The sequence below is a fragment of the Saccopteryx leptura genome, chromosome 3 (genome assembly GCF_036850995.1).
Source record: "Saccopteryx leptura isolate mSacLep1 chromosome 3, mSacLep1_pri_phased_curated, whole genome shotgun sequence".
NCBI classification, from domain to species: domain Eukaryota; kingdom Metazoa; phylum Chordata; class Mammalia; order Chiroptera; family Emballonuridae; genus Saccopteryx; species Saccopteryx leptura.
The window spans coordinates 133,412,108-133,525,304 of NC_089505.1; the positions used below are offsets into that span (position 1 = coordinate 133,412,108).

General features: G+C 39.5%; 2 protein-coding genes across 5 annotated transcripts; both read right to left on the reverse strand.

Moving 5' to 3' along the window:
• Nucleotides 1-11,548: 11,548 nt before the first annotated feature.
• LOC136400198 (cytochrome P450 2J2-like) lies at nt 11,549-103,517 on the reverse strand. Of its 3 annotated transcripts, none has more exons than XM_066376420.1 (10): nt 103,177-103,517; nt 93,515-93,677; nt 88,997-89,146; nt 88,444-88,604; nt 86,250-86,426; nt 84,626-84,654; nt 84,118-84,259; nt 70,602-70,740; nt 65,878-66,724; nt 11,549-13,284 (listed from the first exon to the last, which is right to left on the reverse strand). In XM_066376420.1, exons 1-9 carry the CDS (start codon nt 103,384-103,386, stop codon nt 66,546-66,548), a joined length of 1,350 nt encoding a protein of 449 aa, XP_066232517.1. In that variant the 5' UTR covers nt 103,387-103,517; the 3' UTR covers nt 11,549-13,284; nt 65,878-66,545. The 3 variants fall into 3 exon arrangements, with proteins under 3 accessions (XP_066232517.1, XP_066232516.1, XP_066232518.1); XM_066376419.1 differs by lacking the exon at nt 84,626-84,654 and adding an exon at nt 73,860-74,047 and having other exon boundaries at nt 103,177-103,516; XM_066376421.1 differs by lacking the exons at nt 84,626-84,654; nt 86,250-86,426 and adding an exon at nt 73,860-74,047.
• LOC136400196 (cytochrome P450 2J2-like) lies at nt 14,231-49,908 on the reverse strand. Of its 2 annotated transcripts, XM_066376418.1 has the most exons (10): nt 49,590-49,908; nt 40,962-41,124; nt 35,953-36,102; nt 35,400-35,560; nt 33,163-33,339; nt 31,267-31,408; nt 28,854-29,041; nt 25,107-25,245; nt 14,477-14,672; nt 14,231-14,435 (listed from the first exon to the last, which is right to left on the reverse strand). In XM_066376418.1, exons 1-9 carry the CDS (start codon nt 49,797-49,799, stop codon nt 14,494-14,496), a joined length of 1,509 nt encoding a protein of 502 aa, XP_066232515.1. In that variant the 5' UTR covers nt 49,800-49,908; the 3' UTR covers nt 14,231-14,435; nt 14,477-14,493. The 2 variants fall into 2 exon arrangements, with proteins under 2 accessions (XP_066232515.1, XP_066232514.1); XM_066376417.1 differs by having other exon boundaries at nt 14,231-14,672.
• Nucleotides 103,518-113,197: the final 9,680 nt, after the last annotated feature.

Consider the following 113,197-nt stretch of genomic DNA (forward strand, 5'->3'; position numbering starts at 1 on the left):
ATTGCCATTCTGTCACTCATTTTTTATCTTTTTTTTCTTAAAAAGGACCCTTTAATATATTTCACATAGTACTGGTTTGGTGGTGATACACTTCTTGAGCTTTTTCTTGTCTGAGAAGCTCTTTATCTGTTCTTCGATTCTAAATGATAGCTTTGCTAGGTAGAGTCATCTTGGTTGTAGGTCCTGGCTTTTCATCACTTTGCCTATTTCTTGCCACTCCCTTCTGGCTTGCAGAGTTTCTGTTGAAAAATCAGCTGACAGCTTTATGAAAGCTCCCTTGTACGTAACTGCTTTTCTCTTGCTGCTTTTAAGATTCTTTGTCTTTAACCTTTTGCATTTTAATTATGAGATGTCATGGTGTGGGACCTTCTGTACTTCCTGGATTTGTATGTCCATTTCCTTCATCAGGTTAGGGAAGTTTTCCATTATTTTTTTTTTAAAATAGGGTTTTAGTTTCTTTCTCCTACTTTTGGCACCTCCATGATATGAATGTTAAGCTTGAGGTTGTCCCAGAGGCTACTTACACAATCTCTGTTTTTCTGGATTCTTTTTTGTTTTTGCTGTTCTGATTGGATGCTTTTTTGCTTCCTTATATTCCACATCACTATTTTGATTCCTGACTTCATCTACTTTAGAGTCCCTATAAGTTATTCATCATACAAGTTAGTGCATCCTTTATTTCTGATTTTTATGTTTTCTATGTCTTTTGTATCCATTATTTCTGATTCTTTTTTATGTTTTCTATGTCTTTTTTCCAGCTGTTGAAGTTCTGAGTTTCTTGGGCATCATTATAACCATTATTTTGAACTGTACCTGGTAGTTTGCTTGTCTCCATTTCATTTAGTTCTTTCTTGGAGATTCCTCCAGTTTTTTCATTTGGGACCTGTTTCTTTGTCTCTGCATTTTGTCTGCATCTCTATGTTTGTGTGTGTTAGGGAAAGTTGCTGCCTCTCGGACTTGGTGGTGTGGCCTTGTGCAGTAGATGTCCTTTAGGGCCCAGGGGCATAGCTTCCCTAAGCCCTCCAGGTCTACCCCGTGTGGGCTGTGTGCCCTGTCATGTTGTACTTGAGCTTGATTGCTGTCGGCATCACTGGGAGGGATTGACCTCCCAGGCTGATTGGGTTTAAGAATGGGCTGTGACTTGACAGCAGAGGAGCTGCATGCAGGTGTTGATCCTTTAGAGCAGTGGTCCCCAACCCCCGGGCTGTGGACCAGTCCAGGTCCGTGGGCCATTTGGTACCGGTCCGCAGAGAAAGAATAAATAACATATTATTTCTGTTTTATTTATATTTAAGTCTGAATGTTGTTTTATTTTTTAAAAATGACCAGATTCCCTCTGTCACATCCGTCTAAGACTCACTCTTGACGCTTGTCTCAGTCATGTGATACATTTATCTCTTCCCACCCTAAAGGGCGGTTCGTGAAAATATTTTCTGACATTAAACCGGTCCATGGCCCAAAAAAGGTTGGGGACCACTGCTTTAGAGCAGAACTTACTGCAGTGGGGCTGTGTTGCTCACCGAGTCCACTCCTTATTAAGTATGCCACTCATGGAGGTGGTAGGGTTGTAATCTGGCATGGTCTGAACCTGTCCACCGGGTGCACTGGCTCTAGGCCCTCCCAGGAGTTGCAAGGTCAGCCACTGACTGCCCTGCGGGGGTGGGGGGTGGGGGAGCATCTGGCACAAGCTACAGAGTGATCTGCAGATGGCTGCTACTTGTGCTGGGCTTGGAGGTGCCCAGAAGAGACCAAACTATGAACCAAGGCATGCTGCCGCTAGTGCTTGGCCTACAGTCACTTAGCTAGAGGTACGGGGTATGTAGAGGCCAGATGCTGCTTGTTTGAGAGATTTTAGGAAAGGCTGAAGCGTGAGGCCAGAGAGACCATTTATATGGAAAAGCCACTGGAAGCCGCTTGGGTGAGCCCACAAGCTGGGTGGGGTGGGGTCTCAGGGAGTCCCCAGGGCTGGGCTAACAGTGAGAGAGCCAGGTTGATGGAGACTCAGATATGGCGCCCTGCCGGCTCTGTTGGCAGGGAAAGGGAGGATCTCAGAAAAGCTACAATGGGTTCTGCCAAAACTTTTGTCTGACAGGAAGCTGCCTGCCCCTGCCACCACTCTTGTCCTGGTGTCAGATACACCCCGTGCGTCTGTGGTGCCTTTTGAACTGCATGCAGCCTCAGCACTGGAGCTCAGAGGGAGTGAGTCTGAGTAAGTCTCTGCGTGGGCCCTTTAAGGGGAATTGCCTGGGATGCCTGCAGCCCTCTGTCTCCCTCAGCCACAATCCCCACTGGTTTTTATGGCCAGAAGTTATGGGGACTTCTCTTCCTGGCACTGGAACCTTGGGCTGCGGGGCCTGGTGTGGGGCTGGGACACCTCACTCTTCAGGAGAAACTTTTACAGCTGATGAGAGATCTCTACTGATTTTAAACCAGCACACGTGGGAGAGGGACCAGCTTGTTCTGCATCTGCGCCTCCTACCAGTCACCTAGCTTTCAAGCGTTTCTAAATGATGGTGGTTCTGTTTGTGTTGTCATTTTGATTTGGTTGTGGGAGGAAGCTAGTACTGCATTTACCTATGGACCAGAAGTTCACATTAGATATTTAATAATAAATCTTAATCACATTTTATTTCCTCACTACAGCACACATAGCTTGTGGCTACAATATTGGACAGTGCAGATATAGAACATTTCATCACAGAAAATTCTCTGTGCTAGTAGTCTAGGTTGAATGTACGCGTTCTGTATTTTTCTGACGTTCAGCGTGGCAGGAGACCATAACGCAGGGACGTGCAGTTTTCAGCATCATCCGGCATAGACTGACATGCTCAGGGACAGAGCTGGGTTCTTCAGCTGGCTATGGTTTTGATGGTGAAGTGCTCTGTTTCCTTGCTCAACGGGGCTGCAGCAACTTGCTCTCAGTAACTGGTAAATGCTGCATGTTAGACTTCTTGCTTCAACTTAAACATTTCCCTTTTCCAAAAATGTTTCTATAATTTCTAAGACAAGGTGAGAGATCCATTTTTCCAAAACTTCAGAAGACTTTGTCTTAGTGACATTTGTAATCATCTACTTTTTAAAAGTGTCTGTCTTTCTAGACTAAATTTCTTTGAAGTCAGGGGACCTCTCTGGCTTTTCTCAGTTTCCCTCACATCACTGGGAACATTCTCTTCCACAAAGTCAACCAGTATGATCTAGCTAAACTAGACTTGCTCATGATGGACAGAATATTTTCCTTAGAAGTCAGTTGCAGGATGTTCTGAAGAAATTGAAGGAGTGTATTGGAAGGAATGTCTGAATAGGCAAGAAATTAAGAGACCAGGATATTTTAATTCAGCCTCACAACTAACCAGCACTTATTCCAAGCCTCTATTTTGGTTTTACCCCAAGTCACATTTTTATAAAAGCTTTATTGAGATATAATTCACATACCATGTAACTTGTTTAAAAAGTGTTCAGCTCAGAAGGTTTTAGTATATTCACAGTTGTGTATCTATCACCATCCCCTAATTGTAAAACATTTCATCACCACAAATAGAAACCCTGTAGCCATTAGCAGTCACTCTTTCTCCCCTCCTCCCAGCCCAGGGTACCACTGATTTACTTTATCTGCCTATTTTGGACATTTCATATCCAAATGTGGTCTTTTATGACTAGATTCTTCAATTAAATATTATGTTTTTAAAGTTCATCAGTGCTGTAGCAGGTATCCGTACTTCGTGAATAACATTGCATTACCTCTATATACCACCTTTCGTTTAGTCATTCATCAGTTGATGGATATTTGGGTTCTGGCTATTCTGAATAATTCTGCTATGATCATTCATGTGCAAGCTTTTGTGTGGAAACATGTTTCTTTTATCTTGGATATACTGCCATGGTCTGTTTGTGTCCCTCCAAAATTCTTATGTTAAAATCGTGCCCCCGCTTGCCCCCCCACCCCCCAAGGTGATAGTATATAGGATATACGGCCTTTGGGAGGTGATTAGGTCCTGAAGGCTCATAAATGGGATTAGAGCCCTTGTAAAATAGGCCTGAGAAAAACGCCCTTACCCTTTCACCATGTGAGGACACAGCAAGAAGGTGCTGTCTGTGAACCAGAATGTGGGCCCTCGCCACAGACCCGATCTGTTGGCACCTGGATCTTGGACTTCCAGCCTCTGGCACTGTGAGAAATATATTCTTGTTGTACATAACTTATCCAGTTTACAGTATTTTGTTGTAGCGGTTCAAACTAACACATATACTTAAGAATGAAACTGCTGGGTCATGTAATAAATCCGTACTGAACATTCTGAGGAACTGCCAGACTGTTTTCTTGGGTCTGCAAGGTTTCAAGATTCCACAAGCATGTGAGTTCCGCTTTTTCCTACATCCTCAGCAACCCTTTTTATTGTCTTTATTATATTTTAGCTATCCTAGTGTGTGAAGCGGTATCTTGTTGTAGTTTTGATTTTCATTTCCCTAAGAATTAATGAAGTTGACTATATTTTTATACTTATTGCTCATTCCTACCTATTTCATCTTTAAAGAAATGCCTATTGAAATTCTTTGCCAATTGTTTTTAGTCTATTTGTTTTTGTATAATTGTTTATTAAGGATACAACCTCATATTAAGGTATATATAAATAATTTTCACCATCCTGTGAGTTAATTATCTCTTCATCTTCTTGAAGTTTTGTTTGTAGAACAAAAGTTTTTAATTTTTATGAATTCCAATGTATCAATTTTTTTCTTTTTTGCTTGTGCTTTTGGTTTCATATTTAAGTAACCCAGAGTCAGGAAGATTTACTTCTATACTGGTTTTTATGACTTTTATAATTTTACCTCTTATATTTAGTCTGTGAGCCATTCAGAGTTAAGTTTTGCATATGATATAAAGGTTCAACTTCATTCTGTGGCATGTGAATATTTTCTTCTTCCAATACAGCTTATTTTGAAAAGATGATTCTTTCTCCATTGAATTGTCTTAACACTTTTGTTGAAAATGACCTGACCTCTTGTGTGTGCTTTTATTTCTGAACACTGAATTCTAGTCCGTTGATCTATGTGTCTGTCCTTATACTGCTACCATACCATCGTGATTAGTCTAGCTTTATAGTAAGTTTTGAAATAAGGAATTATAAGCCCCCCGCATTTTTTTTTTCAGGACTGCTTTGGCTATTTTCAAATGCCCTTACCTTTCACCTTAGTAAGACTTCACTTCTTACTAAGATCTAGCTTTTTTTTCCTCTTAAATAGTTAGATCAGGGGTCCCCAAACTTTTTACACAGGGGGCCAGTTCACTGTCCCTCAGACCATTGGAGGGACGGACTATAAAAAAAACTATGAACAAATCCCTATGCACACTGCACATATCTTATTTTAAATTAAAAAAACAAAACGAGAACAAATACAATATTTAAAATAAAGAACAAGTAAATTTAAATCAACAAACTGACCAAGGCATATATGGGAAAGCTCATATATGAGAAAGTTCAATGGGAACTATGGGCCTGCTTTTGGCTAATGAGATGGTCAATGTCCGGTTCCATATTTGTCACTGCTAGCCGTAACAAGTGATATGACACGCTTCCAGAGCCGTGACATGTGCGTCCCGCATCACCAGAAATAGTACTGTACCTGAGCAACGCAGCGCTTTGTGGCGCATACAGTACTCCAGGAGCACAGGATGCGGATGCATCTTCTGCTCCTCTCACTGACCACCAATGAAAGAGGTGCCCCTTCCCGAAGTGCAGTGGGGGCCGGATAAATGGCCTCAGGGGGCCGCATGCGGCCCGCGGGCCGTAGTTTGGGGACCCCTGAGTTAGATTGTTGCAAGAATTTGGTTAATTTTGAGAGTTCTAGAAATGTTGACTTTGCCAACTTTTGCTAGTCTTCTCAGGGTTTTATGGAGGAGTGACTGTTTGGAGGTCCTTACTTTGCCATTTCAGAAATTCTTCTCTCCAAAATCAGATTTTTGGAGGTGGAACAGATCCTAATGAGCAATCTTTGAAGTCCCAGGATATGAAATTAAGGTGCATAGAGGTACAAGGCTTATGCATAGCAACAAAAATTTCTGACACACTGAAGCATTAATATTTCTGTTCTGTCTTAGTCACTTGGCTACTCCCCACCCATAGGTTCAACAAATAGTTACTGAGCATCTACTATGCATCAAAACCATTAGGTACTGAGCCTATGTGAGCAAGGCACAATCTCCTCCGTAAAGCCAGTAAAATTGGGAGATGATATGGAAGTAGCAAATTAAAGCTTTTGAGTAAAATTCTCAGAGAATGAATTGAGAAGGTAGTAACTGAGAGAGTCAAGAAAAATATCGTTAAGGAGTTGACAGTGAAACTGAGTCTGCCAGGTGTAATTAGACATTTCTTGCAGAAAAAAGTAATAGCTTATATAAAAACATGCAGACATTAAAGGACCTAAATGTGTAGAAAATTGATAGAAGTTCAGTACAAGCAGTCCCTGGGTTATAAACAAGATAGGTTCTGTAGGTTTGAAAATGTTTAAGTATTTATATGCACAGAAAGGTAAAAAATAAATACTATGCTAAGACAAACATCTGTCTAAGTTGCATTTAATAGGTAAATCTCCCTGTTCCAACTTACCTATAAATTCAACTTAAGAACAAACCTACAGAACCTATCATGTTCGTAACCTGGAGACTGCTTGTAGTTTGGCCAGAGAAGTGATTGAGTTATCACACACCCAGCGAAGGCAAAGGCAAGGCCCTCACATGTGGTGTACATAATCCAACTCCAGAAAGCACTGTTCACCTAGGCCCCTGGTAGGCAAACCGCGGCTCGCGAGCCACATGCGGCTCTTTGGCCCCTTGAGTGTGGTTCTTCCACAGAACACCACGTGTGGGTGCTACCTCGATAAGGAATGTACCTACCTATATAGTTAAAAAAATTTGGCCACTGTGGTCGGCACACTCATCAATCAACAGAGCCAAATATCAACAGAACAACAATTGAAATTTCTTTTGAGAGCCAAATTTTTTAAACCACCATGACAGCATCTTGGGTTTCAGAGTTTGGCAGCCCTGCCAGATCCAGTAGTCAATAGGGGGAAAGATTTATTGCGCTATGGACCCAGAGGGGGAAAGATCAAATTGCCAGGAAAAAAAGTAGAGAAATAATCTCCAATGGCATAACTGGAGGCGTTGTTTGAAATAACCGTAACAGTGTTACAACTACAGCTTATTATTATATGCCAGGCACACTATCCCGTTCTTTAATATCTATATATTAAAGTTGTATTTATATATAATGTATTTTATATCATATATAATATTATATATCAATAATAATACAAATTTACATTTATAAATACTAAGCAAAGTAACATAGTATGTATATATTTTTTCCTTTTTTGTTCTCAAGTATAATGCAGATTTATCAGATGTTTTAAGATAAGTTATGTTGCAATAACTAATAATCTCAAAATCTTAGTGGCTCCCAATAAAACAGGTTCCTTTCTCACTTTGAATCAGCTATGATTCTGCTCCGTGATCTGTCACCTGGATGTAGGCTGAAAGACCCTTATCTGGGATGTTACTGGTCTTATGGCAGAGAAAAAAGAAACATGAGCTACTAGTAGTTTACTCTTATCACTCAGAAGTGACTCTTGTAACTTTTACTCTCATTTTATTGGCCAAAGCAAATGACATGGCCACTCCTGCATATATCAGGGTGGTTATAGTTAATCATCCCACAGAGAGGAACGCCACAGAGAAAGGCAACCAGACAGGGTAGGAAATGGGCTCAGAAAAGTAAAGTATCATCTTTAATTCATAAGCAATACTTAATAAACGGTAAAACCTGTACTGAATCCAGGCCAGCCTCGCTTCATAGCCCTGACCCCCAGTGTGTCTTACTCCCCATGCTATGCCTCCCCAACCCACAAACACATACTGAGTCTTTTCATGTTGTTTTATGTAATCTCTTTGGGCCCTTGATGTATTTGGGTGAGGAGAAGCCTCTGTTCTGACCTTGACAGTTGTACTAGACATTATCATGATTCAGTGCCAGTCCCCAAAAGTGAGCCTTTGCATTTGACTATTTATTCTTACTTAGTTTAATTTCTTATCTGTTTCAAAAGCAGAGGGAAAGGTTGTTAGCTTTTCAGAGCAGAACAGATAGCTCATGGTGAATGCACAAAAACACAGTGTGACCCAAATAGTACAAAATACCCAGCCAGGGACATCAGCCTATTTTTGAGAAGTAAGCATGGGGAAGTGGAATAGGCAGCCCCATTCCAGAAAGCCAGCTGGGAAATGGAACAGTGACGAAGAAGAGGCCTGCACTTTCCGCTGTATTACTGGAGGGTTATAACGAAAGTTGGTGTTGGGACAGAGGAGTAGTGACAGAGATCTGATTTTAGTCAATAGGTCCAAGCTAGCACCAGACCACAATGATTCAACCTTATTCATTTATTGGTCTCTACCATATTTCAGGCACGTTCTTAATACTGAAAAAGACACTATTCCAGCCCTCAAGGAATGTATTAGTTAACCATTACTGTGTAACAATGCACCTCAAAATGCTGTAGCTTAAAACCATAAACATTTATTTAAGGTTGGCAATTTAGCCTGGGTTCAGTTGGGCAGTGTCTGTCTCAGATGGGATCACTCATGCATCTGTGGCCTGACCTGTGGTGGTGCAGTGGATAAAGTGTCGACCTGGAAATACTGAGGTCATCGGTTCGAAACCCTGGGCTTGCCTGGTCAAGGCACATATGGGAGTTGATGCTTCCAGCTCCTCCCCCCTTCTCTCTCTCCTCTCTCTCCCTCTCTGTCTCTGTCTCTCTCTCTTCTCTAAAAAAAAAAAAGAATAAAACTCATGCATCTGTGTTCAACTTTGGATATAGTTGGGTCAGGCTCATCTCAATTGGTATTTTGTGCAGATCTGGTGGTTGGCCAGCTGTCATCTAGGGCCATGTGACAGGAATAACTAGGCCATGTGTTTAGCATCATCCATTAGGGTAAGCAGAGTTCCAGAATTGCTGGGAGAAGTCCTAGCTCAGCAAAGTCATTTTGTCACATTCTATTGGCCAAAACTCGTCAGCAGGCCAGCCCAGAGGACAGCGAAATGTACACAGAGTCAATTTCTGAGGTAAAGAAGTGGAAAAGGAGTGTAAATATGGGAGTGGGGGTTATTATGACCATTTTGGCAAATAAAAGTTGTTCTCAGCCCATCTTAATTTCCATAAAAACCAAAATTAGTCAAAGTAAGTAAAAATAAATTTGCAGATATTGGAAAATTAACCCTTAAGAACTCTGATTCTCAATGGAAAGGAACAAATGAGGTGAGCTCTAAAATCTCTCTGGCTTTCTACTTGGGACATTGCTTGACCCCAGTTTAGGAAGGGGGAAGAATTTGGGGTGACTGACATAGTTGGAATTTGTTGGGGAAAAAATAGAAAAGAGGAAGCTATGCCAAGGAAGAGTTCTGCAGATATTCAGAGAGACCAGCCAAATAGTAAACTGCATGTGTAAGGTGAGACTCCATGAGGCTTGACAGAGAACAGCAACCAGGGATAAAAACCACTACCAGAGAACTATCAGCTGCATGACATTTCGTGGTTGGAACTATTTGAATTTCAACAGAGTAGAGAGAACATGTGGAACACCTCACGTTGCCGGTGGAGACCCTAGAAGGGTTTCTCTTTAGGAGCCCTAGAATGGAGCTTACGTAACACAGACAGAGCTTGCAAACGAGCCTCAAAGGATTAAGGTGTTCAACAGGTAAATTAACCACCTCTTAAAACGAAGCTCAATCCTCTTTAAAGGAAGATAACAGAATTCAAACACTAAAATATTTTACAAAATCAATCCATAATTACTAGACCTATGAAGAAGTGGGAATATATGACCCATAACCAGGAGAAAAATAAGTTAATAGAACGAGATACAAAGATAACAGAAAGGATGGAATTATCAGACAAAATTCTTTAAATGGATATTACAAGTATATTCAATTATTGAAAGGAACACATGAAAATATTTGAGAAATACAATTCTAAAAATAAGAACCAGTTTGTACTTCTAGAGTGAAAAAAGAAATATATGAAATAAAAAAAAAGTATGGCTTAATGGCAGATTAGACACCTCAGAAAAGGGAAAAGAAAAGAAACTTGAAGACAGGGCAATAGAAAGTACCTAAACTAAAGCACAGAGAGAAAAAGGGCCAAATGAGCAGAAGCTCAGCAATCCAGTAGGTGAATGTCAAGGGGGGCGTCTAACGAACGTGACTGAAATCGCGAACTATAGGGGTAAGGGGTGTGCTCATAAAAAGTATTTGTGGAAATAATGACAAAAACTTTTAGAACTTTTCTAAGAAATAAAGCCCTGGCCAGATAGCTCAGTTGGTTGGAGTGTTGTCCTAAAGTGCAGAGGTTGCTGCTTCGATCACTGGTCAGGGCACATTCAGGAGCAGATTGATGTTTCTCTCTCTCCCTGCCTCTCTCAAAAAAAAAAAAAAAATCTAAAAAATAATAAACTCACAGATAAAAGAAGTTTAATAAATCCCAATCAATTGAACAAAGAAAAATATACCAAGACACATTCTAACCAAATTATTGATGAGTAATGACAAAAACACTCATAATGGGACAAAGATGTAGGACTTAATGAAGACCCTGTGGCACAGCCAGCTTGGGGCCCTCGTGGATCCCAGCAACAGGACTTCCTGGAGGAGTAATACAAGCTAAATAAAATTTGATTTAGCAGATATCCAAGAGTAGAAGAGGGATATTAACTGAAGGCAAAAACTGTCCACATCAAGGGCGTGAGTCTGGAGGGCGCTGGTAGTATTGGGAACTGAGATGGGCGCAGGGTCCTGTGGAAGGAGGGAGAACATAGTGCCCAGAGAAGAATTGGCTGCACCCCCATTTACGTCACCTGGAAATCTTCCCAATCTAAAATTGGGTTGAACAGGAAGCTAAATTAGCTAATTTAAAGAGGTATGTAAATTGTATACTTGTTAGGCTGCAAATTGTAATGACCCAAATGAATGTTTGTTATCTAAGAGTAACCAGAAAAGTGATGAAACCTGCAGAAATTTCGTTCAGAGGGAAAAGGAGTAGCTCTAAGTTGGGGGCACCCTATTGAGTCCCATGCTGTGTTTGTAAATTTTATTCTCACCACCACAGAGTGAAGTTTATTTTCATACCCATGTTTTAGAGGAAGGAAATGAAGGCTTGTTGGGTTAGATGTCTTGCTCAAAGTCACAGTAAAGGGTTGAGAAGAGAAGAAATTCAAAGTCCATGGAATGTTTCCACCCATAATGCCCTACCCCTTCCATCTTGGTAGCTTAGCAACAGGCTGGCTCAGTGGGCTGGAGTTAGCTTACAGGGAGAAGGGCTTGACCGCAGAGTGTGGACCTGGGAATGAAGATGCCTGCTAAGAAGGGCTCCCGGTGTCTTAACTGGGCTTAAGCATATTTTTGTTTTGTTTTTTTAAGATTATAATGCTATCATTTATTGAAGAAGAGGGAAAAGGCAATACAAAAAGAATTGTTTTGTGATGCATTGGGGGAAAAAAGCTTAATTATCAGCAAAATTCTTTCTTTTTGAAATGAGCTAGTAAAAAACACAGTCTTTATTGTTTGAAATAGTCTCAAGGTTGGAAAAATAGCACACATGAATATATTTTTGGATGCAAAAAATTCAGTTATGCAACTAAACAAACAAACAAACAAATAAAAACAAAACAAAGCCAGCAGCCATTTCTTCACAGGGGCCTGTCATGCAAATTGCATTTCAGGGAGAGCCTGTACTAAGCTGTATGCCTCCTGCACTGAACTGCCTGCCTTTCTACACTCTGTTTCTGCTATTTGAGCCTGTCCTTCAGGAGTTCCTGGAATCCATTTTTAACCAATAGGACTGAGGCTTCCCCGTCCAATTAAAGCAATGCTATATCACCCATCAACATTTTCATCAACCAATCAGAGCAGCTCCATTCTGACCAATAGGGCCATACTTTTTGGACCAAACTACAAGAATTTGGAGTCCTCATTTGCATTAGATGGACCAATCAGTGACCAAGGATGGGGACTTCTGTCTATATAAGCTAGCTCCCCTCTAGCCCAAGGAGTGCCTTTTCCCTTTCCACCAAAGGCTAAAGACTGTTTCCTGGCTGAGTTAAAACACTGAAGACCTCTCCCTGGAGCTGAGCAAAACTGACTTGCACAGGAGCAGAGAAACAGACTGGCTCAGACTGGTAGGGAAGAGGGAAAGCAGACTAAAAGAGAGCAGAGCTGGAGGGACATGGCCCCGGGGATTCCTGACAGCCCTGACTTTTTCATGACCATATTATATCACCTTGAGCTGTTTTGCAATGAATCGTTTCCTTCCCGCCGTCACCCCAAATTATGAATTCTAGTTGGCCTTGAATTGGCACCAAAAATGGACCACCAGTTCACAAGATTTAGAGCTCTGGAATTCCCTGGTCTAACAAAGCAGCTTCCTCACCCAGGAGAGTTGTCCTGATTAGTCACCTAACCAGCCCTGCTCTCTGTCTGTAAATATGTAGGGCATTCTGAGAGTCCCTTGTTGGCCCCTCTCCCGAATGCATGCAGGCCTCCTGTGCCTGACCTGGGCCCATTTCCATTGAAACTTAGATTATCCTGTGTGTCCATATCCTTTTCTGCTTGTAAATCCTCTGCCCCTGGACCTAGTTTTAATTTAGGGGACTGTCATGTGTCTGTGTTTGCAGCACAGCAATGGAGAAAAGATTCACAGGCTGCATTGTTTTGTGGTAAAATCTGTGCCCTGGCCCAGATGCCAGAGAGAATGTCATATGCTTACACACTGTGTGTGAGGCACTAATGCAAAGGAAAAGGGTAGGGGCTCTGGAGCTTTCACACTAGATGAGAAATAAGAGAGTTGCAGATGTCAGATAACAAAATCCTTGTGTGATACTTGGGCAGGGCGAGAGCTCGTATTAGATCTCTCTGAAAGGCCATGGACTTGGAAGGATTCTTATCAACAATGCAGAGCCCAAAGTGTAGAAAAGAGAGTTTTATTGTAGGCGCCTGGGTGCAGGCAGACTGAGTTCTATAAGAGCATCAGCTCCGAGCAGGGATGAGGGGGTTAGTTTTATACTCTGCTGCCTCCTTCTGGCAGTTTCTGTTGACACTGGTTACCAGGCATCCAAGCTGGGCTTGTGGTCTTCTTCTGTTGTTTCATTTCTTGCCTCCTTTGGTAAGGAGCTCCTGTTTGGACAACTTAAAGGTTAAGTACAGGGTTGAGGGGGCAGTTTTGTGCCCTGAGGATACATTTTGCCTGTGACATTCGAATAAAAGCCATAAAATACATTAATGGGCTTTAGAAATAACTTCAAAGGAACTAGTCCAGTAAACAGATGAGCCCAGACTCCCAGGATGGCTAGGAGCTGAGGAGTCCTTGAAATAAAGAAGTCGTTAGACTCCCAGGATGGCTAGGAGCTGAGGAGTCCTTGAAATAAGGAAGTCATAGAAACTCCTAAGATAGTAAATGTAACCACATCCTAGGGGATAGATAGGGACATTTCCAGCTGGGGCTTTCAACTGTATGACTGGTTACTAAGGCACGTGACTAAAATTTAATTTGGGGGAGCCAATTGCTAAACGCCAAATTCGCTTCTGTATGAACTGCTTGCTTGCTATGCTATAAAAACCCCTAGACTGTAGGCGCTCGGTGTGGCTCTTGTGACTACCACCTGAGCTCACCCCTGCGCAGGTTTGCTTTGTTTTGTTTTCTTTTTTTCTTGGCCATAAAACTTTGTCTGAAACTCTCCAAACGTCTCCAGTGTTTGTTTTACCCGGCGAGTGCAACATTGCCCTAACCTATTCTAATGAGATTTGAGGGGAAAAAGAAGTAATTTTATATTGCCAGAAAGTTCAGTTACTCCCAGTCATCTGTTCCCCAAGGTTTCATATTCATTGTGGTCATACTCTCTTGGCTTTGGGTCCCAATTCATCTATCAAGTTAGGATGAGTGCCTGCTGGCTTTACATTTATTCCACAAGGAGCGTGTGCATGACTGCTCATCTAGAATCAGGACAGATATACAAAACAGCCAGAATGGAACCCAGAGATGCCTTTAACAAAGTCCATTGTTTTACATATGAGACTGCTCGCACTATGTGATGTATTTTGGCCAATTTCTCACTCTCCAACACGAGTGAACTGATTGAAAAAAAAAAAGGGAAGAAAAGAAATGGAAGACAAGGTCCCAGATATTTAAGAAGTTCAAGGTCTGAGATGATTGGTTTTATGCTAGGAATATCACTGGGGACATTTTCTAGAGACACATGATTTGCTCAAGGCTTCCTGGGAGGAGATAAAAAAAACAACAACTGGATTTGAATCCAGTTTCCTCTGAGTCCAGTTCCTACAAACTTTCCTCAGAGCCACTTCCACTCTGTTCCCTCACTTCTGGGCAGGTGCCCGTGCCTTCAGAGGACATGCCCATTCTTCCTGCTTTCCTTTCCCCTCTTCTTCCCCAGCACCTTCATGCTCGAGGAACAGCACAGAGGCGGTAGCTGACAGGGGCGTTGGTGACGCCCAATCTGAATTCCAGGCTCAACTTCTCATTATCAGGGGGCTTAAAGGTAAATTTTTGCAAGAGAGAGGTGAAGAAAATAAACAGCTCAGACTTGGCCAACTGTTCTCCAAGGCATGCCCGCTTTCCTGAAAGACAAGAACATAAGATGAGTTATCTTTTCAATTGGTGTCAGTGCCCAGCAGGGATTGAAATCTTCTCCCATGTCCTGCAAACTTGAACAGCGGAAGGGCCTGTGAGGCCCTGGGGCTTTTCGCACAGAGGCTCATTTAATCTGACAGCCACCGGCAAACAGAAAACATATGTCTGGCCTCACTCCAATGCCTTCAGGAACCAGGCAGGTGAAGGTGCAGGGTGTAGGTGATGACAGAAGTGTGAGTCCTGGGCTGACCTACATAGTGGATGGCTAGCCTACGAGCTCTAAAAATCAGTTAACAAACAACAATCACAAAAGGAGAAAACAACACTTTGTTAATTTGTTTTCAATCCTTAAAAGAATACTATCCAAAAGTATAAGGCAGTAAATGTCAGAGCAGGGTTTCCCAAGAACAAGTCATCTTTCCCCCAGATCACGTTTTCCTCCTTAAAGATCGGGGCCCTCCCTGAGGTAGATGGCCCTCTACACTGGAACAGCTTCTGCCTCCCTCCTCGAACAATCCTTGTGTCTGATGGTCCTTCCCCCAGGAGTATTTCTGACTCCTACATGGGGCCCTAGGCTTTTACTGCATGGCTCACACTGGGCCCTGTTGGGGCCACATCCCTGTCCCTGTTCTGAGTCCAGAACTGGAGGAAGAAGAACAGAGATTCACTTCAACTCCACCACTTTCTATACCTGTGATTTGGGGTAAATTAAGTAACTTCTCTAGGCATTAGTGGAAATGTTTCTAAACATGGGACTTTATTTTATATATTGTGTAAGCTACACACTGAATTAAAATAATGTAACGTAAAGGGCAAGCAAAGGACTTTAATACATCTTCTGGATAATAATAAACCTTCTCGCTGTCATATAGCTGATTGGTAACTTCATTTGTTTAATAATGAAAAAACAAAAAGAAACCCAAATGATTTATTTAAATTTACTCTTTTAAATTGTGTTCTTTTGGGTGATACCATTGTCAAAATAACTTTCTGTATATTACAATTCTTTACTGTGATACTTTTCACATTGTGCCTTTTATTCTGAAATAATTTCAAATGTATGGAAAACTTGCAAGAATAAGAAAAATAACTTGTTTTTCTTGAATTACTTGAGAGTAAATCACCTATGCTACCCATGAGATCTTCAGAATGAATTCCCTCAAACAAGGACATTATCTGATAAAACCACCAAATCAGGAAATTACCACCATCTTCTCTTCAGATCCTACTCAGGTTTTGCCATTCTACCAATAATGTCCATTTTTTTTCAGTGAAAGGGTCTAGTTTAGTACCAGGAATTGCATTTAGATGCCATGCAAATGACTTATCAACTTCCATGATGTTGGGACTTTTGAAGATGACAGACCAATTCTTTGATAATTGTCTCTCACGTTCCCTCATGATTAGGGTGAGGTTGTCAAGTCGTGCTTTTCTGGTGCAACATTCGCTGACTAAGGCTGTGTTCTTCTCATTTTATCCCAGCAGGTGGTACACGATTTTGATTTGTCCCATTCCTGGTGATGTTAAACTTGATTACAGTGGTGTATATCAATTCTCCCCTGTAAAGTTAATCTTTTCTCTTTGAAATTAATAAATGCTACTTTGAGACAATGTTATTAAACATTCTTCATTGAATTAGTTTCCATTACTATTTCTTGGCCAAATTAATAATTAATCTAATGGTAGCCTATTCTGGAGTTTTAAAATTCCATCATTTCTTCCACATTATTAGTTAGCATCTTTTAAAGGATATGGTTTTTCTCCTCTCTATTTTATTTATTCACTCATTAATTTATATCAGTATGAATTCAGATTCCTATTTTTTCAATGGGTTAAAATGTGTTATTGGTGTTTTGATCTCACTGTACTCCAGATTTGCCTAGTAAATGAGCATTCAAGCTGTTATATTTTTACTTTGGGCACAAAAATATGTTCTAGCCTTATCTAATGCTTCCCTTTCCCCATCCTGGAATCAGCCATTTTCCCCAAAAGTCCTCCTTCCTTTTAGTGGATAATGATATGTAGAAACTAAGATCTGGGCATTAGACGTGCTCACTGGTATCAGGTGCTGTTGCTCTCAGGGCGTCTCAGTGTGGGGAACTGGGGAATCTATATATGTATATTCTGTGAGTATATTTTTAAATGTATATGTATACACACATTTATGTCTCTATTTACTTCTGTATCTACCTACCTACCCAACAAGAATCTGAGTTCATATTGATAACCTCTGTTTCAGCCCAACATCACACAGTTCATTTTATTATCTTCCTTCCCTATTTGTAACTTCCTCCCATTTCCTTGACATGTTTACAGTGTCTTATGCATTTAATACGTCTTCCATCACTGCCAGAGTCACTCTGTGCAGACCCGCCACATCGTGCTTGTGTTCAGGTACGCTCTCCAGGTTTCCGCTGTTCCTTCCCTTTGCAAAACCTTTCTCACTTACCTAGGCCAGAACACTCCACACTAGTCACTACCCCCATCTCTCTCGTGTGTGTAATGATTCATGTTCTTCCTAAGTAATACACATTTAAAGAAAAAATAAAACTAAGTGTCAAAAAGAAATTATAGTAAAGAGACAAGATGGCGATGGAGTAGGCGGACATACCAACTTCCACCTCCCAGAACGAAAGTGGATTACAAACTAATTTTAAGAACTATCATCTGGAAAAACCAACTTTGGACTAAACTAAGAAGACTCTTCAACCAAGGAACACTGAAGAAGCCACACTGAGACTGGTAGGAAATGTGGAAATGTGGAGAGGGCTGCCCAGGCCCCGGAACTAATGGCAGCTGGGAGAGACTCGCATGGCGGGAAGTGAGTTTAACAGAGAGAGGAGGGTCCTGAGTCCCAGGAAAAAAGCCACAGCCTGCGGTCCCAGAGCCTAGAAGAGGTGTATGGACAGTATTTAGCTGGAAACAAGTCAGGATACTGTTTGCGAGAAAGAGACTGATTTCTCAGACCCAGGATTTCTCTTAAAGGGACTGCGCAGAAAACCTCTCTCACACCCATTCACCCAGGGCTCCAGGGGACAGGGGGAGAGGAGAGGACTGGAGTAGCAGGAAGAGAGTGTAATCTAGAAGGCACAGGAAGAAACATTTTGAGAGACAGCCACCCTAACCTCTGAGACGAGTCACTCCCCAAATCTGAAGTGAATATTTCCCCTGGAAACAGCAATACCAGCAAAGGGAAGTAGGACACCAGCCAAACAAGCTCTCCCATGGCACTCAGAACAGAGTTGCTTAGAAAAAGGGAGCTTCCGGGACTACTGTAGTGAGTATTAGGGTCTGAGCTGCAGCGCCCGCACCCACATGGCTGAGGGCTCGCCCAAGGGTGGGAGACAGTGGGACGTGGAAGTGCGGTTCTGTTGGCAAGGGCAGAAGCTGGCTGGCCACCACTGAGGCCCAGATGTGAGCTCAGTCTTGCCCGGCTAGGGAAGAGGGGATGTGCAAAAGTGGTCAAGCCCAGCTGTGGGCCGTCTGTAATCCAGCCTGCATGGGACGGGCAGGAGCCCTGGAAGGGGCAGAGACCTGCCCTTCAGCAAGGGCACAGGATCACAGCCTTGCCCCGCATGTGGAACTGAGGCTTGTGGCCTGACTTGGAAGCCGGCTCCTCCTGTAGGGGTGGAGCCAAAAGCCTAGAACAGGCAGAGTCCCACTACTGAGCATGGGCATACAGTCCCACCTGGCCTGTGGAGCCAAGGCTTGCAGCCATCCCACCAGTGGGCTCCTCCTGCAGGCTCCTCTGCCCGGAATTAGGCAGAGACTTGAAGCTGAGAAAAGGTGCTCCCCCCTGCCCTCAGGGCTGAGCATAATGCCACCCGTGGGGGTGGGGTGAAGGCCAAGGCCACCGAGGCTTGTACACCCGAGCACGTGATCACAGCCACACCCGTGAAGGAGAGGCAGAGACCACAGCAACGCCCATACTCAAATGCCCTAGGCAGCAGCAACATAGGGAGTGGCAGGCCTGCAGACAGACCACACCTAGGGAACACAGAGGCCACACTCAGTGGACTCCAGTGGCCAAAACCTTCTTTTACACAGACAGAATAGAAGGCAGAGAGATGCAACACAAATGAATCAAGAGAAATCCCAGAAAAGGATCTGAATGAGTCAGATATAACCAAATTACCAGATGCAGAGTTTAAAATAATGATTGTTAGGATGCTCAAATATATTAGAACAACAATAGATGGTCATAAGAACACCTAAATAAAGAGATAGTAAATATAAAAAAGGACATTGAAATAATAAAAAAGAATTAGTCAGGAATGAGAAATACAATATCAGAAATCAAGAACACAATAGAAGGAATTAAAAGCAGAATGGATGAAGCTGAGAATCAAATCAGCAAGTTAGAAGACAAGATAAATGAAGGCAGGGAAGCAGAGCAGAAAAAAGAAAAGAGACTCAAAAAGTCTGAGGAAACTCTAAGAGAGCTCTGTGACAACATGAAGAGAAATAACATCTGCATCATAGGGGTTCCTGAAGAAGAAGAGAAAGAACAAGAGATAGAGACTTTGTTCAATCATACCATAGCTGAAAACTTCCCTCAATTAAGGCAGGAAAACATCTCACAAGTTCAAGAAGCACAGAGAACTCCATTAAAGAGAAACCCAAAGAAATCTACACCAAGACACATCATAGTTAAAATACCAAAGCTAAGTGATAAAGAGAAAATATTAAAAGCTGCTAGAGAAAAAAAGACTATCACCTACAAAGGAGACCCCATAAGGATGACTTCCGACTTCTCAACAGAAACACTTGAGGCCGAAGGGAATGGCAAGAAATATTAAAAGTAATGCCGAACAAGAACCTACAACCAAGACTACTTTATCCAGCAAGGCTATTGTTTAAAATTGAAGTAGAAATTAAAAGCTTTCCAGACAAAAAAACCCCTCAAGTAATTCACTACAACCAAACCAAGGGTGCAAGAAATGGTAAGGGGCCTGTTGTAAACAGATCAAAGGAGAAAAAGAATATAGCAAAAGAGGAATACAGTTTTAAAGAATAAAATTGAAATAAACAATTACAAATCAATAATAACCTTAAATGTAAATGGATTAAATGATCCAATCAAAAGACATAGGATAGCTGCGTGGATAAGAAAACAGGACCCATACATTTGCTGTCTACCAGAGACACACTTTAAAACAAAAGATGGGCCCTGGCCGGTTGGCTCAGCGGTAGAGCGTCGGCCTGGCGTGCGGGGGACCTGGGTTTGATTCCCGGCCAGGGCACATAGGAGAAGTGCCCATTTGCTTCTCCACCCCCCCCCCTCCTTCCTCTCTGTCTCTCTCTTCCCCTCCTGCAGCCAAGGCTCCATTGGAGCAGAGATGGCCCGGGCGCTGGGGATGGCTCCTTGGCCTCTGCCCCAGGCGCTAGAGTGGCTCTGGTCGTGGCAGAGTGATGCCCCAGAGGGGCAGAGCATCGCCCCCTGGTGGGCAGAGCTTCGCCCCTGGTGGGCATGCCGGGTGGATCCCGGTCGGGCGCATGCGGGAGTCTGTCTGACTGTCTCTCCCCATTTCCAGCTTCAGAAAAATACAAAAAAAACAAAAAAACCCCCAAAAGATGCACATAGACTGAAGATAAAAGGATGGAAAAAAATATTTCAAGCAAATGGAAATGAAAAAAAGCTGGGGTAGCAATACTTATATCAGACAAAATGGACTTTAAAACAAAGTCTATAGTAAGAGATAAAGAAGGTCACTGCATAATGATAAAGGGAGCAATCCAACAGGAAGATATTACCATTATAAATATCTACGCACCTAATATAGGAGCACCTAAATATATAAAGCAGACTTTGATGAATTTAAAGTGCAAGATCAACAGCAATACTATAATAGTAGTATTAAATACCCCACTAACATCACTAGATAGATCCTCAAAAAACAAAATTAAGAAAGAAACAGCAGACTTAAAGGACATACTAGATCAACTTGATTTAATATATATCTTTAGAACCTTTCACCCTAAAGCAGCAGAATATACATTCTTTTCAAGTGCTCATGGTACATTCTCTAGGATAGACCACATGTTAGGCACAAAAGCGTTCTCAACAAATTTAAGAAGATTGAAATCATATTGAGTACTTTCTCTGATCACAATGGCATGAAACTAGAAATCAACCACAACAGAAAAACTGAAAAATAATCAAACACTCGGAAACTAAATAGCATGTTATTAAATAACGAATGGGCTGACAATGAGATCAAAGAAGAAATTTAAAAATTCCTAGAAACGAATGATAACAAGTATACATCAACTCAAAATTTATGGAACACAGCAAAAGCAGTCCTGAGAGGGAAGTTTTTATAGGCATACCTCAAGAAGCTAGAAAAAGCTCAAATAAACAACTTGACCCTGCATCTTAAAGAACTAGAAAAAGAACAGCAAGTAAAGCCCAAAGCTAGTAGAAGGAAGGAAATAATAAAGATCAGAGCAGAAATAAATGACATAGAGGCTAAAGAAACAATACAGAGGATCAATGAAACCAGGAGTTGGTTCTTTGAAAAGGTAAACAAGATCAATGAACCTTTAACCAGACTCACCAATAAAAAAAGAGAGAGGACTCAAATAAATAAATTAGAAATTAGAATGGAGAAATAACAACTGACACAACAGAAATGCAAAATATTGTAAGAAAATACAATGAAGAACTGTATGCCAAAAAACTAGACAACCTAGATGAAATGGACAAATTCCTTGAAACATATAATCTTCCAAAAATTAATCTGGAAGAATCAGAAAACCTAAACAGACTGATTACAACAAATGAGATTGAAACAGTTATCAAAAAACTCCCAAAAAAGAAAAGTCTTGGGCCTGATGGCTTCACAAGTGAATTCTACCAAATATTCAAAGAAGAACTAACTCCTATCCTTCTCAAGCTATTTCAAAAAATTCAAGAAGAAGGAAGACTTCCAAGCTCCTTTCATGAAGCGAGTATAATTCTGATTCTAAAACCAAGCAAAGATAACACAAAGAAAGAAAATAATAGGCCAATATCCCTGATGAGTTTAGATGCTAAAATCCTCAACAAAATATTAGCAAACCATATCAAGCAATATATGAAAAAAATCATACACCATGATCAAGTGGGATTTATTCTTAGGAGGCAAGGGTGGTACAATATTCGCAAATCAATCAATGTGATTCATCACATAAACAAAAGGAAGGAGAAAAACCATATGATAATTTCAATAGATGCAGAAAAAGCATTTGATAAAATCCAGCACCCATTCATGATCAAAACTCTCAGCAAAGTGGGAATACAGAGAACATACCTCAACATGATAAAGGCCATCTATGAAAAACCCACAGCCAACATCATACTCAATGGGCAATAATGAAAAGCAATCCCGTTAAGATCAGGAACAAGGCAGGGGTGCCCCCTTTCACCACTCTTATTCAACATAGTTCTGGAACTCCTAGCCACAGCAATCAGACAAGCAGAAGAAACAGAAGGTATCCAAATTGGAAAAGAAGAAGTAAAACTACCATTATTTGCAGATGATAGGATATTGTATATAAAAAACCCTAATGTCTCAAAAAACTACTAGACCTGATAAATGAATTCAGCAAGGTAGCAGTATATAAAATTAATACTCAGAAATCAGAGGCATTTTTATACACTAAACAATGAACTGTCAGAAAGAGAAATTAAGGAAGCAATCCCCTTTACCATTGCAACCAAAAAAATAAAGTACCTAGGAATAAATTTAACCAGGGAGATTAAAGACTTGTACTCAGAAAATTATAAAACATTGATAAAAAAATCAGAGAAGATACAAACAAGTGGAAGCATATACCATGCTCATGGTTAGGAAGAATAAACATCATTAAAGTGTCTATATTACCCAAAGCTATTTATAACTTCAATGCAATACCAATTAAAATAACAATGACTTACTTCAAAGATATAGAAGACATATTCCAAAAATTTATATGGAACCAAAAGAGAACACGAATAGCCTCAGCAATCTTGAAGAGGAAGAATAAAGTGGGAGGTACACACTTCCGGATATCAAGTTATACTAAAATGCCATTGTTCTCAAAACAGCCTGGTACTGGCATAAGAACAGGCATAAAGATCAATGGAATAGAACTGAGAACCCAGAAATAAACCCACACTTTTATGGACAACTGATATTTGACAAAGGAGGTAAGAGCATACATTGGAGTAAAGACAGCCTCTTCAATAAATGGTGTTGGGAAAATTGGACAGCTACCTGCAAAAAAATGAAACTAGACCACCTACTTACACCACTCACAAAAATCAACTCAAAATGGATAAAAGACTTAAATGTAAGCCATAAAACCATAAGCATCTTAGAAGAAAACATAGGCAGTAAGCTCTCTGACATCTCTTGCAGCAACATATTTGCCGATTTATCTCCACGGGCAAGTGAAATAAAAGACAGGATAAACAAATGGGACTATATCAAACTAAAAAGCTTCTGCACAGCTAAAAACAATAAGAACAGAATAAAAAGACAAACTACACAATGGGAGAATATATTTGACAATACATCTGATAAGGGGTTAATAACCAAAATTTATAAAGAACTTGTAAAATTCAATACCACGAGGACAAACAATCCAATCAAAAAATAGGTGAAAGAAATGAATAGACACTATTCCAAAGAGGACATACAAATGGCCAATAGGCATATGAAAAAATGCTCAACATCACTAATCATTAGAGAAATGCAAATTAAAACCACAATGAGCTATCACCTCACACCAGTCAGAATGGTGCTCATCAACAAAACAACACAGAATAAGTGCTGGCGAGAATGTGGCAAAAAGGGAACCCTCCTGCACTGCTGGTGGGAATGCAGACTGGTGCAGCCACTGTGGAAAACAGTATGGAGATTCTTCAAAGAATTAGAAATCGAACTGCCTTTTGACTCAGCTATACCACTTTTAGGAATATACCCCAAGAACACCATAGCACTGTTTGAATAGAAGAAATGCACCTCCACGTTTACGGCAGCATTGTTCACAATTGCGAAGATCTGGAAACAGCCCAAGTGTCCATCAGTGGACGAGTGGATTAAAAAGCTTTGGTACATATATACTATGGAATACTACTCAGCCATAAGAAATGATGACATTGGATGCTTTACAACAACATAGATGGACCTTGATAACATTATACTGAGTGAAATAAGTAAATCAGAAAAAACTAAGTACTATATGATTCTATACATAGGTGGGACATAAAAATGAGACTCAGAGACATGGACATGAGTGTGGGGGTTATGTGGAGGGAGGAGGAGAGGGAGGGGGTTGGGGGAGGAGGGGCAAAAAGAAAACCAGTTAGAAGGTGTCGGAAGACAATTGGACTTTGGGTGATGGGAATGCAGCATAATCAAATGTCAAAATAACCTAGAGATGTTTTCTCTGAACATATGTACTCTGATTTATCAATGCCACCCCATTAAAATTAATTAAAAAAAAGAAAAAAAATCATTCAAAAAAAAGAGAAAGTATAAAAAAGACAATAAGAGGTGTAAAAAATGCCATTGTTAACCCCTCTAAGCCTCGGTTTCATGATCTCTAACGTAGTGACACTAATATGGACCTTGTAAGCTTAAGCTGGAACACAGGATCCAAGAGAACAGCTCTTATATCTACTACATTCACTGTCATATCCTCAGGGCTGACTGCTTGGGCGCATAAAAGCTCACAAATATTTCCAGAACTAAGGAATTGGGAAACTACTTGAAATAATTCATGAAACAAACATAACTCAATGTACTAGGAATTTTTTTCACTGATTTTACAATGTTATTAGTTAAAACAGTATTTTGGTTCTGACAACCTGGAAATGTGGGTTTTCTCAGCACCCTGTTTTGTACCACTCAACTTGTCAACCATGTAAATGAGTTAATTAAATTTTTACAGCATAATTAAAATTTAAAAAGGCAAAAAAGAAGCGTATCTAGAGTAGCTTGCATCTAGTCAAGCCATGGCTCTCAGGGTCACTCCTGATGCCTGTAATGATAAGCCAGTAGCCATTTTCATTGACACCATCTCCTTATTATATCTTAGGTCTAGTTCCATGTCAGTTGGCGGTCCTTAAAAGATTTGAGACATTTACAAAAAATGGCAAATGGACAACTTTTTCTGTGACCAAGAAGCAGATCTGAGTCTCTGTTCCTAATGTTCTGAGGAACAGAACAAAGTGAAGCTGAAATCTCCATGTGAGACAAGCAGTGGCTCAGAATGTCAGGCAGCCTGAAGCAACACCAGCCCCGGGACCCCTGACGTGGAGCAAAGGGCACAGGAAGTCTCACTTGGCTGGGCTGTCTGTACACATCCCAACTAAAGCAAAGGATGCTGGGAAAAGAGCAGAGGAGGGCTGAGAGGGGAACTCTGGATTCAGAACCTGTTTTTTTAGAACTTACCGACTGAGAAAGGCAGAAAGGATTCCTTTTTCTTAAACTGTCCATTCTCCAGAAAATGCTCTGGATTGAATGTGTCGGGGGTGGCCCACTCTGCAGGGTCCCTGTGCAGTGCAGTCAGATTGGTCAAGAACATGGTCCCCTAAAAAAAACAAAACAGGAAAGACTCAGGAAGGTTGACCCACACAACAAACCTATGCAGAGGGGTTGAAGTCTCCGGCTTCCAAGCAGGGGCCTGACCATATCCTCCACCTCCCTGCTCACCATCTTCTGAGCCCAGCCACCCCTGTCCTAATTTCCCAGGGCCCTGCTCTTTGCCATAGGACAGCTTTCAATGATAGACTGGAAATGCCTGCTGGGAATTATTAGAAGTGTGTGGTTAGTCTTGACTGCAGCATGGATCTCCTCTGCTGGGACAAGTCACTGTAGGACTTGAATGAGGACATGCATGTCTCAAGGCGAGCATCACATACGAGCTAAGCCAGTCAGTACTGTACCAGATCAGCCCAGCTGCTCAGTGAGGTGATGACTGTGGCAGTTCTAGCAATAGAAATGATGTCTCATTCTTTCCTGTTTCTCCCATTGTGTTTTCTCCAATGTCGCCAGACTGCACAGGAGATTTAATAATATATAGAATCAAGTTGCCCAGTAAAAGGAACCCCTATCCATGCAGGTACATAGAAAGAATCCCACAGGTCCTAATTTATGCCTCCTTTTCCCTAATTCTGTCTACATCTAGTCTTTCAGTTACTTTTACTTTAAATTTCTCTTAATTCTGCCACATTCATCCTATGTCCACTGTTGCCAGCTTATCCAGGCTACCACCTTGCTTGCTTATACGGTTATAATAGCAGATCAACTATGCTCCATAGCCTTTTAGTCAGCTCTATGTTCTGAATCAGAGTGAGCTTTGAATAGGATTTAATTATGTCACACCTGTCTACTCTCGCACCCATACCCTGAACTTGACGGAACCCTTCAATAGCTTCCCATCACTCTTAGGTGACAGATCCAGTGCCTGAGCCCTGTCTGGGCCACTCTCTCTCTCTCTCTGCTTGCACTTGCAGTACATTAGTCTGCTTCCAGCCTCTCAAATATCTAGCTTCCTATTCGCTTTTGTATGCTTTTGAATGTTGTTAACATAGCTGAATGTCTTTCCTTCCACAGAGCTAAGTCTAAAAATCATTCTTCTATCCTCTGCTCAAAAATCACTTCCTTTAGAAGTCTCTGCTGACCATTCCTGTTCCTACTCCCCATTCCAGCCAGTCTCATCTTTATAGAAACCTGTGAGGTTTTTTTCAGCAGGGTAGTCTCACGGTTTGTGAGTAGGCACTTGAATAATTATTTTCCCCATTGTTGTTTTCCCAAGCCTGAGCATTTCCGGTGCTTTGTGAACATTTATTGAATTAATAAATAATAACTGCTATTTTAAGTACCTTTTTTTTTTGTATTTTTCTGAAGTTGGAAACGGGGAGGCAGTCAGACAGACTCCCGCATGCGCCCAACCAGGATCCACCCAGTACGCCCACCAGGGGGTAATGCTCTGCCCATCTAGGGCGTCGCTCTATTGCAACCAGAGCCATTCTAGTGCCTGAGGCAGAGGCCACAGAGCCATCCTCAGCGCCCAGGCCAACTTTGTGCCAATGGAGCCTTGGCTGTGAGACGGGAAGAGAGAGACATAGAGGAAGGAGAGGGGGAGGGGTGGAGAAGCAGATGGGCGTTTCTCCTGTGTGCCCTGGCAGGGAATTGAACTTGGGAGTCCTGCATGCCAGGCCAATACTCTACCACTGAGCCAACCGGCCAGGGCCTATTTTAAGTACTTTTTATACTAAGCACTAGATTTGATGTTTTACACACATGACCTGATTTTACCTCGACCCAGGAAGCAGGTTTTGCATTATAATTTTGCATTACAAAATTATTTGTAAGATATAATTTCTTTATATCCTACAATAAAGAAATTGAGGCTCTGAGAGGTTCAATAACATGCCCTGAGTCACATGATAGGAGAAGGTAGAGCCATGATTTGAACTAGGTCTATTTGACAGCAAAGCCATGGCTCTTAGCCTCTACAACACAGTCACTCAGATCTCTCAGTTCTCAGGATGGTTATTAAAATTGATGTTAAAAATCAGTGGTAGAGCTGGGCTGGTTCCCTGGAGCTTAAATTCATTGCTATAAAAATGTAAGCAGCACCCATGAAATAATTTAGACCTTGGCCTTCTCCTAACACATGGTCAGTCAGCAAGAAACAATGAATGCAATAGCTGCAGGTGTAGCTGCTTTTCATGACTCTGCAGGGACAATCACCAAACAGTGTACAATGGGTAAGATCCCCTGGTTATGCCTCTTAACTTCGTCTCCAGGTACAACACATGCTGAAGAACACGGACAACTGGAATGGGCAAACCCACAGAAGCTGACCAGGTGGTGAGAGAGCAGGGAGCGATAAATGTGCAGTGTGCAGAGAGGGCGCTAGGGGGCGAAGCAGACTGTCTGCTGAGATTACAACTTGGTGGGCAGGATGAAGTCACAATTTCCTTTGTGAGGGAGGACAGGGAATTTAGCAGGGACAAACTGAGAGCAATTGCAAGAAGATTCTTTTAAGGTCAAAGTACAACAAATCCTGTGTAGAGAATACGATTAGTACAAAAAAGATGAACCTGGGATTCAGCACAGATCTGGTTCTTGAACCCAGCTCTTGTCACTTTGTAGTTGAGAGATCTTACACAAGCTGAATCACTAGGAGTCCTGCTTTCTAATTTATAGGACAGAAATAACATATTTATTCAAAGGACTGATTAAGATATTTTGAAAGAACCTATGTAGTCCATGGCACATAATTACTGCTTAAGTGTTGGTTCCTGTTTCTCCTTTTCTAATGCTTAATATTGCACAGACTTGGATAGGTTTCTCGTCTGAGTCAGTCCCACCCCAGGGCTGCAAATAAAAGCTGAAAAACACACCTGTGGGGATATGATGTAGGAAACACCAGCATTAATGTGATGTTGGCCCAGGTGGTCTCAATTCTCCCTTCATATTTTAATAATCTATAACCCAAGAATGGTGAAGCAGAATTTTCCAATGTAAATCTGGTAGGTCCCACATCCTGGGAGATGCACTTCCAAGGCAAAGAAAAAGGTTCCATTGCAAATTCTAACTATGAACAGCTGCCTGCTGCCTGAGCAGGCAGTGATGCAGTGAATAGAGAGTTGTCCCAGGATGCTATATACCCAGGTTTAAAACCCTGAAGTCACCAGCTGGAGTGCGGGTTTATTGGCCTGAGTTTGGGATCATGGAGATGACCACATGGTCATTGATTTGGGCCCAAAGGTCACTGGCTTGAAGCTCAAAGGTCGCTGGTTTGAAGCCAAAGGTCATTGGCTTGAGCCCAAGGTCCCAGGCTTGAGCAAGTGGTCAATGGCTTAGCTGGAGCTCCTGATCAAGGCACATATGAGAAAGTAATAAATGAGAAAGCAATTAAGAGCTGCAACTATGAGTTGATACTTCTCATCTCTCTTCTTTCCTGTCTGTTTTTCCTGTTCTGTCCTTCTCTGTCTCCCTTTCTCTCAGTTAAAAAAAAAAAAAAAGAGCTGCCAGGTTGTAATTCTACATACACATTTTATAGTAAAAAAAAACAAACCAACAAACAAAAACCAAACAGAAAAACAAATCACTGTGAAATCCCACAGCAAAGAAAAGCTAGTCTTTGCAAACATTTTCAAGATCTGAGGCTGGGTCCCTAATTACCTTGGGCAGGTGGTATCCAGCCAGAGTGGTATCAACTGTCACTTCCCTGGCCACATTCAAGGGGATGATATTTCCCATTCTCTGCACCTCATGGATGACGGCATTCGTGTAGGGCATGAGCTCTCGAACAGCTATGCTCGGCTGCTGTGAGTGACCAATCACTTTGTCAATCTCAGCATGTACTTTTTCTTGAAGAGAAAAAAAGTTGAATTATTTTTTACTATTCCATAACTTTCCTTGTGCCTGGATAAGCTAAGGAATGAAATAACTAGACTCAAAATGCCTAAAGTGATAGTAGTTTCTATAGAGTCTTGTTTCTCAAGGAGGTAATAAGAGTGGAAAGCGGGCCCTGGTATAGTACGAGTCTGGTTGCAAAAATTGCTCTACCAAAGTACTGCTGCATTACTTTAACTCTTTGAGCCTCAGATTCCTTTTCTTTATGTGAGGCTAAATCTACCTTCATCTTGAGGGTATTTTGAGACTTACATAACTGATTTAGGCAAGCACCCAACAAATGATAGAAACTGCTAATTGTCTCCCAATATCTGTTTTGTTGTTTTTTTCTACAATAATATTTTAACTGGATACCTGGTTACCAAAGACTACATTTCCCAGGTTCCCTTTGACTAAATGTGCCCATGTGACTAATTCTGACCAATGGAAAAGTATGTAGAAAGACTTTACTATTTGTTTCATGACCTTAAAGGAAGGGTGTGTGATTCTTTCTCCTCCTTTCACTTCTTATTGGTGGAAAAGCAGACTTAGCAGGGAACCATCTTTGATAGTGCCAATGAGAGCATTATTTTAGGTCAAACAGAACAACACATTTGAGAAAGCTTTGAACCCCCCAAAATCTGCAGAATACAGTTAAATTATTCTTACCTGAGGCAAACAAACTTCTAGTGTATAAACTTCTATCATAGAAGTTAAGTCTGTATCCTAACTAGGAAGCTTTTAAACTTTTAAAAAATAATGTAATTCACAGTTGCAAAGGCATTTTGCATCATGAGTCAAGATTTATAAATATACATATGTTTTATATGTGTGTATACATATATGTGCAGGCTGGGGAAAAAGATTTATTGTATGGAAAATAATACAATAATTAATAAATAATAATTCAAGAATAAACTTTTGCATATTTACAACTGTAAATCTACTTTTGCCCCACATAATATATATAAATTTGCATGAACAAACTTATCCTTAGTACATGGGATGGATATACTCTGATCTTTTCTACCCTATTTGAATTTTAGGGAATAAAAATTGGTTTCAACTCACTAAGTTCATTTTATATCCTTTTAATAAACTTTAATGCACAGTTTAAAAAACTGTTTCATAATAAATCTGATCCCTCATGTGTTCAAACTGTTCTGGGACCTAGAGAAATAGAAAATTATAACAGTCACTGTCATTGAGTGGACTATAGCTTGTGGGAAGATACATGAATAAGGTGTGATAAGCACAGTAAAGGAGGTGCAATAGTTCATCTCTAGGAAAAGAAATGCTAGTAATTTTCTTGAGGATTGGGGAAACATCTTTTGAGAGGTAGTGTTAAGCAGAATCTTCAAGCAGAGTGAGTGGTTTAGTATGTAGAGAAATTAGGGAAATATTTTCTTGTAGAGGGAAGAGCAGGTGTGATGACAAAGAGGCATAAATAATGACAGTGCCAAGAAAATGGCATGTAATATAATGAGGCTGCCATCCAGGGTGGGTGGAGCAGAGGCTGAACAGGAAAAGGCATATTAGGGGGTATGATATATCAAACTAAGAAGTGTGAGCATTACCTACAAGACAATAGAAGACATTACTCACAAAGAGGAAAAGATAGGACTAAGACTAGCTTTCTTTTTCCCTCCTTTCTTCCTTCCTTCCTCACTCCCCTCCCCTCCCCTCCCTTCCCCTCCCCTCCCTTCCCCTCCCCTCCCCTCTCCTCCTCTCCTCTCCCCTTCCTTCCTTCCTTCCTTCCTTCCTTCCTTCCTTCCTTCCTTCCTTCCTTCCTTCCTTCCTTCCTTCCTTCCTTCCTTCCTTCCTTCCTCCCTCCCTCCTTCCCTCCCTCCCTTTCTTCTTTCCTGTCTGACATGTAACCTCCCCAAAGACCAGATTTCTTGTGAGACTGTAACTCTTTCCTGGAACTCACCACAATGTCAATGAACTTCACTGTTTCCCCACTAGACTTTGAGTTTCCTGAGGGCAGGGCCTCTGTTATACTTGTATTCAATATATGTGGCTCCATCACAATCATACCAGAAAAATTGGAGCATGTGCTTGTTCTCAAGTCCACATTGTCTAGTGATCATCCTGTCTATCTTCCCATTCTACCATGCTGTCTTCTGCTCCCAACTTTGGGGCAGTGCATTCCAGGAGGAACTTTGTGTCTTAGCCCAGACAAACTCTCCAACATGCTCACCTTGGATTTCTGGGTTGAGGGCCATGTAAAGCAGACCCCAGCGCAGCGTCGTCGAAGTGGTCTCAGTTCCAGCAAAGATAAGATCCAGGGCACAGAAGATGAGGTTTTCCTCATGGAAACTGGAAGTAGCATTGCTCTTATGCTAGAAACACCGGGTTTATTAGTTTATTTACAGGGTTCTTGGTGGCCACGATACACAGGGGCTTCACCTAGGCAGAGCACGTAGAGGGAAAGCACACAGGAGGAAAGGCGTTCCTTTGATCTCCTCAGGAGGCAGTCCAATTATAGAAATATGATGGGTGGAGTCCCACCCCAAGTGCTGGAAGCTTTTGTTAGTCTGGGACTCTGGGTGAATGAAAATCAGGACAACTATTTTTTATGCCTATACTTTGGGAGAAGCTATTAGTACAGTGGAAAAAGAATCTGTTAGTACAGTGGAGAGATATACTTTGGTTCCAATATTAGCCACACCATTCTCTATTTCTATGACACGGGGAAATTTACGTAATCTCTCCGTGCTATAAAATAAATATAACAAAACACACCTCTGAGGGTGACAATGAATCATGTGAGAGGCAAAGAGCACCCAGCAAATACTCAGCAAATGTTTGTACTGATACTAGAATGAATACACTGAATTCCTCTATGTACAAGTTTTATATCTCTCAGTTAATCTTTTCTTTCTAGGCAAGAACTCTCTGAATCTATCAGTCACTCCTTATGGCATTTCATCATCTTTACCACCTTCCCTTGAAAGCTTCAATTTGTCAACATTCCTCTTAATGTCTGACCCTATACCTGTAAACCATATAGCAAGTGAATTCTCCTCCTCTGACCAGAAATCAATGTTTCTATTAATATTATGCCAATAAGGTAAAATAAGAGAGGTCGTGGAAAAGAAATCCACCATTCTGCCAACTTTCACAGTAGGAACAAATAAGGTGATACTAAAAAATTATGACACTAATGCAATGAAATATGTTAATCAGAAGGATTGCCATGTGAAATGTTACATAACCAATTGGGCTTCTTTCCTATAAGGATAGGAAGTGGGTAACTTGGGGTCTCACTCAGGCCTTGAGGACAAACTCTGGCCTCTGACTCAGCTTTATTTGTATTCTACATGGGGAACTGAAAAAGTACAGGTAGGGAATTGGGTACAGGTCAACCTAATAATAAAACAAAGCTTTGAAGCTTTCACATAGTTCCTTCCAATATGGGTAGAGGGTAGAAAATAGAAGATAAAAAGGCAGTATTTGAGCTTTTCCAAGGCCTCAAGCTAAATACCATGGAACCCCTACTTTTATTCCTAATTACCTCATTCAGCCCGAGTTAATGCTACTCTCACACCCTATGAAGTTCTGCCTCTAGTTTTACTTCCCTGTGGTAAGTTGAATAATGGCCCACAAAGATGTCCATGTCTAATTTCTGGAACCTGTGGATGTTATATGGGAAAAAGGATTTTATAGATATGATTAAGTTAAGGGTCTTGATATAGGAAGATTTTTCATGAGAATCCCAGTCTCCCAATATAACCAGAAGAGACAAGAGTTTGTAAAGAGAAGATATAAGGATGGTGGCAGAGAAGATGATACATTGATGGCTTTTAAGAGGCAGGAAGGGACCATGAGCCAAACAAAGCAGGCAACCTCTAGAAGCTGGAAAAATCAAGTAAACGAATTCTGCCTGAGAGCCTTCAAAGGAGCCTACCTTGCCAACACTTTGACTTGAGCCCAGTCCAACTGGTTTGAGACTTATGAACATCAGATTAGTAAGAGATTCAACTTGTGTTGTTGTAATCTACTAAGTTAATTCGTTACTGGATCAACAGGAAACCAGTACATCCCCATTTGTTCTACAAAAACAAAGTGCAGGAAACAACATTGGTTTCCTCACCTTTTGTATTTCGTTGAGGTACGCATCAATAAAATCTCTTGGTTCAGCAGGATTCCAGTTTCTCTTGTGGTTTTCAATCACATGAGAGATAAACAATTTCAGTTTCTCCCATTTGATAAAGACTTCTTGGTGGGGTCCAGGAATAAATTTCATTATCCATGGAAAGATAATATAGAGCTAGTTGAGAAAAACAAAACAATCACAAAGACACCATGGTGCCAGTTCCCGCTTTTTAAGACAACAACCACCTTCTCTTTCTAGCTCTTGTTTGCTTCTGCTTAGACTTGACTGTTCTTTTCTCTCTAATCCCTCTTCTCATCTCTCCAGCAAAGAATTTCAGTGCTTCATCCAAAATATATTGTTTCAGACCACCTCTCACCACCCCAACTGCTCTGTCACCCTACTACAAACCACCATTTCTTACCTGGATGCGGGAACAGCCTCCAGCAGTTTTTCTGAGTCTATTCCTATCCCCATTTCCAATCTATTTTCCACAGAACTGCCAGAGTAATCGTTTAACTGTTTAATTGAGTGATTTTCTACCGATGTGCCACAATAATTTTTAAAACATGCAAAACCTGATTACTTAGTCAAGGTCATTGACCTCTTTACTTAGATTGTCAATTGAAGTGACAACATCCAACACAACTATAACCATCTGGTGAAAATGAATCAATATTATACCTTTTTCTTTTTGTTAGAGCATCAAAACATAGAGTATATTTCTTGGTGTTCCACATAATTTTAGTAATTAGTGTCTGTGTGCCATGAGATAAAAAATGTTGAAAATTGCTGCCAAGAAGATCATTTCACTCTTTGGTTATCAATTTTTCAATGACTTCCCAAGACAGGTAGATAAACTTCTACATCTTTCTCTGGACATGGGAAGCTCTATATGAGTGGGGCCCAGAACACGGTGGTCACTTGCTTTGCTGTTACTCCCTGTCACCTCACCTTCTCCAGTCCAGCTCCACTGATCTCTGTAATGCCATCAAGGATGTTTCTGTTTAGACCTTTGCATTTGATTTTCCTTCCACCTAGAAGGTTCTTCCTCTGAAATCTCTATAGCTCCAGTCTCTCACTCCATTCAAGTGCTGCTCAAATGTCAGCTACGTGGAGCAGTCTCAACGAATGGTCCTGTAAGTGGATGTACCCCTGTCACCCTCTTTCTATTCTCTCATGCTGGTTTATTTTTCTCCATGCCATGTCAATTATCACTATTTTTTTGTGTGATATCTATATCTCTATCTATCTCTATCTCTATCTATATCTCTGTATTTGTTAAACATATATATATATATGTGTGTGTGTGTGTATGTGTGTGTGTGTGTGTCCCCATTAAGATGTAATCACTATGTGGGTCAGACATTTTTATTAAAGTGGTTTTTGAATATATTTTCTATAATAATATCTGGTAGAAAACAGCATAACATAATAGAGAATCAAATAGACTTAAGACATGACATGGATTTGGCTATTAGCTTTGCTACTTTGTAGCTGTAATGCATTGGCAATAATAATGAAGAGGAAGAGGAGAAGAATGTAACTGTTGCTCCCTAGTTGAACTAGCTGCCATTAGGGCTCCTGGGTTATTCTGGTGACCAAATGATACGAAATCCACTAAGCACTTAACACAGAGCCCATGGATCACTCTCTGGATTTGCTTACACTCTCTCATATCTCCCTGCACACATCATGATGCTTCATTTCATCTTTAAACAAATGTACTAGAATATTCTTGGCAGATTTGTTTATAACATTCAAAATCTGGAAACAGCACCAGTGTGTAACAATAGAGAATAGAGTAACAAACAGTGGCATATTCATAAAATGCAATACTATTCAGATTTTTGAAAAAGAACAACTAACACAAATGAATCTCAAAACAGTCTGATAAGGGAGAAGCCAAACACAGAAGAATACTTCTGAGAGAGGAGGTGTGAGATGGCTGGTTAGGGAGGGACACAGACAGGGTCGACTCAAAGACAATGGCCCCATAGTCCTTTAAAAACAACAACAACATAGACACCTGTAAAGTTCACTGCTTTGCATGAATGCTAGAAATGTTCTTTATGTACAGTAAATAGTTAGCAATAGTATCCAAAACACAAGAGTCACAGATTTCAAATAAGTTTGTGTTGAAGTAAACTTTAAAAGGTTATATTGGAGCTTAAAGAAATCTGTGTCTGACATCAGCCCCTTTAACTTTTGAAAATTATGAAAAGAGAAACCCCTACCAGGGTACACACTGACATCTCTAGACGAATGACTTCATCCAGCAACCTCAGCATTTCTTGGAACTGGTCATCCTTGTACTCAAAGCGCTCCCCAAAGGTGATGGAGCAAATGATATTGGAAACTGCATTGTTGATCTTGAAGTGAGGGTCAAAAGGCTGCCCTGCAGGTGGGAGAAAAGATGGATCCCTCAGATGGTATGTTTCCATTTTCTACTGAGAGCCTACATGACACATGACATACTGAGGACAGAAAAACATCTGAGGCTGTGGCCACAGCACCCTGTACTGTGTCTGACATGCAGCCAGTACTCCCACTCAATACCTGGGAAATCATACTGATGACCAAGGTTTAAAGTCATAATGAATTTAATGCTTGCCTTCTTGTGCTTAATTCTAGAGCTCCACAAGAGCAGGGCCATAGTTAGTTATTCAGTTATATCTTCAGTGCCTAACACAGTGGTGAGCACAGGACAGGCACGGAAGTACTAAATGAGTGTCTGTTCAGTGAATGAATGAGCCACCGTCTCCAGCACCTGTCCGAGGGTCCACTCACCGTTCTCCTCCTCTATTGCCAGGCTGAGGTGGTAGGCCTCTTCTTGAATGTGTTCCTCTAAGCTCTTCTTTCCTAACCGAAAATTCCTTAGTGTTGTCAGGGCGAACCTTCTTTGCTCCTTCCATATCTGGCCATTGGACATGATCAATCCTGAGGAAAAGAAGACAACATTCTGAAAAGAAAGCCAATAAATGGGACAGGAATTTGTATCAGATGGTAGAAAGGAAAAGGGCATTTGGCAGTTTAACAGTATTTATTTATTTATTATTATTATTATTTTTTTTGTATTTTTCTGAAGCTGGAAACGGGGAGAGACAGTCAGACAGACTCCCGCATGCGCCCTACCGGGATCCACCTGGCACGCCCACCAGGGGCAATGCTTTGCCCACCAGGGGGCGATGCTCTGCCCCTCCGGGGCAGCGCTCTGACGCTACCAGAGCCACTCTAGCGCCTGGGGCAGAGGCCAAGGAGCCATCCCCAGCGCCCGGGCCATCCTTGCTCCAATGGAGCCTTGGCTGCAGAAGGGGAAGAGAGAGACAGAGAGGAAGGAGGGGGGGGTGGAGAAGCAAATGGGCACTTCTCCTATGTGCCCTGGCTGGGAATCAAACCCGGGTCCCCCGCACGCCAGGCTGACACTCTACCGCTGAGCCAACCGGCCAGGGCCAAGTTGAACAGTATTTAGACAAATAATCTCAGAGTAATGAATATAATTGTTAGTATGTACTGATTGTCTGCGATGCCAGGCACATTAGTAATTTTATGCATTATGTAATATAGTACTCACATGAACACTATGAGGTAGATACAATTATTATGTCTTTTTGTTTGAATTTTTTTGTGTGTACAATCTATAATACATCATCTGTGTCCTGTATTGTGTATTCACCGCCCAAAGTCGTCTTTTTCCATCACCATTCATCCCCCTTTACCCTCTTGTACCTCCACTCACCCCCCTGTCCCTCTGGTAATCTCTGTATTTTTTTTTTTTTTTGCTTAATCCTTTCACCTTTTTTACCCAGTTTTCCAAAACCCCTCCCCTCTAACTATGGGCTGTACGTTTTTTGTATCCATGAGTCTTTCCACTTGTTTTTTTTTGTGCATTAGATTCCACATATAAGTGAAATGATGTGGTTCTTGTTTTTCCCAGAATGGCTTATTTCACTTAGTGTAATACTCTCCAGGTCCATCCATGCTGTCACAAATGGTAAGAGATGGTAAGCGTTCCTTTTTTCCTTTTATATCCAGGTAGTATTTTATTGTGTAAATGTAAAATGTACCATAGCTTTTGTATCCTCTCATCTACTGATGGGTGCTTGAGCTGCTTCCAGATCTTGACAATTGTAAATAATGCTGCAATGAACATAGGGGTGTGTGTATTCTTTCAAATTAGAGTTTCGGTTTTCTTCAGATATATTCTATGAAGTGGAATTGCTGGGTATAAGGCAATTCCATTTCTAATTTTTTGAGGAAACTTCATACTGTTTTCCATAGTGGTTGTACCAGTCTGCATTCTCATCAACAGTATATAAGAGTCACTTTTCTCTACATCCTCACCAACACTTGTTGATTTATTGATGATAGTCATTCTGACAGGTGTGAGATGCTATCACTGTGGTTTGAATTGGCATTTCTCTGATGATTAGAGATGTTGAGCATCTTTTAATATGTTTATTGCCCATTTTATGTCCTCTTTGGAGAAGTCTATATTCAGCTCCTTTGCTTATTTTTTAACTAGATTGTTTTTTCACTTAAGTTGCAAAAGTTTTTTTAATAAAATTTTAATATTAACCCCTTATCCAATGTATAATTGGCCAATATGTTCTCCCCTTCAGTGGGTTGTCTTCTCACCCACTTTCCAATTTTGCTGATGAGAACAAGGTACAAGAGTTAAAGTTTTCAAGGTTACACACAGAGTCAGTAAGCAGCTCAGCAGGCATTCAAGTTCACATGTCCCTGACTGCCAAGCCCATGCTTGGATTACTAGTCACATAGGTATAGTTAAGTATTTACATTATGCTACATACTAAGAATGCACTCATAGGTAAGAAAATCCATACTTGTAAAGAGACAAGGCTTTCATGAGTCTTACAGGAGAGGTCCTATTGAAGCTGGACCTTAGTAGATGAATAAATGACTGAAGAAAGTGAAGAAGTAAATATCTCACGCAGGCAAAGAAAAAAAACCATGCTGGTGTGGTCAACAGATCATCATTTCTTTTATAACACAGGTAGGGTAACAGTACTTCATTTCTTTCCTTCTAGAGCACTCCAACTCCCTTTAACCTCTAGCTTTGGCCTCCTCCATCTCCATGAAATGGCCCTCATTGCTCTCAGAGCCAGGGATATTTTCAAACTCATCTTACTTGGTTTCTCAGTAGCATGAGATACTTATTTCTTGAAACACTCTCTTCCATTGGTGCTCAGGATACTACACTCTCCAAATATTGTTCCTAATTCTCTGAAATCACAGAGCTACACATACCCTTGGCTAGTTTATCTTCTTCTACAAAATTCTGAAATGATGGAGTTCTTCAAGATAAGGTCTTCTTTACTTACCCTATAATCCTTTTCTGAAAAATCTCACTACTCTTACAATTTTAAATAACATCTGTTGATAGTGACCTCTTTTTGACTCTGAGCTCCAGACACAGATATACAACTATCTGCTTGACTTTGCCAATGTAAAGGCATTTCAAACTCAGTGTATCCATAATTGAATTTATGCTTTTCTCCATACAGCTCCCCACCCAGGCCAAACCAAACACCTTGTTCTCCAAATGTTTGTTCTTTCCATCAGTCTACCCACTTAGGTATCTACCTCAATGCTTCAATCTTCCTCCATCTAGGTCACCATGTCTTACTGGATTTACCTCCTGAATATCTTAAATCCATGTACTTTCACTGCCACTGTTTCAGTTTAACTCACTGTACTGTCCTTTCCTTCCACCTCCCTCTTCCAAGCTATCACTTCTCTAACCTAAAATGCTGCAAACCTCTTTTACTTCCTTAATTCCATTCTCTACACTGCAGCCCACATAGGTTTTGAAAACTGTATAATGTAAATATGATGACTCCTTTCTCTACTGAAAGCCATTCAAGAGCTTTGGTGTCATTAGGATAAAAACCATCATCGTTCTCAAGAACTTGTATAAGCTTCAAGTCAAGCTCTGTGGTTTCATGTCCATTTAATTCCACATAATCTCTGTGCTTGCCACATTGACTACTTTTTAAATTTCCACAACTTTACTGTTTTTTCCATCACCTTAGGGACATTTTATATTGGATTCCCTCTGACTGATTGCTTCTTCACTTTATTAAATAAGTTGTCATTCACTTATGTTAGTTATTCCTGAATCCCAAGACTGGATTAGATACCCTTTGTAAGTGTGTCTTGCACTTATTTACAGAAGACTTTCAATCACAGCTAGTGGATCCTCTTTCTCTCTGAATAGAATTTGACTTACAAAAGTAATGGATTTTGTCTGTTCCACTCATTGTTCTATCCCTGGTGCCTAGCCCTGTGCTTCACGATGCAGGTAATTAATAGAGCAAACCGATGTAGAGTCAATAGATAGTACATTTCAAAGAGGATTTGGGAGTCACTGGAGAAACAAGCAATACTTTGGCAGAGTAATAAACTTGATTTTTTCATTTAGATTTTTTTCTTTTTCTTTCTTTTCTTTTTTTTTTTAATATTAATGAGCAGAGGGGAGGCAGGGAGAGACTCCTGCATGTACCTCTACCGGGATACACCTGGCAAGCTTCCTACCGGGTGATGCTCTGCCCATCTGGGGCCCTTGTTTCAATACAACAAAGGAATTTTTTAGTGCCCAAGGCAGAGGCTGTGGAGCCATAGTCAGAGCCAGGGGCCAACTCACTCCAATCGAGCCTTGGCTGCACGAGGGGAGGAGAATAGGTAGAGAGATAGGAAAAGAGAAGGTGCAGGGGTGGAGAAACAGATAGGCACCCCTCCTGTGTGTTCTGACTGGGAATCCAACCCTAGACATCCACCTGGCGGGCCGATATCTACCACTGAGTCAACTGGCCAGGGCCATTTAGGTTTTTTTTAAATTTATTTTTATTTTTTTTATTTTTTAAGAAACAGAGACAGAGAGAGAGTCAGAGAGAGGGATAGATAGGGACAGACAGGAATGGAGAGAGATGAGAAGCATCAATCATCAGTTTTTCATTGCGACACCTTAGTTATTCATTGATTGCTTTCTCATATGTGCCTTGACCGTGGGGCTACAGCAGACCAAGTGACCCCTTGCTCAAGCCAGCGACCTTGGGTCCAAGCTGGTGAGCTTTTTGCTCAAGCCAGATGAACCCGCGCTCAAGCTGGCAACCTCGAGGTCTCGAACCTAGGTCCTCCGCATCCCAGTCTGACGCTCTATCCACTGCGCCACCGCCTGGTCAGGCCCATTTACGTTTTTAAACAATGAAGTTTATTTAACAATAATTTAAACTATCTGTGCCAAACAGTTCTAACCTAGAACTGTGGACGCAGCCTTAATGCTAAAGCATAAGGGACTAGAGGCAAGATGAAGACATTACAAAAGCAGCGGGAAAAGCAGAGCCACCTCCTGGGTCCTGAGGGGAGAGATCTGGAGTGGGAACCAGAAGGAGCAGATGTACTGTCACTCTCTCTGCTAACGTGGAATGATTGATTACTTGTTTATCAAGGCATTTAGAGTGATGTCACGCAGGACATGCAGTTTTTCCCAAGTCCTTCACATTAGGGATGACACTGCCTAATCTTCTGAGAGGGTGCCTTCAATAGGGAAATCAGGGCATCAAGTATTTTTCAAAAGCAGAAATTCTATAAAGAGCTTGGTCTCTGGGGAGTAGTAGAGAATCATAATCACAGAGGCACCTTTAACAGACTTTAAAAATTGACTGCACACAAATATCAGAGGATATTTTATCGCTTTATATTCATTCTGAAATATTCCCTAATTTTTGTGAGCAGTATATTAAGCATGCACATCTGACATTGGTCAAGAAACTTACCATTTTTCTTAAAGATGCGTTCCCGAACAAGGGATGTAGGGCGATCCACAAAGTTTCGGTCCTGGTGAACAAGGGCTTTTTTGATTAAGGGCAATCCAGTTACAATAACTGCAGGCCAGATTCCAATCTCCATGGCAACAATGTTCCCATATTTCTTCACATACTGAAAAATAGTTACATAGTCACAGTTGAATGTGCGCACTTGTGTGTGTCCAGGAAGAAGGAAGTGTGTGTAGCTGGAGGACTTGTATTGAAGGCATGAACATGTGTGTTTACTTCGACATGACAGGAATGTTTCTCCCGGATTTTTCTCTTTTTCCTGTCAGCCGGATTTGAATTTAATTCACTCTTGGATATATGGACACTCCTTATAAAACCTTCATTCATATGGTGAACCTACATGAATTGACTGAGCATCTACCATTGCCTTGAAAATGAGTTATAAAGATAGAACTATAATAAAATAAAGAAGCTAACCTCAAGAATCTCTTAGTCTTGTGAAGGGAGTGAACTCAGTACAGGTGACTCACCAAAGAAGGCCGAGATCTGTGCAGTGAACCTGCTGTAGCAGGCAGGGACTTAGTGGTAAATCATATTTGTTTAATCAAAAGAGATTGTCCCCTTTCTCAACATATATTAGATGGCATAAAAATCATAATAGGACTGGGACCAGGTGTGGAGAAACACACTCTAGCTCTGGAGTGTGTGTGAAGTATAGCTCTCTTGTTCTCTAGCTGTGGGCTCTCGAGAAAAGTGTCTGGCTTTCTGAGCCTCAGCTCCGCAGCTATAAAAGGGATAAAGGGATTCCTCCCTCACAGGCTTCTGTGAGAAGAACCAGAGCAGCAATGTGAAAGGCAGTTTGTTTTCTGGTACTTGGTGCAGAGCCACTCGAGTCTCTGAGAAATGAGCGAACTCCGTGTGCAAAGAGAGGTGAATGTGTGTTCATGGAGACAGGGAGGACCAGGCACAGGGATGGCGGGAGGAAGGCACTGCTGGACACAGACAGCCACATTCAATGTGTACCGTGTTACGTATCTCTCACGTGTTATCTTATTTAATCTCACAAGTACCCTAAGCTACTAATGAACGTCCTTGTTTTTCGGAAGAGGAAAACAAGTTGTAGCCGAGGTGATAGAGCTATTGAGTGGTAGAGGGATTTTCAGGCATTGTGTAAGATTATAAGACAAGACCATGAACCTGAGGTGGCACTAGCACCTTAGACTTGAGTGGGGACCTTAAGGTTGTGTGGGGACCATAGAACTTAGTGGGAGTGAGAGAGTGAAAGTGAGCATGAGAAGAGGGTAGGGTGTAGAGAATGGAAGAGTGTGTGGGTGTGTCATGAGTAGGCACAGGGTGCAGGTATGTGCAAGATGAGTTGGATGACAGGGAATGGTCACCAATCAGAGTCTGTTCTGACTTGTCCATTCAAGAGAGGTCTCTGTGGACCCTTCCCATTCCATCTGTCTGCTGGGTATGTCTAGCTGCAGGCAGTAGATCAAGTAGAAGGGCTCCATTTTTTTCCAGGTGTCTGTGCTCCGCCTCCTTGATTTCCAGGCACTTTTGCTCTCCCATGTCCCCCTAAGAGCCTTGAACCACGCCACACCCACCAGAGCAAATATAGTGGATTCAGTCTCTTTCTACCACCCTTCTCCCATATTAAAAACTGAGCCTGAACTCAATATTTCCACTGCTGTTTTGGCTCAGTCTTTCATCAGTCTTTTTTTTGTATTTTTCTGAAGTTGGAAACGGCGAGGCAGTCAGACAGATTCCCTCGTGCACCCCACCGGGATCCACCCGGCATGCCCACCAGGGGGCGATGCTCCGCCCATCTGGGGCGTTGCTCTGTTGCATCCAGAGCCATTCTAGACCCTGAGGCAGAGGCCATGGAGCCATCCTCAGGGCCCGGGCCAACTTTGCTCCAGTGGAGCCTTGGCTGTGGGAGGGGAAGAGAGAGACAGAGAGGAAGGAGAGCGGGAGGGGTGGAGAAGCAGATGGGTGCTTCTCCTGTATGCCTTGGCTGGGAATCGAACCCAGTACTCCTGCACGCCAGGCCGATGCTCTACCACTGAGCCAACCGGCCAGGGCTTTCATCAGTCTTTGTTCATCTCTAGCACAGTACACCCTGCCTTGCTAGAAGGGACAGAGTCAATCAAGTTTTCAAAGGGAATGAATGTCCTTGTTTCTAAGAAACAGCAGGGATAACTTACTGAATGTTGGATATACTTCACAGGCTTTACAAAATGCATTCTTGATTTCTTTATTTTTATTTTATTTATTCATTTTAGAGAGGAGAGAGGGAGAGGGAGAGAGAGAGACAGAGAGAGAGAGAGACAGAGAGAAAGAAAGAGAGAGAGGAGAGAGAGACGGGGGAGGAGCTGGAAGCATCAACTCCCATATGTGCCTTGACCAGGCAAGCCCAGGGTTTTGAACCGGCGACCTGCATTCTTGATTTCTTTAGAATATTCAATAGGATGTTTTTAGAATAGCTAAAAATCTCAGGTAGGCTAAATGACTTCTAAGTGACAAACTGGGGTTTCATTCTGTACTTGGAAGGCACTTGGCTGTCCATTAGTATTAATATTTACTGAAGTGAAGTTCTTCAGAGTTCTGTATTTACCAGCTGTCTGCCCACGTATATTAATAGTCCAATATTACTGAATCAAAAACTCAAAGGGGGCCCTGGCTGGTTGGCTCAGCAGTAGAGTGTCAGCCCTGTGAGTGGAAGTCCCAGGTTCGATTCCGGCCAGGGCACACAGGAAAAGTGCCCATCTGCTTCTTTACCCTTCCCCCTCTCCTTTCTCTCTATCTCTCTTCCCCTCCCACAGCCAAGGCTGCATTGAAGTAAGGTTTGCCCCGGTGCTGAGGATGGCTCCATGGCCTCTGCCTCAGGGTCTAGAATGGCTCTGATTGCAGTAGAGCAATGCCCCAGAGGGGCTGAGCATCTCCCTTTGGTGAGCATTTCGGGTGCCCGGTGTATCCCAGTTGGGTGCATGCAGGAGTCTGTCTGCCTGCCTCTGCCCTGCTTCCCGCTTTGGAAAAATACAAAACAAAAACAAAAACAAAACAAAACAAAAAAACTCATACGGTATGATTAACTGTGTAAACATGGGTAAGTCACATGATCTCCTCAGCCCTTAGTATCGACTATGGTGATGTTTAAAAATTGTTAAATACTCTGTGCCAGTTACTCTGTTGATTTACATGGAAATAACTGTATAACTCTGAGAAAATCTGAAATGTCTTTGGCCATATTTTTTAAAGTACAACATTAAACATGTCATTTAAAGAACAGACAGTAAGAGAATGAATGTGATTAAAAATAAGATGGTTTAGAAGGCTTCCAATCAGACATGAAAATAGACAAAGAAATGGGGGAACATGAGAACTATAAGGGCAAACAGAACTAGTGAGACATAGAAAATTCAACATGATGGATAAAATTGTCAGCCCTGGCCAGGCAGGTAAGTTGGTTAGTGTCGTCCCAACGTGCCAAGGTTGCGGTTTGATCCCCAGGCAGGGCACTTAGGGAGCAACCAATGAAGCATAAAGAAGTGGGACATCAAATCAATGTTTCTCTTTTTCTCTCTCATCTCTTCTAAAAATATAAATTAATAAAAAATATGTTCAAATGTAGGGTTAGTATTTAAATAATGAGGAGTAGCAAAATAAATGTTTAGAATAAGAAACAATTAAAAATGAAGGATTATTCTTTAAAAAGTTGAGAAGTTCTACTTCCTTTAAGTACTTAAACTCAAAGCTAACAAACCGAAGACACAAAGAAAGGAAAGAAAAAAAGAGAAAATACTAACTCTTACTCCCCCCAGCAGTAGGCAAGAGTGTCTGCTGCTCCAATGCCTCCCAGCACTGAGCAGTGTATGTGTGGTGTGCACACGTGCATATGCTTGTCATTACAATAGGAAAAATAAAGCATGTTTCTTCTATATTTTTCTAAGGTTTAACACTATTCCACCAATAGGAATATTTTTAACATTTCTTGGTTATGTTTTCTAAAGATTTTTATATTGAATAGTTCAACTCTTATTGACATGAAAAGCTCAAATAAAAAATTACAAATGGGTATTCTCTTATTTTTATTGTACAGGAATATGAAAGGATATAGAACAAATTTCTCTGGAGGTACTTCTGAGAACGTGCGTGTGTGTGTGTGTGTGTGTGTGTGTGTGTGTGTGTATGTGCATTAGGGGTATGCATACAAGGTAGGGTGAGATTCCCTCTCATTCATTAAACAATATTTTAAAATGTCTCAGTGTGTCCATATTTTTTTAAGAATTCCATTTTAATTTAATGTTTTTGAGTATGTCCTTTTGTTTTGTTTTAAGTGGTTCCTCTAAAGACTGTAATATGCATTCATGGCCTATTGCAGTGTCCTAGTCTCAACACTTACCTCTTCACGTGGAATACAGATACCTTATGACAGTTCAGATCCCTTTACCTTTCTGCTTTAATGTTATCTCCATGTACACTGAGAACCACATCTCACAATATAATTTGCTTTTAACTATGAAACATAATTTCTTTAATTCAAGGGAAAAAGAATAATTTGTTATGTTTACCCATCTCTTTACCCTTTCTGGTGTTTTTTCTCCATTTCCTGAGTTCCAAATTTTCTACCATTATCACTTCTTATATCTGAACTTTCTTTAACCATTTCATTGAAGCTGGTCTGATAGCAAAAGTTTTCTTAGCCTTTCTTCATATATTAATGTATTCATTTCGCCTTCATTTCAGAGGTACATTTTCACTGGATATAGAATCTAGGTTGACAGTTTCTTTTATTTAACATTTTTAAATGTACTACTTATTTCTGGCCTCCATGGTTTCTGATGAGAAATATGCTGTCATTTCAATTATTGTTTCCCATAAACAATGAGTTGTATTTCTCTGGCTGCTTTCAAGAAATTTTCTTTGCTTTTTGTTTCAGAGATTTTATTATGCTATGTTTTGATGTTCAGTTCGTTTTGTTTATTGGGTTCACTGAGCTTCTTGAATCTGTTGGTTTGTCTACTACCAATTTTGAGAAAATTTCAGCCATTATTTCTTCAAATATTTTTTTTTAACTGCACATGCATTTTTCACTCTTTCTGAAATTCTTGGACACTGATGGCACAAATGTTAGTTCTTTTATTATTCTAACACAGTTCCCTGCATCTTAGTTTTTCTCTTCTTTCAATCTATTTTCTGTGTTTTTTTCATGTTGGATATTTTCCATTGATATCTCTTCAATTTTAGTGATTCATCTGTCATTAGCACTCTGCTATTGAGTTGCTGTACTTAGTATATTATTTTGGTTATTTATGTTTCTGTTCTAAATGTTCCCTTTTGTTCTTATGAATTTATTTCTTTGTTAATAATTTCTATTTAAAATTTTTTGAGAATATTTGTTTACCAAAACATATTTATAATAGCTGCCTTAAAGTCTTTATCCTATAATTCCAACATCTGTCATTTCAATATTGGTGTCAATCCATTAAAGTTGAGATTTTCTTTGTTTTTGGTAAGGTGAGTAATTTTGGGCTACATCTGGACATTTTGTGTATTATGTTATATGGCTTTGGATACTGTGTAAATCTTCCATTTTGGCAGATAATCAACCAAATGAAAGCATTACATAGTATCCAGAGTAAGTTCAGAATTCTCACTTTTGTGGATTGTGTTTCAAATGTCAATTTAGGTTATAAAGTCTCTAAAGTGCTATTCTGGTCTCTCCCACTTCTGTGATGCCCACCCCCACAGGACTCCATCATCTATTCTCATCAGTGCAGGCTAGAGAGAATGGAGATGGACACAATGACGTAGATAGTGTTGTGTCTTCCATGCTGTGGTGGGGTGGGGAGGATGGAAGTCAGAGTTCTATCCATATCTGCTCCATGAGGAAGAGACACTTCTCCTTATTTCTGTCGGAGAAGTTAGAATTGACGAATTCGGGGGCTCTAGGGGCCTGGCAAACTCCTGAATCTGCATGCATAACTATTCATCCCTGTACAAGTGACCCTCAGGAAGACAGGGAAGAAGAATCAGGAATAAAGAACAAAGGAAAAATATAGAAAACAGGTATAAAATGGCAGACTTAAGTCTTAACACATCAATAATTCCATTAAATATAAATATAAATGCTCTAAATTCATCAATTAAAAAAAATTGGTAGAGTCTGACCGGTGGTGGTACAGTGCATAAAACACCTATTCTGACCCCTGAGGTTGGCAGTTCCAAACTCTGAGGTTGTTGGCTCTGAGCATGGGCTCCTCAGTGTGGGGTTGCAGGCTTGAGCAGGCAGTTGTCCCTAGGATCCCAATGCTCACCAGCTTGAGCCCGAATCTTGCTGGTGTGAAAAGCTCAAGGTTGCTAGCTAGAGCAAGGGGATGCTGGCAATCGATGTACAACTAAGGTGAAAGGAATTATGAATTAATGCTTCTCACACTCTTTCCTCTCTCTTTTGGTAGCAATCACTACACAACTAAAAGAGAAAGTGAAAGCCAGTAGAAGTTGATGCTTTATTCTCTCCCCACCCCACCCCCTGTCTCTCTAGCTTTCTCTTTCTCAAAAAGTGGAAAATTAAACAAATTTAAGAATTCATTGAAAAAATTGGCAGAATCTGCCTGACCAGGCAGTAGCATGGTGGATAGAGCATTGAACTGGGATGCAGAGGCCCCAGGTTTGAGACCCCAAGGTCGCCAGCTTGAGCGCGGGCTCATCTGGTTTGAGCAAAAGCTCACGAGCTTGGACCCAAGGTCGCTGGCTTGAGCAAGGGGTTACTCGGTCTGCTGTAGCCCTACAGGCAAGGCACATATGAGAAAGCAATCAATGAACAACTAAAGTGTCACAATAAAAAACTGATGATTGATGCTTCTCATCTCTCTCCGTTCCTGTCTGTCTGTCTCTATTTATCCCTCTCTCTGACTCTCTCTCTCTCTGTCTCTGCATAAAAAAAAGGCAGAATCAAAAGATCCATCTATATACTATCTACAAGAAACATTTCAAATATAGTGATATAAGTAGGATAAAAGTGAAAGAATGAAGAAGCATTCACTATGTAAATACTAATCAAGAAAATAAAGCTGGCCTGGCTATATCATATCAGATAAAATCCAGGTAGAGAAAATCATCAGGGATAAAGAAGGACATTACATAATAATTTAAGAGTCAATTCACTAAGGTGACATAACAATTTTAATGTGTATGCACCAAGTAAAGGAGCTGTCAAAAACCTAAAGAAAAAGCTAACAGTACAGACTAGAGAAGTAGACAAACCTTTAATTATAGTCTGAGATGTCAACATGACTCTCCTAGTAACTGATAAGAAGTCAGCAATGGCAATTAAATAACACAAGCAAACAATAAATCTCTAACTGACAGAATACTATGTACAACAACAGCAGAATACAGATGACCCTTGAACAACACCATGATTAGGGAGCTTGGACATACTGCACAGTTGAAAATCCATGTATAAATAGTGCACTGCTTTTGTTTTTCAAGCATGCAAGAGACTGCATCGTGGGTCATAAAGCCAGCCTTAACATTTTTAAAAATTGAAATTATACAAAGTGTTTAGGTTCTCTGGCTATAATGGAATCAAAATGAAAATCATTAACAGAAAAAAACAAAAACAAAACAGGAAACTTTTCAATACTTAGAAATTAAACAATACATTTCCTAAACAATGGTACAGGTTTAAAATTCTGTGACTAATTCTGTTACTGTTACCAATTGGGTATTTCTTCCAGAAAGTGATAAAACCTTGTTGGAAGTTGGAGATAATTTTGGGACTTCAGTCAGGCAGCCTTGATGGGAGATTATTATAAATAAGTCTAAAGAGCTCACAAGAGCTCCAAGTGGCTCCCTAAGGAGTCTGAACTTGGCAAGGATAAACTATCTGAAAGTGCTAAGAAAATCTGAACTGAGAAATGACATTTTATTTATTTATTATTGGTTTATTTCTTTAATTTTGTTTCCCTTCTTTTTTTTTTTATTATTTAGAGATTAAGTTTAAGAGGGTGACATGTGTCCATAAGAACACATAGGTTTCAGGTAAACATCTGTATAGTACTTGAACTGTTCATTGCATTTTGTGACAATCACCCGAAGTCAAATCATTTTCCTTCACCGTATTTTTGGCAGAGGAATGACATTTTAAAATGATTACTTTATGGAGAAAGGTTTGCAGGGAGAGAAAGCTGAAGGTGGTGGGAGCGATTCGGCTGAACAGTGGTGAGGCTTTAGGGCGCTGTTATCATTTATGGGACTGAACTGGAACTTCTAAGAGGGAAAGCACTCTTTCTTTTACCGCAAGGATAACAATATTAAAAGGCACAAGGTGATCATATTACAATAGGATGTCCTTTTATTATTGAACAAGACACGCAGTTAAATGAGTTGAAGAATGTAACACGCCTAGCACACTTAAATAGTAAGCAATTACAATAATTTACCCCTGGAAAGGGCCGGTGGAATCATGCCAGTAGAGGAAAACCAGGCTCAAAATGGGGTTTACCAGGGGTCTGGGATTAGTGTCAGAGCCACCCATCCTTCCGCTAGGTCCGCTGCAGGATCCTTGTCCTTCAGGTCAGGGTGAGGACTCGGCCCTCAGCTTAGCCTGCTCCTTCTTACCTTCTGAAGCGCCAGATGCGGGTGCTTAATGCCCAAATAGAGGAAGCTCCCAATGAAAGGCAGACGCAGGGGTCCTGGAGGGAAGTTCTTGGGGAGCCGTCTTCTGAAGAAATTGGCAAGAAGCAGAAAGACGATGGCACCCAGCAGTAGCGTGCGGGGATGGATCTCTCTCCAGAATGTCGCCACCAGGGAACCCATGGCCCCAAGCATGGCTGTTTTCAGCTGGACCCTCTGCGGTGAGCAGGTGCCTTCCTTGCCTGTCTCTGTCACTAAAATCCCAGGGGCGCCGACCTTAGCCGCACCCCTACCCTGGCGCACCCCGCCCCACCGAACTTTGTCCCAGAACTTTACTGGGCCCCGCCCCCTGACGTTTGGGGTGAACCTCACGCTGAACCCTCCCATTTTCTCTTCGCCCCGCCCCCTGACGCCCATCAGGTCTTACTTTGGGCCAGATGCCAGGTACTAGATTCCAGGGAGAAGTTGCTTGGTTTTGGAAAATCCTTCTCTGATACCACAGAGGCTCTTGGGTTTATGGGCTCAATGCATCTCAGATAGTGTCACAGACGTGTGAGCTCCGTGTTTTTCCATCAAGGTCTCACCCAGGGATCTGAACCTTGCCAGGTAAACAGTCAAGGCAACAGAAGCTCCTGAAATTGCTAAATGCAGACAACGCACTTTCCTCTCTCTCTAAATTGTTTCATTCCGCCAAAATTAGACTGATTCTCTTCTTAGTTCCATCTTGCACTGGGGAAACAGAGGTTAAGTACCAAATGCGTGGTGAATAAATGAATCCACTGGTTTGCAAAATATCTAAATCAGGTCCGTATTTGTAACTGTTCTGAAGATTTACAAGAGTTACATCAAAGCTCCTAGTATTGACACTAGTCCTTAATAGGTGATTAACACTGAAGGGGGGCATTTTCCAGAGTCCAGAGGGAGATAACTAGTCAGAGCTTTGCTTTTACCTTCCAGTCTACACCCCCCTTTTTACTGCAGTTGTGCATCCATACAGTGCTGCGAATATTAGTACAACTTATTTCTAAAGAAATGTTGTAGAACTGCTTTTCAAAAGAACCTCAGTATTATGTGTTTGTGATCATTGCAGGTTGACACATGGCATTAGTTCATTTACTTTCACAGCTATGTAGTATTTAGTCATTACACCACAGTTATTTACATTGATCTATAATTGATGTGTAATGTTACAATAGTTTCAGATGTACAACATATTGATTTGATATTTGAATACATTTGGGAAATGAGCACCACAATAAGTCTAGTTTGTATCTGTCACCATATATAGTTACAAAAATTTTTCTTGTGATGAGAACTTTTAAATCTATTGTCATAGCAACTTTCAGATGTGCAACACAGCATTATTAACTATAGTTACTTCCCCAGTACCTATTTTATAACTGCAGTGTGTGTCTTTGACTTCCCTCAATCATTTTGCCAATATTCCACCCCCTGCCTCTGAGAACTACCAATGTGTTCACTGTATCCATGAGCTTGTTATTTTATTTTGAAGGCTTTTAAATATATGTGAGATCATGTTATTTGTCTTTCTCTGTATGACCTATTTTACTTACCAAAAGACCCTTGAAGTACACCCATAGCCATTGAGGGACACCCATGCTGTCTTAAATGGTACCATTTCATTTCTTTTTATGGCTGAAAATACTCCAGTATATATAATAATATTCTCTCTCTCTCTCTCTCTCTCTCTCTCTCTCTCTCACACACACACACACACACACACACACACACACACACACACACTCACAATGGTTTCTTTATTCATTCATCCATCAGTGGACATTTAGGTTTTCATATCTTGGTTATTGTAAACACTGCTGCAAAGAACTTGGGGGTGTGTATGCCTTTTCAAGTCAGTGTTTTTGTTTTCTTCAGAAAACAAAATCCAGAAGTGGAATTGCTGGATCATATGAGAGTTCTATTTTTACACCACAATTTATTCACCCATTTCCATATCAATGAAAATTTATGTTAGTTTTTTCTGTTCTTCCCTTTGTATTTTTTTTTTTAAGTAGTACAGCCTTAAAATAGTACCAGATGCGAGATTATGCCATGGACTCAAGTGGGTAATGTCACTTTTAAGATTAGAATACACTGGGGAACAAAGTTTTGTTGTATCCACAAAAACATTTGTTCTTACCTAATTTAAGTGTGCTGATCTCAAATCTGACATTCGTTTTTATCTGTAAACTACAGCTTTTTGCAATTCAAGAATTTAGGTTTTCTTATTATAAAATTTTTAATATTTACTTTAACATAGTGGTAGTCAACCTGGTCCCTACCGCCCACTAGTGGGCATTCCAGCTTTCATGGTGGGAAGTAGCAGAGCAACCAAAGTATAAATAAAAAGATAGATTTAACTATAGTAAGTTGTTTTATAAAGATTTATTCTGCTAAACTTAGCACAAATCTGACATAAAGTACGTGTTAAGTAATTATTATTATATGCTTTAACTTGCTGTAACTCTGCTTTATAAATTTTATAAAGTAAAGTTACTTCCCTCTTTATAAATCACCATTACTGTGGAACCAGTGGGCGATTAGAAAATTTTACTACTAACAGATACAAAAGTGGGCGGTAGGTATACAAAAGTTGACTACCCCTGGTTTAACATAATGAAGAAGAATGTCTTCTTGGGCATCATTTTTGTGAAAATATAATAATTTATATAATGCAGTAAATACACTAATACACTAAAAGATATGATTGCATCAGAATTTGTCTACAATTTTGAAATAGAACATATTAAAACACTTATTTTAATCATAAAATTTGCACAAAACTTATTTAAATTCTATTCAGGCAAAAATTTGTGTTTGTAGGTCTTGTGTTTGTGTACTTATTGAGGACAATCTTGTCTGATGCTCCAGCAGTAATCTGCTCAGCACTAACAGTTCCAAGATTTTCAGGAAACTTATCAAGGTGATTATTTAGGAAGTGAATCTTAACGCATAATGTAGCAGAATGTCTTTTTGGGCATCATCTTTGTGAAATAGTAATAATTTGAGGTCCATCAAATACACCTGCTTTTATCTTTTCCAAAGACAAGGAAGGAAAAGCAGAAATAATATGTTGAAAGCATTCACTTTCTCTACTCAAAGCCTGAACAGACTGCTTCATTAAGCCAAGTTTGATGTGAAGTGGGGGAAAAATGATCCTGTCTTGATTAACTACAGGTTTATTCACAATATTTTGCACCCCTACTTCCAGAGCTTCATGTTTCAGCCACTCCTTCTGTGTCCAGTGTTTCTCCGGAGCTTGGCTGTCCCACAAACACAGAAAGCAAGGATACTTTGTAAAACCTCTCTATTGTCCTAGCAGGAAGTTGACCATTTTAAGATCCACACAAATGATCCAGTTATGCTCCTCATACTTCAGTAAGTTGAGGACAATATTTATGTCATTATAATCTTTTCAAAGATGAGTTGAATAACCAATTGGAACCGCTGCATAAACATTACTGTTATGTAGGAGAACACAATTCAGACTCCATTTAGAACTGTCAAGAAATAGCCGCCATTCTGTTGGACTGTAAGTGGTAACACCTAGTTGGCTGAGAAGACTACTGATATCATGACAGTAAACAAAGTGTTTGTCTTTGGAAAAAAAAGTCCACAAAAATTTGTTCACACTTCCTGAAATGGGATACTTTAGCTGACCGGTAAAGTACATTCTTTTCTTGAAGCCTGGAGGCTAATAACTCAGCTGCTTTCTTTGATAGGCTCAAATCTCTTACTAAGTCACTTAATTTGGGTTGGCTAAACTGCTGGGGGTTAATGACTGCTTGGCATCAGAAGAAGACCCTTCAGATTCTACAACCATTTCCTCATGCATCTTATCAAAATACACTTGATCACCATGTTCACTTTATTTAGAAGAAATAAAACCATTGAAAACTGGAACTGGGAGTGTCTCAGAGTGTGGGATAGGTCGTATTGCTGAAGGAATATTAGGATATGCGATCATATGCTGTTTTTTCTTACCGATGCCCTTTGTATGGATCAGACAGAAATAACAGTCACTGCTGTGGGCCTTAGGTTCACGCCAAACCATGGGCTTTCCTTTGCATTTTCCTTTTGTCCAGTCATGAAGCATTTCCTCACAATCATGACACACAATATGAGGAGCCCAATTCTTGTCCTGATCGCCAAGGGGAACTTGAAAATAGGCAACATATGCACATGTCACAAACGTTGAACTATTGTGCCTTTGACGTTGAAGTGTGTAACAGCCACATATATAACAGAAGGTGTCAGGACTATTCTTACATTTACGCCTACCTGAAGAAGCCATGATTCAATCTTAAAACAAAATAAGGGTGTTTTTATCTGATAATTTTTTACATTTAAAGACAACTACAATTATATAAAAGTGATGTTTGTAAAACATTAAATTGCCTTGTGATTATGTTCATCCGAGTCGTTGCCCTTTAACTCCAATTTAAAAGCCAACGCATGTCATTAACTGTAACAAAAAGAAATTAAAACTGCATAAACACTAGAGCACGCACCAAAAAATGGATTTCAGATTTGGAATCATCGATGCACATATATATATAGAAACAGTTCTAAAAGCTCATGCAACTCAAAAGGAAAAAAATTGTTCCCCAGTGTTTTTGTGGCTAGTATTCTCACATTTCCCCTAGCCTTCTGACTTTGATTATAGTATATCTGCCATATTAGAAATGTTTGTTTTCAATGTAGTCAGAATTATTATTCTTTTTCAGGCCGTCACAGATTTGTGTCATGCTTAGAAAGTCATCCCTACTGGAATAATAAAATTTCCCCACATTTTCTTTGACTTCATTTCTATTTTGGCTCTGGTAACCTCTCTGACATTATCTGCGACTCTACCCCTCTTCAAGTCTACTGCAGTCATGAGGCTATCCTAGAACATGCCTGGAACACTCCTGCATCTTGCCCAAGATTCGTGCTCAGTTCTCTCCCTAACCTCCTGCAGTCTTTGCTCAGAAATGATCTTTTCAAGAATTCCTTTGACCAACCTATGTCAAATGCAACTCTTCCCTTTCCCACTTTATTTGTCTTTATAGCACAAATTCTAATTTAGCACAATACATGCCCTAATTTCTGTTTATTTTCTCTCCCTCTGTTCCCTTCTAGAATGTAGACTTCCCAAGGACATAGTTTTTTAAAAGTCTGTTTTGGTTGATATGATATTTACAGTGACTAGCACATAGATGCTTAGTAAATATTTATTGCCTGTGTCAGCAGATGTGAACAAGACAAGGAAGAAAAGGGAGAAAAAGAAGAAAGAGAAGAAGAAGAAGAAAGAGGAGAAGAAGAAAAAACCTCATATTCTAGGAAGTACAGAAAATAAATCAGTCTGTAGGGAACATTAAGGCAAGTAGCTCAAATATTCAAAAGATAATGAAAAGGTTAGATTTTTAAGGTAAAAATAGGATAATTTACCAATGAGAAAATAACTGTTAATATTTACATAATTGCCATTAGAACTTCTAAAAATGAAAACATAATCTTTGAAATTATAATAGTAAAACCTAATGCGTGTGGTCCTTGTTAAGTACAGGCACATGTGAAGCATTGAAAAGGCATTTTTAGGAACAAATGTAACCTGAGGAAGGGGATATGGGAAGCTGGGGCACAGCGGAGAAGGACTTTTCCTGAAGTTATTCATCCGCCAAGTGGTGAGACAGGGTCCTGACCCAAGTGATCTCAACTGCTAACCATTCCTGTAGTTCTCTAGCTATTTCAGTTTCCTAATTGCACTTTGTTATCTCTATCCATGCCCCTTTTTGAGACTAATTTTCACAATCTATAAAATGGAGGGAATGGGGTTAGGCTACATGGTGTGCCGAATTTTGTAAAGCCACTATTGTTTGCAAGATCTGTCAGGGGCTGTATTGCCAGCTCCTATGCAATATCATTTGTGCATTTGGAGAAAAGAACACATTAGAATTTGACCTGAGGAATCCCAAGAACTATTTAGAAACCACCACAAAACACTGTTGATTTCTAAAAAGAGCATTCTCCCAAAGACAGACAACACAGAACAGCATCTAAGAGTGCAATATTTGGAATGCTTAGTTGAAATCTGAAATTCCTATCTGAGCTAGAGATTCGAATGTGATGCACTGAGGCTGCCAACATGTGGTCATGAGGTAAAACGCCAGAAGCAAGGCAGTGCCCAGATGCTGAGAGATCTCTGCTATATTCTTGTTTCCTTTTAATCGCTATGTCCCAGGACCTAAGGCTGTTGATAAGACTGGCTGTGCCAGCATTTTTCTAGAGAGCATCCATTGCTAAAACTGATCATCATAGGATAAAAATTTCTTAGCGAGTATGGCATTCTAAGCTCTTTGTAACACAGGGCCAGCTAACGTTTCCAACTGTCTTCCGGGCACATGCCAGGCACACTTCTTGCTTTGGGCTTTAGTAGGTATCATCCTGTGGCCTGGAATGCTCTAGCTATACTCTCTTCCAGAAGAAATCCCCCAAATCTTTGAAAACACAGCAAAATTTTTTGGTGTGGCCCTATTCCTGCTACTAAAAGCCCGAGTTATTTTGGGTGAAAAGGAGAACTTCTTTTGCCCCGACATCCCCAGACTCTCGGACTGTGCAGCCCAGTAGCAAGGTGGCACCCTTTGCTTGCCAATATTCTCAAATGCATTTTATTCTTGGAGTTTCAAACAACAGAAAACAACTGTTAAACACCCTTATTTCCCTCCATGGCTACCGAAACATCCTTGTAAATGGTTTCCCTGCCTCTGTTCTTTTTGTCCTTTAATCACTCTCTGAACTGTTACCAGAGTGATACATTCAAAATCAGATGTTAACAAGCCACTGTTTTATATGAAACCCTTTGATGACTTTTTATTATTTGTGGACTGGCCTTCAAACATTTTAATTATGCACATCCATTAATAAATACTTTACAACATGCACCCACAATGTAATTCATTTAGGTATTTATAATTCATATACATGTTTTACTATAGTCATAAATTGTGAATGTTATAAAACACATTAAATAAAATTAAAGAATTAAAAATAAGAACAATATTTGCAATATTTTTGTTTATAGAGTAAAAAAATCTTCATGCACCAAATTCATATTCTATGGTGAGTGTAATGGGATTGAATATACTTGGTTATTTTTGAAAATCAGTTTGACACTGCTTTGTTTTATTGGATATTTTATTAAATGGATGTTGTAGCAATAATAACAGAAATTCAAACAATTTTTCATCATCCCAATGAAGCCTTGTGCAATCCTTGGTGTAAATTCAAATCCACCTTGGAAACTATTGGAACAGGATCTGAACTCTTGAAAATGGCATTTAAGAGTCTTTAAAGCTTTATCCAACCTGTTCTCCTACCTGGTGTCTGAGCACTGTGATTTCTATGCCTGGTGTACTTGACCTCAGACCTGCACCAGAGGCTTTCACATGTTTATGCCTTTGTGTATGAATGTCTTTGACCCTCTTTGTCTGCTATGAATATCTAGTCATTTTTCTAAAAGTATGCATATAGAAATCATTTGTCTTTGAGGTTTTTTGAATCTCACCCCAGGCCCCTAGAATTAATTAATTTATTTATTTATTTATGACAGAGAGAGACAGATAGTGGGACAGATAGGGTTGAGAAGAAATTCAAAGTCCCTGGAATGTTCTCACCCCTTAATGCTCTACTCCTTCCATCTTGGTAGCTTAGCAACAGGCTGGCACAGTGGGCTGGAGTTAGCTTACAGGGAGAAGGGCTTGACCCCAGAGTTGGACTTGGAAACGAAGATGCCTGCTAAGAAGGGCTCCTGGTGTCTTAACTGGGCTTAATCATATTTTCTGTTTTGTTTTGTTTTATAAGATTATAATGCTATCATTTATTAAAGAAGGTAGAAAAGACAATACAAAAAATTGTTTTGTGATGTATGGGGGGAACAAAGTTTAATTATCAGCAAAATTCTTTATTTTTGAAATGGGCTAGTAAAAAAAGAGCACAGTCTTTATAATATGAAATAGTCTCAAGGTTGGAAAAGTAGCACACATGAATATAGTTTTGGATATAAAAATTTAGTTATACTATTAAAGAAACAAAGAAAGCAATACAGAGCCAGCAGCCATTTCTTCACAGGGGCCTGTTGTGCAAATTGCATTTCAGGGAGAGCCTGTACTAAGCTGTGTGCCTCCTGCACCGAACTGCCTTTCTAGACTGTGTTTCTGCTATTTCACCATTCCTTGAGGAGTTTCTGGAATCCATTTTTAACCAATAGGACTGAGGCTTCCCCATCCAAATAAAGCAGTGCAGCTCTAACCCCCCCCCCCCATCAACATCTTTATTAACCAATAAGAGCAGCTCCATTTTGAACAATAAGGCTATGCTTTTTGGACCAATCAAACTGCAAGGATTTGGAGTCCTCATTTGTATTAGATGAACCAATCAGTGACCATGGGTGGAGCCTTCTTTCTATATAATCTAGCTCCAATCTAGCCCAAGGAATGCATTTTCCCTTTTCACCAAAGACCAAAGATTGTGTTTCCCTGGCTGAGTTGAAACACTGAAGACCTCTCACTGGAGCTGAGCAAAACAGACTTGTGCAGGAGCAGAGAGACAGACTAGCTCAGACTGGTAGGGAAGAGGGAAAGCAGACCAAGCTGAACAGAGGAGGGAAGAGCTGAAGAGGGACATGGTCCCAGGGCTGCCTCATAGCCCTGCTTTCTTCACAACCATGTTATATCACCTTGAGCTGTTTTCCACTGAATAGTTTCCTTCCCCTCACCTCAAATTCTGAATTCCAGTTGGCCTTGAATTAGTACCGGGGATGGAACCTCTGTTGGGAAGACTTAGAGCTCTGGAATTTGCTGGTCTAACAAAGCAGCTTCCTCACCCAGGAGAGCTGTCCTGATTAGTCACGTAACCAGCCCTGCTCTCTGTCTGTAAATATGTAGGGCACTCTGAGAGTCCCTTGTTGGCCCCTCTCCCGAATGCATGCAGGCCTCCTGTGCCTGACCTGGGCACATTTCCATTGAAACTTAGATTATCCTGTGTGTCCATATCCTTTTCTGCTTATAAATCCTCTGGCCCTGGACCTAGTTATAATTTAGGGGACTTGGAAGAAGACAGGATGGTGATGGATTAGGTGGACATACCAACTTCCACCTCCCAGAACCAAAGTGGATTACAAACTAATTTTAAAAACCATCATCTGGAAAAACGAACTTTGGACTAAACTAAGAGGACTCTTCAACCAAGGAACACTAAAGAAACCACACTGAGACTGGTAGAAAAAGCAAAAATGTGGAGAGGGCTGCCCAGCTCCCCAGAGTGAACAGCAGCCGGGAGAGACTCACGTGGTGGGAAGTGAGTTTAGCAGAGAGAGGAGTGTCCTGAGTCCCAGGAACAAAGCCCCAGCCTGCAGCCCCAGAGCCTAGAAGAGGCATATGGATAGTATTTAGCCGAAAACAAGACAGGATACTGTTTTTGAGAAAGAGACTGATTTCTCAGACCCAGGATTCTTCTTAAAGGGACCGCACAGAAAACCTCTCTCACAACCACTCACCCATGGCTCCGGGGGACAGGGAGAGAGGAAACATCTGGAGTAGCAGGAAGAGAGTGTAAATCTAGGAGGCACAGGAAGAAATATTTTGAGAGACAGCCACCCTAACCTCTGGGACGAGTCACTCCCCAAATCTGAAGCAAATATTTCCCCTGGAAACAGCAACACCAGCAAAGGAAAGCAGGACACCAGCCAAACAAACTCTACCGCGGCACTCAGAGCAGAGTCCTTAGAAGGAGGGAGCTTTCGGGACTACAGTAGTGAGTCTTAGGGTCTGAGCTGCAGTGCCCCCACCCACATGGCTGAGGGCTCGCCCAAGGGTGGGCAGTGGTGGGACGCAGAAGCACGGTTCTGTTGGCAAGGGCAGAAGCCGGCTGGCCACCACTGAAGCCCATGTGTGAGCTCAGTCTTGCCTGGCTAGGGAAGAGGGGATGTGCAAAAGTGTTCAAGCCCAGCTGTGGGCCGCCTGCAATCAAGCCAGCGGTAGAAGGGCAGGAGCCCTGGAAGGTGTGGAGACCTGCCCTTGAGCAAGGGCACAAGAGCACAGCCTTAACCTGCCCGTGAAACCGAGGCTTGTGGCCTGACGTGGGAGCTGGCTCCTCCTGCAGGGGTGGAGCCAAAAGCACAGAACAGGCATAGTCCCGCTACTGAGCGTAGGCATGCAGTCCCACCAGCTGGTGGAGCCAAGGCTTGCAGCGGTCTACCAGCTCACGAGCAGGCTCCTCCTGCAAGGGTGGGGCGAAAGCCTGAAAACAGGTGGAGACTGAGCAAAGGTGCTCACCACTGCCCTCAGGGTCAAGCATAATGCCACCCATGGGGGCGGGGTGAAGGCCAAGGCCACTAAGGTTTGTACACCTGAGCACGTGATCACAGAAACTCCCGTGAAGGAGAGGTGGAAACCACAGCAACAGCCCCAGTGGGCAGGCACTGGCAGTGCCCATACCCGAATGCCCTAGGCAGCCACAGCAGAGGGGGTGGTGGGCCTGCAGACAGACCACACCAGGGAACACAGAGGCCACACCCAGTGGACTCCAGTGGCCAAAACCACCTTTTACACAGACAAAATCAGAAGGCAGAGAAATGCAACTCAAATGAATCAAGAGAAATCCCCAGAAAAGGACCTGTATGAGTCAGATATAACCAAATTACCAGATGCAGAGTTTAAAATAATGATTGTTAGGATGCTCAAAGATATTAGAACAACAATAGATGGTCATTACACACACCTAAATAAAGAGATAGCAAATATAAAAAAGGACATTGAAATAATAAAAAAGAATCAGTCAGAAATGACAAATACAATATCAGAAATGAAGAACAAAATGGAAGGAATTAAAAGCAGGATGGATGAAGCTGAGAATTGAATCAGCAAGTTAGAGGACAAGATAAATAAAGGCACAGAAGCAGAGCAGAAAAAAGAAAAGAGACTCAAAATGTCTGAAGAAACTCTTAAGAGAGCTCTGTGACAATATAAAGAGAAACAACATCCGCATCATAGGGGTTCCTGAAGAAGAAGAGAAAGAACAAGGGATAGAGACTTTGTTCAAACATATCATAGCTTAAAACTTCCCTCAATTAAGGCAGGAAAACATCTCACAAGTTCAAGAAGCACAGAGAACTCCATTAAAGAAAAACCCAAAGAAATCTACACCAAGACACATCATAATTAAAATACCAAAACTAAGTGATAAAGAGAAGATATTAAAAGCTGCTAGAGAAAAAAAGACTATCACCTACAAAGGAGGCCCCATAAGGATGACTTCTGACTTCTCAACAGAAAAACTCGAGGCCAGAAGTGAATGGCAAGATATATTCAAAGTAATGCAGAACAAGAACCTACAACCAAGACTACTTTATCCAGCAAGGCTATTGTTTAAAATTGAAGGAGAAATAAAAAGCTTTCTAGAAAAAAAAACAAAACACAAGTAATTCACTACAACCAAACCAAGGCTGCTGCAAGAAATGGTAAGGGGCCTGTTGTAAACAGATCAATGGAGAAAAAGAATATAGCAAAAGAGGAATACAATTTTAAAGAAAAAAATGGCAATAAACAATTACATATCAATAATAACCTTAAATGTAAATGGATTAAATGATCCGATCAAAAGACATAGGGTAGCTGCGTGGATAAGAAAACAGGACCCAAACATTTGCTGTCTACCAGAGACACACTTTAAAACAAAAGATGCACATAGACTGAAGATAAAAGGATGGAAAAAAATATTTCAAGCAAATGGAAATGAAAAAAAACTGGGGTAGCAATACTTATATCAGACAAAATGGACTTTAAAACAAAGTCTATAGTAAGAGATAAAGAAGATCACTGCATAATGATAAAGGGAGCAATCCAACAAGAAGATATAACCGTTATAAATATATACGCACCTAATATAGGAGCACCTAAATATATAAAGCAGACTTTGATGAATTTAAAGTGCAAGATCAACAGCAATACTATAATAGTAGTATTAAATACTCCACTAACATCACTAGATAGATCCTCAAAAAACAAAATTAACAAAAAAACAGCAGACTTAAAGGACATACTAGATCAACTCGATTTAATAAATATCTTTATAACCTTTCACCCTAAAGCAGCAGAATATACATTCTTTTCAAGTGCTCATGGTACATTCTCTAGAATAGACCATATGTTAGGACACAAAAGCGTTCTCAACAAATTTAAGAAGATTGAAATCATATCGAGCACTTCTCTGATCACAATGGCATTAAACTAGAAATCCACCACAACAGAAAAACGGAAAAATACTCAAACACTAGGAAACTAAACAGCATGTTATTAAATAATGAATGGGTTAACAATGAGATCAAAGAAGAAATTAAAAGCTTCCTAGAAACGAATAACGAACATACATCAACTCAAAATTTATTGGACATAGCAAAAGCAGTCCTGAGAGGAAAGTTCATAGCATTACAGGCATGCCTCAAGAATCTAGAAAAAGCTATAATAAACAACTGACCCTGCATCTAAAAGAACTAGAAAAAGAACAGCAAGTAAAGCCCAGAACTAGTAGAAGGAAGGAAATAATAAAGATCAGAGCAGAAATAAATGACATAGAGGCTAAAGAAACAATATAGAGGATCAATGAAAGTAGAAGCTGGTTCTTTGAAAAGGTAAACAAGATCGATGAACCTTTAACCAGACTCACTAAGAAAAAAGGAGAGGACTCAAATAAATAAAATTAGAATGAGAGTGGAGAAATAACAACTGACACAACAGAAATACAAAATATTGTAGAAAATACTATGAAGAACTGTACGCCAAAAACTAGACAACCTAGATGAAATGGACAAATTCCTTGAAACATATAATCTTCCAAAAATTATTCTGGAAGAATCAGAAAACCTAAACAGACCAATTACAACAAATGAGATTGAAACAGTTATCAAAAAACTCCCAAAAAGGAAAAGTCCTGGGCCTGATGGCTTCACAAGTGAATTCTACCAAATATTCAAAGAAGAACTAACTCCTTCCTTCTCAAGCTATTTCTAAAAATTCAAGAGGAAGGAAGACTGCCAAGCTCCTTTTATGAGTGAGTATAATTCTGATTCCAAGACCAGGCAAAGACAACACAAAGAAAGAAAATTATAGGCCAATATTCCTGATGAGTTTATATGCTAAAATCCTCAACAAAATATTAGCAAACTGGATCCAGCAATATATGATAAAAATCATACACCATGATCAAGTGGGATTTATTCTTGGGAGGCAAGGCTGGTATAATATTCACAAATCAATCAATATGATTGATCACATAAACAAAAGGATGGAGAAAAACCACATGATAATTTTAATAGATGCAGAAAAAGCATTTGATAAAATCCAGCACCTAGTCATGATCAAAACTCTCAACAAAGTGGGAATACAGGGAACATACCTCAACATGATAAAGGCCATCTATGACAAACCCACAGCCAACATCATATTCAATGGGAAAAAGTTAAAAGCAATCCCCTTAAGATCAGGAACAAGGCAGGGGTGCCCCCTTTCACCACTCTTACTCAACATAGTTCTGGAAGTCCTAACCACAGCAATCAGACAAACAGAAGAAATAAAAGGCATCCAAATTAAAAAAGAAATAGTAAAACTATCATTATTTGCAGACTATATGCTATTATATATAGAAAACCCTAAAGTCTCAGTCAAAAAATTACTAGATATGATAAATGAATTCAGCAAGGTGGCAGGATATAAAATTAATACTCAGAAATCAGAGGCATTTTTATACACTAACAATGAACTGTCAGAAAGAGAAATTAAGGAAGCAATCCCCTTTACCATTGCAACCAAAAAAATAAAATACCTAGGATAAATTTAACCAGGGATATTAAAGACTTGTACTCAGAAAATTATAAAACATTGATAAAAGAAATCAGGGAAGATACAAACAAGTGGAAGCATATACCATGTTCATGGTTAGGAAGAATAAACATCATTAAAGTGTCTATATTACCCAAAGCAATTTATAAATTCAATGCAATACTGATTAAAATACCAATGACTTACTTCAAAGATATAGAACACATATTCCAAAAATTTATATGGAACCAAAAGAGAATACGAGTAGCCTTAGCAATCTTGAAAAGGAAGAATAAAGTGGGAGGTACACACTTCCGGATATCAAGTTATACTACAAGGCCATTGTACTCAAAACAGCCTGGTACTGGCATAAGAACAGGCATAAAGATCAATGGAATAGAACTGAGAACCCAGAAAAAAACCCACACTTTTATGGACAACTGATTTTTGACAAAGGAGGTAAGCGCATACATTAGAGTAAAGACAGCCTCTTCAACAAATGGTGTTGGGAAAATTGGACAGCTACCTGCAAAAAAATGAAACTAGACCACCAACTTACACCATTCACAAAACTTAACTCAAAATGGATAAAATACTTAAATGTAAGCCATAAAACCATAAGCATCTTAGAAGAAAACATAGGCAGTAAGCTCTCTGACATCTCTCGTAGCAATATATTTGCCGATTTATCTCCATGGGCAAGTGAAATAAAAGACAGGATAAACAAATGGGACTATATCAAACTAAAAAGCTTCTGCATAGCTAAAGACAATAAGAACAGAATAAAAAGACAAACTACACAATGGGAGAACATATTTGACAATAGGTCTGATAAGGGGTTAATAACCAAAATTTATAAAGAACTTGCAAACTCAATACCAGCAATACAAACAATCCAATAAAAAAATGGGTAAAAGAAATGAATAGACACTTCTCCAAAGAGAGCATACCGATGGCCAATAGGCTTATGAAAAAATGCTCAACATCACTAATCATTAGAGAAATGCAAATTCAAAGCACAATGAGATATCACCTCACACCAGTCAGAATGGTGCTCATCAACAAAACAACACAGAATAAGTGCTGGCGAGGATGTGGAGAAAAGGGAACCCTTCTGCACTGCTGGTGGTAATACAGACTGGTGCAGCCACTGTGGAAAACAGTATGGAGATTCCTCAAGAAATTAAAAATCAAACTGCCTTTTGACCCAGGTATCCCACTTTTAGGAATATACTCAAAGAACACCATAGCACTGTTTGAAAAGAAGAAATGCACCCCCATATTTTTGGCAGCATTGTTCACAATAGTGAAGATCTGGAAATGGCCCAAGTGTCCGTCAGTGAATGAGTGGATTAAAAAGCTTTGGTACATATATACTATGGAATACAATACTATTCAGCCATAAGAAATGATGACATCAGATCATTTACAGCAACATGGATGGACCTTGATAACATTATACTGAGCAAAATAAGTAAATCAGAAAAAACTAAGAACTATATGATTCCATACATAGGTGGAACATAAAAATGAGACTTAGAGACTTGGACAAGAGTGTGAGGGTTATGGGGGGGGGGAGGAGAGGGAGGGGGTTGGCAGAGGGGAGAAGCAAAAAGAAAACCAGTTAGAAGGTGACGGAAGACAATTGGACTTTGGCTGATAGGAATGCAGCATAATCAAATGTCAAAATAACCTAGAGATGTTTTCTCTGAACATATGTACCCTGATTTATCAATGTCACCCCATTAAAATCAATAAAAAATAACTAGAAAAAAAATTTAGGGGACTGTCGTGTGTTTATGTTTGCAGGACAGCAGTGGAGAAAAGACTCACAGGCTGCATTGCTTTGGATAAAATCTGTGCCCTGGCCCAGATGCCAGAGAGAATGTCATATGCTTACACACTGTGTGTGAGGCACTGATGCAAAGGAAAAGGGTAGGGGTTCTGGAGCTTTCAGACTAGATGAGAAATAAGAGAGTTGCAGATGTCAGATAACAAAATCCTTGTGTGATGCTTGGGCAGGGCGAGAGCTCGTATTAGATCTCTCTGAAAGGCCATGGACCTGCAGGAGTCTTTTCAACAATGCAGAACTAAAGTGTAGAAAAGAGAGTTTTATTGTAGGCACCTGGGTGCTGGTAGACTGAGCCCAATAAGAGAGTCAGCCCTGAGCAGGGATGAGGGGGTTAGTTTTATACTCTGCTGCCTCCTTCTGGCAGTTTCTGTTGACACTGGTTACCAGGCATCCAAGCTGGGCTTGTGGTATTCTTCTGTTGTTTCATTTCCTGCCTCCTTTGGTAAGGAGCTCTTGTTTGGACAATTTAAAGATTAGGTACAGTTCATCATGTTCTTACTGAGGACGGGTTGGGAGGGGCAGTTTGTGCCTTGAGGATACATTTTGCCCTAACACATTCTAATGAGATTTGAGGAAAAAAAAAGGTGTCATTTTATATTGCCAGAAACTTCAGTTACTCCCAGTCATTGTTCCCTAGGTTTCATATTCATTGTGGTCATACTCTCTTGACTTTGGGTCCCTATTCATCTATTAAGTTAGGATGAGTGCCTGGTGGCTTTGCATTTATTCCACAAGGAGAGTGTGCATGACTGCTCATCCAGAATCAGGACAGATGTACAGAAAAGCAGGAATTGAACCCAGAGTTGCCTTTAACAAAGTCCATTGTTTTACGGACGAGACTCATCACAGTATTTGAAGTATTTTGGCCAATTTCTCACTCTCTTATTTGGGTAATCTGATTGGAAAATATAAAGAAAAGAAGAAAATAAATGGAAGATAAGATCCCATATATTTAAGAAGTTCAAGGTCTGATGGGATTGGTTTTATTCTAGGAATATCATTGGGGACATATTCGAGAGACACATGATTGGCTCATGGCTAACTGGGAGGAGATAACAAAACTGGATTTGAATCCAGTTTCCTCTGAGTCCAGTTCCTTCAAACTTTCCTCAGAGCCACTTCCACTCTGTTCCCTCACTTCTGAGCAGGTGCCCGTGCTTCAGAGGACATGCCCATTCCTCCTGCTTTCCTTTCCCCTCTTCTTCCCCAGCACCTTCATGCCCGAGGAACAGCACAGAGCCGGTGGCTGACTGGGGAGATGGTGAGGCCCAGTCTGAATTCCAGGCTCAGCTCCTCATTATCAGGGGGCTTAAAGGTAAATTTTTGCAAGAGGGAGGTGAAGAAAATAAACAGCTCAGACTTGGCCAACTGTTCTCCAAGGCATGCCCGCTTTCCTGAAAGACAAGAACATAAGATGAGTTATCTTTTCAATTGGTGTCAGTGCCCAGCAGGGACTGAAATCTTCTCCCATGTCCTGCAAACTTGAACAGCAGACGGGCCTGCTAGGCTCTGTGGCTTTTCGCACAGAGGCTCATTTAATCTGACAGCCACCGGCAAACAGAGAAAACATATGTCTGGACTCACTCCAATGCCTTCGGGGATCAGGCAGGTGAAGGTGCAGGGTGTAGGTGATGACAGAAGTGTGAGTCCTGGGCTGACCTACATAGTGGATGGCTAGCCTACGGGCTCTAAAAATCAGTTAACAAACAACAGTGACAAAAGCAGAAAACAACACTTTGTTAATTTGTTTTCAATCCTTAAAAGAATACTATCCAAAAGTATAAGGCAGTAAATATCAGAGCATGGCTTCCTAAGTACAAGTCATCTTTCACCCAGATCACGTTTTCCTCCTTAAAGATCAGGGACCTCCCTGATGTAGACGGCCCTCTACACTGGAACAGCTTCTGCCTCCCTCCTTGAACAATCCTTGTGTCTGATGGTCCTTCCCCCAGGACTGTCTTTGACTCCAACATGGAGCCCTAGGCTTTTACTGCATGGCTCACACTGGCCCCTGTCGGGGCCACATCCCTGTCCCTGTTCTGAGTCCAGAACTGGAGGAAGAAGAACAGAGATTCACTTCAACTCAACCACTTTCTATACCTGTGATTTGGGGCAAATTAAGTAACTTCTCTAGGCATTAGTGGAAATGTTTCTAAACTGGGGACTTTATTTTATATATTGTGTAAGCTGCACACTGAATCCAAATAATATAATGTAACGAGCAAGCAAAGGATTTTAATACACCTTCTGGATAATAATATACCTTCTTGCTGTCATATAGCTTATTGGTAACTTCACTTGTTTAATTATAAAAAAAAAAAAAAAGAAAGAGAACCCAAAAGAGCAAAATTAAAAAAAAATACTTTTAAATAAATCTTTTGGGTGGTACCATTATCAAAATAACTTTCTGTGTATTACAATTCTTTACTGGGATACTTTCCACATTGTGCCTTTTATTCTGAATTAATTTCAAATGTACGGAAAACGTGCAAGAATAAGACAAAAAGCTTGTTTTTTTATTTGAGAATAAATCACCTATGCTACCCATGAGATCTTCAGAATGAATTCCCTCAAACAAGGACATTATCTGATAAAACTACCATATCAGGAAATTACCACCATCTTCTCTTCACATCCTACTCAGGTTTTGCCATTCTCCCAATAATGTCTGTTTTTCAGTGAAAGGGTCTATCTAGTTTAGTATCAGGAATTGCATTTGGCTGCCATGCAAATGACTTCTCAACTTGCATGATTTTGGCACTTCTGAAGATGAAAGACTAATTCTTTGATAAATGTCTCTCACATTCCTACAAGATTAGGGTCAGGTTGTGAAGTCATGTATTTCTGGTGCAACATTACCTGACTGAGGCTGTGTTCTTCCCATTTTATCCCAGGAAGTAGTACACGATTTTGATTTGTCCCATTTCTGGTGATGTTAAACTTGTTACAGTGGTGTCTACTAATTCTCTCTTGTAAAGTTAATCTTTTCTCTTTGAAATTAATAAATGCTACTTTGAGACAAAGTTAATAAACATTCTTCATTGAATTAGTTTCCATTACTATTTCTTGGCCAAATTATTAATTATTCTAATGGGTGCCCATTTAGGAGTTTTAAAATTCCATCATTTCTCCCACATTATTAGTTAGCATTCTTTTAAAGGAAATGCTTTCTATCTGCTCTATTTTATTTATTCACTCATTTATTTATATCAGTATGAATTCACAGATCCCTATTTTTTTCAATGGATTAAAATGTGTTATTGGTGTTTTAATCTCACTATACTCTAGATTTGCCTAGTAAATGAGCATTCAAACTGGTATATTTTTACTTCAGGCAGAAAAATATGTCCTAGGCTTATCTCATGCTTCCCTTCCCCCATCCGGGAATCACCATTTTCCCCAGAAGTCCTCCTTCTTTTTCGTGGATAATGATATGTAGAAACTAAGATCTGGACATTAGACTTGCTCATTGGTATCAGGTGGTGTCGCTCCCAGGGCATCTCAGTGTGGAGAACTGGGGAATCTATATATTTATATTCTGTGAGTATATTTTTATAAGGATATATATGCACACATTTATGTCTGTGTTTACTTCTAGATCTGCCTACCTACCCAACAAAAATCTGAGTTCATATTGATAACCTCTGTTTCAGTCCAACATCACACAGTTCATTTTATTATCTTCCTTTCCTATTTGTAACTTCCTCCCATTTCCTTGACATGTTTACAGTTTCTCATGCATTTAACTCCTCTTCAATCACTGCCAGAGCCACTCTGTGTAGACACTGCCACATTGTGCTTGTGCTCAGTTGCGCTCTCCAGATTTCTGCCGTTCCTTCTCTTTGCAAAACCTTTTTCACATACCTGGGCCAGAACACCCCACACTAGTCACTACCCCCATCTCTCTTGTGTGTGTAATAATTTATGTTCTCCCTAAGTAATACATGTTCAAAGAATAAATTAAACTGAGTGTCAAAAGAAAGTATAAAAAAGACAGTAACAGTTGTAAAAAATGCCATTGTTAACCCCTTTAAGCCTCAGTTTCTTGATATCTAACATAGTGACACTAATATGGACCTTGTAAGCTTAAGCTGGAACACAAGATCCAAGAGAACAGCTCTAATATCTACTGCATCATTGTCATATCCTCAGGGCTGACCGCTTGGGCGCATAAAAGCTCACAGATATTTCTAGAACTAAGGAATTTGGAAACTACTTGAAATAATTCATGAAACATACCTAACTCAATGCACTAGGACAGGGGTCCCCAAACTATGGCTCGTGGGCTGCATGCGGCCCCCTGGGGCCATTTATCCAGCCCCCGCTGCACTTCCGGAAGGGGCACCTCTTTCATTGGTGGTCAGTGAGAGGAGCACATTGACCATCTCATTAGCCAAAAGCAGGCCCATAGTTCCCATTGGAATACTGGTCAGTTTGTTTATTTAAATATACTTGTTATTTATTTTAAATATTGTATTTGTTCCCGTTTTGTTTTTTTACTTTAAAATAAGGTATGTGCAGTGTGCATAGGGATTTGTTCATTTTTTTTTTATGGTCTGGCCCTCCAATGGTCTGAGGGACAGTGATCTGGCCCCCTGTGTAAAAAGTTTGGGAACCCCTGTACTAGGCCTTTTTGTCACTGATTTTACAATGTTGTTAGTGAAAACAGCATTTTGGATCTGGCTGCCCGGGAAATGTGGGTTTTCTCAGCACCCTGTTTTGTACCACTCAACTTGTCAACCATGTAAATGCGTTAACTAGATTTTTACAGCATAATTAAAATTTAAAAAGGCAAAAGAAAAGTGCATCTAGAGTAACTTGCATCTAGTCAAGCCATGGCTCTCAGGGTCACTCCTAATGCCCATAATGATAAGCCATGAGCCATTTTCATTGACCCCATCTCCCAATTATAAATTAGCTCTAGTTCCATGTGAGTTGGCGGTCCTTAAAAGACTTGAGATGTTTATAAAAGATGGCAAATGGACAGCCTTTTCTGTGACCAAGATGTGGATCTGAGTCTCTGTCTCCAATGTCCTGGGGGACTGAATAAGGCAAAGCTGAAATCTCCATCTGAGACAAGCAGTGGCTCAGAAGGTCAGGGCAGCCTGAAGCAACACCAGCCCTGGGACCCCTGAGGTGGAGCAACGGACACAGCAAGTCTCACTTGGCAGGGCTGTCTGTAGACATTTAAAGCAAAGGATGCTGGAAGAAGAGCAGGGGAGGGCTGAGAGGGGAACTCTGGATTCAGACAACTGTATTTTTAGAACTCACCGACTGAGAAAGGCAGAAAGCCTTCCCTTTTCTTAAACTGTCCATTCTCGAGGAAATGCTCTGGATTGAATGTGTCAGGGGTGGCCCACTCTGCAGGGTCCCTGTGCAGTGCAGTCAGATTGGTCATGACCAGGGTCCCCTAAAGAAGGCAGGAAAGACTCAGGCAAGGTTGACCCACACAACAAACCTTTGCAGAGGGGTGAATGTCCCTGGCATCCAAACCAGGGCCTGACCATATCTTCCCATCTCCAGCCCACCATCTTCTGAGCCCAACCACCCCTGTCCTAATTTCCCAGGGCCCTGCTCTTTGCCATAGGACAAGTTGCAATGATAGACTAGAAATGCCTGCTGGGAGTTATTACTTTGACTGTAGCATGGATCTCCTCTGCAGGGACAAGTCACTGTAGGACTTGAGAGAGGACATGCATGCCTCAAGGCGAGCATCACATATGAGCTAAGCCAGTCAGTACTGTACCAGATCAGCCCAGCTGCTCAGTGAGGTGATGACTATGGCAGCTCTAACAAGAGAAATGATGTCTCATTCATTCCTGTTTCTCCCATTGTCTTCCCTCCAATGTCGCCAGACTGCACAGGAGATTTAATAATAGAATCAAGTTGCCCAGTAAAAGGAACCCTTATCCATGCAGGTGCCTAGCAAGAAACCCACGGGTCCTCCTTAATGCCTCCTTTTCCCTAATTCTGTCTACATCTAGTCTTTCAGTTACTTTTACTTAATATTTCCCTTAATTCTGCCACATCCATCCCATGTCCACTGTTGCCAGCTAATCCAGGCTACCACCTTGCTTGCTTATATGGTTATAATAGCAGATCAACTATGCTCCATAGACTTTTAGTCAGCTCTATGTTCTGAATTCAGAGTGAGCTTTGAATAGGATTTAATTATGTCATGCCCGTCTACCCTCACACCCATATCCTGAACTTGATCGAACCCTTCAATAGCTTCCCATCACTCTTAGGTGACAGATCCAGTGCCTGACCCCTGTCTGAGCCGCTTGCTCTCTCTTTTGCTTGCACTTGCATTACATTAGTCTTCTTCCAGCCTCTCAAACAGCTATGTGCCTATTCGCTTTATGAATGTTGTTTACAATATCTGAATTTCTTCTTGGTTTATCATTGAGCTGTCTAAAAAGCATTCTTCTAACCTCAGCTCAAACATCACTTCCTTTAGCAGCCTACTCTGACTGTTCCTGTTTCTACTCCCCAGTCCAGCCAGCCTCATATTTATTGAAACCTGTGATTTTTTTCAGCGGGGCCGTCTCACGGCTTCTGAGTAGGCACTTGCATGGTTATTTTCCTCAGGGTTGATTTTCCAAGACTGGGCATTTCAGGTGATTTGTGAACATTTATTGAATTAATAAAGAACAACTGCTATCTAAGTACTTTTTATACTAAACACTAGATTTAATGTTTTACACACATGACCTGATTTTACCTTGACTGGGGAAGCATGTTTTAATGCATCTTACAAATAAAGAAATGGAGGCTCTGAGAGGTTCAATAACATGCCCTGAGTCACATGATAGGAGAAGGCAGAGCCATGATTTGAACTAGGTCTACTTGACATCAAAGCCATGGCTCCTAGCCTCTACAACATAGTCACTCAGATCTCTCAGTTCTCAGGATGGTTATTAAAGTTGATGTTAAAAATCAGTGGTAGAGCTGGGCTGGTTCCCAGGAGCTTAAATTCATTGCTATAAAAATGTAAGCAGCACCCGTGAAATAATTTAGGCCTTGACCTTTTCCTAACACATGGTCAGTCAGCAAGAAACAGTGAATGCAATAGCTGCAGGTGTAGCTGCTTTTCATGACTCTGCAGAGAAAATCACCAAAAAGTGTACAATGAGTAAGCTCCCCTGGTTATGCCTCTTAACTTTGTCTCCAGGTACAACACATGCTGAAGAACATGGACAACTGGAATGGACAAACCCACAGAAGCTGATCAGGTGGTGAGAGAGCAGGGAGCTATAAATGTGCAGTGTGCAGAGAGGGCGCTAGGGGGCGAAGGAGACCTGTCTGCTGAGATCACAACTTGGTGGGCAGGATGTCACAATTTCCTTTGTGAGGGAGGACGAGGAATTTAGCAGGGACAAACTAAGGGAAATTGCAAGAAATTCTTTTAAGGTCAAAGTACAACAAATCCTGTGTAGAGAATACGATTTGTACAAAAATGATGAACCTGGGATTCAGCACAGTTTTGGTTTATGAACCCAACTCTTGTCACTTTGTAGTTGAGAGATCTTACACAAGCTGAATCACTAGGAGTCCTGCTTTCTAATTTATAGGACAGAAATAACAGATTTATTCAAAGGACTGATTAAGATATTTTAAAAAAACCTATGCAGTCCATAGCACTTAATTACTGCTTAAGTGTTAGTTCCTGTTTCTCCTTTTCTAATGCTTAATATTGCATAGGCTTGGATAGTTCTATATTCTGAGACAGTCCCACCCCAGGGCTGCATATAAAGCTGAAATACACAGCTGGGGAATATGATGTAGGAAGCACCAGCATTAATGTGATGTTGGCCCAGGTGGTCTCAATTCTCCCTTCATATTTTAATAATCTATAACCCAAGGATTGTGAAGCAGAATTTTCCAATGTAAGTCTGGCAGGTCCCAAGTCCTTGAAGATGCTCTTCAAAGTAAAAGAAAAGGTTCCATGGCAAAGTCTAACTAAGGACAGCTGCCTGCTGCCTGAGCAGGCAGTATTTCAGTGAATAGAGAGTCGTCTTGGGATGACATGAACCCAGGTTTAAAACTGTGAGGTCACCGGCTTGAGTGCAGCGTCACTAGATTCAACATGGGATCATGGACGTGACGTTATCGTCACTGGCTTAAGCCCAAAAATCACTGGCTTGAAGCCCAAGGTAACTAGCTTGAGCCCAATGTCGCTTGCTTGAGTAAGGGATCAGTGGCTTGGCTGAAGCTTCCTTGTCAAGACACGAATGAGAGAGTAATCAATGAGAAAGGAACTAAGGGTACAACTATGAGTTGATGCTTCTCATCTCTCTTTCTTTCTGTCTGTCTGTCTCTCTCTGTCTTTCTCTTACTAAAAAAAAAAGAAATAAATAAAAAAAAAGAGCTGCCTGGCTGTATCTATCTCTACATACACATTTTGTAGTAAAAAGAAAATACAAAACCAAACCAAAACAAAACAAAAAACACTGTGAAATCCCACAGCAAAGAAAAGCGAGTCTTTGCCTAAACATTTTCAAGATCTGAGGCTGGGCCCCTAATTACCTTGGGCAGGTGGTATCCAGCCAGAGTGGTATCAACTGTCACTTCCCTGGGCACATTCAAGGGGATGATATTTCCCATTCTCAGCACCTCATGGACGACGGCATTCGTGTAGGGCATGAGCTCTCGAACAGCTATGCTCGGCTGCTGTGAGTGACCAATCACTCTGTCGATCTCAGTGTGTACTTTTTCTTGAAAAGAGAAAAAAAGTTTAATTATTCTTTATTATTTTATAACTTTCCTTAAGCCTGGATAAGCTAAGGAATGAAATAACTTGGCTCAAAATGCCTAAAATATAGTAAGTTCTTTTTTTTTCTATTTATTTATTTTTTTAAGACTTTATTTATTCACTTTAGAGAGGAGAGAGAGAAAGAGAAGGCAGAGGAGCAGGAAGCATCAACTCCCATATGTACCTTGACCAGGCAAGCCCAGGGCTTCGAACCAGCGACCTCAGTGTTCCAGGTCGATGCTTTATCCACTGCGCCACCACAGGTCAGGCTATAGTAAGTTCTATAGTCTTGTTTCTCAAAGAAGTAATAAGAGTGGAAAGCGGGCCCTGGTATAGGACATTTCCAGTTGCAAAAATTTGCTTTCCCAAATTACTGCTGCAAGTGTCTTGAACATTTTGAGCCTCAGTTTTCTCTTCTTTTTTATGAGCCTAAATCTACCTTCATCTTGAGGGTATTTTGAGACATATTAACTGAATTAGGCAAGTACCCAACAAATGATAGAAACTGCTAATTTTCTCCCAATATCTGTTTTTTTTCCTTTTTCTACAATAATATTTTAGCTGGATACCTGGTTACCAGCCAAAGACTATATTTCCCAGGTCCCCTTTGACTATGATATGTGCCCATGCGACTAATTCTGACCAATGGAAGGTATGTAGAAATACTTTACTACTTGGAACATGCCCCTAAAGGAAAGGTGTGTGTTTCTTTCCCCTCCTTCACTTCTTATTGGTGGAAAAGCAGCCTTAGAGTGGAGCCTTTAAAAAAAAAAAAAAAATTTCTCAAGACCTTTTATTTATAATTGTGACACAAATATTTTTAAATTTATAAAGTTATTTATATGTTTATTTTATTTTTAATAATATAAACTGTTGTCATATTTGATTCTAAAGTTAGTCAGTGACATCTTATCCTTCTTTTTAGTGTATTTTATATTGAAGTTGAATGGCAAAATTTTGTTTTAAGAACTTTTCCTGTAATAGCTGATTCAGGATCAATATCTAGGAAGTATTGAATTAATTAACTATTAAAAGAAAAATACAGTTCAAATTGATATATTTGTTCAGGATAATAAGTAACTACATAAAGCAGAAGTTTTAAAATATTCAACTTTTTTGACCCAGAGACCCTACAAGTACTAATTTTTCTTTAGGACATACACTAAAGCCATGCTTGTCAGCACTGTGGTCACAAGCCACACTGAACACCTGGAACCTGGCCAGTCCAACTGAGTTGGACTGTAAGATATCTCTAATAATTTCATCTCATATGAAAATAAAATATTTTAATACATCAAATGAAATAAAGCATATTATTATAATTAACTTCACTTGTCTCTTTTCATTTGTTTAAAAAAAATTTTTTTATTAATTTTAATGGCATGGCTTTAATCAATCAGGTACATAGGTTCAGAGAAAACATCTCCAGGTTATTTTGACATTTGATTATGTTGCATACCCATCATCCAAAGTCATATAGACTTCTGTCACCTTCTATCTGGTTTTCTTTGTGCCCCGCCCTTCCTCCCACCCCCTCCTTTCTCCTCCCAACTCCTGGTACCACCACACTCTTGTCCATATCTCTGAGTCTCATTTTTATGTTGCACCTATGTATGGAATCATATAGTTCTTTGTTTTTTCTGATTTACTTATGTCACTCAGTATAATGTTATCAAGGTCCATCCATATCATTGTAAATGATCCGATGTCATCATTTCTTATGGTTGGACTTTTGTTTGTTTCTATATCTTGGTCACTGTGAACAATGCTGCAATGAACATGGCGCTGCATGTGTTTTTCATACCAGTGTTTTTGAGTTATGGGGGTATATTCCCAGTAGAGGAATTGCTGGGTCATATGGTAGTTCTATTTTTAATTTTTTGAGGAACCACCATACTTTCTTCTATAGTGGTTGTACTACTTTACATTCCCACCAACAGTGGATGAGGGTTCCTTTTTCTCCACAGCCTCTCCAACACTTGTTATTATCTGTCTTGTTGATAATAGCTAATCTAACAGGTATGAAGTGGTATCTCATTGTAGTTTTGATTTGCATTTCTCTAATAGCTAATGAAGATGACCATCTTTTCATATATCTGTTGGCCATTTGTATTTCTTCCTGGGAGAAGTGTCTGTTCATGTACTATTCCCGTTATTTTTATTGGATTGTTTACTTGTTTGTTGTTGAGTTTTATGAGTTCTTTGTACATTTTGGATATTAGGCCCTTATCTGTGCTATTGTTTGAAAATATTTTCTCCCATTTAGTTGGCTGTCTGTTTTGTTGTCAGTTTCTATTGCTGTGCAAAAGCTTCTTAGTCTGATGTGGTCCCATTCATTTATCTTTTGCCTTCACTTCCCTTGCCTTTGGAGTCAAATTCATAAAGTGCTGTTTGTAACCAAGGTCCATCAGTTTAGTACCAATGTTTTCGTCTATGTAATTTATTGTTTCAGGTCTTATATTAGAGGTCTTTGATCCATTTTGAATTAATTTTAGTAGAAGGGGACAAACTGTAGTCGAGTTTCATTCTTTTGCATGTAGCTCTCCAGTTTTCCCAGCACCATTTGTTGAAGAGGCTTTCTTTTCTCTATTGTGTGTTGTTGGCCCCTTTATTTCTGGGCTTTCCATTCTATTCCATCGGTCGGAGTGTCTATTTTTCTGCCAATACCATGCTGTTCTGATTATCATGGCTCTATAACATAATTTGAAGCCAGGTATAGTCATGCCCAGCTTCATTCTTTTTTCTTAGAATTGCTCTGGCTATTCGGGGTTTTTTATAGTTCCATATAAACCTGATGATTTTTTGTTCCATTTCTTTAAAAAATGACATTGGAATTTTGATGGGAATTGCATTAAATTTGTATATCGCTTTGGGTAATATAGTCATTTTGACTATATTAATTCTCCCTATCCAAGAACAAGGAATATTTTTCCATTTCATTATATCTTTTTCGATTTTCCTTAGCAATGCTTTGTAGTTTTCATTATATAGGTCCTTTACATTCTTTATTATGTTTATTCCTAGGTATTTCATTTTATTTGTTGCAACCATGAAGGGGATTGTTTTTTTTTTTAGCTCATTTTTTGATGTTTCATTGTTGGCATATAGGAAGGCAATGGACTTTTGTATATTAATTTTGTATCCTGTGACCTTACTGTATTGGTTTATTGTTTCTAATAGTCTTTTTGTGGAGCCTTTGGGGTTTTCGATGTACAGGATCATATTATCTGCAAAAACTGAAACCTTTACTTCTTCTTTCCCAATATGAATGCCTTTTATTTCTTTCTCTTGTCTGATTGCTCTGGCTAGACCTTCCAGCACTTCATTGAATAAGAGTGGAGAGAGTGGACAACCTTGTCTTGTTCCTGATTTTAGGGGAAAAGTCCTCAGTTTTATGCCATTTAATATGATGTTAGCTGATGGTTTGTCAGAAATGACCTTTATTATGTTGAGATATTTTGGTTCTAAACCCATTTTGTTGAGTGTTTTAAACATAAAATGATGTTGTATTTTATCAAATGCCTTTTCTGCATTTATTAACAAGATCATATCATTTTTGTACATTGTTTTGTTGATATGGTGTATTATGTTAACCGTTTTACGTATGTTGAACCATTCTTATGATTCTGGGATGAATCCCACTTGATCATGATGAATTATTTTTTAATGTGTTGTTGTATTTGATTTGCTAGTATTTTGTTTAGAATTTTAGCATCTGTATTTTTAGAGATATTGTTCTGTAGTTTTCTTTCTTTGTGTTGTCTTTGCCAGGTTTTGGTATGAGGCTTATGTTGGCCTCATAAAATGTGATTGGCAGTACTGCTTCTTCTTCAGTTTTTTTGGAAGACTTTGAGTAGAATAGGAACAAGTATTCTTTGAATGTTTGATAGAATTCACTAGTATAGCTGTCTGGCCTTGAACATTTATTTTGGGGAGGTTTTTAACAGTTGTTTCTATTTCTTTCCTGATTATGGGCCTGTTTAGGCTTTTTGCTTCTTCATGACTCAGTCTAGGATGATAGTATATTTCTAGGAATTTATCCATTTCTTCTATATTGTTAAATTTTGTGGCGTATAGTTTTTCATAGTATTCTACATTTATTCTTTGTATATCTATGATATCTGTGGTGATTTCTCCTCTTTTATTTTTGATTTTGTTTATATGAGTTCTTTCTCTTTTTTCCTTGGTGAGTCCTGCCAAGGGTTTGTTAATTTTGTGGATCTTTTCAAAGAACCAGCTTCTTGTTTTATTGATTTTTTCTATAGTTTTTCTGTTCTCTATTTCATTTATTTCTGCTCTGATTTTTATTATCTCCTTTCTTCGGCTGGTTCTGGGTTGTCTTTGTTCTTCTTTTTCTAGTTCCTTAAGATGTGAAGTTAACTGGTTCACTTGGGCTCTCTCTTGTTTGTTCATATAGGCCCATAGTGATATGAACTTCCCTCTTTTTACTGCTTTTGCTACATCCCAGAGATTCTGATATGTTGTATTGTTATTTTTGTTTGCCTGTATGTATCTTTTGATGTCTGCGCTTATTACTTCTTTGGCCCACTCATTTTTAAAAGTATGTTGTTTAGTTTCCACATTTTTGTGTGTTTGTTTACCTCTTTTTTGCAGTTGAATTCTAGTTTCAAGGCTTTATGATCAGAAAATATGCTTGGTATAATTTCAATCTTTCTGAATTTGTTGATGTTATTTTTGTGGCCCGATATATGGTCAATTCTTGAGAATGTTTCTTGTACAGTAGAGAAAAATGTATACTCTGGCAGTTTGTGATGAAATGTTCTGTAGATGTCTATGATATCCAATTTTTATAGTGTTTCATTTAAGGCCAATATTTTTTTATTGATTTTCTGTTTGGATGAATGATCTAGAGCCATCAGCAGTATATTGAGGTCTCCAAGTATGACTGTATTTTTGTCGGTTTTTGTTTTTAGGTCAGTCAGTAGCTGTCTTATATACTTTGATGCTCCTTGGTTTGGTGCATATATATTAAGAAGTGTTATGTTTTCTTGATTCAATGTCCCCTTTATCATTATGAAGTGATCGTTTTTGTCTCTGATTACCTTTGCTGTCTTGTAGTCAGCAGTTTTAGATATGAGTATTGCTACACCTGCTTTTATTTGAATGTTATTTTCTTGGAGTATTGTCTTCCAACCTTTCACTTTAAATTTGTTTTTATTTTTTGTAGTTTAGATGTGTTTCTTGTAGGCAGCATACAGTTGGATTTTCTTTTTTAATGCATTATGCTACTCTGTGTCTTTTTATTGGTGAAGTCAATCCATTTATGATTAGTGTAATTATTGACATTTGAGGGTTTGCTATTACCATTTTATATATTGCTTTCTGATAGTTTTGTACCTTGTTTGGTTCTTCTCTTTTATTTTTCTATCATTTTTTTATTTATTTTTATTTTTTATTCATTTTAGAGAGGAGGAGGAGAGAGAGAGAGAGAGAGAGAGAGAGAAGGGGGAGGAGCAGGAAGCATCAACTCCCATATGTGCCTTGACCAGGCAAGCCAGGGTTTTGAACTGGCAACCTCAGTGTTTCCAGGTTGACGCTTTATCCACTGCGCCACCACAGGTCAGGCTCTATCATTTGTTTTTGTTTGATTGTAATCCATACTTTTTTTCTCTGTTACTTCTTTTTTCAAGCCCTGTACGTGTGTTGGTTTTTTCTGGGGTGGTTACCATAAAGTAATAGAAAGCATACATATCATGTTCATTGTAGTATATTATCTCATGAGTGCTTCTGCACTCCATCCTCCTTTGCTACTGTTAATCTTTGTCCTCTCCCCTTTTTTTGTTTCTTTGTCACAAATTAATCTTGTTTTTTATTGTGATCTTGATGGAACTTTTACTTGTAGTTTTGTTTTGTTCTTTATGTCTGGTTGGAAAACCCCTTTAGTATTTCTTGAAGTGGGGGTTTTCTGGTGATAAATTCCCTCATCTTTTCTGTATCTGTGAATGTTTTTATTTCTCCTTCATATTTGAAGGATAGCTTTGATGGGTATAGTATTCTTGGCTGGAAAATCCTCTCTTTCAAAACTTTAAATCAGGGGTCCCAAAACTTATTACACAAGGGGCCAGTTTACTGTCCCTCAGATGGTTGGAGGGCCGCCACATACAGTGCTCCTCTCACTGACCACCAATGAAAGATGTGCCCCTTCTGGAAGTGTGGCAGGGGGCCGGATAAATGGCCTCAGGGGCCACATGTGGCCCGCGGGCCGTAGTTTGGGGATGCCTGCTTTAAATATTGGGTTTCACTCTCTTCTAGCTTGTAGAGTTTCTGCTGAAAAATCTTTTCATAATCGAATGGGCCTTCCTTTATATATTGTATTCTTCTTTCCCCTGGCTGCCTTGAGAATTTTTTCTTTGTCATTGGTTTGTGCCAATTTCATTATGATGTGACTTGGAGTAGGTTTGTTAGGGTTAAGATAACTCAGTGTTCTGTTTGCTTCTTGAATTTGAGGTTTTAGTTCTTTCCACAGGCTTGGGAAGTTCTCATCTATTCTTTGTTTGAGTATGTTCTCCATTCCATTTTCTCTCTCTTCTCCTTCTAATATACCCATTATTCTTATGTTGCTCTTTCTGATGTAGTCCAACAATTCCTGTAGGGCTATTTCATTTTTTTAAATTCGTGAGTCTCTCTTCTCTTCTCTCTGTAGTACCTCTTGTTGCCTGTCTTCTATGTCACTAATTCTCTTCTCACTATTGGTTAAGCTTGTTACCCATTTTTCAGTTCATGAATTGAGTTTTTCATCTCTGTTTGATTCGTTATCATCGTTTCAATTTTCTTGGTGAAGTATTCTTTCTGTTCATTGAATTGTTTTTTGAGCTCCCTAAATTGCCATTTTGTGCTTTCTTGTATATCCCTGAGTATTTCTAGGATGTCAATTTAAATTCTCTGTCATTTAATTCCAAGGTTTCTAAGTTATTGAAATTTTTTTCTATAGATTTTTTTCCTCATCTATCTGAGCTACATCATTGTCTTTGTATCCATGATATTTGATTTATTTTTCTTTAATGTCATTTGAGAGTGGTATTGTTAATAACACTAATAAGAGTTGATAAAAAAATTTCTTTTGAGAAAATGCAGAGAAAAACTGAAAATTCTATTGTGCTAAGTGGAATAAAAATATATAGAATGGAGGTCCTGGGTTGGGGGGAGTGACAAAGAGGCAAAATCGAGACAAGAAACCACAGAATGCCACGAGGAAAATATTTGGATCAAGAATAAAACTGGCCCTGGCCGGTTGGCTTAGTGGTAGAGCGTCGGTCTGGCGTGCAGAAGTCCCGGGTTCGATTCCCGGCCAGGTCACACAGGAGAAGCGCCCATCTGCTTCTCCACCCCTCCCCCTCTCCTTCCTCTCTGTCTCTCTCTTCCCCTCCCGCAGCCAGGCTCCATTGGAGCAAAGATGGCCCGGGCGCTGGGGATGGCTCCTTGGCCTCTGCCCCAGGTGCTGGAGTGACTCTGGTCACGACAGAGCGACACCCCAGAGGGGCAGAGCATCGCCCCCTGGTGGGCAGAGCGTCGCCCCCTGGTGGGTGTGCCGGGTGGATCCCGGTCGGGTGCATGTGGGAGTCTGTCTGATTGTCTCTCCCTGTTTCCAGCTTCAGAAAAATACAAAAAAAAAAAAAAAAAAAAGAATAAAATAATTTGTTTGTAAATGATGGTCAAATGAGAGAAGTAATGTAAAAGAAAAGAAAAAATGAAAAAAAAATACAGTGAGAAAGGAAAATTCTATTGTATTAAGTGACACAAAAACTATAGAATGGAGAGCTGGAGTTGGGGGAAATGCTAAAGAGATAAAAAGCGAAGTAAAAAGCACACAAAATCACAAAAAGAAATTTGAATCCAGAATAAAATAATTTGTTTGTGGGTAAGATTCAAATGAGAGAAAAAGTGAAAAGGAAAAGAAGAAACAAAAGAAGAGAGAGAAAAGAAATTGAGTAAACTTTTTTGGAAAGTAACACTCATAGGAAAAAAAGAATGAAAAATGTAACACCTATGGGTAATAATGTTCAAAATAAAAAAAAAAGAATAAAACAAAAAGAGGATAGAATGACCAAGGTGGAAGGAAAAAAAAAAGATAAAAGATACAAGAAAAAAAATGGAAAAAGTTATAAAGACTGTGGATTTTTCCTGGTTTTGAGAAGTTATCTTCTTCCTCTTTCTTTCTTCTCTCTCTTTTCAGCCAGTGGCACTGTACCCTAGGTTCAGCCCCTGTGGCACTCTTAGACAGAGATTTGCTGTTGTATCACTATGGTGATGATATAAACTAGGCCTCAGTGCCGTTGGTAGGTGGAGCTTGTTAGTGTTTGCAGGCTCCCACATTGGGAGAAGAGGGGAGCCATTTTTGACAGTGCCAATGAGAGCATTATTTTAGTTAGATGAAACATAACAACACATAAGGAAAGCCTGGAACATATAAGGATCTGAGGGGTACAGTTGAATTTTTTTTTTTACCTGAGAGAAACAAACTTCTATTGTATGAACTATTATTATAATAGCTAAGTCTGTACCTTAACTAGGCAGCTTTTAAACTTCTAAAAAAATACTGTAATTCACAGTTGCAAAGATATTTTGCATCATGAGTCAAAATATATAAACATATAAACATACATACATATGTTTTATATGTGTATATATATATATATGTGCATGGTTGGAAGAAAGTAGATTTATAGTTGTATGGAAAATAATGCAATAATTAATGAATAATAATTCTAGAATAAACTGTTTTGCATATTCATAATTGTAAACCTACGTTTGCCCCACTCTGTATATATAAATTTGCCTGAAAAAAATTATCCTTAGTACATGGGATGTATATACCCTGGTCTTTTCTACCCTATTTTTATTATAGGGAATAAAAATTGGTTTTGATTCACTAAGTTGATTTTATATTCTTTTAATAAACTGTTACGCACAGTTTAAAAAACTGTATCATAATGAATCTGATCCCTCATGTGTTCAAACTGTTTTGGGACATGGGGAAATACAAATGATTATAACAGTCACTGTCATTGAGTGGACTACAGATTGTGGGGAAGATACATAAATAAGGTGTGATAAGTACAGTAAAGGAGGTGCATTAGACCATCTCTAGAAAAAGAAATGCTAGTAATTTTCTAGAGGATTGGGGAAACATCTTTTGAGATGTACTGTTTAGCAGAATCTTCAAGCAGAGAGAGTGGCTTACTATATAGAGAAATTAGGAAAATATTTTCTTGTAGAGGGAAGAGCAGGTGTGATGACAAAGAGACATAAATAATGACAGTACCAAGAAAATGGAATGTAATATAATGAGGCTGTCATCCAGGGTGGGTGGAGCAGAGGCTGAACAGGAAAAGGCATATTAGGGGGTATGATATCTCAAAATAAGAAGACAATAGAAGACATTACTTAAAAAAAAAAACTAGGATGGACTAGGTTTCTTTCTCCTTCCTTCCTTCCTTCCTTCCTTCCTTCCTTCCTTCCTTCCTTCCTTCCTTCCTTCCTTCCTTCCTTCCTTCCTTCCCTCCCTCCCTCCCTCTCCCTCTCCCTCTCCCTCTCCCTCTCCCTCTCCCTTCCTTTCCTTCCCTTCCTTTTCCTTTCCTTTCCTTTCCTTTTCTCCTTCCTTCCTTCCTTCCTTCCTTCCTTCCTTCCTTCCTTCCTTCCTTCCTTCCTTCCTTCCTTCCTTCCTTCCTCCCTCCCTCCCTCCCTTCCTTCAAACTTCCTCAAAGACCAGATTTCATGTGAGATGTAACTATTTCCTGGAACTCACCACAATGTCAAAGAACTTCACTGTTTCCCCCACTAGACTTTGAGTTTCCTGAGGGAAGAGACTCTCTGTTATACTTGTATATGTGGTTCCATCACAATCATAACAGAAAAATTGGAGAATGTGCTTGTTCTCAAGTCCACTTTGCCTCGTGATCATCCTATCTATCTTCCCATTCTACCATGCTGTCTTCTGCTCCCAGTTTTGGAGCAGTGCATTCCAGGAGGCAGCTTTGTGTCTTTCCCAGGCACACTCTCCGCCATGCTCACCTTGGATTTCTGGGTTGAGGGCCATGTAAAGCAGACCCCAGCGCAGGGTCGTCGAAGTTGTCTCAGTTCCAGCAAGGAAAAGATCCAGGGCACAGAAGATGAGGTTTTCCTCATGGATACTGGAAGTAGCATTGTTCTTATGCTAGAAAGCACCAGGTTTATTAGTTTATTTAGAGGTTTTGTGGTGGCCAGGATACATAGGGGCTCCATCCTAGGCAGAGCACGTGGAGGGAAAGCACACAGGAGGAAAGGTGTTCCCTTTGATCTCCTCAGGAGGTAGTCATTTTATAGAAATATGATGAGTGGAGTCCCACCCAAGTGCTGGAAACTTTTGTTAGTCTGGGACTCTGGGTGAATGAAAATCAGGACAACTATTTTTTATGCCTATATTTGGGAAAAGCTATTAGTACAGTGGAAAAAGAATCTATTAGTACAGTGAAGAGATATACTTTGCTTCCAATATTAGTCACACCATTCTCTATTATTTCTATGACATGGGAAAACTTACATAACCTCTATGTGCTTCAGTTTTCTGTGCTATAAAATAGATATAACAAAACACACCCCTGAAGATGACAATAAATCACGTGAGAGGCAATGAGCACACAGCAAATGCTCAACAGATGTTTGTACTAATACTACAATAAATACACTGAATTCCTCTATATATAAATTTTGTATCTCTTAGTTAATCTTTTCCTTCTAGGTAAAAACTCTCTGAATCTATTAGTCACTCCTTATGGCATTTCATCATCTTTACCAACTTCCCCTGAAAGCTTCAATTTGTCAACATTCCTCTTAATGTCTGATCCCGTACCTGTACATCATATACCAATTGAATTCTCCTCCTCTGACCAGAAGTCAATATTTCTTTTGATATTATACCAATAAGGTGAAATAAGAGAGGGCATAGGAAAGAAATCTACCATTCTGCCAACTTTCAACAAGGAACAAATAAGGTGATACTCAAAAATTATGACACTAATGCAGTGAAATATGTTGTTTTTTTAAAATTTTATTTATTCATTTTTAGAGAGGAGAGAGAGAGACAGAGAGAGAGAAGGGGAGGAGGAGCTGGAAGCATCAACTCCCATATGTGCCTTGACCAGGCAATCCCAGGGTTTCGACCCAGCGACCTCAGCATTTCTAGGTCGATGCTTTATCCACTGCACCACCACAGGTCAGGCGCAGTGAAATATGTTAATCAGAAGAATTACCATGTGAAATGTTACACAACCAATTGGGCTTCTTTCCTATGAGATTGGGAAGTGGGTAACTTGGGGTCTCACTCAGGCCTTGAGGACAAACTCTGGACTCTGATTCAGCTTTATTTGTATTCTACATGGGGAACTGACAAAGGGGTAGGAAATTGAGTACAGGTCGACCTAATAATAAAACAAAGCTTTGAAGCTCAATTCTTATTTTTCCTTTTTTTCACATTGCTCCTTTCAGTATAGGTAGAGGGTGGAAAATAGAAGATAAAAAGGCAGTATTGGGCTATACCAAGGCCTCAAGCTAAATATCATGGAACTCCTACTTTTATTCCTAATTGCCTCATTCAGCCCAAGTTAATGCTACTCTCACACCCTATGAAGTTCTGCCTCTAGTTTTACTTCCCTGTGGTAAGTTGAATAATGGCTCACAAAGATGTCCATGTCTAATCTCTTGAACCAGTGCATGTTATATGGGAAAAAGGATTTTATAGATATGATTAAGTTAAGGGTCTTGATATGAGAAGATTATTCATAAGAATCCCAGTCTCCCAATATAACCACAAGAGATAAGAGTTCGTAAAGAGAAGATATAAGGATGGTGGCAGAGAAGTTGCTACATTGATGGTTTTAAAAAGGCAGGAAGGGGCCATGAGCCAAACAAAGCAGGCAACCTCTAGAAGCTGGAAAAATTAAGTTAACAAATTCTCCCCTAGAGCCTTAAAAGGAGCCAACCTTGCCAACACTTTGACTTGAGCCCAGTCCATCTGGTTTCAGACTTTTGAACATCAGATTTGTAAGAGAATAAACTTGTGTTGTTGTAAACCACTAAGTTAATTGGTTACAAGGTCAGCAGGAAACCAGTACATCCCCATTTGTTCTTCAAAAACAAAATGCATGAAACAACATTGGTTTCCTCACCTTTTGTATTTCGTTGAGGTACGCATCAATAAAATCTCTTGGTTCGGCGGGATTCCAATTTCTCTTGTGGTTTTCAATCACATGAGAGATAAACAATTTCAGTTTCTCCCATTTGAAAAAGAGTGCTTGGTGGGGTCCAGGAATAAATTTCATTATCCATGGAAAGAAATTATAGAGCTAGTTGATAAAAAGAAAACATTCACAAAGACACCATGGTGCCAGTTCCTGCTTTTTAAGACAACAACAACCTTTTCTTTCTAGCTCTTGTTTGCTTCTGCTTAGACTTTGACTATTTTTTTTCTCTCTAATCCCTCTTCTCATCTCTCCGGCAAAGAATTTCAGTGCTTCATCCAAAATATATTGTATCAGACCACCTCTCACCACCCCAACTGCTCTGTCACCCTACTACAAACCACCATTTCTTACCTGGATGCGGGAACAGCCTCCAGTACTTTTTCTGAGTCTATTCCTATCCCCATTTCCAATCTATTTTCCACAGAACTGCCAGAGTAATCGTTTAACAGTTTAATTCAGTGATTTTCTACGAATGTGCTGCAAGAATTTTTAAAACATACAAAACCTGATTATTTAATCAAGGTCATTGAACTCTTTCCTTAGACTGTCAAATGAAGTAACAACATCCAACACAACTATAACCATCTGTTTAAATGAATCAATATTATACCTTTTTCTTTTTGTTAGAGCATCAAAACATAGAGTATATTTTTTGGTGTGCCACAGAATTTTAGTAATTAGTGTCTGTGTGCCATGAGATAATAAAGGTTGAAAATCGCTGCTTCAAGCAGATCACTTTATTTTTTGGTTATCAATTTTTCAATGACTTCCCATGACAGGTAGATAAACTTCTACATCTTTCTATGGACATGAGAAGCTCTATATAAGTGGGTCCCTGAACATGGTGGTCACTTGCTTTGCTGTTACTCCCTGACACCTCACCTTCTCCAGTCCAGCTCCACTAATCTCTGTATTGCCATCAAGGATGTTCCTGGTTAGACCTTTGCATTTGATTTTCCTTCCACCTAGAAGGTTCTTCCTCTGGCATCTCTATAGCTCCAGTCTCTCACTCCATTCAAGGGCTGCTCAAATGTCAGCTACTTGGAGCAGTCTCACCGAATGGTCCTGTAAGTGGTTCTATTCCTGTCACTCTCTTTCCATTCTTTTATGTTGGTTTATTTTTCTCCATGTTATGGCAATTATCACTATTTTGTGTGTGTGATAAATATATATCTGTACATAGCTGTATTTTTAAAACATATATATGTATGTCTATGTCCCAACTAAGATATAATATCTATGTGGATCAGACATTTTTACTAAAAGAAAGTGGTTTTTGAATATATTTTCTATAATAATATAGGTAGAAAATAGATAGCATAACATAACAGAAAATCTCCTAGACTTATGACATGACATGGATTTGGCTATTAGCTCTGCTACTGTCTAGCTTTAATGCATTGGCAATAATGATGATGAGGAGGAGGATGTAATTGTTACTCCATAGTTCAACTAGCTGCCAGTGGGCCCCCAGGGTTATTCTGGTGACCAAACAATATGAGATCCACTGAGCACTTAACACAGAGCCCATGGATCACTCTCTGGATTTGCTTACACTCTCTCATATCTGCCTGCACACATCATGATGCTTCATTTCACCTTTAAACAAATGTACTAGAATATTTTTGGAACTTTATTCATAACATTCAAAATCTGGAAACAGCCCAAGTGTCTAACAACAGAGAATAGCGTAACAAACAGTGGCATATTCATAAAGTGGAATACTATTTAGAATTTTAAAAGAGAACAACTAACATAAATAAGTCCCAAAACAGTCTGATAAGGGAGAAGCCAAAAATAGAAGAATACTTCTGAGAGAGGAGGTGTGAGATGGCTGGTTAGGGAGGGACAAGGACAGGGGTGACTCAAAGGCAATGGACCTCTAGTCCTTTTTAAAAAAATAACATAGGAGCCTGTAAAGTTCACTGCTTTGCTTGAATGCTAGAAATGTTCTTTATATACAGTAAATAGTTAGCAATATTATCCAAAATCTAGAGTCACATATTTCAAATAAGTTTGTGTTGAAGTAAAGTTTAAAGGTTATATTGTAGTTTAAAGAAATCTGTGCCTGACATCAGCTCCTTTAACTTTCACCAATTATAAAAAGAGAAACCCCTACCTGGGCACACACTGACATCTCTAGATGGATGAGTTCATCCAGCAACCTCAGCATTTCTTGGAACTGGTCATCCTCATACTCAAAGCGCTCCCCAAAGGTGATGGAGCAAATGATATTGGAAACTGCATTGTTGATCTTGAAGTGAGGGTCAAAAGGCTGCCCTGCAGGTGGAAGAAAAGATGGATTGTTTAGATTGGTACATTTCTATTTTCTACTGAGAGCCTACATGACACATGACATACTGAGGACAGAAAAACATCTGAGGCTGTGGCACAGCACCCTGTACTGGGTCTGACATGCAGCCAGTACTCTCACTCAATACCTGGGAAATCCTACTGATGACCAAGGTTTAAAGTCATAATGAATTTAATGCTTGTCTTCTTGTGCTTAATTCTAAAGCTCCACAAGAGCAGGGCCATAGTTAGTTATTCAGTTATATCTTCAGTGCCTAACACAGTGGTGAGCACAGGACAGGCACGGAAGTACTAAATGAGTGTCTGTTCAGTGAATGAATGAGCCACCGTCTCCGGCACCTGTCCGAGGGTCCACTCACCGTTCTCCTCCTCTATTGCCAGGCTGAGGTGGTAGGCCTCTTCTTGAATGCGTTCCTCTAAGCTCTTCTTTCCTAACCCAAAATTCCTTAGTGTTGTCAGTGCGAACCTTCTTTGCTCCTTCCATATCTGGCCATTGGACATGACCAATCCTGAGGAAAAGAAGACAACATTCTGAAAAGAATCCAATAAATTGGATGGGGATTTATATCAGATGGTAGAAAAAAAGAGGGCATTTGGTAGTTGAAAAATATCTAGACAAATAATCCCAGAGCAATGAATATAATTGTTAGTATATACTGATTGTTTGTAATGCCAGGCACAGTGGTAATTTTATGCATCATGTAAAACAGTATTCACATAAACTCTACGAGGTACATACAGTTAATACACGTTTTCAATTTTTTTGTGTGTACAATTCTATAATGCATCCTCTGTGTCTTGTATTGTGAATTTACTATCCAAAGTCGTCCTTTTCCATCACCATTTATTCCCCTTCTATCCTCTTGTACCTCCACTCACTCTCCTTCCTCTGATAATCACTGTATTTCTTTGCTTAATCCCTTCATCTTTTTTACTCAGTTCCCCCAAAACCCTCCCCTCTAAAAAATGGCCTTCTGATTTTTGCATGTATGGTTTTTTTATTTTATTTGTTTGTTTATTTTGTTCATTAGAGTTCACATATAAGTGAAATGATATGGTTCATGTCTTTCCCAGAATGGCTTATTTCCCTTAACATAATACTCTCCAGGTACATCCCTACTGTTACAAATGGTAAGAGTTTATCTTATTTTATTTTTTATGGCCAAGTAGTATTCTATTGTGTAATTTTAAAATGTACCACAGTTTTGTATCTACTCATCTACTGATGGACCCTTGAGCTGCTTCCAAATCATGGCAATTGTAAATAATGTTGCAATGAACATAGGGGTGTGTGTATTCTTTCTACTTTGAGTTTCGGTTTTCTTCAGATACATTCTAAGAAGTGGAATTGCTTGATACAAGGGAATTCCATTTTTTATTTTTTGAGGAAACTTCATACTGTTTTCCAGAGTCTGCACCAGTCTACATTCTCATCAACAGTTCACAAAGCCACTTTTCTCCACATCCTCACCAACATTTGTTGATTAATTGATGATAGTCATTCTGACAGGTGTGAGGTGATTTCTCATTGTGGGTTTGAATTGGCATTTCTCTGATGATTAGAGATGTTGAGCATTTTTTTATATGTCTATTGGCCATTTTATGTCCTCTTTGGTGAAGTCTTTATTCAGGTCCTTTGCCCATTTCTTAACTAGATTATATTTTGGTGTTGCATTGCATAAGTTTTTTATACATTTTTAATATTAACCCCTTATCCAATGTATAATTGGCCAATATGTTCTCCCACTCAGTGGATTGTCTTCTAACCCACTTTTCAATTTTGCTGATGAGAACGTCAAGGCACAAGAGTTAAAGTTTTCAAGGTTACACACAGAGTCAGTAAGCAGCTCAGCAGGCATTCAAGCTCACATGTACCTGACTGCAAAGCTCATGCTTGGATTACTAGTCACATAGGTATAGGTAAGTATTTACATTATGCTACATACTAAGAATGCACTCGTAGGTAGGAAAATCCATACTTGTAAAGAGACAAGGCTTCCATGAGTCTAACAGGAAAGGTCCTATCTAAGCTGGACCTTAATAGATGAAGAAATGACTGAAGAAAGTGAAGGAGTAAATATCTCACGCAGGCAACAAAAAAGACAACATCTTGGTGTGGTCAACGGATCATCATTTCTTTTTTTTTTTTTAATCTTTCTGAAGCTGGAAACGGGGAGAGACAGTCAGACAGACTCCCACATGTGCCCGACTGGGATCCACCTGGCACGCCCACCAGGGGGCGATGCTCTGCCCCTCCGGGGCGTCGCTCTGCCATGACCAGAGCCACTCTAGCGCCTGGGGCAGAGGCCAAGGAGCCATCCCCAGCGCCCGGGCCATCCTTGCTCCAATGGAGCCTCGCTGCGGGAGGGGAAGAGAGAGACAGAGAGGAAGGAGAGGGGGAGGGGTGGAGAAGCAGATGGGCGCTTCTCCTGTGTGCCCTGGTCAGGAATCGAACCCGGGACCCCTGCACGCCAGACCGACGCTCTACCACTGAGCCAACCGGCCAGGGCGGATCATCATTTCTTTAATAACACAGGTAGGGCAACAGTACTTCACCTCTTTCCTTCTAGAGCACTCTTCAACTCCCTTTAACCTCTGGCTTTGGCCTCCACCATCTCCATGAAATGGCCCTCCTTGCTCTCAGAGCCTGGGATATTTTCAAACTCATCTTACTTGGTCTCTCAGTAGCATGAGATACTTATTTCTTGAAACACTCTCTTCCATTGGTGCTCAGGATACTACATTCTCCAAATTTTGTTCCTAATTCTCTGAAAGCAGAGAGCTTTCCATACTCTTTGCTAGTTTATCTTCTTCTACCAAATTTTGAAATAATGTTTTCTTCACAATAAGGTTTTTTTTTATTTATCCTATAACCCTTTTCTGAAAAATCTCACTACTCCTAAAATTTTAAATAACATTTGTGGATAGTGACCTCTTTTTGACTCTGAGCTCCAGACACAGATATACAACCATCTGCTTGACTTTGCTGATATAAAGGCATTTCAAACTCAGTGTAACCATTATTGAATTTATGCTTTTCTCCATACAACTCTCCACCCAGGCCAAACCAAACACCTTGTTCTCCAAATGTTTGTTCTTTCCATCAGTCTATCCACTTGGGAATCTACCTCAATGCTTCAATCTTCCTCCATCTGGTTCACCATGTCTTACTTGATTTACATTCTGAATATCTTAAATCCATGTACTTTCACTGCCACTGTCCCAGTTTAACTTACTGTACTGTCCTTTCCTACCACCTTTCTCATCCAAGCGATCACCTTCTCTAACCTAAAATGCTGCAACCCTCTTTTGCTTCCTTAATTCTATTTTCTACACTGCTGCCCAAAAAGGTTTTGAAAAGTGTACAATGTAAATATGATGATTCCTTTCTCTACTGGAAAGCATTCAAGAGCTTCAGTGTCATTAGGATAACAATCAACATTGTTCTCAAGAACATGTTTAAACTATTCCAAACCACGCTCTGCAGGTTCCTCTCCACTGAATTCCACGTAATCTCTGTACTTTCCACATTGACCACTTTTTTATTTCCTCAAGTTTATTATCCTTTCTATCACCTCAGTGACATTTTATATTGGATTCCCTCTGCCTGCTTGCTTCTTCACTTTATTAAATAAGTTGTCATTCACTTATGTTAGTTTTTCCTGAACCCAAGACTGGATTAGATACCCCTTGTAAGTGTGTCCTGCATTTATCTGCAAAAGACTTTCAATCACAGCTAGTGGATCCTCTTTCTCTCTGACTAGAATTTGACTTACATAAGTACATGGATTTTGTCTGCTCCTCTGATTTTTCTACTCCTGGTGCTTAGCCCTGTGCTTCAGTTGCAGGTAATTAATAGAAAAAATTGATGTAGAGTTAACAAAATATTTCAACGAGGAATTGGGTGACAACAAAAAAAGAAACAATGCTTCGGTAGAGTAATTTGAGTTTTTCATTTAGATTTTTTTTCATTTCTTTTTTTTTATTCTAATTGAGAGGAGGGGAGGCAGAGAGAGTCTTACATGCGCCCCAACTGGGATCCACCTGGCATGTTTTCTACTGGGCGAAGCTCTGCCCATCTGGAGCCCTTGCTCTGTGCAACCAAACAGAAGTTTTAGTGCCTGAGGTGGAGGTCTTGGAGCCATCCTCAGTACCCAGATCCAACTCACTCTAACCTAGTCATGGGTGCAGGATGGGAAGAGGAGAGAAAGAGAGAGGGAGAGAGAAAGAGGCAAGTTGGGGGGAAGTGAAGAAGCAGAATGATGCTTTTCCTTTGTGCCCTTACTGAGAATTGAACCTGGGACATCCACATGCCGGCCGATTCTCTACCACTGAACCAACCAGCCAGGGCCATTTAGATTTTTTAACATTGAAGTTTATTTAACAATAATTTAAACTATCTGTGCCAAACAGTTCTAACCTAGACTAGAAGTCTCAAGATACCCTGTGGACGCAGCCTTAATGCCAAAGGATAAGGGACTAGAGGCAAGATGAAGACATTACAAAAGCAGCGGGAAAAGCAGAGCCACCTCCCGGGTCCTGAGGGGAGAGATCTGGAGTGGGAACCAGAAGGAGCAAATGTACTGTTGCTCTCTGTGCTAACGTGGAATGATGGATTACTTGTTTATCAAGGCATTTAGAGTGATATCACGCAGGAGCAGTTTTTCCCAAGTCCTTCACATTAGGGCTGACGTTGCCTAATCTTCTGAGAGGGTGCCTTCAATAGGGAAATAGGGGCATCAAGTTTGTTTCAAAAGCAGAAATTCTATAAAGGGCTTGGTCTCTGGGGAGTTGTAGAGAATGATAGTTACAGAGGCACCTTTAAGAGACCTTAAAAATATTAAGCGTGCACATCTGACATTGGTCAAGAAACTTACCATTTTTCTTAAAGATGCGTTCTCGAACAGGGAGTGTAGGACGATCCACAAAGTTTTGGTCCTGGTGAACAAGGGCTTCTTTAATTAGGGGCAATCCACTTATAAGAACTGCAGGCCAGATACCAAACTCCATGCCAAAGATGTTTCCATATTTCTTCACATACTGAAAAATAGTTACATAGTCACAGTTGATGTGCGCACCTGTGTGTGTCCAGGAAAGAAGGAAGTGTGTGTAGCTGGAGGACTTGTATTGAGGGCATGGATGTGTGTGTGTACTTCGACATGACAGGAATATTTCTCCATGATTTCCGTCTTCCTCCTCTGAGCTGGACTTGAATTTAATTCACTCTCGGATGTGTGGACTCTTACTATAAACGCTTCATTCATATGGTGAACCTACATGAATTGATTGAGCATCTACGATTGCCTTGAAAATGAGTTATGAAGATAGAACTATAATAAAATAAGCTAACCTCAAGCATCTCAGAATCTTGCGAAGGGAGTGAACTCAGTACAGGTGACTCACCAAAGAAGGCCGAGATCTGTGCAGTGAGCCTGCTGTAGCAATCAGGGACTTGCTGGTGAATCATATCTGTTTAATCAAAAGAGACTGTTCCCTTTCTTAATATATACTAGATGGCATAAAATTGATAATAGGGCTGGGACCAGGTGTGGAGAAACACACTCTAGCTGTGGAGTGTGTGTGAAGCGTAGCTCCCTTGTTCTCTATCTGTGGGCTCTCGAGAAAGGTGTCTGGCTTTCTGAGCCTCAGCTCCGCAGCTATAAAAGGGAGAAAGGGATTCCTCCCTCACAGGCTTCTGCGAGGAAGAACCAGAGCAGCAATGTGAAAGGCAGTTTGTTTTCTGGTACTTGGTGCACGGCCACTTGAGTTTCAGAGAAATGAGCGAGCTCCGTGTGCAAAGAGAGGTGAATGTGTGTTCATGGAGACAGGAAGGACCAGGCACAGGGATGGCGGGAGGAAGGCACTGCTGGACACAGACAGCCACATTCAGTGCGTACCGTGTTACATACCTCTCATGTGTCATCTTATTTAATCTCACAAGTACCCTGGGCTACTAATGAATGTCCTTGTTTTTCGGAAGTTGTAGCCATTGTGACAGAGCTATTGAGTGGTGGAGGGATTTTTCAGGCATTGTGTAAGATTCTAAGACAAGACCATGAACCTGAGGTGGCACCAGCACCTTAGAGTTGAGTGGGGACCTTAAAGTTGTGTGGGGACCGTAGAATTTAGTGGGAGTGAGAGAGTGAAAGTGAGCATGAGAGGGGGCAGGGTGTAGAGAATGGAAGAGTGTGTGGGTGTGTCATGAGTAGGCACAGGGTGCAGGTATGTGCAAGATGAGTTGGATGACAGGGAATTGTCACCAATCAGAGTCTGTCCTGACTTATCTATTCAAGAGAGGACTCTGTGAACCCTTCCCATTCCATCTGTCTGCTGGGTATGTCTAGCTGCAGGTAGTAGATCAAGCAGAAGGGCTCCATTTCCTCCAGGTGTCTGTGCCCCGCCTCCTTGATTCCCGACACTTATCTTCCCCATGTCCCTTTATAGCCCTGAAACCAACCACACCCTTCAGAGCAAATACAGTGGATTCATTCTCTTTCTACCTCTCTTCTCCCATATTAAAAACTGAGCCTGAACTCAGTATTTCCACTGCTCTTTTGGCTCAGTCTTTCATCAGTCTTTGTTCATCTCTAGCACAGTGCACCCTGCCTTGCTAGAAAGAGGAGAGCCAACATTCCAAAGTGAATGTCTTTGCTTCTAATAAACAGCAGAGATAAATTACAGAATGTTGGAATAAACTTACAGGCTTTACAAAAAGGATTTCTTTAGAACAATCAATAAGGATGTTTTTAGAATAGCTAAAAATCTCAGGGTAAGCTAAATGACTTCTAAGTGACAAACTGGAATTATAGTCTGTACTTGGAAGGCACTTGGCAGTCCATCAGTATTTACTGAAGTGAACTTCTTCAGAGTTCCATATTTACCAGCTCTGTACCCATGTAAATTAATAGTCCAATACTACTGAATCAAAAACTCATATGGTATGATTAACTGTGTAAATATGGGTAAGTACATGACCTCCTGAGCCCTGGTATTGACTATGGTGATGTCTAACAGTTGTTAAATACACTGATAGTCGCTGTGATTATTGATGCACATGGAAATAAATGTATTACTCAGAGGGAATCTGAGAAAACTTTGGCCATAATTTTTAATGTACAACATTAAACAAGTTGTTTAAAGAACAGACAGTAAGGGACTGAATGTGGTTAAAAATAAGATGGTTTAGAAGGCTTCCAGTCAGACATGAAATAGACAAATAAATGGGTGAACATGAGAACTATAAAGGCAAACAGAAGTAGTGAGATATAGAAAATTCAACATGAAGAATAAAAATTTCAGCCCTCGCCAGGCAGCTAAGTTGGTTGGAGTGTCGTCCCATCATGCTAAGGTTGTGGTTTGTTCCCCAGGCAGGGCACTTAAGGAGCAACCAATGAATTCATAAAAAAGTGGATCAACAAAATAATGGTTTTCTTTCTCTCCTCTCTTCCCCTCCTCTCTCTATAAAAAATAAAATTAATAAAAAATATTTTGAAATGTAGGATTAGTATTTAAATAATGAGGTGGAGAAAAATCAATGTTTAGAATAAGAAACGATTAAAAATGAAGGATTAGTGTTAAAAAAGTTGAGATTCCACTTACTTTAAGTACTTAAACTCAAAGCCAACAAAACAAAGACAGAGAGAAAAGAAAGAATAAAAGGACTATGCTAATTCTCACTCCCACCAGCAGTAGGTGCAGTGTCTGCTCCTCCGGAGCCTCCCGGCACTGAGCAGTGTATGTGCCGTGTGCGCACGCACACATGTGCCTGTTGTTACAAAAGAAAAGAAAAAGCATTTTTCTCCTATATATTACTAAGGTTTAACACCTTTCCACCAATAGGTATATTTTTAGAATTTCCTGTTTATGTTTTCTAAACATTTTTATATCAAATATTTCAACTCTTACTGATATGTAGAAGCTCAAATAAAAAGTTACAAGTGGGTATCATTTTATTTTTATTACACAAGAATATGAAAGGATATAAGGTCCTCGGTAGCTCGCCGTGATCGTATAGTGGTTAGTACTCTGCATTGTGAAAGGATATAGACCAAAGTCCTATGGAGGTACTTCTGAGTGTGTGTGTGTGTGTGTGTGTGTGTGTGTAAGTGTGTGTGTGTGTGTGCGCGCGCGCGTGTGTGTGTTGGGGGAGTGGGTGCAGAGAGGGGTAAGATTCCTTCTCATTCACTAAACAGTATTTTAAACTGTTTCAATGTATGTATTGTTTTTATTGTTAAAAAGCATTTCTTTCTGATATAGCAAAAGAAAAAAAGAAACCTAAGGAAATAATGAATACAACTTCATAATAGTGCTTCTTAACTTTTGTCATAGAATCCTTTGGAAATTTCAGTGCATGTTGTGGTTCTGCTCTTCAGTAAAGTCATGTACACAAGAATAAAAAAATGTTCACTAGTTATACATTGATTTACAACTGTGCAGTATGTCCAAGTCCCCTAACTGTGCTGTTGTTCAAGGGTCATCTGTATTCTGCTGTTGTTGGACAGAGTTTTCTACCATGGCAGAGATTTATTGGCTGATTTGTTGTTTAATTCCCCTTGCTGACTTATTCGTTACTAGAAGAGTCATGTTGACATCTCAAACTATAATTAAAGATTTGTCTGTTTCTCTAGTCAGTACTGTTAGCTTTTCCTTTAGGTATTTGACAGCTCTTTTACTTAGTGCATACATGTTAAAATTGTTAAGTTGCCTTGGTAAATGAACTTTTAAATTATTATGTAATGTCTCTTTTTATCCCTGATAATTTTCTTTGCCTGGACATTACTTTATCTAATGTAATATAGCCAGGTCAGCTTTTTCCTTCCCTTCTTCCCTTCTTCCTTTCTTCTATCCCTCCCTCCCTCCCTTCCTCCCTCCCTCCCTCCCTCCCTCCCTCCCTCCCTCCCTCCCTCCTTTCTTTCTTTCTTTCTTTCTTTCTTTCTTTCTTTCTTTCTTTCTTTCTTTCTTTCTTTCTTTCTTTTTCTTTCTTTTCTTTTCTTCTTTTTCTTTCCTTCCTTCCTTCCTTCCTTCCTTCCTTCCTTCCTTCCTTCCTTCCTTCCTTCCTTCCTTCCTCCCTCCCTCCCTCCCTCCCTCCCTCCCTTCCTTCCTTCCTTCCTTGTCCTTTCTTCACTTTACTTTATCTAATGTAATATAGCCAAGGCTTCCCTTTCCCTTCCCTTTATTTCCCTTCCCTTTATTTCCCTTCCCTTTATTTCCCTTCCCTTCCCTTCCCTTCCCTTCCCTTCCCTTCCCTTCCCTTCCCTTCCCTTCCCTTCCCTTCCCTTCCCTTCCCTTCCTTTCCTTCCATTTATTTATATTTTTTCAAAGTTAGAAGCAGGGAGGCAGTCAGACAGACTCCCGTATGTGCCCAACCAGGATCCACCTGGCATGTCCACCAGGGGGTGATGCTCTGCCCATGTGGGGCATTGTTTCATTGCGGCTAGAGCCATTCTAGCACCTGAGGTGGAGGCCATGGAACAATCCTCAGTGCCCGGACCAACTCTGCTCCAATGGAGCCTTGGTTGCGGGAGAAGAAGAGAGAGATAGAAAAGAGAGGGGGAGGGATGGAGAAGCAGATGAGTGCTTCTCCTGTATTCCCTGACCTGGAATCGAACCTGGGACCTCCACATGCCAGGCTGACGCTCTATGGCTGAGCCAACCAGCCAGGGCTATGTTTCTTTTTTTTAAATATGTATTCACCTGGTGTATGTTTCTCCATTCTTTTACTTTTGTTCTACTTATTCAGTATATTTGATATGAGTTTCTGGTAGATAGTGTATAGGCATATCATCCTTATATTCAGCTAATTTTTATTAAATTGGTGAATTTAGACCTTATATATATTTATTTAATGTAATTATTCATATGTAAAGACTTAAGTCTGCCATTTATTATTTGTTTACTATTTTTCTATTTTCTTTATTCCTGTTTGTTCTTTTCTGTCTTTCTGTGGGTCACTTGAACATCTTTTTTTTTTTTTTAAGAATTCCATTTTAATTTAATGTTTTTTAGCATGTCTTTTTGTTTTGTTTTAAGTGGTTCCTCTAAAGACTGTAATATGCATTCATGGCTTATTGCAGTGTCCTAGTCTCAACACTTACCTCTTCACGTGGAATACAGATACCTTATGACAGTTCAGATCCCTTTACCTTTCTGCTTTAATGTTATCTCCATGTACACTGAGAACCACATCTCACAATATAGTTTGCCTTTAACTATGAAACATAATTTCTTTAATTCAAGGGAAGAAGAATAATTTGTTATGTTTACCCATCTCTTTACCCTTTCTGGTGTTCTTTCTCCATTCTCTGTGTTCCAAGTTTTCTACCATTATCACTTCTTATATCTGAACTTTCTTTCAATGAAATCAACCATTTCATTAGAGCTGCCTGATAGCAAAAACTTTTTTAGGTTTTTCTTCACATAATAATGTATTTATTTCACCTTCATTTCAGAGGTACATTGTCACTGGATAGAGAATCTAGGTTGACAGTTTCTTTCATTCAACATTTTTAAATGTACTACTTATTTCTGGCCTCCATGGTTTCTGATGAGAAATATGCTGTCATTTTAATTATTGTTTCCCATAAACAATGAGTTGTATTTCTCTGGCTGCTTTCAAGAATATTTCTTTGCTTTTTGTTTTCAGAGATTTGACTGTATTAGGTTTGATGTTAAATTCTTTGTGTTTATTGGGTTCACTGAGCTTCTTGAATCTGTAGGTTTGTCTAGTACCAAGTTTGAGAAATTTTCCGCCATTATTTCTTCAAATATTTTTTCAACTCCACATGCATTTTTCCCTCTTTCTGAAATTCTGGAACACTGATGGCACAAATGTTAGATCTATTGTTATTCTAACACAGTTCCCTGCATCTTAGTTTCTCCTTTCAATCAATTTTTGTGTGTTTTTCAGATGGATATTTTCTATTGATCTCTCTTTAGTTTTATTGATTCATTTGTCATTAGCACTCCGATATTGAGGTACTGTATTCAGTATATATACACATACATACTGTAAAATATATATATATTTTACAGAGACAGAGAGAAAGTCAGAGAGAGGGACAGATAGGGACAGACAGACATGAACGGAGAGAGATGAAAAGCATCAATCATCAGTTTTTTATTGTGACACCTCAGTTTTTTTTTTATTGCTTTCTCAATGTGCCTTGACCGTGAGCCTTCAGCAGACTGATTAACCCCTTGCTTGAGCCAGCAAACTTGGGTCCAAGCTGGTAAGCTTTACTCACACCAGATGACCCTGCACTCAAACTGGTGACCTCAGGGTCTCGAACCTGGGTCCACCGCATCCCAGTCCGACACTCTATCCACTGTGCCACCGCCTTGTCAGGCTGTATTGAGTATATATTTTTAAAAATATTATATATTTCTGTTCTAAACATTCCCTTTTATTCTTATGTAATTTTTTACTTATTTGTTAAGAATTTCTTTAAAAAATTTTTGAGAGTATTTGTTTACCAAAACATACTTATAAGAGCTGCTTTAAAACCTTTATCCTATAATTTCAACATCTGTCATTTCAATATAGGTATCAGGTCATTAAAGTCGATATTTTCTTTGTTCTTGGCAAGGTAATTTCTGGGCTACATCTGGACATTTTGTGTATTATGTTATATGGCTTTGGATACTGTGTAAATCTTCCATTTTGGCAGATAATCAACCAAATGAAAGCTTTACATAGTATCCAGAGTACGTTCAGAATTCTCACTTTTGTGGATGATGTTTCAAATGTCAATTTAGGTCATAAAGTCTCTAAAGTGCTTTTCCGGTCTCTCCCACTTATGTGATACCCACCCCCACAGGACTCCATCATCTATTCTCATCAGTGCAAGCTAGAGAGAATGGAGATGGACACAATGACGTAGGTAGTGTTGCGTCTTCCATGCTGTGGTGGGGTGTGGGGATGGAAGTCAGAGTTCTATCCATATCTGCTCCATGCGGAAGAGACACTTCTCCTTATTTCTGTTGGAGAAGGGTAGAAATCAGGAGCTCAGGGGCCCTAGGGGACTAGCAAACTCCTGAATCTGCATGAATAACTATTCATCCCTATACAAATGACCCTCAGGAAGACAGGGAAGACGAAACAAGAACAAAGAACAGAAGAAAAATATAGAAAACAAGTATAAAATGGGAGACTTAAGTCTTAACATATCAATAATTTCATTAAATATATATATAAATGCTCTAAATTCATCAATTAAAAAAATTGGTAGAGTCTGACTGGCGGTGGCACAGTAAATAAAGCACCCATCCTGAATCCTGAGGTTGCCAGTTCCAAACTCTGAGGTTGTTGGCTCTGAGCATGGGCTCCTCAATGTGGGGTTGCAGGCTTGAACAGGCAATTGAACCCATGACCCCAAAGCTTACCAGCTTGAGCCCGAATCTTGCTGGTGTGAAAAGCTCAAGGTTGTTAGCTAGAGCAAGGGGATGCTGGCAATTGATGTACAACTATGGTGAAAGGAATTATGAATTAATGCTTCTCACTCTCTCTCCTTCCTCTCTTGGAAGCAATCAATGCGCAACCAAAAGTGAAAATGAAAGTCAGCTGGAGTTAATGCTTTACTCTCTTCCCTCTACTTCCTGTCTTTCTAGCTTTCTCTCTCTCAAAAAAAGTAAAATTAAAAAATTTAAGAATTCATTTTAAAAATTGGCAGAATCCAAAGATGATCCACCTATCTATATAGTATCTGCAAGAAACATTTCAAATATAGTGATATAAGTAGGATAAAAGTGAAAGAATGGAGAAGCATACACTATGTAAATACTAATCAAGAAAATAAAGCTGGCCTGGCTATATCATATCAGATAAAGTCCAGGTAGAGAAAATTGTCAGGGGTAAAGAAGAACATTACATAATAATTTAGGAGTCAATTCACTAAGATGACATAACAATTGTAACGTGTATGCACCAAGTAAAGGAGCTGCCAAATACTTAAAGGAAAAGCTAACAGTACTGACTAGAGAAGTAGACAAACCTTTAATTATAGTCTGAGATGTCAACGTGACTCTCCTAGTAACTGATAAGAAGTCAGCAAGGGAAATTAAACAACACAATCAAACAATAAATCTCTAACTGACAGAAAACTCTGTCCAACAACAGCAGAATACAGATGACCCTTGGACAACAGCATGATTACGGGGTTTGGACATACTGCACAGTTGAAAATCCATGTATAACGAGGGCACATATTTTTTTGTTTTTCAAGCATGCAAGAGACTGCTTCTTGAGTCATAAAGCCAGGCTTAACATGTTTAAAAATTGAAATTATACAAAGTGTTTAGGTTCTCTGGCCATAATGGAATCAAAATGAAAATCATTAACAGAAAGAAACAGGAAACACTTCAGTACTTAGAAATAAACAATACATTTCTTAAACAAAGCTACAGGCTTAAAATTCTGTGACTAATTCTGTTAATGTTACCAATTGGGTATTTCTTCCAGAAAGTGATAAAACCTTTTCCATCTGAACTCGAGTATATAAGCATGTGTTTAAAGTGCTCCAGGCATTTCTAGGGAAAAGAGAACTAATGAACTAATCTTTTAGCACATCTACTATGAGCCATGTTACTATTGTTTTTATTTAATCTCCAAAAACCACCTATCAAGTTTTGTTTCTCAGCAAGTTATCTGTGCTGAGAGGCCGAAAATCACCTGAGGATTCTGGAGAAAGTTTTGGATGCTGGAGAAAATTGTGAGACCCCAGTCAGGCAGCCTTGATGGGAGATTATTATAAAGACATGTAAAGAGCTCACAAGAGCTCCAAGTGTCTCCCTAAGGAGTCTGAACTTGGCAAGGATAAACCATGTGAAAGTGCTAAGAAAATCTGAACTGAGGAATGACATTTTATTTATTATTTACTTATTTCTTTATTTTTGTTTCCCTTCCTTTTTTAATTTAGAGATTAAGTTTAAGAGGATGACATTCGTTCATAAGAACACATAGGTTCAGGTAAACATCTCTATAGCACTTGAACTGTTTATTGCATTTTGTGCCCATCACCCAAAGTCAAGTCATTTTCCATCACTGTATTTTTGGCCAAGGAATGACACTTTAAAATGATTACTTTATGCAGAAGGATTTGCAGGAAGAAAAAGCTGAAGGTGGTGGGAGCATTTCAGCTGAAAAGTGGTGAGGCTTTAGGGCACTATTATCACTTATGAAACAGAACTGGAACCTCTGAGAGACAAAGCACGTTCCCCCTCCCCAAGGATAACACTATTAAAAAGCCCAAGGTGATCATGTTACAATAGGATGTCCTTTTATTATTGAACAAGACATACAGTGAAATGAGTTGAAGAATGTAACACGCCTGGCACACTTAAATGGTAAACAATTACAATAATATACCCCTAGTAAGGGCAGGTGGAATCATGCCAGTAGAGGAAAATCAGGCTCAAAGTGGGGATTACCAGGGGCCTGGGATTAGTGTCAGAGCCACCCATCCTTCTGCTAGGTCCGCTGCAGGTCCTTGTCCTGCAGGTCAGGGTGGGGACTGGGCCCACACTTTAGCCTGCTCCTTCCTACCTTCTGAATCGTCAGATGCGGCTGCTTAAAGCCAAAATAGAAGAAGCTCCCAATGAAAGGCAGACGCAGGGGTCCTGGAGGGAAGTTCTTGGGGAGCCGTCTTCTGAAGAAATTGGCAAGAAGCAGAAAGACGATGGCACCCAGCAGGAGCGTGCGGGGATGAATCTCTCTCCAGAATGTCGCCACCAGGGAACCCATCGCCCGGAGCATGGCTGTTTTCCGCTGGACCCTCTGCGGTGAGCAGGTGCCTTCCTTGCCTGTCTCTGTCACTACAATCCCAGGGGCGCCGGCCCTCCCTGCCCACCCCTCCTCAGCGGCGCCCCTACCCTGGTGCACCCCGCCCCACCGAACTTTGTCCTTGAACTTTTCTGGGCCCCGCCCCCTGCCGTGTGGGGTGAACCTCACGCTGAACCCTCCCATTTCCTCTCGCCCCGCCCCCTGACGCCCATCAGTCCTTGCTTTGGGCCAGATGCCAGGTACTAGATTCCAGGGAGAAGCTGCTTGGTTTTGGAAAATCCTTCTCTGACATCACAGAGGCTCTTGAGTTTATGGGCTCAATGCATTTCAGACAGTGTCACAGACGTGTGAGCTCCGTGTTTTTCCATCAAGGTCTCATTCAGGCATCTGAACCTTGCTGGGTAAACAGGGCAACAGAAGCCTCTGACATTGCTAAACGCAGACAGTGCACTTTCCTCTCAATCTAAATTGCTTCATTCAGACAAAATTAGACTGATGCTCTTCTTAGTCCCATCTCGCACTGGGGAAACAGAGAGGTTAAGTACCAAATGCGAGTTGAATAAATGAATCCACTAGTTTGCAAAATATCTAAATCAGGTCCCGTATTTGTAACTGTTCTGAACATTCACAAGGGTTACATCAAAGCTCCTAGCACTGACACTAGTCCTTAATAGGTGATTAACACTGAAGGGAGGCACTTTCCAGAGTCCAGAGGGAGATAACTAGTCAGAGCTTTGCTTTTACCTTCCAGTCTACATCCCCCTCATTTTTTTTTTTTACCGCAGCTGTTGTGCATCCACACAGTGCTGCGAATATTAGTCTAACTTATTTCTAAAGAAATGTAGAACTGCTTTTCAAAAGAACCACAGTATTATGTGTTTGTGATCATTGCAGGTTGACACATGGCATTAGTTCATTTACTTTCACAGCTATGTAGTATTTTGTCATTACACCACAGTTATTTACATCAATCTATAATTGATGTGTAATGTTACATTAGTTTCAGATGTACAACATTGATTTGATATTTGAATACATTTGGCAAATGAGCACCACAATAAGTCTAGTTTATATCTGTCACCATATATAGTTACAAAAATTTTTCTTGTGATGAGAACTTTTAAATCTACTGTCATAGCGACTTTTAAATGTGCAACACAGCATTATTAACTATAGTTACTTCCCCAGTACCTATTTTATAACTGCAGTGTGTGCCTTTGACTTCCTTCAGTCATTTTGCCAATGTTCCACTCCCTGCCTCTGAGAACTGACAATCTGTTCACTGTATCCATGAGTTTGTTCTTTTATTTTGAAGGCTTTTAAATATATGTGAGATCATGTTGTCTTTCTCTGTATGACTTATTTTACTTACCGAAATGCCCTTGAGGTACACCCATGTTGTCTTTTGCTTTTTAATTTTATTTTTTTAATTAATTTTAATGGGGTGACATTAATCAATCAGGTACATAGGTTCAGAGAAAACATCTCCAGGTTATTTTGACACTTGATTATGTTGCATACCCATCACCCAAAGTCATATAGTCTTCTGCCACCTTCTCTCTGGTTTTCTTTGTGCTCCTCCTCTCCCCGCCCTCCCTCACTCCACCCTCATAACCATGTTCCTGAGTCTCATTTCTATGTCCCACATATGTATGGAATCATACAGTTCTTAGTTTTTTCTGATTTACTTATTTCACTCAGTATAATGTTATCAAGTTCCATCCATTTTGTTGTATATGATCTGATGTCATCATTTCTTATGGCTGAGTAGTATGCCATAGTATATATGTATGTACCACATCTTTTTTATCCAATCATCTATTGAAAGGTTTTTGGTTGTTTCCATGTCTTGGCCACTGTGAACAATGCTGCAGTGAACATGGGCTGCATGTGTCTTTTCATACCAGTGTTTTTGAGTTATGGGGGTATATTCCCAGTAGAGGGATTGCTGGGTCATATGGTAGTTCTATTCTTAAATTTTTGAGGAGCCACCATACTGTCTTCCATAATGGTTGTACTACTTTACATTCCCACTAACAGTGAGTGGGTGAGGGTTCCTTTTTCTCCACAGCCTCTCCAACACTTGTTATTACCTATCTTGTTGATAATAGCTAATCTAACAGGTGTGAGGTAGTATCTCATTGTAGTTTTGATTTGCATTTCTCTAATAGCTAGTGAAGATAAACATCTTTTCATATTTGTATTTCTTCCTGGGAGAAGTGTCTGTTCATGTCCTCTTCCTATTTTTTTTATTGGATTGTATGCTTGTTTATTGTTGAGTTTTATGAGTTCTTTGCATATTTTGGATATGAGGCCCTTATCTGTGCTGTTGTTTGAAAATATCTCCCATTTAGCTGGCTGTGTGTTTGTTTTGTTGTCAGTTTCAGTTGCTGTGCAAAAGCTTCTTAGTCTGTTGTAGTCCCATTCATTTATCTTTGCCTTCACTTCCCTTGCCTGTGGAGTCAAATTCATAAAGTGTTCTTTGTAACCAAGGACCATGAGTTTAGTACCTATGTTTTCTTCTATGTAAGTTATTGTTTCAGGTCTTATATTTTGAATCCATTTTTATCCATTTTGAATTAATTTTAGCACAAGGAGACAAACTGTAGTCGAGTTTCATTCTTTTGCATGTGGTTTTCCAGTTTTCCCAGCACCTTTTGTTGAAGAGGCTTTCTTTGCTCCATTGTGTGTTGTTGGTCCCTTTATCAAAAATTATTTGACCATATACTTGTGGTTTTATTTTTGGGATTTCTATTCTGTTCCATTGGTCTGAGTGTCCATTTTTCTGCCAATACAATGCTGTTCTGTTTATCCTGGCTCTATAATATAATTTGAAGTCAGGTATTGTAATGCTCTCAGCTTCATTCTTTTTCCTTAGGATTGCTCTGGCTATTCAGGGTTTTTTATAGTTTCATATAAACCTGATGATTTTTTGTTCCATTTCTTTAAAAAATGACATTGGAATTTTGATGGGAATTGCATTAAATTTGTATATCACTCTGGGTAATATAGTCATTTTGACTATATTTATTCTTCCTATCCAAGAACAAGGAATACTTTTCCATTTCATTATTTCTTTTTCGATTTTCCTTAACAATGCTTTGTAGTTTTCATTATATAAGTTCTTTACATTCTTTGTTATGTTTATTTCTAGGTATTTCATTTTATTTGTTGCAACCATGAAGGGGATTATTTTTTTTAGCTCATTTTATGATGTTTCATTGTTGGCATATAGGAAGGCAACGGACTTTTGTATATTAATTTTGTATCCTGCGACCTTACTGTATTGGTTTATTGTTTCTAGTAGTCTTTTTGTGCTGTCTTTGGGGTTTTCGATGTACAGGATCATATCATCTGCAAAACGTAAAACCTTTACTTCTTCTTTCCCAATATGAATGCCTTTTATTTCTTTCTCTTGTCTGATTGCTCTGGCTAGACCTTCCAGCACTTCATTGAATAAGAGTGGAGAGAGTGGACAATCTTGTCTTGTTCCTGATTTTAGGGGGAAAGTCCTCAGTTTTATGCCATTTAATATGATGTTACCTGGTGGTTTATCGTAGATGGCCTTTATTATGTTGAGATATTTTTCTTCTATACCCATTTTGTTAAGTGTTTTAAACATAAAATGATGTTGTATTTTATCGAATGCCTTTTTTGCATCTATTGATAAGATCATATGGTTTTTGTGTTTTGTTTTGTTGATATGGTGTATCACGTTAACCGTTTTGTGTATGTCGAACCATCCTTGTGATTCTGGGATGAATACCACTTGATCATGATGAATTATTTTTAATGTGTTGTTGTATTCGATTTGCTAGTATTTTGTTTAGTATTTTAGTGTCTGTATTCATTAGAATTATTGGTCTGTAGTTTTCTTTTTTTGTGTTGTCCTTGCCAGATTTTGGTTTAAGGGTTATGTTGGCCTCATAAAATGTGTTTGATAGTATTGCTTCTTCTTCAATTTTTTGGAAGACTTTGAGTAGACTAGGAACCAAGTCTTATTTGAATGTTTGATATAATTCACTAGTGTAGCCGTGTGGCCCTGGACTTTTATTTTTAGGGAGGTTTTTAATAGTTGTTTTTATTTCCTCCCTGCTTATAGGTCTGTTTAGGCTTTCTGCTTCTTCATGACTCAGTCTAGGATGATAGTATATTTCTAAGAATTTATCCATTTCTTCTATATTGTTAAATTTGGTGGCATATAGTTTTTCATAGTATTCTACAATAATTGTTTGTATGTTTATGATATTTGTGGTGATTTCTTTTTTTTATTTTGGATTTTGTTTATATGAGTCCTTTCTCTTTTTTCCTTGGTTAGTCTTGCCAAGGGTTTGTCAATTTTGTTGATCTTTTCAAAGAACCAGCTTCTTGTTTTATTAATTTTTTCTATAGTTTATCTGTTCTCTATTTCATTTATTTCTGCTCTGATTTTTATTATTTCCTTTTGTCTGCTGGTTTTGGGTTGTCTTTGTTCTTTTTTTAGTTCCTTACAATGTGAAGTTAAGTTTGAGGAACCACCATACTTTCTTCCATAATGGTTGTACTACTTTACATTCCCACCAACAGTGTATGAGGGTTCCTTTTTCTCCACAGCCTCTCCAACATGTGCTATTACCCGTCTTGTTGATAATAGCTAATCTAACAGGGGTGAGGTGGTATCTCATTGTAGTTTTGATTTGCATTTCTCTAATAACTAATGAAGATGAGCATCTTTTCTTATATCTGTTGGCCATTTGTATTTCTTCCTGGGAGAAGTGTCTGTTCATGTCCTCTTCCCATTTTTTTATTGGATTGTTTGTTTGTTTGTTGTTGAGTTTTATGAGTTCTTTGTAAATTTTGGATATTAGGCCCTTATCTGAGCTGTTGTTTGAAAATATCAGTTTAGTTGGCTGTCTGTTTATTTTGATATCAGTTTCTCTTGCTGAGCAAAAACTTTTTATTCTGATGTAGTCCCATTCATTTATCTTTGCCTTCACTTCTCTTGCCATTGGAGTCAAGTTCATAAAATGTTCTTTAAAACCCAGGTCCATGAGTTTAGTACCTATGTCTTCTTCTATGTACTTTATTGTTTCATATCTTATATTTAGGTCTTTGATCCATTTTGAATTAATTTTAGTACACGGGGACAGGCTGTAGTCGAGTTTCATTCTTTTGCATGTGGCTTTCCAGTTTTCCCAACACCATTTGTTGAAGAGGCTTTCTTTTCTCCATTTTGTGTTGTTGGCCCCCTTATCAAAGATTATTTGACCATATATATGTGGTTTTATTTCTGGGCTTTCTATTCTGTTCCATTGGTCTGAGTGTCTATTTTTCTGCCAATACCATACAGTTTTGATTATTGTGGCCCTATAATATAGTTTAAAGTCAGGTATTGTAATGACCCCAGCTTCATTCTTTTTCCTTAGGATTGCTTTGGCTATTTGGGGTTTTTTATAGTTCCATATAAATCTTATGATTTTTTGTTCCATTTCTTTAAAAAATGTCATAGGAATTTTGATGGGAATTGCATTAAATTTATATATTACTTTGGGTAATATGGCCATTTTAATTATATTTATTCTTCCTATCCAAGAACAAGGAATATTTTTCCATCTCATTGTGTCTTTTTCTATTTCTCTTAGCAATGCCTTGTAGTTTTCGTTATATAGGTCCTTTACATTCTTTGTTATGTTTATTCCTAGGTATTTTATTTTTTTTGTTGCAATCGTGAAGGGGATTATTTTTTTGAGTTTGTTTTCTAATATTTCATTGTTGGCATATAGAAAGGCTATGGACTTTTGTATGTTAATTTTGTATCCTGCGACCTTACTGTATTGGTTTATTGTTTCTAGTAATCTTTTTGTGGAGTCCTTTGGGTTTTCGATGTATTGGATCATATCATCAGCATAAAGTGATACCTTTACTTCTTTTCCGATATGGATGCCTTTTATTTCTTTGTCTTGTCTGATTGCTCTGGCCAGAACTTCTAGCATCACGTTAAATAAGAGTGGAGAGAGTGGACAACCCTGTCGTGTTCCTGATTTAAGGTGGAAAGTCCTCAGTTTTACGCCATTTAATATGATGTTGACTGATGGTTTATCATATATGGCCTTTATCATGTTGAGAAATTTTCCTTCTATACCCATTTTGTTGAGAGTCTTAAACATAAAATTGTGTTGTATTTTATCGAAAGCCTTTTCTGCGTCTATTGATAAGATCATGTGGTTTGTGTTCTTTGTTTTGTTGATATGGTGTATTACATTAACTGTTTTACGTATGTTGAACCATCCTTGTGATTCTGGGATGAATCCCACTTGATCATGATGTATTATTTTTTTAATATGTTGTTGTATTCGATTTGCCAGTATTTTGTTTAGTATTTTAGCATCTGTATTCATTAGAGATATTGGTCTGTAGTTTTCTTTCTTTTTGCCATCCTTGCCTGGTTTTGGTATGAGGGTTATGTTGGCCTCATAAAATGTGTTTGGAAGTATTGCTTCTTCTTCAATTTTTTGGAAGACTTTGAGTAGAATAGGAACCAAGTCTTCTTTGAATGTTTGATAGAATTCACTAGTATAACCGTCTGGGCCTGGACTTTTATTTTTGGGGAGGTTTTTAATAGTTTTTTCTATTTCCTCCCTGCTGATTGGTCTGTTTAGGCTTTCTGCTTCTTCATGACTCAGTCTAGGAAGGTTGTATTGTTCTAGGAATTTATCCATTTCTTCTAGATTGTTGTATTTGGTGGCATATAGTTTTTCATAGTATTTTACAATAATTCTTTGTATATCTATGATGTCTGTGGTGATTTCTCCTCTTTCATTTTGGATTTTATTTATTTGAGTCCTGTGTCTTTTTTCCTTGGTGAGTCTTGCCAAGGGTTTGTCGATTTTGTTGATCTTTTCAAAGAACCAGCTCCTTGTTTTATTGATTTTTTCTATAGTTTTTCTGTTCTCTATTTCATTTATTTCTGCTCTGATTTTTATTATCTCCTTTCTTCGGCTGGTTTTGGGTTGTCTTTGTTCTTCTTTTTCTAGCTCCTTAAGGTGTGAAGCTAAGTGGTTTACTTCGGCTCTCTCTTGTTTGTTCATATGGGCCTGAAGTGATATGAACTTTCCTCTTATTACTGCTTTTGCTGCATCCCAGAGATTCTGATATGTCATATTTTCATTTTCATTTGTCTGTATATATCTTTTGATCTCTGCGCTTATTTCTTCTTTGATCCATTCATTTTTTAGAAGTATGTTGTTTAGTTTCCATAATTTTGTGGGGTTTTCCCCCTTTTTTACAGTTGAATTCTAGTTTCAAGGCTTTATGATCAGAGAATATGCTTGGTACAATTTCAATTTTTCTAAATTTGCTGATATTGTCTTGTGGTGCAACATATGGTCAATTCTTGAGAATGTTCCATGTACACTAGAGAAAAATGTATATTCTGTCGCTTTGGGATGAAGTGTCCTGTAGATGTCTATCATATCCAGGTGTTCTAGTATTTTGTTTAAGGCCACTATATCTTTATTGATTCTCTGTTTGGATGACCGATCTAGAGCCATCAGCAGTGTATTGAGGTCTCCAAGTATGATTGTATTTTTGTCAGTTTTTGTTTTAAGGTCAATAAGTAGTTGTCTTATATATTTTGGTGCTCCTTGGTTTGGTGCATATATATTAAGGATTGTTATGTCTTCTTGATTCAGTGTCCCCTTAATCATTATGAAATGACCATTTTTGTCTCTGAGTACTTTTGTTGTCTTGTAGTCAGCATTATCAGATGTGAGTATTGCAACACCTGCTTTTTTTGGGGTGTTGTTTGCTTGGAGTATTGTTTTCCAGCCTTTCACTTTGAATTTGTTTTTATCCTTGTTGCTTAGATGAGTTTCTTGTAGGCAGCATACAGTTGGATTTCCTTTTTTAATCCATTCTGCTACTCTGTGTCTTTTTATTGGTAAGTTTAATCCATTTACATTTAGTGTAATTATTGACACTTGTGGGTTCCCTATTGCCATTTTATAAATTGCTTTCTGTTAGTTTTGTATCTTGTTTGATTCTTTTTTGTTTTTCTATTGTTTGTTTTTGTTTGTTTGTATTCCATACTTCTTTCTTCTGTTGCTACCTTTTTTAAGTCAAGTGTTTTTGTGGTGGTTTTTTCAAGGGTGGTTACCATTAAGTAATGAAAAGGGTACCTACCATATTCATTGTAGTACCCTTTCTTATGAGTATTTCTGCGCTTCATCGTCCTTTGCTACTGTTAATCTTCATCTTTTCTCCCCCTTTTTTTTTCTTTTGTTGTCACAGATTAAGTTTGGTTTTATTGTTTTCTTGGTGGAGCTGTTACTTGTGGTTTTGTTTTCTTTTGTTCTTTGAATCTGGTTGGAAAACCCCCTTTAGTATTTCCTGGAGTGGGGGCTTTCTGATGATAAATTCTCTCATCTTTTCTGTATTTGTGAATGTTTTTATATCTCCTTCGTACTTGAAGGATAGCTTTGATGGGTATAGTATTCTTGGCTGAAAGTTTCTCTCTTTCAGGGCTTTGAATATTGGGGTCCACTCTCTTCTAGCCTGTAGAGTTTCTGCTGAGAAATCTGATGATAATCTAATAGGTCTTCCTTTATATGTTGTATTCTTCTTTTCCCTGGCTGCCTTGAGAATTTTTTCTTTGTCATTGGTTTGTGTCATCTTCATTATGATGTGCCTTGTAGTGGGTTTGTTGGGGTTAAGAAAACTCGGTGTTCTGTTTGCTTCTTGAATTTGAGGCTTTAGTTCTTTCCACAGGCTTGGGAAGTTCTCATCTATTATTTGTTTGAGTATATTCTCCATTCCATTTTCTTTCTCTTCTCCCACTGATATACCTATTATTCTTATGTTATTCTTTTTGATGGAGTCAGACAATTCCTGTAGGGCTTTCTCGTTTTTTTATTATTTTTGAGTCTCTTTCTTCTTCTCTCTGTTGTGCCTCAAGTTGCTTGTCTTCTATTTCACTAATCCTTTCTTCTATCTGGGCTGTTCTATTAGCTAAGCTTGTTATCTCGTTTTTCAGTTCGTGAATTGAGTTTTTCATTTCTGTTTGATTTGTTTTTATAGTTTCAATTTCCTTGGTAATATATTCTTTGTGATCGTTGAGTTGTTTTCTGATTTCCCTAAATTGCCTTTCTGTGTTTTCTTGTATATCTCTGAGTATTTTTAAGATTTCTATTTTAAATTCTCTGTCATTTGGCTCCAAGGCTTCCAATATGTTAAATCTTTTCTCCATAGATTTTTCCACATCTATTTGTGTTACCTCTCTATCTTTTGTATCCATAATATTCGATTTCCTTTTTCTTATTGGCATCTGAAGGTGGTCTTGTTGATATTGTAATTAGAATTAATAAAGAATAAAAAGGGAAAAAAAAAAAGGAAAACACTGCACACACAAAAAAAGTAATAATTTATTATTTTCCCCTTTTTTCTTTCTTCTCCTCCCCTCCTCTCACCTCTTTAGGTAAATATCGTGATGACCTGTGAATTATATTATGCTAAATGGAACAAAAACCGCCTATAATGGAGGGCCTGGTTTGGGGTGAAGAGTTCAAGGGGCAAAAAAGGGAGTAGGGACCTACTAAATGCAAAAAAAAAAAAAAAAGACAAAAAAAGGAGGATATCTTAGACAAGCATAAAATGATTTGCTTGTAAGTGATGGTCGACTAAGAGATATAATGAGAGGGATAAGAGGGAAACAGAAAAAAGGAGAGAAAAAATAATATTTAAAGAAGAAAAAAATAAAAATAATAAGTAAAAATCTGTTGTATTAAGTGGAGCGAAGACTAAATACAAT

Bases quoted from the DNA above. Each gene is read 5' to 3' on its own strand.
- LOC136400196 (XM_066376418.1), bottom strand. From the start codon at position 49,799: ATGCTTGGGGCCATGGGTTCCCTGGTGGCGACATTCTGGAGAGAGATC. The intron at 35,561-35,952 runs GTGAGTGGACCC...TCCCACCTGCAG, and splicing joins GGCAATAGAGGAGGAGAACG to GGCAGCCTTTTGACCCTCAC. The intron at 33,340-35,399 runs GTAGGGGTTTCT...TTTCTCAACTAG, and splicing joins AGATGTCAGTGTGTACCCTG to CTCTATATTATCTTTCCATG.
- LOC136400198 (XM_066376419.1), bottom strand. From the start codon at position 103,386: ATGCTCCGGGCGATGGGTTCCCTGGTGGCGACATTCTGGAGAGAGATT. The intron at 89,147-93,514 runs GTAAGTTTCTTG...TCTTTTCCTCAG, and splicing joins ACGCATCTTTAAGAAAAATG to GATTGGTCATGTCCAATGGC. The intron at 84,260-86,249 runs GTGAGGAAACCA...GGTGCTTTCTAG, and splicing joins ACCTCAACGAAATACAAAAG to CATAAGAACAATGCTACTTC.